Genomic DNA, 144179 nt, shown 5'->3' with positions numbered 1-144179 from the left:
GGGCCTCTGCCAGTCGTTCTTCCCCTTCCGCCCCAAAGGGAGCCACGGTCCTGATGAAGCTAATTTCATTAGTTTGTATGTTTTTTAACAGTTACTTATTTTTGAGAGACGGAGAAAGAGTGTGATTGGGGGAGGGGCAGAGAGAGAGCTGGAGACACAGAATCCAAAGCAGGCTCCAGGCTCCACTGAGCTGCCAGCACAGAACCTGACCTGGGGCTCGAACCCACAGACCGTGAGATCATGACCTGATGCAAAGTCAGACGCTTAACTGACTGAGCCACCCAGGCACCCCAGTTTGTATGTTTTTAAAATTTTTGAAGTTAAGAAGTGCTTTCTGGTCTGCCTTCTTTATGCAATACAATCTTTATGAGATCCATCCATGCCATTGCATAGCTGTGGTTCTTTCCTTTTCACAGCCGAGCATCGTTTCATTGTATAAGTAGGGACTGAGAGAGAGGGAGACACCGAATCTGAAGCAGGCTCCAGGCTCTGAGCTGTCAGCACAGAGCTAGACGCAGGGCTCGAACTCACCAGCTGTGGATCGTGACCTGAGCCAAAGTCGGACGCTCAACCGACTGAGCCACCCAAGTGCCCTAAAGTATTTAAAGAGTTTAGCCACTTTGATAAATGTGTTGTTACATCTCATTGGGGTTTTGACTTGCATTTCCCTGATGACTAATAACGTTCCGTTCACGTTTGTTGGTTATGCGGATGTTATCTTTTACGAGATGCCCGTTCACATTTCTTGCCCATATTTCTATTGTGTAATCGGGACTTCTGGGAGTTCTTTATGTAATCTGGATGTGAATCCTTGAAGGATATGTTGGAAATGTCCTCTGGCACATTCTGGGTTAACTTTTCACTCTCTTAATGTTGTCTTTTCATCAACAGAAGTTTTTAAATTTGATGTTGTCCAATTTGTACATCTTTTTCTTTACGTTAGTGCTTTTATGTTCTGTTTTACAAATATCTTTCAGCCCTCAAGTTCAGAAAATATGCTCCCATGCTATCTTCTCGAAGCACTGATGTCTTACCTTTCACTTTTAGAATTACAGCCCATGTGGAATTGATTGGGTACAACGTGAGTCAAGAATTAAATTTCATTGATTTTCATATATGGATCTCCAATGGGTCCATCATTGTTTATTGAAAAGACTACCCTTTTCCCATTCTGGGCAGGACGATTTTTGTCATAAATCAAATGTCCTTTGGGGTGTAGGCCTATTTCTGAAATCTCTACAGTGTTCCTTTGATTTGTTCTCCCTTTTCTGAATATTGTTTTAATAATGGTAGATTTCTGATATGTCGTAATGTCCACTAGTGTAAATCTTCCAACTTTGATCCATAGGATCGTCATGGCTATTGTGGCCTTTGGCATTCCCATATACACTTTCGACTCAGCCCTTTTTTATTTACACACACACACACACACACACACACATATTTTTGAGAATGCAATACCTGACAACATGATAAATAAAAAACACCTTTCATGAACGCATTTTAAAAAATCTAAAATAAGATTTAGCACACGGGTGTATTTACCAAATGGCTACTTAATTATATGGCCTCTGATTGTTACTCATACACTTGGTTAAGCCATCTAATGCTTCTGTGCCTCTATTCTGTAGTTGTCACTCACTGTGAGGTCCATACAAAATAATGTATGTAGAGAGGTCCTCAGAGTGGCACCCACAGGGGCACCTGTTGGTTAAGAGTCCAATTTTGGCTCGGGTCATGATCTTGTGGTTGGTGAGTTCAAGCCCTGTGTTGGTCTTTGTGCTAAGAGCTGGGGGCCTGGAGCCTGCTTCAGATTCTGGGTCTCCCTCTCTCTCTGCCCCTCCCCAACTCGGGTTCTACCTCAACACACATCAAACAAAATTAAAATAAAAGAGTGGCACCAGGGAGCTACGAGCAGTTGGGCACTACTACCGCTCCTCTACACAACACTCCTCCATTTGGTCTCCTACTCATGGAGCAGGTGTCTATTTCTCTTGCTACATTACAGGCTCGGAGGTGGGACCATCCTTGCCCTGGGCAAGAGCCCGTGCCTCGGGTTCTATGCTTTCCTGAGCCCCATATATCACAAACATCAGAAAGCTAAGTTTGTTTTAAGAACCCGTGTGTGCTTAGTCATATGAGATTCAGCCCCAGAGACTGACACGATGTAGCCTGCCACTCGAAACACAGCTCTTATGCCAAAAGGGTTCAGGTCCGGGAGCATCTCGGCCATGTTTCTTGTCTTATGTCCCTAAAACAAAGGGGATGGCACTTACCTGAATGTTGCAAGGGTTTCCGCCTATGCCCCTGCCTGTGTCAGAAGCTAACGTTCCTCTGAAGTAAGGGGAAGGTTTGATGAGCACAGCTGTGCTGAGGAAGGAGACAACTGTCAAACTCTCTCTTTCACGTAAGATGAATACAGTAGGTTCTTGCCTAACAGTCATTTCTTTGTTGGGCCAAGAGTCTCTCTTCTTGCTCCTCTTTGTGTTCTGATTTGTGCTTCTGCAGGTATGATAGTCACAAGAGTTACCCACGGCAGCTGAAATATTAAACAATTCATGGATGCAGGTCCAGACATAACATACATGGAGCACGTTACCAATTCTTTACATTGGTAATGAAAGAGATACTCAGGGCTCCGAATGCTAATAGTTATTATTTATTTTAATTTATTTTATTTTTTTTTAGAGAGAGAGAAAGAGTGAGCGTGCAAAAAGGAGAGGGGCAGAGGAAGAGAGAGAGAATCTTAAGTTGAATGTGGAGTCCAATGTGGGGCTCAATCCCACACCCCTGGGATGATAACTTGAACCAAAGTTAAGAGTCAGATGCTCAACCAACTGAGACACCTAAGCACCCGCAAATAGTTTTAGTTTTATTAAAATATTTACTGACATTTCCTTGTTTTCAAAATTTATTTTCAGCTTTACTTAAGTAATTTTGATTTTATAAGTTAATTTATATGAATCGTTCTTCAATTTTCCAAAAAATGGAAAAAGAGGGAACACTCATTTTTTGAATATTGATCACCCTGATCTCAAAGTCAGACAAGATACCTCAAGAAAATAAAACAGTAGGCCAGTACCCCTAATGAACACAGATGCAAAAGTCTTCAATAAAATAGTAACAAATTGAATTCAACAGCACATTAAAAGGACCCTACACCATGACCAAGTGGGATCTATCATTGGGATGTGAGGTTGGTTCAACATATGCAACTCAATCAATGTGATATGCTACGTTAACAAAATGAAAGATAAAAACCACATGACTATTTAATAGATGCAGAAAAATCATTTGAGAAAAATTCAACATCTATTCATGATAAAAATCCTACCAAACAGGTAGAGAAGGAATTTACTCATCACAATGAAAGCCATATATAAAAAGCCCACAGCTAACACCATAAACAATAGGGAAAAACTTAAAACTTTTCCTCTAAGATTTGGTTCAAGGTAAGAATGCCTGCTTTTCCCACTTCTATTCAAGACAGTACTGGAAGTCCTAGTCAAAGCAATTAGGCAAGAAAAAGAAATATAATGCATCTAAATTGGAAAGGAAGAAGTAAAATAATCTGTTTGCAGATGACATGATTGTATTTGTGGAAAACCCTGAAGATTCAACAAAAGACAGAACTAATACACAAATTCGGGAGAGTTGCAGGATACAAAACCAACATACAAAAGATCTTTTTAAGTTTTCTTTCTTTAAAAAAATGGTTTTCAGGTTTATTTATGTTGAGAGAGAGAGAGCCCAAGCAAGGGAGGGGTGGGGAGAGAGAAAGAAAAAGACACACACACACACACACACACACACAGAGAGAGAGAGAGAGAGAGAGAGAGAGAGAGAGAGAGAGAATCCCAAGCAGGCTCCACACTGTCAGCACAGAGCTTGATCTCACTAACTGAGAGATCATGACCTGAGCTGAAATCGAGAGCTGGGCACTCAACCGACTGAACCACCCATGCACCCTGGTGGCATTTCTATATACTAACAATGAGCTATGCATAAAGGAAATTAATAATATTATTCAGCCTTAAGGAAGAAGACACCTGGAGGACGTTATGCTAAGTGAAATATAGGAGACACAAAAAGACAAATACTACCTGTCTCACTTAAATGTGAAATCCAAAGTAGTCAAACTCATAGATGTAGGGAGTAGAATGGCAGTTTCCAGGGGTGGAGAGAGAGAGGGTGAAATGAAGAGATGTTTCAAGGGTCCAGTTTTGCAAGATGAATGGGTTCTGGAGATATAATGTACAGCATGGTGAGGACGATAGTTAACAATACCTATTATTACTGGTAATCCTGGAAGGCTGGATCTTCATCTGAATATTCTTAACACACACACACATACACACACAGTGGTAAGTATGGAAAGACTATGGCTAAGTTATTCAGCTTGATTGTGATGATCTTTTCAGAACGTGTATATATATCAAAACACGAAGTTGTATGTCTTAAATACACACAATTTTTCTATGTCAACGATTCCTCCAAAAAGTTTAAAATTTTAACTTAGGGATTTAAAATATTTACACAGATGGTAGGGAGCTTCCATTTACACTCTTGACATCGCCTGGAAACTGAGGTGAGTCTCTTGAAATCAGAGCCCATGATCTTAGCCCTACTCCAAACAGATATGAATATGAAACACAAAACTCTTCACATGATAGGTCTCCTCTCTCCCCCAAAAGGTTTAGTGAACAAATGTATTATTGTGGAATAAAATTACGGGTGGGACTATCAGGTATTTGAGAGCTGGTCAGCCTTTTGACAACCCTACACTGTATTTTTAGAGATAGTGATATTTAGGCATTATCTGTTCCAGCCCCGAGCAAAGTCATTGCATTCTCAGACACTCTGCCAAGAAATGTACTTCTTCCTTCTTAACCACTTCCTTCCCCAATAGCTCAGGCACTCCTTCAGAACCCATCTCTTGGGGCTATCAGATTAAACCGAACAGGAAAACTGGTAGAAAGGTTAATACGAATGGATCCAAAACTCGGAATGGTTTAAATTCAAGCGCTTAGTTGCTAATTTTAGTCCCAGGGTAGGATAGTCAAAAAGTTGACTGGGCCTCTGTTTAACTAATCTTCCTTAATGATGATGTAAAGTAAAATAAATTAGCCTTAAAATGTTCTGGAGACAGACACATTTTTTTAAAAAAACTTCTGGGGTTTGTGTGTATGCCCACTCAGACTGGGTATAGACGAACACAGCCGCATAAAGTTGCCAGTCTAGAAAAAAAACCCAAGAAGACCAATACAATTTGGGGTTTATTGCAAAAAGTAAAAAATATGATACAGACCTCCCACTGAGTTGCTCTGCATTAAGTTGACCCGTTTTCCCTTAACTGTCGTGGCATTTGTATGTGCAATTCTTTTCCCGCTTCCTCCCCCCATCCCTTCCTATCCTTCACCCCCCAAACACTTTTAAAATAAATAAGAATAACACTACGTTTGATTTTTAAATATTTTCATTTGCTTTAATGCTCTAGCCAGAAATCGTTATGTAGGTTCGACATAGGATTGCCACCCTGGCACGTGGAATGAGACTCCTATTTAGTGCAAGTCTGTCGTGCACATAGCTCTCTGTAGGATGTTTTCTTTCCTGGAATAATTGCAAATACTCTGTGTAAGACTTCAACTCTCAGAATCTCTGCTTGGGGGTTGTAATGGGCTTTCTGCTTTCCAGCACAACACCTTCTATTAAGCAAGATGTGCTTTATAAGCCAAGAAGTAAGAGCAGTAATTGCCTCCATGTTTATCAACTCAGACTCGTTCAGTTGTGTCTTCGTGGTGCATTTTGCCACGTAAGGCAAAGCCGACAACTTGCAGTTTGTGTCTATTTATCTAGTGCTTGCCAAATAACCCTCTGCTCTCAAACTCCCCAACCCCCCACCAACCAGGGTAAGAAAAGGAGTTGACGTTATTCTTACTTGATGCCTTTATTTGGTTCTTTCATATTTCTGCGGCTTCTCATCCATAAAATTAAAAATAGAAGAGAAAGTCATCTTTGGCTTTATAATTAAAGCCTCATTTCATTAAATTGGGTTTCACTGGCAAGACTTAAAGGCATAACCTTCCACTTATTATCACCGTCCTTTACAATTCCTGCACTCATTACTCGTGTTGCAGACGATTGTGGTTCGTGCTTTTCTGTTGATGCTTTTAAAATATATGTCCCTTATTGTTCTTTGGAAAGTGGCCATTGTTCACATGGAGGTTCTCCCAGACTTCCAAGTTCATGTTTGCCAGATGCTCTAGAATAAATGATTATTCAAAACATACTTGAACTTTTTGGTTTTCTCCCAAAGCTTGAGTTTTGTACCCCAAGATCAGTGAAAACTTAAAACATAATTTTCTTCCTATGCATTTAAAACTTAGTCACATCCATATGCCAGACTTGTTTTTCTGTCTATACAATGCTAGAGACATTAACTCTGTAACTCCGGTAGGGTCACCAAGGTGCCTGAGGCCTGGACAAAGGAGTGTGAGGGGATCTGCAAGCCTCAGGAGGATATTGTGGCCAGCCCTGTTCCTGTCATCAGGTCAGCAAAGCTGAATGCTAAACCTGCATGTTAGGATTTTTGCTGTGTGTACCAATGGCCAACCTCAACCTGCTATCCATTATCAAACAAGTGTCATGATTTTACATTAAAAAAAAAAGAAGTTGTTTACTATGTAAGAAGGCTTTAAAGAGGAGATGTTTGGGGTTACCAAAACTGTATGTCTCTGGCCAAAATAAATGTAGGTTGTGGTCATACGGTACCCCATCAACATGATTTGTGTTGCTATAAATTTCTATGTTACTGTATCACTCTATCTTCTTAGCAAGTGCCAGTAACTGTCACAGAGACATAGCTAAAGAAGTAAGAATGTGAAAAATATGGAACCAGTGGTCTTCAAGGAGCCAGAGAAGAACATAGGTAGTTGTAGGTGCTGAGTACAGACGATAAAGCCCAGTTAAGCTTCCAAAAGATAAGTTAGCTGTATATACAGTCAAGATAGCAGCAAGGGGGCTCAAGGGAGATAACAGCATGGCCCACCCACCAGGGAGGCCATATTCAAAAAGAGACACAGGAACTCAAGGGCAAGTGAGATGTTTAAACGTAAGTTAAAATTCTCACACAGCTACCATTTTGGAATTTTCTACTGGGGTTGCCAAAGGCAAATTTGGCTCCTGGAGCAAGCTGAAAGAAAGGCATACAATCCAATGGAGGTATGGAAGGGGGTGTTTCTGTTTTACACACACACACACACACACACACACACACACACACACACTCCTTTTGAACAAAGAAGACTCCTGTCCTTGACCTTGATTCCCAGATTCCATCAATCTTAGCAGAGCCAAGAGGGACTGGCAAAGGGCCTGGAGTTGGAGAGGGTATGTGAAATTTAAAAACATAAACATCATTAAAAATCATTAAAAATGTTTGTAATCCAAAGTGAATTCATTTGCCTCTGACAGATTAAATGGCTTGGGCTTTCAGTTGCTACTGGTGTTGAAAACTAGGTCTAGGCTATGTCTGCTGCCCAAGGTCACACGGTTTCACAGTGAGGAAGAGGAGTCACCATTTTGCACAAGGGGGACTCTAAGTTTTAAACGTGGGCGCCTGGGTGGCTCAGTCAGTTCAGCATGACTCCTGATTTCAGTTCAGGTCATGATCCCAGGGTTGTGGGATTGAAGCCCGTGCCAGGCTCTGCACTGAGTATGGACTCTGCTTGAGATTCTCTCTCTCTTTCTTCCTCTGCTCCTCTCCCCCGATAGATTTCTTTCCCTCCCTCCGTCCCTCTCTCTCTCTCAAAATAAATAAATAAAGTAAAATACTTTTTCTTCAAGAGAAGTTCTTTGCACCTTGCTCCTTCCTCTGGTTCGAAGCAATAAAGCAAGTTCTTCAGTTTGTTCTTGTTGGAGCACATTGTTGAAATCTCAAACAATAAAGTATTTTCCTGGGGCACCTGGGTGGCTCAGTCGGTTGAGTGTCTGACTTTGGCTCAGGTCATGATCTCACGGTTTGGGAGTTCGAGCCCCATGTCAGGCTCTGTACTGACATCTCAGAGCCTGGAGCCTGCTTTGGATTCTATGTCTCCCTCTCTCTCTACCCCTAACCCACTCTCATTCTGTCTCTGTCTCTCTCACAAACAAATAAACATTAAAAAAATAATAAGGGATTTTCCATAACCCCAGTGTAACTCGAAGTTGAAGTGAGTAATCTTTGGTTCCAGAACAAGAAAAATAGCATTTAAGATGGCGAGAAAGCATTTCTTTTTCCTTATGGAATACATGTAAAAACAGATTTGGGATTTTATATTAGAGACTGGGGGAGAGAGTCGAAGTATTTGCCTTCTTCTAAAATGAGGTAACAGAGAATCAAATTTTGGTGATTTAAAAAAAAATTAACCCTAAATAGAAAAATACCAGCATATACAAATAAACCTGGAATAGTTAAAAATATATATTGTAATATATTATTAATTTTAATAAAAACATGCAGAATATAGCTGGCTTGGGTTTTTACTTCACAGATAGGAAAATGTCATCCAAACTTTCCTTTTCAAAGTCTGGCCCATAGTCTTGTTGCATTAACATCCTTTGGGAGCTTGTGAGAAGTGAAGAATCTTGGGTCTCAACCTAGACATGCTGGGTCAGAATCTGCAGTTTAGCAGATCCTTCTGTGACTCAGGTGCACACGAAGGTATCTGAGGCACTGATGTAAATTAACGATTCACAAAAGGCAGCATCAACTAGGCTTTGGAAAGCCATCCTTCCCTCCAGCAACCAGCTACCCATGAATCTCCAAGCAAAGCAGAAAATTATGTCTGCTATGCAAACATAAATTCAAAATGAGCCCCCAAATGCTGCCTTTAAACATTCTGGGACCACAACCTACTTCTTCACTTTTCTGCTTCTTTCTCTGAAATACTTCCTAGGGTAAAGAGCTTTACTTTTTGTGCAGATTTTTTTTTTTTTTCTTTTTGGCTGTGACCTTGGAAGCTTGGAACACAGCGATGGAAAGGTTAATAGTGGATGCCTGGTACTCAGTTGGTTACGTGTCTGACTCTTGATTTCAGTTCAGGTCCTGATGTCATGGTTGTAGGATCAAATCCCCCATTGGGCTCTAGGCTGGGCTGGAAGCCTGTTTAAGATTCTCTCTCTCCGGGGTTGCCTGTGTGGCTCAGTCGGTTAAGCGTCCGACTTCAGCTCAGGTCACGATTTCACGGTCCATGAGTTCGAGCCCCGCGTCAGGCTCTGGGCTGATGGCTCGGAGCTTGGAGCCTGCTTCCGATTCTGTATCTCCCTCTCTCTCTGCCCTTTCCCCGTTCATGCTCTGTCTCTCTCTGTCTCAAAAATAAAAATAAACGTTAAAAAAAAAAAGATTCTCTCTCTCCCTCTCTGTGCCTCTCCCCCACTTGCATGCACTCAAGTGTGCTCTCCTTTAAAAAGAAAAAAATGGTAACAGAAAGAAATAATAGCAAGAGGTTTATAGGAAACAAAACTAAGCGAGGGAAAGACAAGGCAGAGATGCAAAAGAGCAAAAACAGCATGACTTATAGAAATATTTACATATTTTATTTCACGTTGAAAAAAGACTTCTCTGTCTAAATATAACAATGCTGCATGATAATAGTTTTTCATTGTAGTGCTAATTAAAAATTGGTAAATTCTCAAATAATATACAAAAGTAGGCAGAAAAAAAAATGTCCAAAAACATCATCATGAAGAGACAAACTTTCTTTGCTCTTTTAGTGATTCAACATCCACCTATCCTTTTCCAGGTAATCTTACCACCAATTTTATTCAGGGACACTCCCCTCTCCTCTCCTCACCCCCCTGCCTCACCCAATGCTCAAGCGACATGCTATAGGTTTATGATATATGAATATATGGCTATATGAATATACACGCGCATATATGGTAGAACATGAGACACAGCACACTGTGTTACCTTCCAGGTAACAGTGTTGATTTGGGTGTGTGCACATGTCCCAACTTAGGTAACCAGGCTCAATGTACCTAGAGCTTTCAATTAGGTAATCAGGAAAAGACTTTCTCTTTCATGTTAGTACTGAAGTGGGAAGGAGTTGCAAAAGCGGTGGCAGCCATTTTGTCACCATGAGGGGAGACACTGTTCTGAAAACAGATCCACCAGAAAGGAAGTAGGGCAGAAACTTGGAAACAGAGAAAAGTTGGCTCTTCCTGACAACCTTGTTTCAAGCCTTGAAAAAGATTTGCCTCAAATCAGACCAGAGTGCTGTACTTTTTGGCGGAGCCCAAAAATTCTCCTTCTGCTCAAGTTGGTTTGGCCTGAGTTTCTGTCACTTATATTTAATGGAACTATTAGTGATACATGATTGTAAAAGTTTGTGTGTTTCTATGGGTACATCTACAAAGGTGGATTTTATTGTATATAATTTCATACTAAGTTGATTCTCCACCTTGTATTTTTAACCTGATTTTCTCAACCAAAATATATATTATGAACATCTTTCTGGGTAATTATATTCAGATATGTATAATTGTTTTATTGGATATATAATGTTCTATAATTTTTACATTAATTTGTTGAATCAGTTTCATACTGTGGGACAGCTATAGATTGTTTAACACATTAAAGAAAAAAATATATATATACATAGATTTAACCTATACAATGATCTCCTTGGGGAAAAAAGTTTAGAAGTAGAATTTTTAGGCCAAAGGTATCTAATTTAAGACATTATACACCCACTCTACATTCCAGAAATCTATAGAATTACATTCCCACCAATTAGACTTGAACATTTCAGTGTTCCCTATAGTCATATAAACATCTGCTAATTTCATGAGTAAAAAATAATATGTATAATTTCTTTTCCATTTGTCTATTAGTGAGAGTGACTATTTTCCACATTTACCAGTTTTTATATTTCTCCTTTTGTAAAACACCAGTTTTGTTATTTATTTATTTTTACTACTGTTTCTGTTGGAGTGGTTGTTTTATTGATATGCTAGAACTCTTTATATATCATGTGTATTAACTCTTTCTCATATATTTCCTGGCTTGTATTTTTGGATTTACTTTCAAAGCTTACTTCATGGTACAGAAACTTTAAAGTATAATGCATTCAAACTTACCAAAATATAATTACGGATCCTAAGTTACTTATATTCCTTAGAAAGATTTTCTTATTCTAAGATTATAAAATTATTCATCCTTACCATATTTTCTTCTAGTATTTTACGTTTTATTCCTTTCTTTCCTTATCTTTTTTTACTTTATGTATATATTCAAAGCTTTGATTCATCTAGAACTTATTTTCTCATTAGGAATACAGCTGTTTTTCCCCCCAAATTAGCCAGTCATTCCAGTGTTACTTGTTGGAAATTCTGTTCATCGTCTCACCAATGTGAAATGCCATTCTTATCAAATACTTTACTATCACATATCCTTCGGTCTATTTCTGGCTACTTTATTATGTTTCATTTCAGACTCCTTCTGTGCCTCTTGTAGCACTTCTGTTTTAGATATTGTGTGTGTGTGTGTGTGTTTTTTCAACGTTTATTTATTTTTGGGACAGAGAGAGACAGAGCACGAACGGGGGAGGGGCAGAGAGAGAGGGAAACACAGAATCGGAAACAGGCTCCAGGCTCTGAGCCATCAGCCCAGAGCTTACGCGGGGCTCGAACTCACGGACCGCGAGATCGTGACCTGGCTGAAGTCGGACGCTTAACCGACTGCACCACCCAGGCGCCCCTAGATATTGTGTTTTTTAAAGTTTATTTATTTTGAGAGAAAGAGAGGCAGAGAGAGAATCCGAAGGAGTTTCTTCCCTGTCAGCACAGAAGCTGACTCTGGGCTAGATCTCACTAATCATGAGATCATGACCAGAGCCAAAGCCAAGAGTTGGATGCTCAACCGGCTAAGCCACCCAGGTGCCCCTCTGTTTTAGGTATTTTAATTTATCGATGTTAATACATTAATAAGTAGGATATACATTCTTATAGTTCTTTTCTTAATCCTTCAAAATTTTCTGAGCCTTATCTATTTTTTAAAATTAAGTTTTAAAAAGTGACAAGTTCCTAAAAAAAACATTTCTTCAATATTGAACAAAAAATACATGGATATCATAGATTATTTGGAAGAAAGTGAATCAATGAATACCCTTAAAATATTTTTTCTTAAACAAAAACATGGCCTGTATTTTTATTTATTAAAGTACATTTAATACCCTTTAGTAGAACAGTTCACTTTTCTTTTACATGCTTGTAGAATATTTCACAACCAGTTTATTCATGCCCATTTTATTTTCTTTTGGTGTTTTTATGACTTTTTTTAAAAATTTTTTTCTTTTTAACATTTATTTATTTTTGGGACAGAGAGAGACAGAGCATGAACAGGGGAGGGGCAGAGAGAGAGGGAGACACAGAATCGGAAGCAGGCTCCAGGCTCTGGGCCAGAGCCTGAGGCAGGGCTCGAACTCACGGACCGCAAGATCGTGACCTGAGCTGAAGTCGGATGCTCAACCGACTGAGCCACCCAGGCGCCCCTTTATGACTTTTTGAAGACCACTTTCTTCATAGTATCTTTTCTTTTGCCAAATTTGGATTATTACCATGATAAGAATATTTTATTTATAATTTGGCGGAGCTCAAAGATATATTTTATTTTTAACTAGTAAATTAATTAAAATAATGAAAATTAAATAATTTAATACAATTTTCATTAAGTCAGGAATGGGTCCTCAATTTAATCAGATACCTTTTAGCATCTGCAATGACCTGCCTTATTGCAAGAAATCAACTGTATACCTTCTTGGAGTTAAGCCCACTTGGTTACGTTGTATTATTCTTTTAAGGTACTTCTAAATTCTTTCTGCTAATATAAGATTAAGGATTCTTATGAGGAAGAAAGAAGGGGAGGGGGAGAGGGAGAGAGAATCTGTTAGATGTTACTATCACATCCATGTGCTGGTGTCATAAAGGAATTTGCAGAGAATTCCTTGTTTTGTGTTGCTCTGGAACAAATTTAAATCATATTGGAGTAATCTGTTTCTTGGAAGAATGAAACAAAAAATGACCAAAGACTCCTTCTGTGTCAGAAGCTTTTTGGGAAATTTTGACAACATTCCCAATTTCTCCCACAATTTGAGGTCTATTTATTTCTTCTTGAAAAAAAAAAAATCCAAGCTTTAAAAGTTATGGGTATAGTGTTGTGCAAAGTGTTTTCATATGATGATTTTCTCATCATCTGCAGTCCTTTTCCCTTTTCATTGCTTATTTTACGAACCTGTGTTTCTTTCCTCTCCTTTCTGTTCTAGCCCATGTGCAGTATTGGTAAATGATTTATTTATTTAGTTGTCTTTGATGTTTTTCCTCCCCACAGAACCAAGTCTATCCCTTTTCTCTTTCTGCATTTTTCCTCATTTTAAAAAATTCCTTCCTTCTGTTTTCCTAACGTTTATTTTGGTTTTCACTGTCCTCACGTAACAAATGGCACCTTATTCACTTACTTCCATTTTTTCTGAGTAATATAAATGTATACACGTTAAATATTTTTGTCTCGCTAGTATTTTTTACATATTGACAATTGTGATTTTATTGATTCATCAACCTGAGAATTATTTAATAGTTTTTGTTTTGTTTTTAATTTTTATATTTTGGAGAGAGAGTGGGGGAGAGGGGCAGAAGGAGGGAGGGAGGGAGAGGGGGAGGGGGAGAGGGAGAGGGAGAAGGAGAGAGAGAGAGAGAGAGAGAGAGAGAGAGAGAGAATCCCAAGCAGACTCCATGCTCAGCAAAGAGCCTGACTTGGAGCTGGATCCTGTGACTCTGTGATCGTGACCTGAGCTGAAATCAAGAGTCAGAAGCTCAACCAAGTGAGCCACCCACGTGCCCCAGTTTTTGTTTTGTTTCTGATTTTCTTAATTGGTTCTAGCATTGAATGCATTTTGGTCAGAGAATGTTACCTATAGTATTTCTACTTGGGGGAACTTACCAGGTTTTCTGTTTCAAAAAAATGATAAATATATGAATATCTATAGGTCCTTAAAAATATACATTTTATTATTTTAAAATTGGGTATTTAACAAATGTGTCTCTGTTAATTACTGTTCTCTCTTTTTGGTCAATAAAGAAAGAGAGGTGTCACCTTCCACTCCTGTTATGTTTCTGTAAATGTATCTTTTATCTTCTGTAATTGTGTATTTTATTCATTTTTTAAAAAATTTTAATGTTTATTTATTTTTGAGAGAGAGAGACAGAGAGTGAGCAAGGGAGGGGCAGAGAGAGAGGGAGACACAGAATCTGAAGCAGGCTCCAGGCTCCGAGCCATCAGCCCAGAGCCCGACGCGGGACTCAAACTCACGGACCGCGAGATCGTGACCTGAGCTGAAGTCGGACGCTCAACCGACTGAACCACCCAGGTGCCCCATCATATTTTTCCTCATAAGGAATATGAAATAATTGTAACTGTTCTGTAGGTTTTAACCTGCATCATTAAGTGATAAAAGGCTTGCAGCCCAAACTTCCCTCTGCTTGATATTAGTATGAAGTTTCCAGCTGCCATTTTGTTTATTTAGTAGATCATTATGCTGTTTATTTTATTGGCAAGCCAATATATTAAAGTTCTTGTCATATGAATGTTCTTTTCTACATTTAACATCATGTGTTTTTCTTTGCTATCTGTTACTATACCGTTTGAAAAAAAAATAGACTATTTGAAGTTCAAATAGCAATTGTAGTTATAATTTTATTCATTTATTTATTTTTACTGTTTTTTTTATTTATATTAGAGAGAGAGAGAGAAAGAGGAAGCGAGAGCAAGCTAGGAAGGGGCAGAGAAAGTGAGGGAGTCCAAAACAGGCTCCAGGCTCCAAGCTGTCAGCACAGAGTCCTGTATGGGGCTCAAACTCACTAGCCTTGAGATCATGAACAAACTGAGCCACCCAGGGGCCCCTAGTTGTAATTTTAAGCAATATGTTTAAACCTATGGCTTTCAAAGTATCAATTTTCACTTGAAGCATAGTTACTTCGTCTCATTTTGGGAAATGAGGAAATAAATGTACAATCGGAATTTTAGTTTGTAAGTACTTACTGTCACCTTTCTTGTTCTAAACCTCCAAGGGTTGGTACACGAATCACTGTAACATTGACTTGGGCCATGCTTGTACCTCTAAGTTGGTGGTCCAGAGAAATACCCATTGCATTGCTAAAAATGAAACCAAGGTATTAGTAACCGCAATAATTGTGTGAGGACACACATTTTAGAACTTAAACTTTTTTTTTTTTTTTTTCAACGTTTATTTATTTTTGGGACAGGGAGAGACAGAGCATGAACGGGGGAGGGGCAGAGAGAGAGGGAGACACAGAATCGGAAACAGGCTCCAGGCTCTGAGCCATCAGCCCAGAGCCTGATGCGGGGCTCGAACTCCCGGACCGCGAGATCGTGACCTGGCTGAAGTCGGACGCCTAACCGACTGCGCCACCCAGGCGCCCCAGAACTTAAACTTCTTACGGACAACTTTATCTCTTTACCTGCAATGACAACAGAGAGACTGTTTCTAAACTGAAAATTGTTAGTATAAATGACCCACTCTTGCTTTCCTTGACTTCACAAACTTCAGGGACTGCACAACCATTGTATTTTAGATTTCGCGCCTACTTATCATGAAAATGCAAAAGAGGGAAATGCAGTCAGTCTTTCTCTAGTACAAACAACAGGAAAACAAATCCACTGGAAGATAACGCTCCACTCCACTTTGACAGAGGAAATCTGTCCTATATTGATTAGGCAATTACGTAGCTTGATTCCTTTCTTATGTTTTGAATGATAATATTCCTTATGGCATTATATTAAAACTTAACCCGTGGCAGGGGAATAGGGAGGAGAACGGGAAGGAAGTTTATTTTCCCACCCACCCAAATTGTGGCCAACTGGTGGAAAATACCAAACATAGTGGTACATCACCCTGCCCTAGGCTCAAAAGGAAAGTAATAGTCATCATTCCCATCTAGTTCCCAAGCACCAGAATGAATTCTGAGAATTACACCATTTTCTCCACAGAGTTGCCTTTCTAGGTGTGTGTGTGTGTGTGTGTGTGTGTGTGTGATATATACGTGTGTGTGCACGTGTGAATCCTCATGTACACATGGATGCCTGCTAAAAATGTCTTGCTTCAAATTCTCTTTTCTCATGTAAACACATTCCTACTCCCGTCTTACGTTGAATTCTGCAAAGTGAGCCCTTGCAGTGCTCCATGCCTGCTTCAGCTCCCCAAGAATCAGAATCAGGAGGATCTAAGTCTTCTAAGAGACTTCTTAGGGTGGTGTCCCAGGGAAGTTTGCATGACAACACAGTGATTTAGGAACAATACATAATTTTTTCTCTCTGCTTTGGAAACTAAAAGGTTGTCTCCTTTTCTCTCTTTTGTTTCCCTTTTACTGTTAAATTTTATTAACAATATACAAAGTATTAGAAATCTTTTGGATCCGATTATGATTTTGGTCCAGAAAAATGTGTAATCCCCAATGAAGAATATATTAAAAGAGCCAACTCCTTTCCAAAACTGTAGTAATCAGATGTAAGTCTATGAATAGCTTTTGGCTTGGCGAGGAAACTCGCTCCTTCACCCCATGTTTTTTTTGACTTAAGCTATAAACATAATAGTAATCTGTTTTGTTTATCAGTCAGCGTTCTTGCAAAAAACAGCTGGCACATTCAAATTGGATAATTTGAGGATTGTTTAAAAAGAGACCCTTGCAAAGCTATGAGCAGGGCCTAGAGAAACCCCAAGGGATGGTGCAGGACTTGGGGAAAGTAACTCTAAAAAAGCACTTTTGCTCCATGCCTGAGAAATCAAGGGGAGGAAATTGCTACTGAAGAGGGAAAAAGGGAACTGGGCGAAGAAGGTTGGGGTCTTCAACTCCCTGGCCAGTTCAAATCAACCCGAAAGGAGGAAACGGGTATAAAAGCCTGAACCTCACCCTGTTCCTCCCTCAGGTCCACTGGCACTTCCACTGATCAACCCTAGCAAATCTCAAAGACAAGGGAGCCGATAACTCTGGATGTAAGTTGGCCTCTTGACGTGCAGTGTGGCAGAAAGCATGAAGAGATCCGGCACATTTCTATTAAAAGCAACCGGTGTCTAATCAATGATATCGAAGCAGTGTTGTATGTTGACAGATGGTAGGCGCCACTTGTGAGCAAAACATAACACACAGGGTTATCGAATCCCTACGTTGTACACCTGAAAGTAACGTAACACGTGTGCCAACCCGACTTCAGTTAAAAAAAATGATTAATTAAAAAAAACCCAACGAATTATCTATTCAACAACTACACTTGAGGAATTAACTTCCAAAATCCCACCAGCTACAGGGACTGGAATCCAAGGAGAACTTTCCTACGGAAATTGAGTCTGTAGGTTTCAGGACATTGCTATTGGAAAATGAAAGCAACTTGAACTTGGCTGGCATAAGGCGTGCACTCCAATACTGATTGCATCTTGGGCTAGATGACTTTAATGAGTCCCTTCTGATCCCTGATACTCAATGGTATCCTTCAGAATGGTGACAATAATCACACCTTTTTTGCTTTTGTCGTGGGATGGCTGCTAGTATAAAATTACGTAGCGTATACAAACATGTTCTAGGTATAATAAACTCGAATTGTAATTTGCTTTGGAACAACTTTTCTGAAGCCATGGCATTTTCAACCTTTTTACACGTCACACTTTCTTCCTTGGAAAAAGGAGGTCCTGTTGTCAAAATCGTTTGGTCATTTAACAGTTTAGACATTTTGAGTGTGCAGAGTGTATACAAAGAATTTCCCCAGGGAATTTTCAATTTCCCTCATCACATCAAGGAAATCTTATAAATAATGTTGGAGAGAGAGAGACTGCTTTGCTCATTAATGACATACAGTTACCTCCAGAGACAGGGTCTGCCTTGCCAAGAATACTGCTGATCTGGCTCCAGTTAGGGAGATAAAGAGATGACGCGATAGGCATTGCATTAAGGACCCTTGAGTATTGTCTTCTCGGCTCTCCCCCTCTGGAGCTGGTTCCAGAGGTTATGGAAAGCCATCGAAACTGCAATCAATAGGTAATTTGGAACGTATGCTCAGGGACTAGTCAAACAATAAGAGAGATTCTAATTTGGGAGACTTTAACAAACCTTTTTAAGAAATACAACAAGTAGACCAAAAAATTTTATCTGAGGTAGACAAAAATGCCACAAAACAAAACAAACAAAAACTCATAAAGGATGGGGAAAAAAGAGAGAAACCAAAACAGGAAAATCTGTTCACTGTGAAACTGAGAAACACACAAAATGATAATCATAAAAAATGGGCTTGGAAGTATTTGATACAATATTAAATATAAAGGAACCAAATAGTTAACATAAGCTAGAGGAAGAATGAAAAAACACAGGCAAGGAAACTCGAAGAGGAATTAAAAGGTAGAAATAGAAATTAATTCTTTAAGGGGAGCCTGGGTTGGCTCAGTCAGTTAAGCAGCCGACTTCGGCTCAGGTCATGATCTCACAGTCAGGGAGTTCAAGCCCTGCATTGGGCTCTGTGCTGACAGCTCAGAGCCTGGAGCCTGTTTCAGATTCTGTGTCTCCTTCTCTCTGCCCCTTCCCTGTTCATGCTCTGTCTCTCTCTGTCTCAAAAATAAATAAACGTTAAAAAAAAATTAAAAAAAAAAGAAATTAATTCTTTAAAAAATAATAGCACAACAGCACATATACGTAAACTGAAATTGTTGCCTCTTTGAAAGTTCCAATAAAATAAACAAAACCTTTACTAATTTGATCAAGACTAAAAAACAGTGGAATGATAAAGAGATCAAAAATTTAAATACAAAAATTTTTTGAAAATAGAGAATATTTTTTACACAAAGTAATTTTTTATTTAAAAACTTTTTTTAACATTTATTCTTTTTTTTTTGAGAGACAGAGAGAGACAGAGTGTGAGTCGGGGAGGAGCAGAGAGAGATGGAGACCCAGAATCCAAAGCAGGTTCCAGGCTCTGAGTTGTCAACAGAGAGACTGACGCAGGGCTCGAACTCACAAACCACGAGATCATGACCTGAGCTGAATTCAAATGCTTAACCAACTGAGCCACCCAGGTGCCCCAACACAAAGTAGTTTTTAAAGCCAAAATGACTGACTTTCTTAGAAAAATAGAAATTAATAAGATTACCTTAAGAAGTTAAAAAAACAGAATAGTCCAGCAGCATAGATAAAAAGCAAATACAATAAAAAACCAGGACCCAAACATTTTATGGATGGATGATACAAAATCATGGATGGATGATATAAATTAATAAGATTACCTTAAGAAGTTAAAAAACAGAATAGTCCAGCAGCATAGATAAAAAGCAAATACAATAAAAAAGTAGGACCCAAACATTTTATGGATGGATGATACAAAATCAGACTATAAGATTAAAAGAAGAAAACACAACAGTCCTGCTCTTGTAGAGAGTTGCAAAAACACGAAATAAAATATTAGCACGTTTTCTTATTGAAGAAATCATCACCAGAATAAGGCTCGTTAACATTTGTCACCATAGTATAGAAAATAATAGAACTTCATTAAAAGGACCATACACATCATGATCAAAAAGGGTTTAACACAGTATTGCTAAATGTTGGAAAAGTAATAGATAAATAGGTGACAAGAGAACAGTGTAGAGAATCCGGAATCCAGAAATGCATTTATATGTGTATGTGTCTGAGGGACTCTACATAAAAAGTGATGTTGGAAACATTGGTTTTCTTTTAAAAAATAGTTAGGTTCGTACTTCACTCAATTTTTGAACATTAGAAAACATGGTAAGTATAAAACAAGAATAATAAACATTCCGACCAAAAAGGATGAAAATAATAATGATAGATATTGGGAAATTAATAATCTAATTGATCAAGAGAACAGACTGGACAATCTGGAAATAAATTCGTGTAGGAAAATGATGTACTACACAACAAATGGTATTTAGACAATTATCCATTTATTTTTTATGTTTATTTATTTTTGAGAGAGAGGCAGACAGAACAGGAGTGGGGGAGGGGCAGAGAGAGAAGGAAACATAGAATCCGAAGCAGGCTCCAGGCTCCACCAAGCTGTCAGCACAGAGCCCGATGCAGGGCTCAAACCCACAAACTGTGAGATGGTGACCTGAGCTGAAGTCGGATGCTTATCCGACCGAACCACCCAGGCACCCCTACAATTATCCATTTAAAGTGAAAAAGAAATGAAAGTTAGATCTCCACTTTATTCCATGCCAAAAATTAAAGGAATAATTTTAGTTGGATTAGTGAGCATGCTTAAAACAAAACAAACAATAGAACTTTGAAAGTGCTACAAGAAACAATATAGAATATATATTTTTATATATTTTGGGGATAAGGAATACGTTATAGGGAAAAGAACACAAGGTTCGGAATCTCTGGTGAAAAAGATCAAGTTTTTCTATGTAAAACTTCTAAAAACTTTTTGGGCATTTCAATACTGGCATGGTACAAAAATCTCCATCCACATGTGCTCTGTCCCTCTCATGGATTGTAACTGAAAACTCTAGACAAAATACACAGAAAAAAACTACTTGAGGACCATGAAAAGTGAAAAAAAACCACACAACAGGTTGATTGTGGAAAGGAGTTGTAACCTGGAGAAGTAATGACATTGGAATGAGTTTCTCCTTTTTTTCTCTTCTCTCTTGTGGTTTTGCCCCAACAGCAGGCTGGTTCTCAAGTGCTACATTAGTGATAACTGTGAGCGGCTAAACTTCTAATAAATATCCCATATATGTGGCCGGGGAGTGAGGAATACAAGTTTCCAGGGCCCAGAGTACGACAGAAGAACCCCAGAGGGTAGAGCCAGAGAAGGGCATGCCCCAATTCTCAGTTTGAGCCTGTGCAAGTCTTAAGCACAGCCTGAAGTTGTGGGGGATGTCTACACCCATCTCTCGGCACTCACAGAGCAGTGAGACAGAAAACCTGCAGAGATACAGAAGACCTGAATAACACCATCAACCATCTTGATCTAATTTACAGAACACGGCATTCCAAAACTACAGGAGACAGGTTTTTTCCCCAAGTGCTCAAAGAACACTGACAAACACAGATCATATGTGGGGTCATGGAACATGTTTTTATAGAAGTAAAAGGATCAAAACTACATAAAGTGAGTTCTCTTACTAGAAAGAATTAAGTGAGAAATCAATAACAGTAACACATCTTAGGAAAATCCTAAATACCTGGAACTTAAATAATAGTCACGGGTTAAAAATGAAATCACGGGCAGGGGGCGGGGGTGCCTGGGTGGCTCAGTCAATTAAGCATCTGACTCTTTAATGGCTGAGGTCATGATCTCACAGTTCATCAATTCAAGCCCTCCATCAGGCTCTGCAGTAATAGTGTGGAGCCTGCTTGGGATTCTCTCTCTCTCTCCCTCCCCTGCTCGCTCTCTCTGTCTCTCCAAATAAACTTAAAAAAATGAAATCATTTTTATTTGAATGACAATGAAAATACAGAATTTCAAATTTGTGAGATGATGCTCATGCAATGGACCCAGCATAAATAAAACATTCTTGAAGAACAAAATTGGAATCTATTTCAAACCTTACTGCAAATCTCAAGTTATCAATACCATATGGTACTGGTTTAAAACTAAACATAGATTAATATAATAGAATTAAAGTACGCCCACACATACACACATACACACACACGCATACACAAACCCTCACCTTTATGGATACTTTATTTCCAACCAGAGTTATGTTAGAAATTATAAGAAGGATCTAAAAGCACCGACTTGAGTTTCACTTCAAGAAACCAGAAAAAAGAAGAGCGAAGTAATAATAAAGATAAGAACAGAAATCAATAAAATGGAAAATGGACAAAAAACTAAACAAAGCCAAAAATGAACTTTTTGAAGACAGCAACAAATTTGACAAAATTCTACCAAGATTAATCAAGAAAAAAAAGGGAAGAAAAATCACCAATATCACTAATTAAGAGGGTTAGCAATATTGCAAGCATTGTAGAACAGTAAGACAATTCTATGAATAACTTTATGCTAAAAAATTGGAATATGGCGATGAATAAATTTCCAAAAAATACAACATACTGAAATTAACATAAGAAAAAACATATTACAAACTGAGGGTTGATGGGAGGTGGGGGAGATGGGAAAGTGCGTGATGGGCATTGAGGCACCTGTTGGGATGAGAGCTGGGTATTGCATGAAAACCAATCTGACAATAATAATATATTTTATTAAATATAAATATAATATATTATATTTATTTTTTATATTTATTTTATTTTATATTTATTTTATAATATATTATATTTATTAAATATAAATATAATATATTATAAAATATTAAATATAAAAAAAAAGAAAAAATATTATGAGTTACTCTACATCTATTACATCTATTAAGGCAAAGTACTTTGTTATCAAAGCCATTCCAGCAAGACAAAGTCCAGGTCCCAATGATTTCACTGGTGAATTCTATCAAGCACTGGGGGAAGACGTAACACCAATCTTACTCAAATATATTTTTTAAAAAAGAGGAAGAGGGATCACTGCCCAACTATTTAGTAAAGCCAGTATGTATGGTCAATTGAGTCTTGACAAAGTTGCCAATACTATTAAATTGGAAAGTGATTTTAACAAATATTGTCATATCGAATGGATATTCCAAGGGCAAATACAAGCATCAACCCTCACATCACATGATACCCAGTATTTAACTCAAGGAGAATCATAGACACAAATATAATACACAAAATGAGAAAACTTCTAGAAGAAAGTATAAGAAAAAAATCTTTGCAATCTTGGGGTAGGTAGTTACTTTTTAAATAGAATATGAAAGCATGAAGCATAAAATAAAAATTGGTAAGTTGGATCTCCTAAAAATTAGCAACATTTTCTTACTGAAAACCACCACTAAGAAAACATAAAATGGCGGGCCATGAAGGATGGGAAACTACTGGCAAACCAGATATCAAATGACTTGTATCCATTATACATAAAGCACTCCTATAACTCAACTGTAAAGACTAAAAACCTCTAAAGAAAAGTGGAAAATTTTTAAAGAGATTCTTTACAAAAGAAGCTATATTAGTGGGTAATAATCCCATGAAATGATGATCAATATCATTAGTCATCAGGGAAATGCATTAAAACCACATTGAGATACAACTGTATACTCATTAGAATGGGTAAAATTAACAAAAGCTGACCATACCAAGTGTTGGCAAGGATGTGGAAAAAGTGGGACTTTCCAAGTACTGCTGGTAAGTATGTAAAATTACACAATTACAATAGAAAAGAACTGATAAGCTGTGGGCCTTAGCTACCTGTTCCCATTTATCATGAAACCTTTTAAGAGAGTCTACATTTGCTCTCCAAATTCTCAGGTTCCATTATCACTCCAGTCAAGCTTTTAAAAAAAATTTTTTTTAAATGTTTATTCATTTTTGAGAAAGGCAGACACATAGTGTGAACAGGAGAGGGGCAGAGAGAGAGGGAGACACAGAATCGGAACCAGGCCCCAGCTGTCGGCATAGAGCCAGACATGGGGCTTAAAGCCACAAATTGTGAAATCATGCCCCTAGCCAAAGTCGGACGCCCAACCAACTGAACCACCCAGGAGCCCCTCAAGTCAAGCTTTTAAATTCTTGCCAACTTCACTTAAGCCTCTCTTGCAAAAATGACCAACGAACTTCCTCTAGACCAAATGTTTCTAACCCTGTACAACTTATATGTTGAAATCCTGACTCCCAGGAGGATGGTCTTAGGAGGTGAGGCCTTTAGGAGGTGATTAGATATTCTTGGTATTAGTGCCCTTAGAAATCAGCGCTCACAGAGTTCCCTCACCCCTTCCACTATCTGAGGACACAGCATGATAACTGCTGTTTAGGAACCAGACTGTGGCCCTCCCCAGACAGAGAATTTCCCTCGATCTTGGACTTCCCAGCCTCCAGAACTGTGAGAAATAAATTTATGTTCCTATTATCTTGAATGGACTAAGACATATTGGCATTGAAAGTGAGGTGAAGCTTTAACAAATACCTAAACAGCTCTGGAACTGGACATTGAGTAGATGCTGGAGGATTTTTGAGGTACTTTCTAGAAAAAGCCTATCTTGCCCTGAGCAGACCATTGAAGTTGACTTTAGTAAAAACTCAGGAGAAGAGGAGAGCTATAGAGAAAGTTTCACCTTCTTAGAGATTTTCTCAATAATCCTGAACAGAATGTTGGTAGAAATATGGACAATGGTGTCCATTCTGATGACATCTGAGAAGGAAATGAGGACCATGTTACTGAAAATCAAAGACAAAGCAACCCTTCTTAAGAAGTATTAAATGTCTTGACTGAATTATTTCTGTTCTGATGTTTTGTGGAAGGTAGAATTTGTGAGCAATGAAATGGACTATTTAGCTGAAGTATTTTCCAAGCAAAGTGTTGAAGGTATGGCTTGGCTCCTTCTGACTACTCATGGTAAAATGTGAGACAACAGGAATGACTTAAAGATGGAATTGTTAAGCAAAGAAGGAAGAAGCAGAAGGAGATTCAAAGGATGAAGGAAGACTGTGGGCTTCAGAGGTTTATAAGACAAAACCCTATAGTCAGAGATTATCACCACCACCTCCTTGTTTTCAAAAAGGGAGGCCATCACTTCAATTCCCAACAGGCCAGATGGTCTCTGCTCAAACTGTGGGTGTGGGGTTGGTCAGAGCCTTCAGGAGGTCTAACCTCAATTGGGGAAAGCCTCAGTGACAAGACTACAACCCTAGTGGGTCCATGAGGTGGGACTTCCACTCCAATGTGTCTGGAAGGTGGGACATCTGCCACCTCTGGACCTGGAGGGTGGACATCAAGCCAAAGAGGATGGTACTTGAGCCTTAAAGATCTCATGGACTTTGCCTTGAAGTTTGGAATTATTTGAGACCTGTTATCCCCTCTTTCTTATTTCTCCTTTTTGGAATGGAGATATCTATCTGCTCTGGACTTTCTGTACTACCTATCAGTCCATATATGTTCCTGCCTCAGGATCTTTGCAACTGCTGCTACCCGTCTCAAAGTCTCTTGCTCCAGGTTTTGGAATGGACTCCATGTTCTTCTTTAAATTATACACTCAAATATCTCACAAGACACTTACCTGATGACTTTAAATAGAACGCCCTACAATCTTATCACTCTTAGCTATTCTTTATTTTACTTCAGAGAACAATATTTACTTTTATTTTCCCTCCACTCCTTCAGTGAAAGCCCCAGGACTTCAGGGATTTTGTATTCTCCATTGACTGATGTATTCTCAGTGTCTGAACCTGGTAGGTACTCAATAAATACTTGTTTTCTGTTGGTTTAAGACCAGCACTATTTATTTTCTGACAAGAATTATGTGGTACACTCCCTCAAATATTTGCTATCCCTCCCTGTTGGAGGATTATACAGCCTTCCCCATGGAATTCAGGTGTGGCTGTGTGGCACTGCCTGGACAGAGGCTCTAAGAGCCTACATGTGGCTCACCATGTCCTCTTTGTCACTGCCATAATAACCAACAATATTCTAGACAGAGGCTGTTCTGTTAGCCTGAGCCCCAGAGGAAATGCTGCAGAACAAAGCCACAGTCGGTTTTATGGATCTGTAGCATGCACAGTCAATATGCTTTGCTGTATTAAGCCACTGAGATTTGGGGACTGTTTGTTTCCAGGATATAACCTAATTTATCCTGACTGGTACAGACACCTAGGCAACCGTGGACAAAGAGAGGGCCCAAGATTACCTAAAAGATATCTGAACAAATTACTTAAGTTTGCCTAACCTGGTTCCTCCCCCCGAGTGCTTTGCCACCACCACGTTTTTGTTTTTTTTTTCTTGTTTTTTGAAAAAAATAAAAACCAACCGAAGAAAAGAGCAATAGAACATTCATTTTGACATGATTAGAAATTATCATCTTATTTCTTCGTGTTTTCATGAAAAAGCATTATAGGAAAAAGTAACTGAAGTCTCTTAGGGATTTAGAAGCTATTTCCCAAACGTGGCAGATCTTAAAAGCAAATAAGAGACATAAATAGTACTGATTCCAAAGCTTTGCCTCATATTGGCTGAATAAGAGTCCCTGGGGCTAGTGTCTTCAAATCTGCAGTATTTTTTAATTTCCCCCACTGATTATGATACATCCAGTCCCCAAACCAGCCCTTGAGGTAATGTCTGTATTGCTATAAGCCTAGGAGATATATAGTAAGAGCTCAGCAAGAGCCCCTACTCTACCCCACTTAAAAATGCATCCACAAGTATACCATCTATAAGGCTTCACTGATTGACAACACTTCCACTTGTCAGTGGAAATTTTTGTAGGGTAACTTTCCACAGAAGGAAATATTTGTTTTAGTTTCAATTGTGGTTAAATGGAAATGGTTTCCTCTGTACAAATTCTCAAGAAAGTGTCACTTGGATCCATTCTGGTAGGGATAGATAGGACTAACAGGGCCTTTATAAACCCAACACAATTGCTTTCTGTGCTGACACTGTGAGACAGACTTGGATCGAGCAAGAGGATTTCCTTTGTAAAATCACAACAGGAGTTAGTGGTTTCTATCGTCCTGAGCTGTAATTCATATAAAGTCGTAGCAGTTACCAAGAGTCCCATAGGAAACACCAGAATTTTGTTACATGCAAGCGTCGGATGTGAAGAAAGAACGTGAACGCCATGTGGATATTTCCAAACAGAGGCAACATAATCAAGTCTTGCCTCTGACATCAGAAGGCGTTTTATCCCCATCTATGCCTCGCCCCAGGATTCCCTCCTTCACAAGCGATGAAGAAATGAAAGAAATTTGACTTTGAAGTCAGGGATGAAAGTCTCACAGAATGAACACAATGGAGGTGAGGGCATTTGTGCTACCACCAGTTAGAGAAAACACACTTCTCTAACAACGCCATGACATCAAACCAGAAATCGTATACCAGTGTGTAAGGTGGTGTTCACTTTTAGGAGCAAGAGACAATCAGAGAGACGAATCCCTGTCCAAAGTGAGCCACGTAGGTCAGTCAGGGTCATCAAACCCGAAGCAAGAGCTGGGGTGATACCGTTTGCTGGATAGCAAGGGTCGGTCTGCGTGCTTCAGCAGGGAGTCTCAGCCTCATGGATATACACGTGGCCTTCAAGGAGCATCAGATAAACATCTACCATTGCTCACACAAGAAGGCAACTGGTCTACCACATCTTGGCTCCTTGGCCTTCATCTGTAGTCACACAAACACACAGGAGATTTTGCTTTCCCATGAAGTCACTAATTGCTAGTTAAGTTATTTCAAGTCCTAGCATCACTACAAAGAAAAATAAATTCCTTCCTGGCACCCTCTTAAAAGAATAATTTCAAGTGGATTAAGTTCCTTTAATCTAGATGAACATAATAATACCTTCTTCTTCTTCTTTTTTTTTTTTTAACCATCCTTCAATCAAATCCCTCCCCATCCCATGCCTTCTTCATTCCCACTTAAAGATAGCTTTTATCTCTTGGATTTTATGACTAAATGCTGCCAACATGAGGCCAGAGTACAGATTTTAGCAAATTACCTGCATCATTTGGAATAGTTCACGAATTCAAACACAAATGTTTGAATTATTCAGAAAACTGAGGAGCTAAATATACTTTATATGCATGCAGAGAGAGAGAGAGACAGACAGACAGACAGACAAAGTGACAGAAGCATAGGATATACAGACTATTCCCTACGGCTCTAGACTATCAGCTGATTCTGCTGTTTTGCCATTTTTCTGCTCACATTAAACTGTGAATCGAAAGAAGCTGAGAGTTGACTAGAATATTTTACAAGTTTCTGTTTTTCTGGAATTTTAATTTAAAATGTTTGTCAACTATCCATTGTTTTATATGTGGCCCCCTCCTCATTATTTCAAATGACTTATCTTAATACCTAACAGTTCAGGTATTTATCACAGGCTATAGGCACCTAAATAGAGCTAGATAACATGACTGAAAAAGTGTGAAAATTCAGGTCTTAAATCTAGCCTACTGTGCACACTCCCTGTGGCTTCTAATCCACACAACTGCCCCCACAAACTTCAGCGTCTCCTCAAAAATGGTCGATGAAGCAATGTCGTCTCTCTCTAGAGAGATTTTCTTGATTTTCCTGAAACCTTCCAAACATCCACTTTACCTAGTGGAAATGTTACTTTATTTAGGTAAATTTGTGAAGAACAGAGACATTTCAGTTCTTATTTCTTATTTATCTGTAAGATCCAAGGGGGAAAAAGAGAAGGAAAAAGATCTCAGTTCAAAGAGTTATAGTTTTGCTATGTTGTTATTTGCTAACCTATGCTACTTTTGACATCTCAGAGAATAATTAAAAAAAAATCACTCACCACATCCTCTATCATGTTTCTTAGTACTTCATAGTCTTTTTTTCACTTGTAGTATTTTAACTTATTACATAATTTTTATGTTATGGTTTTTAATGTTGTATTTCCCATTAACCTATATATGATCCATGAAGGCAAGAGGGTGCCTGTCTCATTCACTTTTGAAGTAAATGCATAAATTGATTTGAAAAGGTGACTGACTCAGAATAATTAGACCAAACTATACAATGGGAACAGAGACACCTTTTGTGTTCTTAGTGAACACAAAATTGTTGTAGCCATTTACGGGGCTTAATCCTTAGTGGATGGATCAAAGACCTAATACCATCAAGAGAGTGGTTTGAAAGTTGAGTGGTTTTTTGTTTTTTGTTTTTTGCTAACTTTTATGAAGTTTCCAGAAATAATGATTCAAGGAGAACAGTGAACGAATGCACTTACTGTTCTACACATATACAATAAGTTTCTGAGAATTTTAGAAAGCGCTAGGACATCCTGAGAAGTTTGATATAGCATCAGTACATTAAGAATCCTTGTCATCATTTTGGGCATTAGTAAATCTTCATCATTTTGAAATTGGAACTGTGGGTCAACAACTAGGAAGGGACGGAGATTATAACTTACATACAAACAAGTTAGCTTGCCATAGTTTCATGGAGGTTAGCAGAAGACACAAGTCCCTTGGATCAGAGACAAAGAACAGCTAATTATTATTACCCGCAGAAATAGCATTACCATTTCTATGCTATTAGCCCTAGGTCCCACAGGGCACTGTGAAGAAAGCCATAATCCACCAGCACATGCAGTGGGTTATGCCACAGTGGGTTATACCTCAGCTTGGGTAACCTGGATCTTTGATAATGGGCAGTGAGCCTGTCTTCACGTTGCTCTAGCGGGAGATACTATATTATCCAAGACTGTTCACTCTATAAACATCCTTAGGAATATGGCCCAGAAAAAAGGACAATCAGTATTTCTTTGGCAATATGTGCAGAAACTTGAGAGACTCATGGAGAATGGTCTCCCAACTCCATGTCTCTGGAAGTTGTTCTCCAGGGCCTTTATTAAGGTAAATAATATGCAAAAATATCTACAAAGAAATACACCAAGCTACCTCTAAGTATTCTCCATAGCTCACGCATATGCTAACATCAGGAGGATGAAATAAAAGGAGTAAAGAGTTAGAAAGCAAAGTGTCCTGCTCAGAAGAGAGGGTAGGAGGTGAACACCCCTTCTCTCCACTGGCTTCGGTGTGTCAGATGGGAGTTACGGAATGACGCCAAAAACAACGATGAGCAAAACCCCAAATATGCTGTTGTTCCGAACTGCAGAATATACTGTCATTTGAGGCAAGTTAAATCACTTCTCTTCACTCTTACTTGGGGCTTATGAAAGTCAAAATAACCTTTTCAAAGGCTACTTTACCTCTGCTTAACATGCAGATGCTTTGTTATTCTCAAAGGCCAGAGAAGACCCAAAAGGAAGAGTTCAGATGTGTCAGGGGTTGAGGGTGAAAGTAAAAAAGAAGAAAAGCCATTTGTCAGCTGTCAAGCAAGGACCCAACGGTGCTGACAGGGAAATCCTGAGAATCTGGCTCACTCCTGCTCTTGCTAATGCATTTATGCTCAAAGTGGACAAGACTGGGGAGTCAGAGGGAACCTCAGTCTTCCAGGACAATGATACCTATTTTTGTTTGTTTGTTTGTTTGTTTGTTTGTTTGTTTTAAAACCAAGTCCTTGGGGCACCCGGGTGGCTCAGGCAGTTAGGCGTCCAACTTGATTCAGGCTGGAATAATGGTCTTGAGGTTGATGGGATCGAGTGCTATGTCAGGCTCTGTACTGGAAGCATGGAGCCTACTTGGGATTCTCTCTCTCCCTCTCTCCCTCTGCCTCCTCAAAATAATAAATTAAATAAAAAAAACAAACCAAAAAACAACCAAGTCCCATCTTTGTTCTTTAGAGTGTGAGGCCTTCCTGCACAACAAGGCCTCAGGGCACACGGAGAGTGGAAAGCGTTTTCCAAACAGAATAAAAAGCTCTTGAGGATTTATAAGCTGTTTCGTCTGTCAGAAAGTATTTACACAGGCTTGGCACTTAGACTGAATTATTTCTATTAAGCAAAAATGGAGAAAATTGCTTCAGTCTCTCCAGAAGTTACCTGCAGTCTATCAGAAGCTAAGACGTTCTCCTAAGCTACACACTTAGGAGAAAAGAAAGTCCGTGTTGGTATGGATGTCCGCAGGGAGATGAAGGAGTCCAAAGAGAATGCATCCCTGCCTTGTTCCTTATGCTGCGGGACCGGGTGATTTCTCCATTCTCATCCCCTAGGGAGCTTAGGGAAGAAGACATTTGGAAGGACTCCACGCCAAGGACAGGTGCCCGCTCATGTTCCCTAGGGATTTCTCTCCCCATATGCAGCATGTGTGCTGTCACATACCTTATGAACCTCTATTCCCTCTTAGGGAATGTGAGGCATGGTCTGGTACACCATGGAGAAGGACAGAGAGAGAGAGAGGCAAAGAGAGAATCCCAAGCAGGCTCCACACTGACAGCGCAGAGCCCCTGATGTGGGGCTTGAACTCACCAACTGTGAGATCATGGCCTGAGCTGAGATCAAGAGTATGATGCTTAACCAATGGAGCCACCCAGTCGCCCCAGTATTTCATTAATTTCTAGCAACAATCCCAGCATGCTCTTATTGACCATATTTATGAAGGAGTCTAGCAAAGCCCCGTAGTTGTGGGGATACACCTGTGTTGTCAGCTGATGTGGCCTGACTCGAGGGCAGACTGGGCGATTTCATGAGACCACATATGCCTCTGCTTCCAGAAGTCACAGGATTGCTCACACAGCTGCTGGCGCCTGGGATACACAAGGGAAATTGGACTGGGCAACCTGTCCTCACAGCAGCCACTCAGTCCCCATTCAGCTCTCTTAATTTGTCTATTACAAGTTTTAGTCCTCTCCCCAAACCCATCACCCCTTTGGCCTTTTCCCTCATCCTTCTGAATTCAGAAAGCCTTACCAGTTCTAATTCTTTCTAAATTTGCCCAATACCCTCCCACGCGGTGTTTGGCACAAAGTGGGGGGCTCAAGAAACACTTGCTGAAGGAGTTGAGAAAGCCGGTAATCCCCACCCTACTGGGCTTATTAGAGTCAAAACTATTCATCGCACACATCCTGTCTTAAGGACATTCCATCTTAGTTCTTCCCTCTGAAGACCGAAATTCCCACAATGACACTTTATACCATCTGTTCCACCAGTCTGGGGTGACCGGTACAGCATGCCAAACTCACTGGAGCTAATGGCCCCATTATAAAAACATTTTAGAAGGCTAAGCTTTTCCCCCACAGTTTTCTTTAAATATTCAATCAATGCTTGTAGAAACTACTCCAGTCAAAATTGTAGTTTTCCAAGGCTCCATTGATAACATTTATGAGATGTGTATGTGGTTTCTGTTGAATAACCAACATTCTAATAGTGATCAGGTTTACGACATGATGTTCTTCTACTCCCAATGTCCTACAGCCATCTTAAAAGGAAGAGTTAAGAATCACAACAGTTGACAAGAGAGAAAAGGTCCATCTGTGGAGAGACAATATCCTAAATGTTACATAAATTGTGTCTGAAAATGTTACCACATCAAACAATCTACAATACTAATTGAGAAATGTGTTTCATAGCTTATGTCTACTTGGCTACTCTTGGCTATCTGCCTTGGCTTGTGTGTGTGTGCCCTGACAGAATACTACTATCACCTGGTTTTTAATTCTATGGCCAATGCCATCACTGAACACGAAGACCTGACTGGTAGGAATGGCACAGCACTGGCCAGCTCTCCATATAGGGCTGTAGTTTTTCTTTCAGTTGCTCCTTCTCTCACAATCCCAATTCTACACGCTAAAAGGTCACAAAATGCTGATATTTTCTTCAGGAAACCTAGAATTCACATTTAACTTTGGCTACTCCACGCAATCCTGTTTGAAATGCAGCCAAGGATGGAATTCACTCCCTTTATTTTCATTAGACTTGTAGCTCAGAGTCCTAAGTGGACTTCAAAATACTAGCCACATTCCAGCAAATACTCTGGGGTCTAGACAGTGGAAGTGCCTCGAAGGGCTCCATAGATTGTTCAGCAGAATTCTTCAAAGTGATTTTTGTTTTTCCAGATACCAGATCTTCACCTCCACCTACTCTCCATTCTATTTCCAGGCCAAATCCTTCTCAGACTCTCTCCCTTAGAGTTCATTAGAGACTCTCTTTTTCTACTACAACAAGTCTTAAGCTCCTCCTAGCTTGTGTGACCTTCCTTGTCTTTGCATCAGCCTTACTACCTGTTGCAGAGTGAATTTCAAGGTGGATATTTACATGGAGGAAGCACTGAGACTGCATTTGGATTGCTACCTTCGGGGAAGTGAGGGAAGCTGGACTAGGGAAACCACCAGAGATGTCAGCCATGAGATGGACACAGGCAGAGACCTCTAACAATCTCATGGGGTGCGTGGAGCTGGGACGGCCCAAAGGAACTGCCCCTTCATTGAGGCAAGAGGCCCAGCCCTTGTATCTTAACATCAATCAATCATTGGATATGGCCTGCCTCCGCAGAAAGGTTGAAACCTCGGCCCAGATGGCTCTCTTCAGCTGACAGCAATTTCTGGAAGGCTCTCAGCTGAGAGAGCCTGAAGGCAACAGTCCTAGTGGCTGGGGAAGAGTTGCTTTATTCTTAAAGCAAAGATCTGGGTAATATACCGAGGCATCCGCCATGCATTTTCTTTCTTCCTCTTCTCCAACACGTATGCTTCTTCCTGTCTGGTCCTGCCTCATTAGGATGTGTAGTCTCATATCCAGAACCCTGGGTCTTGCCTCCAGGTATTTCTTTCACTAACATATTTCTCTCATCCAGGTCCCTCTCTTTCTCTAACCTATTCAGATATTATCTCTCCATGTCCCTGCTTTTTGCTGCCCTTGCTGAGTGCTCTGTTACCTGCACATCTTCAGGCTGTGGCATAAATTAGCATTTAAAGGTGGTGTCTTAGCTGAAGCAGCAATGTCATTGGTTTGTGCACATGGGGGGGGGAGGGTGGGAACAGTAAAGGAAGAGTGTGTGTATTTGTCTCCTCATTTGGATTACATATTCCTTGAGGGCAAAGTCCTGACTTTAACTTCCTGTGTACCACACAATGCATTAAGAGTGCTGTGCATATGGAAAAATGCAGTGCCTTCACATACACACACACACACACACACACACACACACACACTCACACCTACGTATTTTGCATTTATTAAGGATCAAACACGATTCTAGGTACAGGGGTTTCAATAATAATTAAGAAAAAGGCCTTACTCTCAACAAGATTACATTCTGTTAAGAACTAAAGCCTGAGTAGCTGAGTCAGTTAAGCGACTGACTTGCTTTCAGTTCAGGTCATGATCCCGCGGTTTGTGAGTTTGAGCCCCGCATCGGGCTCTGCACTAACAGCACGGAGCCTGCTTGGGATTCGCTTTCTCTCCCTCACCCTCTGTCCCTACCCCACTCGCGCTCTCTCTCAAAATAAACAAATAAATAAACTTAAAAAAAATAAATCCTGAAAGTCAGCTACTTAACATTAGTCATTATCTAGAATTAACAGTTATTATAAAGAAACTCTAATTATCAAATCTATGACATCCTTACATTGTGGTAATGTTAACCTTGGAATCTCAGAGACGTAACACAATAATTTGTCATTCTCATCATACCTTGATGGTGGTTGGGTGGCACTCCTCCATCTTGGACACATGTAGCCTCCAAGTTTTCTCCGTCAGGAAACAGACCTTAAGAGCACACTGGCTCTTAACTGCTTTCCTGCCCATCCAGTTCATGGGCTATATTTAGGCACAGGGCCTTAATATAAATGCAGAGGAGACTGGGAAATGTAAAGGAACCAATAGGTCTTAAGTACTAATGTTCTCTGCCACACTAGCCAATGTCTGTTGAGTACTTCTATACAATTCTAAGTGCTTAACTGTCTGCACCCAATTCCTTGGGAGTGGGGTGGGGATGGAGAGGTGAAAGGGTGGTTTTAATGCCAACAACAATTCTTAGACACCATGTGGGTGTTCTACAATTCAAGTCAATTCTGACACTAACTACTTGCAGTTAAGGGCTCAGGTTAAGGATTCAGTCCTGCAAGACCTCCCCCTCCCTACTAATTGAGATGGTAGTTACAAGTCTACCTGGTCACCTGTGCTTCTGAATGTACCGGTATATACTGGAAGTTCCAAAGACCTCTCCTTGGGTCAGATTTGCTAGAGTGGCTCACCGAACTCACAGATATGGTTCACTTACCAGATTTACCAGTTTATAATAAAAGGATATAACCCAGGAACAGCCAAATGGAAAGAATGCATAGGACAAGGCATGGGGAAAGGACTCACAATTTCCATGTCCTGTATTGGTGTGCCACTCTACCCAGATTGCCATGTGTTCACCAACCAGGAAACTCTCAGAACTCATCCTTTTGGGTTTTCATGGAACCTCTGTTACATACAAAGGACTAATTAAATCATTGGCCTTCTGCTACAAACTCAGGCTCCAGCCCATCCCCCCTCCCTGAAGGTCTGAGGGTGAGAATTGAAAGTTCCAATCAGCCCTCTTCCTTCAGTGCTTCCGGAAAGTCACCTCATTAACATGATAAAAGACACCTCTGGAGTTCTCATCCCTTGGGAAATTTCAAGAGTGTTATGACCCGTGTGCCAAAAACAGAGACAAAGGCCAAATATATATATATATATATATTTTTTTTTTATGATAAATCACAATATCACAGTGCTTCACATAGATTCCTCACAACCCTGAGGTAAATACGAATATTAATTCTCTCCTACAGATTAAAAACAACAACAACAACAAAATGAGGCACAAGGAGGAATAATTTACCCCAAATCCCTTAAGTAGTCATTGGTAGAGGTGGGCTTTGAGTTCAACCCTTAAGCTCCAAAGTCTATGTTCTTTCTGCCAACTACACTTGAAAAATAGAATAAAGGTTGTGAAAGAAAGGGCTTTTTCTTTCCAGGACAGATCTGTGAGAAACATCGTATAGAATAATCTCTTCTTTGACTTTGGTGTGACCTGGAAATACTAATCCAAACTACTGTGGAAGTCTCCCTCTTCCAAATCCTTCTTGTGTGTAACATTTCGGCTGTCTCAGGACTCTGCCTGAAAACACCTGGGACTTTTAAATTTGTGCCTTTTCAAACTGTCATTGGTAGTTCAAGCATTTCAAGGAGCTCCCTTTGAACGAATAAACCATTCCACTGTGCCAAGAGCCTTACTATTAAGCTGAAAACTATTGATGATTAAAGTTTTATTGTCCCTTCCCAACTGAAAACAAAAACAACAACAACAACAACAACAACAAAAACAAAAACAGAAAAGAGCCTCACAGTAACACGTCCAGAGGCTGTTGAAACATTCATGTTCTTTATGAATAGGAGTCTCCAGTGATTGGGAAAAGCAAAGTCCTTCTCAAGGGCTCAGATTTTACGTACAAAACTTTTACTCCTCCTGCTCTACCCTGACTCCTTCTGTCCTAGTTTCCATGACAACAAGGAGACCATAGATGATTGAAATTAGGTTTATCTTAATGATGGGCTAAGAAGCTGGATAATTGGAAATGTCTGCACATGGTGGAGAGACAAGAGCCTCTACTGCCCCCTGCTGGGCTCCACGTTTTCCTCCGACTATCTGGTCCTCCCTCTCTGACTCCAGCAAACCTCTCTGGCTTCTGGCTTCTTTCCCAAGCTAGATGCCCTCTGACATTTGTCAATCTTTCTGTTTCCCTTTTGACGGAACATTAGTATGAAAAAGAGATAAAAACTTTGTCAGTTACTCTTTAAATCCATGCTAATTGATAAGGAAGGATAATCACCAACCACTTCTCTACAGCGTTCAATTGCTTCCAAGTGGTTTTCATTAAATCTAAGTGAAAACACTTCCCACGATGCAACTTTAAGGGAATATTAATCACATGCCTTGATTAGCTTTGGACGGCAGAATAAGCGAACTGGCTGAATAAAAAAACAGGTTTCTTCTTTCTTAATATCCTCACTTTACAAGATGAGTATTGCGGAAGGCTTTGGTCTTCTGGAAAATACAGTGAGCTACGTATAACGAGTGCTTTTCCAAATGTATATTGATTTGCAATCTTTGGCATTTAATTTCATCTGGTTTTATATTTTAACTATCTGATTATAGAGGAATTGTTGATACGAACTTCCTCGGGCTCTAAGGCAAAATGTTCCACATCTTTTCCATAGCACTTAGGAGAATAAACAATTCAATTTAACAACATAAATTTAAGAAACAAAGTCTCCTAGTAGTTAAAAAATTTCTGAGTATGAAGTTTTTATTGGCTTCAAACTCTTAATTTGTTTTGTATTCTCTGCTCCTTGGTTATGTGAAAACACATAGCCATGAAAAGAGATGTCAAGGGTTCCACAAAAAGTAGAAAATGTGCAAAAAGACTGTTACTGGCAAAACAAACAAATTAGCACGGGTGGGTGAAAGGAACTTAGGGTTGAGGATTTGTGATTTTAAACATAAATTGCATACTGTATTTCTGGGAAAGAGTCTGCATTGTAAACATGAGGATTCTTCCTGAAAGGATGTTCCAATTTGATTTGGTAAAAATTAATATCCTAGCAAAATTATGTATGTCATTTGACACGCTTGATTCTAGAATTCATCCAGAAGAAGAAACCAGTAAGAAGACCTGGAAAAATTGTGGAAAAGAAACAGGTCTTTGCCATACTAAATCAGAATATACTATAAAGATCTAGTTTGTAAACAGTGTGATAATTTTGCAGAGATTGGAAAGCAGATCAGTAGAACAGAATGGAATGTCAAAAAATGAACACATTTAGAGATGGGATAAACTAATAAATGATACTGGAACACTTCATTAAGGAAAAAAAAGCCAGATCCCTACTATATACATAATGAAATCACAGATGATTTAAGGGCTACATAGACTAACTAAATATTGTTAGAAGAAATTTAAGAGTCAGGGCTCCTGGCTGGCTCAGTTGGTAGAGCATGAGACTCTAAATCTCACGGTGATGAGATTCATGTTGGGTGTGGAGCCTATGAAAGAAAGAAGGATGAAAGAAGAAAGAAAGAAAGAAAGAAAGAAAGAAAGAAAGAAAGAAAGAAAGAAAGAAAGAAAGAAAGAAAGAAAGAAAGAAAGAAAGGAATTTAAGAGTCTGTGGAGTCTTGGGGCAGCAGGAGTGGAGAGGGCTTTTAACCTTGACATCATGACGCATAAAGGAAAAGTCTAACATACTTGACCACGTTCAAATGCTGGACTGGTTCCTGAGGAGATGCCCTTCTTCCAGATATAGCATTGCCTACAGTGGGGTTTAAGGGAGGCCCACAAAGATCCCTTTAATCTCCTACCACACTTTACACTGCGGTCCAGAAAGGAAAGGACTGAGCACCAAGTACCCCTAAACCTAAGTGAGGCCTCATGTGCTCCGGGGCAGACGCACCTTTCCTGACCCACAAAGCAGTAAGAGCTCCAGGAACAATGCCTCCCTCCACTATCCCTCCTTAATCGGAAGTGTGAGGGGCCAGCCGTTCCCTAAAAGACCATCAGTACGAGTCTCAATGGGAGTTATGACCATATACTTTATACACTTTCTCCAGAAATTCAAGCTTTCCAGGGCGTCGTGGAGACTCTTATCCACACCCAGATCTGGATATTCCCTGGTCCTACTTTACCCAAGCTTCCGCATATCCAGGACCTCCCACTACACGGTTTGCAGAATCAAGTGCAAAATGAAAATGTGGGGGCCCTTGTTAAAAAATGAGTAAGAATTCCATGCTGGTAACACTGGAACATGAAGGCAGCCATGAGTCCCTTCTGTGTGTGGATTACATGCTCATAGGCTGCCCATGCGCTCTAGCCCGAAACCCTTTCTTTATTGCCCCATATGGTCTATTATCAGCTAAATGTAACCTCAATTTCTTTTGTAAATGTTGAGAAAAAATTCTTCGTACTCTAACTTATCCTTAGCTGTCCCCCGAGGATGCTGCCAGATTCCCATACCCCACATACCATGGTGCCTGGTGATGGGGTGTGTATCTTCTTTATTTGCCAGTGCTTTCCCTGTCTAGAATTTTCTCTTCCTTTTTTCAAAAATCTGTTTGTTTTTTTTCCACCAAACTCACACCATCCATCCACATAGCCTGCTATCTCTTCTTGTGGCGGTCCTCTGTGTACCTTCCCCTTGTCCATCCAGCACATGACATTAGTAGGTGCCCAAGAAGTAGGTACTGAGAAAGTCAACAAATGACTTGTGCAATCATTTTGGGGGGGAAAAACCTAGGTAGACTATATATTCGACTTTCCAGCTGCATAATAAAAGCAGGCACAGTCGAAGCAAAGTGCCCCTCTTGCCTGAATCACTCATAGGATCTAGATTATTTGCGTTCTATATTCTCTGTAAGTTTTGTCAGAAAACTGGCCAAAGCGTGGCCTGTTATGAAGCCAAGTTGATATTTATACCCTAAATATTTACGATTTCTTTTAAAAGTTGGCAAGGGGAAGAGATGAAGGAGTCACTCGATAGGAGTTCAGCAGTAAATTCATGTCCCTTTTATAGTTTTGCTGCTAGAGTAAGCAAAAAACGGAGAAGCCAGGGGGCCCTGGCTGGGCCAGCGAGGGCAGCAGTCAGGATTTCTACCTTCATTGCTTCTAAATGCTGCCCTCTTGTGGCCAGAGTGCTTATTGATGGAGCTGTGGGACAGGAGCCTGCTTAGGGACACAGATGGGAATGGGAATAGATGGGGCGCCTGGGTGGCTCAGTTGGTTAAGCATGGACTCTGGATTTCAGCCCAGGCCATGATCTCACAATTCATCGGTTCGAGGGTTGCATTGGGCTCTGTGCTGACCGTGTGGAGCCTGCTTGGGGTTCTCTCTCTCTCTTTCTCTGCCTCTCCCCCACTCATTCTCTCCCTCTCTCTCTCTCTGTCTCTCAAAATAAATAAATAAATAAACATTAAAAAAATAAGAAATGGGACTATAGGCAGTGATAAAGCAAGGGAATGACAAGCAACACAAGACAAACGTGGGAACAAAATGGGAAAAGTACATCTATAACCCCCCATAACTTTGATGTTCATTCACCCCCGTGTCTCCTCTTGCATCTTGTCCATTGTCTTCCTGGAGAAAAACAGGCAAGAAAAATAAGCATACAACCCATCCGACTTGCTTTAGCACCTACCACAAGCTGAGGGCTTGGAAGAACGAAGCCACCATTGCTGTGGTCCCTCTCTACCCTCGCACTGAATCCTGCTTCACCCATTCTTTTGACTTGCTGTGCGAATCATTGTCCCCGAAACTTCCACCCACAACAGACCTGCTCTCGAACCCCTAGGGAGCCTTCCATGATGGCAGTAGGCATTTTCCTTCTATCCCTCATTGCTAAAAGGTGTATGGAGTTCCCTCCACCACCTTCTGACTCTGGGTTCATCATCTCTCTAGAAAATTCCACATTGGTGATAGAAGTTGGGAAGGAACCATCTGAAAAAAAAATTTTTTTTAATTTTTAACGTTTATTCATTTTTGAGAAAGACAGCGAGACTGAGTACGGGAGGGCAGAGAGAGAGGAAGACACAGAATCTGAAGCAGGCTCCAGGCTGTGAGCTGTCAGCACAGAGCCCGACGCGGGGCTCAAACTCATGAACCAAGAGATCATGATCTGAGCTGAAGTCGGACGCTTAACCGACTGAACCACCCAGCCACCCCAGGAAAGGAAGCGTGTTTACAAGAAGAAGAGAGAGAGCAACTTTAGCCAGAGCAAGTAAATAAAATGTGAACTTTGAGAACGTCTTTTCTAGTTATTCCACAGTCTAAAGGCTCTGCGTTGGTCATGGTCAATGTCACTTACCAACATATTGGCTGTAGAGCTCCCCAATATGCCTCACTTTACAGCATATCTAGGAAATGCTGGTTCTGGTACCGGACACCAGTGATAATCAGCGAGGCTGCTTCCAGCCAGAGGTGACCACCACCGGGCAGACAGCGTGGAGGGACAAAGGGATTAGTGTGCTAGTATGCCAATAATGGGCACACTGGTTAGGAAGCTGGGTGGTCTAGAAAATGCACCAGATGCAGGAGAAGTAGCATGCCTTATCAAGTTATGAGGAAATCCTGGGGACAAACCCCAGGGAGTAACAAGGAAAAAGAAGCCAATTTGAAGGCAAACAAAACACAACTGATTCTGCAATTCTTGGAGCAGACCACGATTTCTGTGGGTTTCTTTCCTGGAGTGTCCTTCAGGGGTCCCTGTTGCCTCTACCTGTTCATCCTTTCAGAGCCCGCTCCAAACTCTCTTTGCCGTGAGATCTTCCCAATCATGTCAGCTCTCCTGTCTGGTCTGGCTGCAGGAGTAAGAGCCTGTACACCACCATTTGGCACAATTACATGCCAGACGTTGTTCACTGCTGTTTCTTGGGAACATGTTTAATCACCTACCCATGTTCTGTGGCCTTTCAGGGCTTCACACCCCTTTGCTAGCCAAAATGACCAAGATCTCAGTCCTCATTAGATGACGTCAGGAATCCCAGTCCCCACGACAGATGGTTCTGGGGATTACTGGGGAGTATACACCTGCTTTGGCTGTTGTTTGCCGTTGGTGGCTCTTAGCTAGTGGTTTGCATGCTTTGTGCAGGGTCAAGCCCTTCCTTGCTCTGTTTGTCCCCGTGTAGACATTGGTTCCCCTCTTATTTTACAGCTCCATCCGCACACCGCAGCACAGCCAACAAGAAGGCAGAGATACAGAATAAGAGTTGGAATGCGTGCAGTGAACCTTTAGAACTTGGTAACACTGATCACGGTTCCCGCATCCACCAGCCTTATCCCAATGTGGGGAGTCCTCTACCCGTTGTCTCCCACCTCCATCTTTTTTGGGGACACATTGCTATGGTTTCAGTCCCTCCTCATATAGGTGGGGGTGTCCCTGGACCCAGTTCTGAGACCAAAACTTCAATTTCATTTTCGTCAAGCTATAACCCAAGAGCATGAAGTACAATACAAAAATAATTGCCCAAAGTTGGAGCTCTGGCCACTACAAAGGTTGCCATTCATAATCCTTTTCAGAATGGTTTCTCTCTTCTTTGTGGCAACGACCCTTATAAGACTAAGGCTGGGACTAAGCTTTGGGTAATAAAAATGCCCCTTTGGGTGCCTCGGTGGCTCAGTTGATAGAGCATCTAACTATTGATTTCAACTCTTGATTTCAGCTCAGGTCATGATCCCAGGGTCATGGGATCGAGCCTCACGTCCATGCTGAGCATGGAGCCTGCTTAAGATTCTCTCTCTTCCCCTCTCTATCACTCTGTCCATCTCCCTTGCTTGGGTGCTCTCTCTCTCTCTCTTAAAAATAAAAAATAAAATAAAACAAAATAAAAGCTCTTTAAAGTGTTTCCTCAAACAATAAACAAGAAGGCTCTTTCCTTCCAATATTAAATGATGCTGCTACTATTCCTGATATGTGAATGTGGCTCAAATTATTTTTTTTTAAGTTTTGCCTTGTTTGGTCCTCATTTGCCAGACTTATCTGCCTCAATGGCAAGAACAATGCCTTGGTTTCCTGGGTTTGTGCCCAATGTATCAATTTCCACAAAAAGAAAAGTGGTCCCTAATAACAAGCCAGAAGTAAATTCATGTTAGAGCAGCATGGCCGTGGCTCGTTCCCCTAAATCTCTGCTACCATTTCTTCCAGCAGGCCACAGGGAGAACAATGCCCAACCTCCCTCACACTTAGGTACAGATTTGGCCAAAGGATATAAGTGGAGGGATGAGTGCTTCTTCTGGGTCTGATCATGCAAAACTGGCAAATAGCCAACTCCACACCATTTTCTCCTTGGGGATGCGCTGAAGGGAGTGGCTATCCCAGGGCAACATGGTGAAAACTAGAGAGACTTCATCATCCTGGGGCCCTGAGTGATTTCATGAAGAAGAGACACTTCACTAAATCATACGCTTGACCAGTGCTCCATTTAAAGCAGGAAAGAAATTTCTGTGTTATTTCAGCCACCATGTTTTCGGTCTATTACATCAGTTACACTTAACAGGAGCTAGAAATGGATGCCTGTCAGAGATGTCCTTACTCAGATGTGGAGTTGGCAGAGGTCTGTGAGGTGTGATGAGGGACACGTATGGTCAAGGAGAGACCCTCCCACCCCTGCCACATGCCTTCTTCACTCAACATTCTGTTTGAAATTCCACCACACATATTTTATTACTTTGGATAAAGGCCTAATATTTCCAGGAAGCTTCTTGTAGAATAATTACAGCACCTGATGTTAATTACACTAGAATTAAAAAAAAAACACAAAAAAACCCAACTATATCACCTGGAAGAAATAGCACATAAAACCATTCTCTTCGAGGATCCCCTTAGCATAGATGACTTTCTCAAATTTATTTCTGCTGAAATATCTAGTGAAAAGTTGAGAAAGGGAGACAGGCAGTAAAAAAGTCAAAGAGAAGGTTTCTTTTAATGTTTATTTTTAAGAGAGAGAGAGAGAGAGAGAGAGACAGAGACAGGAAGAGAGAATGGGGAACAGAGAATCCGAACAGCACAGAGCCCAATGGGGGCTCAAACTTACAAACCATGAATGAGATCATGGCCTGAGCCAAAGTCAAACACTTAACCCGCTGAGCCATTCAGGTGCCCCTCGAAGGGCAGATTTTTGAAGGAGAGGTAGAGGGATATCTAGAGCATGGAGAACTTGAGTTTTTGATCCAACAGAAACAGAATCCTGGGCAGCAGTGGGTGAGGTGTGTGACCATAAGATCCTTGAGAATCCTTGACAGAGAATCAGAAGGTTCAAAGAAGGGAGATGAAGTCATTAAAGGCAAATTTCTTGCTTGACAAATTGGCTGAATACCAGTCCTCAGATCATTTTCCCACCCTTTCCCTACATTTGAAGTGAGTTATTTTGATGGATGGCCTAGCCTACTTTTTAGATCTGCGGATGGCCCCTCATGAGAGCCGGTGGAAAGTCGTAACGGAGCTTTGGGATTTGTTCAAACCTTACCTGCACTTTCTGGGTTTGGATGTTTTGACTAGTTTTCAGTCAGTACCTTCCTTAGAGATTCCTGTAGCAGTAACTGCCATTTCTGAATATGTGGTGATTTTCTCTCTATGGCCCACAGAAAGGACAGATAGGTGGGCAAGGCAGGACCATTGGGGTTATTGGCATGAAAGGTTGATGACCAAATAATTCAACCCCATCTGTCCATTTACTATTATTTTTTACATAATTTTAAAACATTATTTATTTTTGAGAGAGGGAGAGAGAATGCAAGCAGGGGAGGAGCAGAGAGGGCGGGGGGCAGAGGATCCAAAGCAAGCTCCATGCTGACAGCACAGAGCCTGATGTGGGGCTCAAATGCATGAAACCTGAGCTGAAATCAAGAGTTAAATGCTTAACTGACTGAGCTTCCCAAGCGCCCCTACTATTATTTTTAAAACAAGTATGTCCGTTTGACAATCAGTTTTGTGGTTAAAAATACAACAGAACATTAAAATTCACAATGATTAAACAGAACATTGAAAATTTGAGTCCGGAATGTGAGGTGTTACAAATTCACTGCGGATTCAGGGGTGGCAAATCTTGGAGCCAGTCCCCTGGGGCAATCTACCCCGACTGAAATGTCGGTTGTGCTGTCCTAATGCGAGCCACGGAGGTGGCAGCTGGCATCCCACGCGGATGTGAGAACTTTAGCTCCGATCGATGGGGAGTTTTACTGGTCCTCCCTGTGCCACATAGATGCTCCTTCTATTAGTTCTCTGTTGCTGCCCCAAAAATGACTGTACAGTTGCTGGCTTACACGGTACACATTTATTTTCTTACAGCTCTGCAGGTCAGGAGTTCGACCTTGGATTCACCAGATAAAAACAAATTGTTGGCAGGGTAGCATTTCTTTCTGGAGGCTCCGGGGAAGAAGGTGCTTCCTTGCTCATTTGTGTTGTTGACAGACCCCAGCAAGTGGTCGTTATGGGACTGAGGTTCCCGTTTCCTGGCTGGCTGTCAGCTGGGGCCACAGTTAGCTCCTGTAGGCTTCTCTCTGGTCCTTGCACACAGCTGCCAGCATCTTAGAGCCAGGAGTGGGGTGACAAATCTTTCTCATGCTGCCATGTCTCTGACCCACCTCTTTCCCCTCTTTTTTTTTTTTAATTTTAAAAAATGTTTTATTTATTTTTGAGAGAGACAGAGTGCAAGTGGGGGGCAGGGGCAGAGAAAGAGGGAGAGACAGAATCCCAAGCAGGCTCCGGGGTCTGAGCTGTGAGCACAGAGCCTGACGCGGGGCTTGAACCCATGAACCGTGAGATCATGACCTGAGCCGAAGTCAGACGCTTCACCGACTAAGCCACCCGGGCGCCCCTTTCTCGTTCCACTTTTAAAGAGTCGTTCAATTAGATTGGGCCCATCCAGATAATGTGAAGTCATCTCCCCCCTCCAAGGTCTTAATCACATCTGCAAGGTCTCTCTTACCACGTAAGGTGACAAATTCAGAAGTTTTGGGGCTGGGCATCAACATTTGGTGGGGGGGCTGTTATTTTGTATAACATACTCTCAACTTAGAATTATCTGAAAACCCTTGACCTATAGGTGACCAATGTGCATCAGTGATAGGACCTGGCCCCAGGACGTCTAGGTCAGGTTTCACTTTTTTCCAAATCACATTTGAAGTTAGATTATACCCACTGCTGGCTTCATCTCATGTTTCCATAAGCAGAATTGAAAGGCATTTTCAGGTGGACCTTGGTACCCCAGGCTCTCAACAACTCTCCCTGCCTGTTCATCTTCCTCGTTTACCTCACGGACTAGTAGCTGACATTTAAACTACTCAAGTTCAACCCCAGGATCTCAAGAAGAAAGTTTTACATGGGTGTTGAGAACATGGGACTTCATCATACTTTTTTATGAGTTGTATTTGTTTAAGTCTTTTGATGACAAAATTCGAGCAGAAGAAATCACAGCAGTGCCCCGTCCTATGTGAAGGGTTTATCCTGGTGTATGTTCTCTCTACACCCCCCAGTCTGGCCCTCTCTGGAAGGGTCACTGCTTCTCCGAGGAGTCTGTTTCTTCCAAGTGCCGGAACATGTCATTTCTCGTCTCCGACCACAGTGCTCACAGAGAGTGGGGAGCATCAGCAGAACAGACATGGGATTTCACGTGGGCCGCATGCTGGGTCACTGGGAAAGTCACAAATGATAAAGGAAGGGGGACCGTCCCCACAGGGGAGAAAAGATCCTTCAGGAGTGGGGGAACGGAAGGAGCTGAACTTGAACCTCCAGCCTTGACCGGATGTGGGCTTAAAGCCACGAGGACTGGTTTAGGTGGGGGGTATTGAGACGAAATGCTACTAATGTCAAAAGTGGACAAGGACAGAAAAACCGAGGGCTGTTTTCTGGTGTTCAGGAAGTAGAAGATATTGGATATCTGCTCTCTATCGCCTCCCTGCTCCACAAATGATTCTGCTTGTCAATAGCAGCTTCTTTTTCCGTGAAGGGACCTGGGCCAGTATTCCTCAGGCTGAAGCAGCGTCATCTGGGAGCCATCCCTGAGACCCCAGTTGGAAATACTTGTCTGTCAGAAACCATTATGATGGGGCTGCCTGAAGAGTCTCTGCAAAGGAGCTCTTCACAGATTTCCATGCTTACTCACAGGAGGAGACTCTTCTTCTCCACACCCCTACTAGGACATGCTTGTTCGGTCCCCAGGATCCCCTGCTGATAGGACATACCCTGCAACTGTGATGTGAATTGAATGTGCAAATGAGCATCAAGACATCCTGGCAGTCTTCCAGCAACGTCAACTAAAGGGAAATCTCATGAAAGTCTGCAGCAGTTAACAGAGCAGGGGGGGAAGTGTATTGTTGCCGTTGCCTGTAACACTATCGGACCCCACACCAGGACCTGCCTGTGGGCGTAAGCATAAGTGTAAGCGTAAGAGCTCTGAGTAACTTCATCTCGTATCTGCTCGTCATCCTCTAGGAGAGTATCTATGGGGACCACGGCAAGGTTCAAGTTCACAACTCACGGAAGGGCCACCTACCGATTTCTTTGGACAGTAGGAATATCTGCACAGAGATGAATTCATTGGGAGGAGGGCAGGTGGCAGAACAAGTAAGCTCTTTCCTAGCAATGGGGAGATCTTGACTGCCTGCCTTGCTAACAGACAGGAACTCTTGGACTGATGTCATCTCCTGACCTTGCTGTGGATTTAATTCCACGGAGCACTTGCAGGCCAGCTGTGGCAGAGCTGGAGGCAGAAATGTTTCCCACTTCAAGAACTCACAGACCTGGGGCGCCTGGGTGGCTCAGTCGGTTAAGCATCCGACTTTGGCTCAGGTCACGCTCTCATGGCTCTTGAGTTCGAGCCCCGCATCGGGCTTGCTGCTGTCAGTGCAGAGCCTGCTTTGGATCTTCTGTCCCTTTCTCTCTCTGCCCCTCTCCGATTTACTCTCTCTCTCTCTCTCTCTCTCTCTCACTCGAACATAAATAAACGTTTAAAAAAAAAAAAAGAACTCACAGAACTCCTTCAGAGAGTCATTTATTTTGATTTTTTTTTTTTTTTGGTCATGCTTTGAAAGAAATGTGTATAAGGATGTCTTTTTTAGGCAACTGCTTTCAAAGTTGAGACCAGCACTTCTGCTTTGTTTCCCCCATTTGACTGCTTCCACCATTAGCAGAAGGCACAGTGGCCTCTGCAAGACAGCGAGGGCAGTTCCGACTTCTGTTTTCACCTCCACAGTTGACCAAAAATTCCAGCAGGCAAAAACTACAAGCATGCTGAGATTCCCAGTTGCCTTAGGTGCTAAACACTGGATTAAAAAAAAAAAAATCACACCTGGCAGATCGTTGGTTAGTACAGTTCATTGTGTTCGTGATGACATCCATCACGCAAATAGCACTGGCAAAGAGTATGAGTTTGGAATTCCAACGGTTGCGAGTTTGCTTCACTCGACTCCAGCCCAGTGTGACCTCTAGTTAGCTATTGACCTATTTAAATACCCGTTTCCTCGGATGTAAAATATAGATAACGTCTCCTTGTAGGGTTGATGTGAGATTTATATACACTGAAGTATGGGAAGCACGAGGCACAGAGTCTGACTCACACTATACTAACTCCACTACTAAATGTCATTTTTGCCCGCAAAATAAAAGAACTAAACCATCAACGGGTCATTAAATGCTGTCTTTCTCAAGATGGTAATCTTCTCTGAGGTTATCTAAAGACTATTTGAAAAGTTAACCTCTTCTTCCTTTAGAACAGGCAGGAAAAAAAAAAAAAGAACAACTAGGGCAATTATCTTAACCTAACCGCTTATAATATGGAGATGTGTGACTAAAACATCAGGTCAAATAAATTTGCTTGTAGAATGTGGAGCTAACGTGCTGGGTTAGGTCGTGAATGCAAGGTTTGCAGGAACCCAGGGGATCCAGAATGGCTCTGAACTTCAGCCATAAAAGGAACAAAGATCTCAAGCAAAACTGCCCAGAGGGGGAGCAGAATTTCCTGGGCAGAGCACCTCCCTGACCCTGGCCTCCTCCCAGGAGAGCCTTGCCCCTATGAATACACATTCAAGGCCTAAAATACAGGGCAGTTTCACAACCCATTGCAGGGGTAGTGGGTGGGGTGGTGCAGAACTTCCTGGCAAGATTGTAGACCTCAACAATAAAACACCTATAAGCCCCTGTGAGGGCAGAGAGAACTCTCTGGACTTTGCCTATAGAAGGAAGGAGCTAACCTCCACCCATTTGATGAATGGCGCTGTAGCAATCTTGTGACATATGAAGCTGGAACAGGTTCTGAAATTTCTCTGTAGCATTTCCTGCTCTTAGCAAGGGAGTATGAGTTAGACATCGTTCTAGTACTTGAACTCCTTAGCTCTTTTTTGAACGTCTTTGTCATGCAATGATTTTACAGAGAAAAGATTCCCAATCGCTAGCTCAATTAAAAACTTTTACCGGATCGGAAGAAACAGGGAATGGTACATTATTTCAGAAAGCACAGGGATGGGAAGGAATCCAGTTTTTCTTGAGACTTAAGGAGTTGCCTGAAATGACCACCTGAAACCTCTGTACCCAGAATAATGAGAGACCTAACTGTGAAGTTCAAAATCTTGCTGGGTGGGTGCGGGGAGAGAATGGTGGAAAAACACCAACAGTTGGCTCTGAAATTTTCTCGAGACAAAAAAGCCAGCCCCAATGAGGGGCGGCCCACTGTAATTCTGCTTGACAGAGTGTGACACAGCCCCCCGTGTGTCTGTGCACATGCACGCAGCTGCTTGCTGAAAGCAGAGCGCCTGCCCACCACATCACGGTCACGTTCGTGCCACCCAAGCACCCAGCTGGCTTCCCGTAGACAGCCTCGTGACAATTTCAGTTTTTCTTGTTTCTTCTCCTCGCCTCCTTTTTCTCCTTCCCTCCGTACCCCCATCTCTCTCGAAAGGATCTAAGTCCTGTAACACTGTTGCTGGGAGAAAGGGCTTTACTTGGCGACTTTTGGCTTACAGGATCGTTGGTGAACAATCAGTCTGTCTGGCAGGAAGGTACGCCCACAAATATTACAGGGAACCAACTGGCTCAGGGCGCTGGTCCAAGCAGCTTCATTTAAGGCATCGAGATCATAGAAACCTTTGGCTGGAAAGTTAAAGAAAAAGAAGAAGAAAAAAGAAAAAAGGACCAAAAAGGAAAGAAAAGAAGAAAATGGTAAAAATGGATCCTTTTTTATTCTGGAGCACCATACTCTACTTTTTATGGAAAATATTTTCAGGAAATACCTGTTGACTGAGGCTTTTAAACAAATCATACTTTTTGTTCCAAACCCTCTTTCAGGGGTTGAATAAAAAGTGAGCTATGAACCAGAGACTTTTCGCTCCTTGGATTTTAAAAAGGGGAAGGAGTTGTTTTATGTATTATGATATGCATTCTTCACTAATTATTAACATCTTTGCTTACACATGATTATCTTGCAAATATAGCTTTTGGCCTTCTTTCAATTGACTCTAAATAGAAGCTTACAAAGGGAAAAGAACATGTATTTGTACTTTCCTCTTTTGTAATCCTTCAGTGGAATGTTTTTAAAGGCCAACACTGACAGTTAGGGTGAATTTAGGATGAATGATATCCTAAAAATGTATCATCTCTTCACGGTCATAAATGTGGAGATTCTTTAAATAATTAAACCAAAGAATGCAAACATAATAGTTAACCTGATGAAAAGAAGCGTCCTTAAGAGAACAATCAAGACGTCTGAGAGATGTATAATCTTCATTGGCAGAGCATAGGAAAAAAGGCATATGGCTTTATTTTAGAGAAACAGTGTGGGAGTTAGCTTTGATAAACCTTATTTAAATAGAATGACTTTAGTACATTAAATTGACTGTGTCTTAGAATTGCCCCAAATAGCACCCCCCCCCAAATGTAGCCAGGCACTCAAACATAAATTACATACTTAACAAAAAATCATTTTAACAGAATATATTTCTTCACGAAAGCCCAGGCAATTTTCCTATGACTTCTTCCTAATGGTTCACACAACCATAGTAAACTTCAGATTCTCTCCTGCTACTTTGAATGTTCCTTATTTTACTCCATGAAAAATTGAACCCCAGCACAGCCTAGTATTTCTCCTTTAGACAAACCAAGTACCACTTTCTACGCAGGATATGAATTTTGAGAGCTTTGAAGACTATTGAAAAATAAAATGGCACTGACTTTCTCCTTACTCATGACTTTTCCTATGGATTCAAAAATTCCAGAGTATTCACGGAGTCTCACTGGAGATGACTCATCATGTTGCTAAAAGTTTTTGAGTATGACTTTGACTTTGGATCTGGAGGAAGGGTTATTTGGACTTCATGACCACAGTAAGTCTGTGGGATGGAAACAAGAATGGGGATTCTCTCTCTGCCTCCTGAGGCAGGATGCCTTCAGAAATAGAAACAGCATGGGACCAAGAGGAAAGTTGCAGAGAAGGGCAGTTACGGGGCCTACCTTTTCCATCTGTGGGCAGTAACTGATTAATGAATCCCCGAGGGCCTTCAAGCCAGTCATTACTCTCTGATCTTCTAGACTTGTGATAATTATGCTCAAGCAGAAAAACGGATATGGTCAGAAGTGTAGAAAACAGATTTTTTGAAAACACAGAGAACTGCTGGGAAGAGAGTTCCAATGAGATAAACAACATCCTTGTGGGCAAATGCTCTAATTTCAATGGATGGATGTGTTCATCTTGAGCTCTTTTCCCACCTGTGTGAAGAGTCCTCCCCTTGGTAAGGGCTGTGAATAAATGGGTTCTTGTAGCCTCTAGAACTTTATCATGACAACCTAGATTCCACTCTGTGGGTTCTTGGGTTACATTTCTTTTTTTTTAATGTTTATTTATTTTTCAGAGAGAGAGAGAGAGAGCATGAGTGAGGGAGGGGCAGAGAGAGAGGAGACAGAATCCGAAGCAGGCTCCAGGCTCTGAGCTCTGAGCTGTCAGCACAGAGCCCATCGTGGGGCACGAACTCACAAACTGTGAAATCATGACCTGAGCCAAAGTCAGATGCTCAGCCAACTGTGCCACCCAGGCGCTCCTCTTGGGTTACATTTCTAACAAGAGGGCTTTGGACTAATCAATGGTAATGACTTCTGGGGTACCCTACGGCTATGCCAGTCTACAGTTACACATGAGGGATTGGTGGGTTGAATGATAACTTTTCTTAAAACCAAGAATGGTTTTCCCTTGAGGGGAATGAGGGGATCCGCTGAGAAAATGACAATGGGAGAAATAAGAGGAGGAAGTCAGAGTTTGCATGGCAGTCTCTGGATGACTTTGTTCTCACCCCAAATGAGTAAGCATAAGGCTCTGTGGGGAGGCCACACATGGCAGTTGATGGAGCTTCATCTGGCTTGTGCAATGCTTTACAATGTATTAGTTGCAAAATTTGAAAGCTCTGGGCCTGGGGGTGCCTGGGTGGCTCAGTCGGTTAAGCATCCGACTTCAGCTCAGGTCATGATCTCGCAGTTTGTGAGCTCAAGTCCCACGTTGGGCTCTGTGTTGACAGCTCGGAGCCTGGAACCTGCTTCAGATTCTGTGTCTCCCTCTCTTTCTCTGCCCCTCCCCTACTCACACTCTGTGTGTCTGTCTCTCCCTCAAAAATAAATAAACATTAAAAAAAAAAAACCAAAGCATACAGATTTCTAGATTTCCAGTTTCTTTTGTATTGTTGAAAACTATGCCCACACTAGGCTAAATTTCCAGCTGCCTCCTTTGGAGAGAGTCCATAATTCTCCAGCTCCCCATGGTCCTCAGCTTCCCTCGTGTCACACATGGATCAATTTACTCAGTTTTATACCCCGGCTAGTAGATCCTGCACACTTTGAGTTTGGTACCCTGCTCTGTGAACGCGAAGACATATTCCTATTTGAAAACATGTCTCCAGATGCCCTGAAAGATTTTTGAGGCTTCATGTTCTTTAAGTATCATGTTTGATAATATAGGAAAGTAACTTCTGGGAAATACAAGAAATTCCAGTGGGTCCCTCTCCTTGCATGGTTTTGCCAGAAGTAGCGTCTTTGTGTCTCAGCATCTGAAGGCACCTTGGTCAGGCATTCTAGAACCATTTTTCCTATTTGGTTATAATGAAGACAGTAAATGTTGCTGATTTCTGATGTTTGAATAAGTAAGAAAAGAATACCTCTTCTCTTAAAATTTCACGGAGAAAATTCTCCCCATATGCGCTCAAGTCTTTCTTTCTTTCTTTTTTCCTTTTCAAAAACTTACCAGTAATGGTCCTGACTTCTGGTTTCTTGGGTTCTGATCTCCTTAACTCTTTGGGCAACAGGTTGTTTTCATTATGCCATTTTTTCAGACATTGTGGCTCGTGGATGGCAATGGATTTTGTTCCATATTCACGGCCACAAATGTAGCAGATGATTGTTGGTGGACGCCTTATCATTGCTGGCTACAAATAATATAAAATATCTGTTAGATAAAGTTTAGGTGTAGAAATTATACGTTAAAATTATAGTACATTCAAATTAGCTAGACAATCACATTTTTTTTTTGGTTTTTCGTTTTCTAATTTCAACCAGTCAGGTAAATTGAACTTCTGTGGCACTTAAGGGAATAAACCATACCATCTGAGTGAGTGGGGTGTGTGTGAAGATGTGGGTTTGGGAGAATGATAGGAAATAAAGAAGAACTAACTAGAATTCTACAAACTGGCTTTTCTTATAAAATGTGTTTTCTCATCTAATAATTATTAATTATCTCCTGGTTATTCTCCATGCTAGGAGACTACAAAAATAAATCATGTCTGAATCATCTTTTCGCTAAACTCAGGCTCTAGTATGCCAATATCCCTGAGAATTAAAGCTGTAAGTGTCATTGGAGAGTTTAGAACAGACATTGGGTACCCTCCCACATTCCCTTACACATGGACAACTTCCTCTGGGAGGTATCTGTGACTCTCAGCCTTTTTTGACCTGGTCTAGGTTCCACCCATAGACAGGGCAGCTAATCAATCACAAGCAGCGGGTGGTGGATAAATAGCCACTTCCTTACTGAGGCTGATTCCACGCAGTGTTCCATGGGATTGCAGCTCAGGTGCTCATTCACACACTGTACAGACTTCCTTCTCTTCCCTGTCTTTCCTCCCACTACTCTACTGGGGCTTCCTGGGATCACCTCCCAAATAAACCACTTGAAATCAAATCCTCAAATCCTTTACTTAGCATTTGTTTCTGGGAGGACTAAATCTAAGGAAGAGTTAAGGATAAAACAGAAAAGGTGTTTCTGCTTCTGTCCAGGGGATAGAAAGTTACAAGAAACATTGCTCCTGCTTAAGCAATTAGAACCAATCAGAGAACTTACAGAACCGTTATTTTTGAGTCCATTGGAGACTCACGGTTGCAAGGTAAGTTAATGAACTAGAAGAACTGCCTCAGTCTGAGAGTACATCAGCAGAACCAACACCTCCCATGCTCCAACCTTACAAGAATATGAGACAGTAGTTGTCTGCCACAGAGAAAAGGCAGGACAGGTGAGCATGAACCCTACTAAGGAGGAGCCATGCAGGAACTGTCTACATAAACCCTCCCATCCACCAGGTCTCACATCCAGTAACAGCGGGTGGCAGTCTAACATTGGAGAGAGTCAGGACTGTTGAGAGAAATCTTCACCAATTCAAGAATGCAGGGCCTGCCTGGATGGGAAGGTGGAGCTGGAGAATTAGGCCTTGCACTGGGTACCAGATAAGAAGAGTCTACTGCTGATGGAGGTGTGGGACCTAAGGAGGAAGGGGGCAGTAGGAAGGACTCCCTCTGTGTTGCATGCATGAAGGGCCACAGCCTTCTAAGGGTGCAGCAGGTGAACAGGGAACAGGCTTTTGGCTCCAGGCTTTATACTAAGTACAAAACAGAGGAAGCTTATCACTGGGAGAATTTAAAGCCTATAGTACATTGAACTGAACTAAAGCAGGGATGAAACATCGGAAAGAGATTGTCATAGAATTCTTAGATTTTCCTTGAAGTAATTTTTCAAACATAGAATGTGATATACTAAAGATGCAATTTTTATTCTCTACAGTAATCACAAAGGGCAAAGACACACAAAGAGGCTGAGTGAAGAATTCAACAGGGGAGATAGAATATTTTTAAAAAATGGTAAGTTAATCACTTGCCAAAGAAAAGGAGGAAAGGATGAATATAAGACCAACCAAGCAACCAACAAATAAAGAAAAAGGGCAAGAGGAACAAATAGAATTAAAATGCCAAGATGGTAGACTTAAATGCAAACATATCAATAATTGCAGCAAATATAAATGGACTAAAGAACATAATTAAAAGGCAAGGATTGACAGACTAGATAAAAAAATAGTATAGACAAAAAACAACTCTATGTTGTTTACAAGAAACACATTTTATGAATAAAGACACAAACATATGACAAGTAAAAGGATGGGGAAGAAGTTTCATGTAAACACTAAGCAAAAGAAAACTAGCATGGCTATATTAGTAACACAAATGAAGTGCAGAAGTTGGAAATAGTTCTTCTAGTTGTGAAGATCAGGGAAAGCCTAAAGGAAGTGGCCCTTTAAGGATGGGTAGGATTTGGATCACAAGAAGGTTTTGGAGATGGAAAACAGCATGAGCAAAGCCTCAGGGATAGGAACCCGAAGACGAGTACAGAGAATAGCAACTAATATAAAATATTTATATTAATAATAACAAATAGTTGCCTGGAATTTGGTGTAACCTTGAGAACTAGAACCAGATAGTTCTGCTGCAGCCATGCTATGAATAACAAATACCATGCTAAGAGCTGGATTTCGTTTTGTAAATGAGAGGAAGCTGTTAAGCAGGGGAATACCCTATAATTTTACTTCAAGAAAATTAATCTGGCAATAATGTATCTCAAAGGGCAATCTTGCCAGCATACACCTTTGAGCATTCACAGCTCTGGGAGCAGGAAATCATGGATCCAAGAGAACATTAGTGGTGATGTCACTTGCAGAAAGCTGGAAACCTGGAAAGGCAAGTTGGGGGAGGAGAAAAAATGGATTCTGTTCTGGACCTGTTGCATTTGATATACTAGTAGAATTTAAACGTAAGTACAGCCAAGACAGGAAAGACAGACGTGTCATTCAGAATTAATGGGTTTCAGAGCTATGCACACAGAGATGTTTAAAACCATGAAAACTCTAGAAAAGGAGTATATAGAGAATGTATGGAGGCAAAGTCCTGAGGGAATATCTACGGCAAAGAGATTGGGCATGGGAAATCACAGCCTAAAAAGATAAAGGTTCAATTTTGCAGTTAAAGAAACAGGCCATGGAGATAAAAGACTCCATTGAGAATTCTGCAAACACTTCCGGTTTCCAGAAAGGTGGCTTCATCAGCTCTGTCCAACGCCACTATGAGTAACGGGGGCTTGAGAAAGGTCACTAGATTCGCTGGCGGGCAGATTTTATACCAGTGACTTCTAAGAGTTTAGCTTCAATGGAGGGACAAGAATAAAAATTAAACTATTACAAGCTAAAGATTAGGTCAAGGAAATAAATGTATGTTTGAAAAGTCTGCAGAAAGGAAATTTGAGAGATGAGTAGATTGAAGAAGTGCTTTGTTGTTGTTTTAGGGGTAGGAATGTCTCAGGCAGAGAGAGCTGGTTAGAATGAAGAGAAGAGGGACAGTATGAGAACAAGGTTCTCAGACAAAGCAGGAGAAGATAGGATCTGGGATGTGATGGAGATGTTAGCCTCTGAGGACAGGGAAAAAAGATGAAATAGAGATGGGTTGTTAAGAAGTAAGGCACAAGGGGCACCTGGGTGGCTCCGTGGGTTAAGCATCAGACTCTTGATTTCAGCTCAGGTCATGATCTCACGGTTCCCGGGTTTGAACACTGTGTCGGGCTCTGTGCTGACAGCTCGGAGCCTGCCTGGGATTCTCTCTCTTTCTCTCTCCCTTTCTCTGCCCCTCCCTTTCTTTCTCTTTCTTTCTCTCAAAATAAATAACTTAAGAAAGAAGTGAAGCCTAAGCAGAGCTCCTGTAGGAGGAACTTAGTCTTCTAAGTATGAGGCAAATCATTTTCAGAGAACAAAGAGATTCAGATTCTGGGAAACAGAACAGCAAAAATTACTGAAATTTTTTGCAAAAAAAAAAAAAAATCTGGAATTCTCCTGGCACTGCAAAGAATGTGATACTGATTCAATTAGGGAATAATACTCACCAAATAATGGAAAGACCCGGTTAAGTTGAGCTGCAAGAAATTTCAGCGGAATGAAATGACCTTTTCCAGTGTGTTCGTAAGGAGCACTAGGTGGTATGAAAGCAGAAACAAATTTGAGTTGGTGGTGTGGTTCTCTCTCCCCCCAAGGAATAATCAGGGTAAAATAAGTAAATCAGGGTCACGAATCAGGGTAAACTATGTGCTTATTTTAGAATCAGCCAGCTTTTCACTAAAGCTGTCGGGGTTATACCTGTAGTGGAAACAGAGCAAAATCAAAATAAGAAGGGAACACATTTCTGGTTTCTGCACACCTGAGCCGACGTGACAGATTCTAGAGGAGTAAAGCCACTAACATACACCAAGCAAAATGGAAAATGGAGTTACTCCTGAGAGGATCCGCGTTTTTGAAAAAGCACATTATTTGCTAGAGGGGAGGTGGGGAGGGAATGGGTGAAATAAGGTAAAGGGGATTAAGCGGTACGAACTTTGAGTCATAAAATAAGTAAGTCATGGAAATGAAAAGCGCAGATCGGGAATATAGCTAGAAATACTGCAATTGTGTTGTATTGTGGCAGATGGTAACTATGCTTATCGGGGTGAGCACTGAGGCGACAGGCTTGTGAGCTCACTGTGTGGTATACCTGAAGCTAATATGACATTGTATATCAGTGATACTTTGATAATTAAGGAAGAGTAATTTTTTTTAAAGCACATTTGAGGGAGAACATTTTTCTTCTATTACTCTACACTGAATTACGCCAATAAGTTACATTCATCAGAAAATGGCTAACTAGTTTTTAGCCATGTTTTTTATTAGCCACGTAATAGGGTCTAATGCCTGCAAAGTGACTTTGAAAGTATTTGAGGAATTCAAGATGTAAGAGAAAGGACAAAGCAGAAGCAAGGATTTTCAAAATACCCAAAAGTTCCTTAGTATATTTTATAGGTTCATTTACTTGAAGATTAATTAAATACAGGGTTTTTTTTTTTAGTGAAAAAAAATGAGAAGTTCGTCTCTTCACTTTGAGAATAATGAATATTAATATTCCACATGGAAAGTATGAGCCAAAATCGAGTATTTAACCAAGCATATAAGCAAAAAAATGGCACGGGTCATTAATGAAGACATTCACGTCACATTGTCAGAAGGTTTCTTTTGGAAGGAAAAATGAGAAGAAAACAGGCAGATGCGGAGGCCAGAAGACAAGCACAAAATAACTTAAAGGGATGTGGGAGAAAATTAATACCATAAAAGGGCTAAGATGTTCTATATTATATTTTCCGAAGCTTGCTCCACGCGCTATATTTGTGGTTGAACTGCATTTGAACCTGCAGTTCACTCCATGTTCTTAGGTTTTCAACATTTTACTCCTAAGCCTGCTCTCAGCTGAAGAGAAAAATGCATCCCCCGGGGCGCGGACCGGAGATAAGAGAACCTCTTTTATTTTTCATTAATTTCACGATTGTCAGTCTGAAACTTGCAAAGAAGGCTGGACCATCTCTATCTTGCCTTCACAGCCACAGGGTTCGCTCTTCAACCTCTTTCTCTGGTGTTTTGAGATGGAGGTGGGTGTGGGGAAGGTGGAGAGGGAAAACAGAGATGGGACCCCCCCTCCCCCACCCCCACCCCCGCAGAAAGGGCAGAAGGCCCTTCTTGGCTCATGAGCTAAGGTGATAGGGCACAGCAGAGAGAGGAGGCAGAGGCAGGCAGGCAGGTTTGCCCTGTGCGCAGGGCTGTCTACACCTGGGACCTTGCCAAGGCCACGGATTCCAGGAAACTGTAATCAAAGGAAGGCAAAGAGGAAGCCGATAAGTCTAAAGTTCCCGCAGAGCGAAGGGTTAGATCAACAGTTTTTCCTGTCAACATTTCAGATATTTCTGGGGTGAGGCGTTGCTTTTTTAACATCGAAGTAAAAGATTTTTTTGAAGAAGTTCATCTCTGAGCCTGTATAAGCACTTTCAGGTGTGAACTCTTTTATGGGGGGGAGGCACCTAAATGCCCCCTCCCTGAATGTTATTAGGGCTCATCACGATTTTGCTTTTGCTTCCTACTTTCCTGGGAAAGTCTCCCAAGGCTGGATGTGGACAGAGGTGCTTGAACACTTCAGGGAAGCTTTCCGATGTGTGTATTTCTTTTAACTTGAATCCACTAACTTTCATATGTTTCCAATCATTTTGCTGGCCACTATTGGCATTATCATTTTATTTTCCACGCATTTTTCCCCCTCCTTTTTTGTTAATGTCTTTTCTCTGTCGGGAACACTTCATGTTCAATCTTTCAGGCCGGGAGGGTGCAAGGCAAAGGAAAGTGGACATTTAACAACTTTTCTCCTAGTCAGTGTAAGTGACCGGTCATCCATCTACTCACTTTTACAATTTAAAATAAGTAGCTGTCACAACATGTGTTGGCAAGGATGTGGAGAAAGGAGAGCCTTCTTGCAAGGTTTGTGGGAATGCAAACTGGTGCAGCCACTGTGGAAAACAGTACGGAGGTGCCTCAGAAAAGTTAAAAATAGAGCCACCCTATGATCCAGGAATCGCACTACTGGGTGCTTACCTCCAAAAAATAAAAACACTCATTCAAAGAGATATATTCACCTCTTCGTTTATAGCAGCATTACAATAGCCAAATTTACAATAGCCAAATTATGGAAGCAGTCCAAGCGTTCATCAATAGATAAATGGATAAAGATGTGGCATATTATATAATATGTTATATTATATTATATTATTCAGCCATAAAACAGAACAAGATCTTGTCATTTGCAACAACGTGGATAGAGGTAGAGAGTATAATGCTCAGTAAGTGAGTCAGAGAAAGACAAACACCATATGATTTCATTCATATGTGGAATTTAAGAAACAAAACAGAAGAGTAAGGGAAAAAGAGAGAGGCAAGCCAAGAAACAGACTCCTTTAAAAAAAAATGTTTTTATTTGTTTTTGAGAGACAGAGTATGAGTCAGGGAGGGGCAGAGAGAGAGGGAGACACAGAATCTGAAACAGGCTCCAGGCTCTGAGCTGTCAGCACAGAGCCTGACCTGGGGCTTGAACTCACAAACCGCGAGATCATAACCTGAGCCAAACCCACTGAGCCACCCAGGCACCCCTCGGAGCCACCCAGGCACCCCTGAAATAAACTCTTAACTATAGAGAACAAATTGATAGTTACCAGAGGGGAGGTGGGTGGGGGATGGGGGAAATAGGTGATAGGGACTAAGGAGGGCACTTGTGATAAGCACCCGGTGATGTAAGGAAGTGTTGAATCATTATATTGTATACTTGAAACTAATGTAACACTCTATGTTAAATATACTGGAATGAAATGAAATGAAATGAAATGAAAATAGCAGTAATACCACCTTTTAAATAAATGGAAACAGAATAAGGACCACAAAGAGAGTGTTTTAGAATTAAGCAAGGTATCGATACAAGAAGAATAGAAATAGTTCCAGTGATCCTAGATTAGGATATCGATTTCAGTAGCTTCAGACAGCTCTCAGCGACCTCCCTGACAAGCTGAGGCTGAGAGGAAACCCCAGTGACCCTCACTGGTAGGGGTATAAGCCATGGAGCTTATAGAAGGAGGTATAACACCTGGTGTAAGGGGAAAACTATCCCTAACACGGTGTTGTTGCAAGAATCTTAACGAAAGAGATACTGAAAAGTAAAACCAAAGTTATTACTAGCAGTTTTACTAAAGATCAGAAACACTCTACATTTGGGCTTTTCTTATATTAATCCCATAATGAAAACTAAGTGGTAATAATGTGAGATTACAGTTGTGTGACATTATTTCTAGGAGATTTAGGGGAACACAAGCCAACGATGTAGCTTTTTGGAGATTTGTGATGAAATTGAAATTAGTAGCATTTGATGGGCAAGAGAAATTAGTAATATCTGATTTTTATGGTCCTCTTTCCAGACAATGCATAGGTATACAGAATTATGCATATGATTTAAAATTTTTTTTCAACGTTTTTTATTTATTTTTGGGACAGAGAGAGACAGAGCATGAACGGGGGAGGGGCAGAGAGAGAGGGAGACACAGAATCGGAAACAGGCTCCAGGCTCTGAGCCATCAGCCCAGAGCCTGACGCGGGGCTCGAACTCACGGACCGCGAGATGGTGACCTGGCTGAAGTCGGACGCTTAACCGACTGCGCCACCCAGGCGCCCCTATGGATATGATTTTAAATGAATGCTGGACTCCCTAAAAGCTGCCCATTAACCCCGGGCAGTGAGCTGTTGGATCTTCAGTCAGAGCCAAACCTTTTTTTTCCCCCAAATAGATGCTCTTTTGTGTAAGGATCCATTTGGCACCATTTAAATGCCTCAAAAAAGTGCTGAGTTGAAGCAAGAACTTAGGAAATACACCCCCTCTGGCTTTAGAGTGATCTTAAGCTCTGCTCTACCTGAAATAGTCAGTATGATACCTCCTGTTTTGACTAAGTGTTAATAATAGGGCCTTCTTGTATTCTCTAAGGTGTCCCTGTTTAATTAACAAATTATACAATCACGCTACTTCTGATACCTTCTGGAAAACATTATTTAATAAAATATAAGCAATCAAGGGGTGCCTGGGTGGCTCGGTGGGTTGAGTGTCTGACTTGATTTTGGCTCAGGTCATGATCTCATGGTTTGTGACTTTGAGTCCCCTGTCAGGCTCTGTGCTGACAGCTTGGAGCCTGCTTGGGATTCTCTCTCCCTCCCCCCCCCTCTCTCTCTGATCCTTCCCCACTCACACTCGTGTACTCTGTCTCTCAAAAATAAATAGACTTTAAAGAAGAGTAAAATAAAAGAACATACAAGCAAACAAGAGATGACACAACCAGAAAAGCTCCAAAATACTGCCACCATGACTCTAAGACTGGCAATGGATCCAGTAAAGCATAGAATGAAAGCAAGATGACCCTAGAAATTGTGGGTTTGAGACAGTATAAAAAGAGCGTATCTTGACATATGAAAATACTTTACCAAAACTTGTCAACAGAAGGAGAGGGGCAAAGGTGTCAGTGATGCTAAATTCTTTACTGTCGTGGCAAACAGTCACGTAAAATAGTATAAAATTAGGACGTGGAGCTGACTTGTTTTCAAATCTTTTGATATCTTGGTTTTGTGACTGTAACGGATCCTTTAAAAATGAATATTCTTTAGTGAAGAAATTCTTTTCTAAAGTTCAACAATGCCATCACTTTCCCTTTGTTTTCTTTTGTCAAATTCAAGTAAAATCAACTACAGTATTTGTTTTTGCCTTTATAATATCTGTATGAATAACTTGGATGTGACGATCTTAGTCCCATGAAAACATCTGCATCCGTATTTATTTATATATGCTGTGCACAGAGAAGGGTGTCTGGAATGATAGTCACTTAGGTCAAGCACAAAGGGGCTTGGGTTAATTTTTATGCCAATCTTTATACTTTCCTAATGGCTTGAGTTTTTATAATGCACTTGTGTCATTTTTATAAGAATAATAAAATAATAAAAAGAATGTCAACTCCAGGGTCAAAGCTTAAGTTGGGATTAGGTAATAAAATCAGTCCTAAAAGGAAAAATCAAGCGGAGCTCAAATTACTTTCTGAAAATTCCTTAAGTAACCGATAAAAAATGAGAATCAAGGCTGTGTATAGAATACAGTCTCGTATTGTAACCAATTAGTAATTGGAACTAGAACTAATGTTACAAATGAATACAGTTTTGCAAAGTATAAGATGAAAGTATAACACAAAATGAAAATATTTACAGTATCTTTAGTTGCGTTATTCCAAGAATACCATTTTATTTTGTCAACTGTTTGTAGCTGAACGTATATCAGTTACATGCTTATATGATGCAACTTAACTGAAGCCCTTGACTTCTGCTCCATTATTTAAAAAAACAGTAAAAAAATAAAAATAAAAAAGGCCTGGAAAAAAATTCTGAAGCCAAGATTTAGCATGAATTTGTTTCCATTTTAAGGTAATCTAACTATATTTTCCAGATATTTTAATGTAATTCAGGCTCATGTCCCTGCCTTGGTTGCATTAGCCAAAATACGAATTCAGAAAGAACTAAATGGGACCATATGGTATTAGCCATCTTATGCTGAGAAGCATCAGCGAAAGAGATAATTTGGGGGACAAATGGAGTGAACCATCTCCTGGGTCCTGTGTTGCCCATTTGTGACTGGACTAGGAAATCAACTTATAATTTTTGGCCTCCCACCTGCCCCCTCTGTTCTCTGCACTTGACTATGTATGTTTTGTGCAGACTTAGCCTGTCTGATGTGGTATCAGGAATTTCTGTGGTTCTCCATGGTACAGAATAAAGGCCAGACACTGAATGTTGACCTCATTCATGCCAACCTTAGCCCCGTGAAACAGGTCCCTAGCCCCACGAAACTTGGCCCCAGTCCCCAAGCCAGAGCCCACAATCCTCAACTTTGCTACCTCCATGACTTTGTTTATCTGCTTCTTCCAGCAATAACTCTTTAAACTGAGGACAGCATCTTCCCCATGCTGGAGGTCATTGGGCACACCAAGCCTTAGCTTTCCTTAGTAATGGAGAACAACATAGCAAGTACTCGTTCAATTCGAAGGCAAAATTTGTAAGTACCGTGATAGACGGAGACCCACAGCGGCCTGCTGTAGGGAGGCAAGGAAGAATTTTGACCAAAAGTCAGTCAAATGGGCTGTGGAACAGGTAGAAAGGAATATGACCTATTCAAGTGTTCAATATTACTGTAGTAAGTTGAGAGGAACGCGTTGAAGTCGATCACAAAGACTGGTTAGAGAAACTATGCGAGGAGCAGTCTGTTCAATACAGGTGGGCAGTCCTTGAGAACGCAACGGTTGGCTCTTCAAAGTGTGTTGACACCTTCCCACCTTGGCCCTGACCCCAGACTTCCTGTCATTAGAAGCTGGCCATGCCTCAGATGCTGGGTAGTGATATGCCAGCAGGGTAGTGATACTGGCAGCCAGTACCTTCTCTGCCCGCAGAACTGTATCAGCCACAGCTAAGGCACTGGGTTGTGAGGGGCGTCAGGCAGAGAGAGGGCGATGAAAAAAGTAATGAGACATGTCTTGATCAGAGTGAGACCTGAGTGTGGGGTGAGGACCTTATACCTTGGAGACGGAATCAGATCCAGGAATGGGCCAGATGGGACACTTCATAATTTTCCTGTATTAAAACATCTTGATCTCTTTCTTGTGGAAGAAATACAAACTGGTTCTGCTTGCACTGAAGGAAACAGGACTCTTCAGTGATAATAAAAACAGTAACGCACCTGGAAACACCCATGAATAGATAAAGCATAATACTGCCATTCAACGGACTATTACTCAGCAAAAAAAAAAAAGTGGGGCATATGGGTGGCTCAGTCAGTTAGGCATCTGAGGGGGTGTAGTTCAGTGGTAGAGCATTTGACTGCAGTTAGGCATCTGACTTCGGCTCAGGTCATGATCTCATGGTTTGTGAGTTCGAGCCCCCTGTTAGGCTCTGTGCTCACAGCTCAGAGCCTGGAGCGTGCTTTGGATTCTGTGTCTCCCTCTCTCTCTGCCCCACCCCCAGTCGTACTCTCTTTCTTTCTCTCTCTCTCAAAAATAAATAAACTCTAAAAAAAAAAAAAAGTACTACCACTGCTTGTGCCAACATGGATAACACACAGAATCATTATGCTGAACGAAGCCAAACACAAAAACGTCCATTACTGCCTGCTTCCAGTGGTAGAAAATCCTCACTAGGCTGTAGGGCTTAAAAATCAAATCAGGGGTTGCCTGGAGGGGGAAGGAAGAATAAGGGGTATAGGGAATCTGTGGGGGTTCTGTATCTGTTTTTAAGTTTATTTATTTATTTTTGAGAGAGAGAGAAAGCATGAGCTAGTAGAGGGGCAGCGGCCAGAGGGAGAAGAAGAGAGAAGATCCCAAGCAGGCTCCACACCGTCAGCACAGAGCCCGATGCGGGTCTCAAACCCACAAACAGCAAGATCATGACCTGGGCTGAAAATCAGGAGTCAGATGTTCAACTGACTGAGCCACCCAGGCACCCCAAAGATCTTCTTCCTTTATCTTGATTATGGTGGTGATGTAACAGGTATATAAAACTGTGAAAACTCACTGAATCTCACATATTTAATGAACGTGGTTTCTTGTTTGCCTATCATTCCTCAGCATAGCCGGTTAAAAACCTCTCACACAGACCTAGTTTAGGCGAGTATTTTGCATTGCCGAGCTCATGGCATGCAGTCGGTTCCAAGTCAGCAGTACACATTGTCAGAGGAAATTGCAGAATCAAATAATAGATTTTACAGTGACTTGTGCCAGGCACTAGAGACTATTGTTAAGTCATCTAGATTCTAAACCCTTTAATTTGTCTCCTGAGAAATTCCTGAAAAAAGAAAAAAATAAACACCATTGAAGAAAATGGGAAAAAGAAAAAGGGACTGGAGAGAATTTCAAACTGTTTCACTGAGTTTTGTTTTTTTTTTTCCAGGACATCAAAATTTTTTTTTTTTGCCAGAGACAATGCACCAGGTGGCAACCCCATTCACATACAATTTCATCCAGAGAAGTCCAATTCTAGATTGCCAGGCCCTAGCCCTGGGGCACAGATGAATAGTTTGAAAGCCAAGGCTATCCCTCTGTGCCCATGTGCATGGCATCTGGTCTGTTTGAAACATTACTGACACCAGTTTCTCATCTTTCGGCGAGAGGAACTTCAAAGTCCTTTAGTATGTGAGTGAGGGTGTGTGTGTGTGTGTGTGTGTGTGTGAACCTGTGCACAAAAGACACAGGTCAGGTCAGTCACTTGCCTCAGTTGATGTCAGGGATATCGAAAGTTTCCCTTTGCCTCACACTATCTCATTCCTTTACATTTTCCTTGGCTTTGGCTTTGCCTCCCCTCCAACCTACAGTTATCTTCTTTAAGCTCATTCCCCTCAAGAGGAAAGAGAGAGAGTGTGTGCTGAGACCTTTGGTTCTAGAAGGGTCACAAGTACAATTAGTGATCTGCTACCAGTGAGCAGAAGCAGCCTCCCACATTTGCGCACTGGGAAGCAGCAGTTTGCTGGGTTTATCTGCTGTCATGGAAGCAGTTGGCCTATTCCTTTTGAGAAGGGCATTTCATTGGGGCTGTGTCAAAGCAACAATATCAAAATGTAAAAGATGTCTTTTTATTACCAAATATGTATGTAAATGAAATGCCTGCCTTTTTCCTCCAAGTGACATGCTTCACACACTACTTGGAAATGAAACCAAAAATGCAGAAAGTGTAATTGTCCTTTTTTTTTAAGGGTGCATCATAACATCCCTACATCAAAACAGCCATATATCTTGGGCTCATTTGGGGACTTCCATTAACCCCAGTGGAGTCAGAAAGGAATCAAGGAAGCCAGGGATGAGAACATCTTGAAAAAAGAAACCATCCCTGTTGGTCTAAACCATGACTTTGATGAGTACAGTAGAAAAAGGTGCCCCCCGCCCCGGGATGAGCACTGGGTGTTGTATGGAAACCAATTTGACAATAAATTTCATATTAAAAAAAAGAAAAGAAAAGAAAAAGGTGCCCGAGCTTAAGATGCTTTCAACCCATCTAGTTGTGATCATTAATCTCTAATGATTTTTGTAAAGATGCAAAATTAAAAAGTGATGGCCATGAGAGGGATACACATGATAATCCTTCCCATCTCAGGACTTGGCCTTGGGCCTTTCTCAGGTCCCACATATAGATCAACAATATGTTGATGCATACTGTATGTCTCAGAGTGTGACTGGTAACGAGCACAGTATGGCCAGTCCATAAGTATCTGCATTGAATCAGATTGTTTCCAACTTCACAAACCCAGTAAAGCAATACAGTTCTAAATGTTGATACTGGCACCAGGGTGGCGCAGTAGGTTAAGTGTCCGACTTCGGCTCAAGTCATGATCTCACGGCTTTTGAGTTTGAGCCCCACACTGGGCTCCGCGTACTGACAGCTCAGAGCCTGGAGCCTGCTTCGGATTCTGTGTCTCCCTCTCTCTCTGCCCCTCCCCTGCTTGCTCTCTCTCTCTCTCTCTCTCTCTCTCTCAAATATAAACATTAAAAAATTTAAAAAAATATATTGATACTGAAGTTGCGTTGTGAGCGGGAAGAACGTAGCCACACCTACTAAAAGCACAGCTTGGGCTTCTGGAAGGTTGAGACCTACCCTAAGTGGAAATACATCTGGAGGAATGGGCTGTCTGTCAGGAGGTGATTCAGTGTAGCCCAGATGTTGTTGCTCAGGAAGAATCTTCCGGTTACAGGCCATGTGCCAGGCACCATGCTAGGTACAGAACTTGGGATGAGTTGGGATGATCATACTTAACTCCCCACCTTTATTTGGGAAATATTTTTTTCACTTTTTCCAAAGCTCTTTCTCTGGTAAAGTAGGTCAGGTGGACAGATCCCTATGTGGCACGCACAGAGCCCACACCGTGTGGGGTTAGTCAAGACGCAGGGACAGGGTGACGAAGGTACCCACTGAGTGGAGGAAGCACTTCTTAACCTCTCCACCCACTGATATATATAAACTCAAACTGTAAGTTCTGAAAACTACACTCCAGATTGGGGAATCTCTCTAGGATCCTGAGCTTTTTGTGGCCCTGTAAAATTCTTGGATGGATTGGTTCCTGGATGTTTGACCCACACGAATGGCCTCATTGTTCTGGGGATTCCCACAGGTGACCCAAATAGATGTTGGTGGCTGGGGTGAGTTACCCTGTGCTCAGGCATGGAGTGTGGGTGCCAGGGGTCCATGCACACAACTGTCACACAACTATGTGCGGCTCTTCATGGGTCTTTCACGACTCACTCTGTCCCCATTATAGCATCTCACCCAGACTGCCCCCCAGAACTACCTCCCTGCTGCCTCAGACTCGGGATCTCAGACTGTAAACTGTTGGACCAATGACCACGCCACCCAAGACACAGGCATGTTCTACTTGACCAGCACAATGTTCTCAAAAGTTTTAAATGTGACATCTTTAGGTGGGACTTTGTGTACATAATGCCACAGACTCTCCCGCTCCCCATTGCCCTAAAGGCAGCCTGGCCATCCCTGAAAGCACCAGAGCTTATGGCTCTGAGGAGCTATTTCCTGCACACTCTCCGCAGTAAGAGGTATTTGCCTTATATCTCATTTCTAAGAAATCAGCTGTACTGGTGGCTAATTGACATTAATGTGCCAGGGGCTGAAGAGGGTTTGTGAACAATCTAGAAAACGTTTGCCTTTTAGCTGGGATGTCCTGCAGAGTCAGTGCTTTGAGTCAAAGGAGTGAATCTCAGACTGTGGAATTAAAAACTTGTCAGGGGGCGCCCGGGTGGCCCAGTCGGTCGAGAATCTGACTCCTGGTTTCACCTCAGGTCATGATCTCACAGTTTGTGAGTACGAGCCGCGCATCAGCCCTTTCCCCACTTGCTCTCGCTCAAAAAAAAGTAAACATTAAAAGAAAAATAAAAACTCGCCAGGTATCATAGAGGTGTTTTAGAAAAAGGGGGTACAGTGACAATGAACAGATGGTCATACTCAAAATTCCCTGCTTTCTTTGAATATAAGCGCTGAGTCAAATACAATGGAACTTGGTGACGGGAGTCTTGAAGTACGCCGTTAGGTCTTAAGAAGCTCCAATTTTAAGAGGTGAGCCTGGTGTCCAAGGCTGCATGGTAACCGTGGGCACAGTAACTGTGCTGGGGGCACACTCCTGATGGCTGGCTGCCAAAACAAGGGTCTGAGGGACTGTGCAGCTCTTTGGATGGCTATCATTCCATTGACAGTGTTCCTCTCTCTGCATGACAAAATTCAACATAAAGAAGTTGGGGCTTTGCTGCTGTTTTAAATTTTCCACACTCCTGATTCCTTCCATTAGGGCCAAATAATTGAAATGTCTGTGGTAAGTGCACAAGGCATATCACAGAAGGCAGAAAGTTTGGATGGGAAAATAAGAGGGAAAGCTTTTCTCCTCTGTACTTGAGGAGAAAAGAAGAAAATCTCTTTTAGAAATCCTTGTGAGTATCCCAGGGGCACCTGGGTGGCTCAGTTGGTTGAGGGTCTGAATTTGACTCAGGTCATGTCAGGTCATGATCTCACTTCTAAGGAGTCCAAGCCCCACATTGGGCTCTCTGCTGACAGCTCAGAGCCTGGAGTCTACTTCAGATTCTGTGTCTTCTTCTCTCTCTCTCTGACCCTCCCCTACTCATGCTCTGTCTGTTTGTCTCTCTCTCAAAAATACACAAACAGCAAAAAAAAAACAAACGAACAAACATTAAACAAAAGAGAAATCTCTGTGAATATTCCAGTATCGGAAATATCTGACCAAGTAGCAGCTAATAATTACCCAGCACTTTTAAGCGCCAAGATTTGTACTAACCACTTAACATGCTTTAACGGGCAAGAATTGTCATTATAATCCTCTGGGCAAGACTCAGTGCCCTCATTTTGCAAACCAGGAAACTGAGGCGCAGAGCATTTAGGCAAGTAGTAAAGCTTGTTTTCACTGAGACAGTAGGTCTTCCGCCACGGCCACTATGTAGGGGCAGGAAGGAACTGACTGGGAATGATTTGTTAGACACCATCGCAGGTCCTTGGCAAAAGATCTTTCATTTTAACCCCTCACAGAGGAGGGACTAAGGCTGAGGAAGTTTAGTAATGTGCTCAAAGATTTGTGATTTTCTTGCTCACCTATCATCTGATTCCAGATGTGATTCCAGCTGCTTCTAGAAACACGGTGGAGGTGAGGACACCAATGGTCAGAGGACACCAATGGTCAACGGACATGGAGAATGTCCACAGAGTCAGTCATTGGGTAAGATTTGAGAGAAACCAGCAAAATTCCTAGGTCTGTTCTCTTGACTACCTCAAATGTTCATTCCCTTGGGATGAACAGTGCCTTCCCAGCAAATCCTATTTCAAAATGCAAACAGTCCCCTGGAGGAGATTTTCCTGGGAAGGATCTTATCAGAATCTCCCAACCCTCTTCCAACAATATCAAGAGGTGGGGGGGGGGGGGGTTTACTAGCGACTAGGCGGGAGGGTGCACAAGGTGCTAAAAAGGAAAACAAGATCAGAATATGAGACCAGGTCACCAGAGACTCGTTTCCCAAAGTCAGAATTTTGCCTGTGGTCATTTAAAGCATAATTTCAACAAGCTTGACTAGTCTGGATGTGTATAATTAAGTTTCCATTCCCCCTAGGCACGTCATACACATGCAGACGAAGTATAAATAGCATTTTCATACATAGGAGTAACTGCGTAGCTCAATCTCAAACCTCAACAATCATAGTTTGATTGTCTAGAAACCACTGGTATTTCACATTTACTTCTGGTGTTTTCAAACAAGTCTACCCAAATGTCACATCTGGAAGGATCGTTGTTTGAAATTGAATTGTTTTTGGAAATTACTGGATGCCACGTTAAGGAATTTTCCAATCCAGCCTGTGTATTGGCCAACTATTAGAGTCTGTTACTCATGATTTGGAGTTTTGTTTTGCTCCTCGGAACGATAAGAAAGCCTTGGCCAATCATTTGGAAATGCTGTTAATATTCAAATATCTTCGTGTACCTGATTTTTAAGTAACAACTCACTGTTGGGGTGCCTGGTGGCTCAGTCAATTAAGTATCCCATTTCAGCTCAGGTTATGATCTCAACGTTCATGAGTTCGAGCCCCACATTGGGCTTTGTGTTGACAGCTCAGAGTCTGGAGCCTGCTTCTTATTCTGTGTTTCCCTCTCTCTCTGCCCCTCCCCCACTTGCTCTCTCTCTCTCTCTCTCTCTCTCAAAAAACATTAAAAAATACAAAAAAACTACTGGTATTTTGAATATATGCTTGGAATTTTAGTTACAAATGTAAGTCAAAGAACAAATTCCACATTTCAGGAATCTCTGCTCCTGAAAGGAATACAGTTTCTTGGTAGAAGGTTTTGTTTTTTGGTTTTTTTTAATTCCCACATTTGAGATAAAACTGCTTTTCTCCCTGATTCTTTAGAAGGTTAGAAGGTGAGGTGTATGATCAAGTATCTTGCCAAATTCTTGTTAAGAATGATTTTCCTGGAAGGGGCGCCTGGGTATCTCAGTAGGTTAAGTGTCCAACTCTTGATTTCAGCTCAGGTCATGATCTCATGGTTCGGGAGATTGAGTCCTATGTCAGGCTCTGCCCTGACAGCACAGAGCCTGCTTGGGATTCTCTCTCTCCCCCTCTCTCTCTGCCCATCCCCCACTCTCTCTCTCTCTCAAAATAAATAATAAATAAACATTAAAAAAAGAATGACTTTCCTTGAAGAAAATGGATGGAGGATGTCCCTGGTGTTTGGTGCTTGTGCTTCTCGTTTTGGCACGAGGCCTGACCCTTGTGGTCAGATGGCTTTCAGGTCATAGGGAAAATGAAGCCTGAAGGGAGCAATGGGGGCAAGACAGGAAAAACCCACAAACTAAGAAAGCCACTCAGTTTTTCCAGCATCTACAGTTAGAGAGAAAAGGAAGCCAAGCATAGATACTATTTGACCTGGTATTCAGAAGTGGGGTTTTTTCCAATGGCTGATTGGTCTTCAGCTTATATGCTAAAGGGCCCCCAGCTCTGAGGGAGGGCCAAAGAAGAACATTAGAATATTGATGTATTGAAATATTGGAAACTTATTGAATTCCTGGGTGTATTAGGCCCTTCCTCAATTCGTAGGACATTTCTTCACATAAGACAACCTCGTAGAGGTAAAAATTTGAGAGAGAAATGAACATAAGCAAGAGGTGAATTACAAAATATAAAGGGAAAGCAAGAGATAGAGTCCTATGGTGCACCTGGGTGGCTCAGTCAGTTAAGCGTCTGACTTTGGCTCAGGTCATGATCTCATAGTGCATGAATTCTAGCCCCACCTCAGGCTCTGTGCTGACATCTCAGAGCCTGAAGCCTGCTTCGGATTCTGCATCTCCCTCTCTCCCTGTCCCTCCCCCACTCACACACTGTCTCTCTTTCTCCCCCTCAAAAAATAAATAAACATTAAAAAAAAGAGAGAGACAGAGAGAGTCCTAAGTCAGACCCTCTTGAAACTCCACCTATTCAGAAGTCTCAACCGTATGACGCTTAGCAGTAAGATTCTGTTCACAGGACAATCGCCTCTGTTTCAATAATGACTTCTTCCAGGTTGTATTGGACTGCCTGAGTGAAGTTCTAAGAATCTTGGGAAAGTTCCTAGTTGTTGAGCTTAGAATTTGGATTTCTAAGCACTACGTACATCCATCCTGTCATTACGCAGAGACTTACAAAGTATTTACGACTAGAAACTATGGGTGTCTGTTTGGAGCTGGAAGCAGAGAGATGGGAGCAAGAGGTAGAAGTAAGCATATGAAGATGTACAAAATTATTTAAGTTGGATTAATTCTTTTAGACTGTGGCATGTTGTAGCTTTGTTCATTTTTAGGCCTACGTAACATTAGAATTTCTCATGTGTGATACTCTCCTCTCACAGACTTTACAGTTAATATTTTTGTTTCTAGAGGAGCAGAAAGCCACATACTGGGACACCAAACGCAGTGACTATCTAATTTTGTTTTGGTCTTTGGGCTGCAGGAGAGGTAGCTCTGTCGTGGTCTCTCCCATCACGTATATAATTGTAATTTGAAGCTTATCTTAAAAAATAGTTATGTTAGCCTGTAATTTGTACAGATGAGCATGGCTCTTCACATTTTTGTATTAGGAAGTGATACATCAATTTTACCAGTGGTGCTGTGGCTTAAAAATTTGTCACTTTCCCCTCACCCCCCCACTCAATACACACATAGTCCACCCATGCAGTATACACACACAAAGATTCATGAGGCTTGGTTTCTAGAACCAAGAGGGCAGAAGAAGACTGGTCTGGTTACCTTACAGTTGCGCTTTGTACACCTGAGAGCCATGGGATCCTAGAGTGGTTCTCCGATATGCAGGCATGGTTGGCACCAAGAAAAGATGAAGAAATGGCACATGGGGGGTTGGACATCAGTAGTCCAGCTGTGAACATCATCAGAGGGCAGTTTGTGAGGTCAACACTGGATTTCGTGACATCAGTACAGCTGAGGAGGTGAACTAGGGCCGCTGGAAAGGCTCAGAAGGGTACTAATCCCCAGAAGGATCCCACTGAATGTTTTATCTACTGCCTGTCAAGACTTCCAAGTCATTCTTGTGTTTGGGAATCATAGAGGCAAATGGTGCCAGGAGCCTTAGTCTTTTTAAAAAACAAATTTTCAGTTGATTTACTTTTGAGAGAGAGAGAGAGAGACAGAGCATGAACAGGGGAGGGGCAGGGAGAGGGGGAGACACAGAGTACAAAGCAGTGGGCTCTGAGCTGTCAGCACAGAGCCCAATGTGGGGCTCGAACTCACAAACTTTGAGATCATGACCTGAGCCAAAGACAGATGCTCTACTGAATGAGCCACCCAGGTGCCCCTCCAGGAGCCTTAGTCTTGATTTTAGAAACTCAGTCTAGCTCAAGGCATGAAGAGACAAAGGACTAAGCAGACTCTTCAAATTAACCTTTTTCTCCCTATGCCTTGCTTTCCTATCTGATAGACTTGATTAGCTTGGCTGGTACTTCTTAAAAAAAAAAAAAAAAAAAGTATGAGATATAAGTGAACAGACTGTAGTTACCTCAGTTTTCCACCAGCAGTCTACACACTTGCTTTATCCACATTCAACCTCCTTCGGACATTCACACGTACCTCCTCCTGAAACCCTGCCCTCCCAGTGGGCGCTGGGATCCCACCCACTGCTGTGGGTTTCTCCTCCAGGCTTCCTACTCGTCCCTGTCCCCTCTCCTGTTTCTTCAGCCTCCCTCGCTCCATGGGATCATAATCCTAAACATTCAAATATGGTCTGGACACTTTCATCTTTAAGGAAACCTCTCTTAGCCCAACATCTCTATTTCTACTCCATGCATTATTTCTCTCCTGGTCTTCAGAGCCAAACTTCTCAACACACATCCTGCTGTTACTGGTTCTAGGTGGTTTTGCCTTCAACACCTTTGGCAAGCATGTTTGCTATGTGGCTAACTGGCCACTAGGCAATCTCACCTTAAAAGATAAAATAACAAAAAATACAAGATGGACAGTAAAAAGGGCATGAGGAAACATAAAAACATAATTAAATTATTAATTTCTTTCTTCATTAAGAGAGGTAACAGTTTGGGGCCCCTGGTTGCCTCAGTCTGTTAAACATCTGACTCTTGATGTCAGCTTAGATCATGATGTCACACTTGGTGAGTTCGAGCCCTACATCTTGGGATTCTGTCTCTCTCTTCCTCTCCCTCTGCTCCTCCCTCACTCATGCTCTCTCTCTCAAAATAAATAAACTAAATAAACTTAGAAAAAAGAGACGTATCAGTTTTCCAAATACTAGAATGCATATTTGAAAGTGAGCTTTGCACTGCATTGTGAAAGCCTTCTACTCTGTTCATTCTTGGCGTATTGTCACATGTCCGTTGATAGACGTTCCAAAGTTCTATGGGAAATGTGTAAGAAATGCTAATGCTGTAATTCATTTGTTAGTGGGCTTTGTTACCAATGTCACTGTTATCATTTTCTCGTGTGGTATAGTATAGTATAGTATGCAATCCGCCTTCACACTCTCTTTTTTCCCCCTTCAAGTAAGTTTTATCAGTCTATTTTCTTTCAAGTCTACATATGATGTTGTTGTTCCCTATTCTAAGACAACATCTATTCGTCAGTGTATAGAGCTTTATGGGGACTAGCTAAGATTTATGTAATATAAAATTTGGAACTTTGTCAATGGAGAAATGAAACCAAACTGTCAACCAGTTATTTTATCTTTTACAGCCAAATTGCCGTACAGCCAATTAGTTACGCGGTGAAAACGTTTGCAGCGAAATGCTTTGGGACAGTGATGTCTGTGGTGGAGATGGTCACAGGAGAAACACCAGACATGATCTTCATCATCCACACACTCTGGAATCCTCACCACTACTCCGGATATGTTCTTTCCAAGGTTATAAGACTCAGTCCACACTGCCAAATTGAATAGTTATTTTTTGGCCCTCATCCTGCTCCACCTTTCAGCATCCCGCCCTGTTCTCCACACGCTTGTTCGTGACATTTTCTGTAGTGTCTCCAGCCTCTCATTCTCCAGTTCCTTTTCCTTTAGTGCCTCAATGATTTAATGCCTCAGGGCTCGGCCTGGCATCTCCTTTCCCAACTCTCTGTTCATTCCTATGACCTTAAATATACATTAAAAATGCACAAATATATATCCCAGTCCAACCTTCTCTTTTGAGATCCTGACTTCTATATTCAGCCTGACTTACCCACTTAGATATGTCACAAGCACTTTGAATTTGCCGTGTCCAGAAAGGAACCATTGGTCTTAACTTCCAAGAGTCTACCCTGTCTCAAGTCTTCCCATCTTAGAAAATGGCACCAGAGCACTTGCCCAAGCTAGAAGTTTGGGAGCCATGCTTGACCCCTCCTCAGACCTCCACATCCCAACTACCAACAAATTCTGTGCATATACCTTATCTATGTCTTTGCTACCAAATGCCTTGGCCAAGTTTTCATCTGCTCTCAGCTGGATCCCTGCAAGAGCCGCACAACTGATGACCCATGTCTCCTGGATAGCTGCAGGGACTATGGTGTTTCTACAGCCTCATCTTATGTGCCTGTCACCGCCCTCATTGAGCTCTGACCACACTATGTTCGGCCAGAATGTCTCCTCCTCTTATTACTCCCTTCTCCTCACATCTTTCCTCCTGGCCAATTCTTTCTTACAGGTCATGTCTCAGCTGAAATGTCGCTTCCTCCCTGAGGTTTTCTCTAACCGAGATTCTGAATGTCCACCTCCGGTCATTATTCACTGGTATATCACAATTGGCAGCTGTATATTTATATTTATTTCCTATTACTTCCTCTGTAAGAATAAAAACTCCATGAGATCAAGAACTGTGTCTTTTTTATGACTAGATATTTAATACTTAGTCCAATGCCTAACAATATATATTTGCTGAATGAACACACTTCTGTCCAGTTTGTCTTACTCAGCAGTCCTAGCCTGGCACGGTAGCCACACCCAAGTTGTATCCCACACATTCCACGCCTCTTAGACTTGAAAAGATAGGGTCTTCGTAATTAGATCTGGATCTGACACCCACTACCAAACCCACTGTGTAACTTTGGTCAGGTTGTTTAACTTCAGTCTCCCCAGATAGAAGTCAGAAAATAGTATCTGTCTTATGGTTATATTGTGGAATATTAAGCTCCGATCATGAATATATAGTACTGATCATCAAAGTACTCAATAAAAAGTTGGTTTCCTTTCTTCCATGCCTTCTTATAAACTCCAAACCCAAAAGATACAAATGTGCACACTCCTTTGAGAACATGTGTCCTGCCCTTCTGAGTCTTTCTGATTATGACATTCCCACTGACAGTCTTGCCTTTAGAGAATGGGATAGTTAGTCATGGAACAGTACTTATGATATTTAAATCACATATATAATTGTAGCGCTCAATAACTGGGGTTTGTATTCTAAGGGCACTTTCTCAAATATATGTGGAGGTAACACAAAAAGAATAATATTTTTCACAGCATAGACACTGTACTTTAAAAGAAAACACCAGATGGCAGCACCAGATGCTAGAGATGGGTCTGATGGGATTTTTAGCTCAAATCTAAGCATCTCTGATGCCAAAGGTAGCTTAACACTACAGAGAGAATGATTTATAGAAATAGATGATTTCCTAAAGAAAAACATGCCTACTTTGTAATATGGTACAGGATTTTCACATCCTATGAGCAAAATTCTAAGAAAATAACTCCAAGCATTATCTACCTAATAAAAGGTAATGAGACAAAGGCTTCATTTTGGTTTGCAGTTACATTTAATAAACTGCCGATCTGTGTTCCCATTAGCCAGAAAAGGCCTGCAGTTGAAGAACAAAATACTATCAGCTTCTAGAAAAGGGCAACATTTTTTCCAAATATTAAATGCAAGCATTAAAATTTATTCATTCATATGAAAGTAAGGATCAACAATGAGCTCTATTACTGTACCCCTCAGCATCGCTTAGGAAAGTGCTTGCTAGGAGAGACAATAGACTTACTAAATAGACTAAAATTCAGTAGATTAAATGCCAATACTAACATTCAAACCGATAATCTATCTGTTTCCATCTTATGCATCCAAATTTCATCCAGGCTTCTCACCACTTTGAAAGTCCTGCTAAAGTAGATACTGTTCATGCAGGCTTTCCCCTGTTTTTGGAGGAAAGAAAGAAAGTGTGATCCTGCTCACGGTACCACGTAAACTGTGGATGCAGCAACCCCAGGTCAGTTCCACCTTTGAAATAAAAATCCCCATCAGGGTTTTATTTCTCTTACATCCTGCTTAGTCTCCTTCCCAGCTTGCCTGTGAGATCAGAAAGGGTAAATTCAGGCCTGTCTTCTGGAAGAGACAATGGACAATTCCAGCCCATACTGTGGTTTCGTGGGCGAGGCGGAGCTAAAGCAAACTGCCCATGGAAGTCTTGGAGAGGAACTCATCTCAGCGGCCTTTATTTGCGTTTAGATTTGATTGAAGGGTAACAGGAACCCCTGTGTCATAAGAGAACTGAGCCAGTCTATGTTGAAGGAACATTCCGAGCACAGGGTAATTCACTCTGCCAGAGAAACGGTCACTGTTGCCCAACTGGAACGAATGGTTTTCCCAGCACTACGATCAAGGTTCTGAAAAGATTTTTCCTCACCTGAATTCACTATGAGATTGAGCCCCCTGAGAGCCTCAGGCAAGATCTCGGATTCTGATCTGAAGTCGGCTCAAGGATTCTAGAGGAAAACGGCTTTGACTGACAAGAGAAGAAGAGAAACACACATCTGAATTGTGAAAAGAACGGGCCTGTGTCATGTCGTAGCCAAAAGTCGGCTGTCACAGGCCGATGAAATCCTGAAATCGAACAGTGCACAAAGCAGTGATCTTTATGGGAAATGGATTATGTCCCATAACATCTCAACTTTAAATGATACAAGGAAGCTGTACTATCTAAATTTTAAATGACACAGAGAAAGAAAAACAGCAATAGAACAGGATCAAATCGTAACCCAAAAAGAAAACCACACTACCCGGGAGAGGTTTCCTGTTGAAAGCACTGTGGAATGGCAAATATCTCTTCTAGGGAAGAAGTAAAGTCCAATGCTCCAAGAGATCTTACACCTCTCTGAAGCCTACCCATTTTCTCCATTTTAATTAATGCAAGCTTGCTTTAAGTCTGGCAGCTAAAGGGACCCTATGTTGGATGACCTCCCCATGCCCTCCACTAATGCCTGTGTGGTCCCCGAATGGGCCAGCACACATCTGATAGCAATGAGTGCCAGTTTTTCACTGACACGTGCCTTCTCAGGTCCGGGAGCCGGGTGGGTTACGCTGTGACAGAGCCACATCCTCCAGATGCCCTTGTTCTGACGGACTCCCCCTACTTTGATCTAAATGCACGAGTCACCGAGGGCCATCGCTGACCTCTCCTTCTGACATCTCCCCTCCAGATGACTGGGTGAGTCAGGAGGTGTCTTCCTGTGAAGCCGTGGGCCCAGGCCAGCCTCGTTTAGCAGTCGTGACTGACTGAGAACACGCTGTGCTCAGCCTGTTGGCACAGAGTATGTGTTACAACAAGCACAGGATTCCTGACCACACTCTTCCCTATCTTGAGATCTGTACTGAGACCACAGGAAGCAAATGCATACAATCAGGAAACAGGGCTGCAAATCAGAGAGCTCATGGACTTTCTGAGTTGTGGCCCTGAAACACAGATTCTTGTGTTCTCTGAATCCAGACCCCACACGTTCTGGAAGAAAAGCAACAGCTAGAAGATGGGAAAAACAGATCATGTTTATGAGACCAGCCTGCAGCCCATGCCACACTTAAAGAGCTTGGGTTTTGATTTCAGCACAGAAACTAGCCTTTCTTTCTTCAATGTTCACTGGAAAACTTGCTCGGCATCTCTTAGTCTGACCCTTTGGCTTTAGAATCATTGTCTTGGAAACTTGTAAACCAGTAAGTTTCTAATAATTTCATTTTAAACATGAAAGTTATGGAAAAGTACTAGAAGTTTGCCAATATAATGCAATAAAAAAAAAGTAAGCAAGAAAAGTTGCATTAAAAATAAAGGCTGCCTTCTCCACTCCCCCGCCCCCCAATCTTTCTGGTTGAATCCTTTACGATAGCTTGGGTAACCTCAGTTTCCCCAAACAGTCCATTTAAAGAGTCCCTGCAGGGGCACCTGGCTGGTTCAGTCAGTAAAGAATGTGACTTTTGATCTCAGGGTCATGAGTTCTAGTCCAAATCTGGGTGTGGAGCCTACTTGAAAAAGAAAAAAAAAAAGAATCCTTGCAGAGGTGGGGTGCTTTAGTACCAAGCCATGGAGAAAAAATTTTGACCACTTCCTATTTCTCATGATTTGAGATTCTGCAAGGTATGACACAGAACAGTATACCCACTCCTGGGCTTAAGGGCAGCACATGGACCATGCTGTGTGGGGGGCCACACACATTCTTCCCCAATTCCGGCTGACACTGACACTTCAGGTAAACAATACTTCACCATAGAGGTTGGGGGCCCATGGGCTCATGCTTATTCCCAGTTGCCCAAGTGGGGAGCAGAGTCTCATATCCAACCCAAATACAGCGTACAGAGCATCAATGGGAGCTAAGCCCTTCCCAGAACCATGAACCCACACCTCGTTGCTTTGGAGACTCCCCTGGAGTTAATCTCCTACATATTACAATCGTGTAAGTGTTCAAAGAAAAACATGCTGTATTTGAAGAGCACGTCTATTTCTGCAAGTGCTCCAGTGTTTAATTGTTGCTAAAGTCATTTGGGGCTTTTGACACAGATTCTATTTTAGCAAGATAAACTCAGCATAACCCCGCATTGCCAAAAATGAATTCCTAAGGTAGATGACTAAAATAAACCGGTCATAAATATGGGCTGTTGGAATGGGGATTATATCTCTGCAATGTAGACACAGCATTAATGACTCATTTTCAAATAACAGTCTCTCCCAAGGATTCTTGGGATGAGGAATCAGGGAAGAAAGACATCCATCTCTCTTTCTTTAGGCAGAGTGGAAAAGGACTATAACCCCACCAGGTGGGGATGTTCTCGCATCTACTTGGCCATCAGAGATACAGCCCCTGGGGTCGGACAGGCTGCACGGAGGCAGAAATAAGTCACGGAGGCGCCTGGGTGGCTCGGTCGGTTGAGCGTCCGACTTCGGCTCAGGTCATGATCTCACAGTCTGTGAGTTCCAGCCCCGCGTCGGGCTCTGTGCTGACCACTCAGAGCCTGGAGCCTGTTTCGGATTCTGTGTCTCCCTCTCTCTCTGCCCCTCCCCTGTTCATGCTCTGTCTCTCTCTGTCTCAAAAATAAATAAATGTTAAAAAAAATTAAAAAAAAAAACATCCTAGGAGTGGGGCATCCTGGGGATCGTTTTCTCTCCCTCCCCTGGAGGCAGAATATACCCCCAGGTCCACTCAATGCATCTCACGTGCCATGAGTTACCTTATCAGTCACAGTGGGCACTGCCATGTTCCTTTGCTGCTTGGAATTTGTGGACTCTTTCAGGCCACCTTTCCTCCCTAAGGTCAAATTCTGAATTTTTGGTGCACTTGGTTGAACCCTACAGCTTCTCTGGTGTACCAGAAGGCGGTCTGGGGCAAAGGTCCGGCCGCAATTTTCACAGGGCACCAGCTGAGCTTGACTTGGCTCCTCTTGGTTGGACTGTCCAGTTGGAAGGGGCTGAGGCTTCCGTGGGAGTGGTCGGCGGAGCTCCCTGGGGAGCCGGTCGTTTTCTATTTGCCACTTTTCTAGGCATTTGGGCTCATGAATAGGAAGGGACAGAGTGCCAAATTCCCTACCACAAATGTAGCAGATGAGAGTCTTTGGTCGGGCTGGGATGCCACCAGCAGCTTTCCTGGCACCAGTCGGATCATCAAAACGGTTGGGGTTTGGTGCTCTGGGCCCCTCATCCTTTGGCTTGCAGCTCCTCTGGTGAACAAGACGACGATCTGGCAAGAATGTGCGGCCACAGGATTCACAGGGCAGCAGCTGAGCCTGGGAACTTTGAAACGCTGCTTCGTTCACGGCCTGAAGATTGTAGGACCCACTGCCCCTGAGAGGCTGTGGTTTGGAGGGTTCTGGCCTCCGCAGGTGTTTGGGCAACTTGCTGTTTTCAATACGCCACTTCTCCAAGCACTGGGGTTCATGAATGGCAATTGATTGGGAGCCAAATTCTCGGCCACAGATATAGCACACCCGGAATCCAGGCCTGCGGGATGGTATCACAGGGGGGCTGTGCGGACTTTCTGACATAATTCTCCTACTGGACCGTTTTGAGAGTATCACTGTTCCAGGTCTTGTCAGAGGTCCTATCTTTATTTTTCCAGCAGGATTGACATGCTCTGTTTCTGGCAAAAGGCTGGAATGGGAGTCACTAGATAGAACGGCTTGGTCGATAAGGAAGGTGGGTTCTTTAGAATGGTGGAAAGTCTGTTGCAATTTGTTGGAAACCCTTTTTTTCTTTCCTGTTTCCATTAACAAGCAAGTCTTTCTCTATGCTCTGATTTCATGCCAGACCCCTTTTGGGATCCTGGTTACAGCAAAGGTTAGTCAGGTTGGCTGTCCTGGGGTTCCACATTGTTGCCAATACCTTAGCCCCAAAGACCGTGACTCAGAGCTTCATTGCAGGGCAGCAGTCTGGAATGCTGGAAAGTCCTCATTAAACCTCAGATGCTTCCAAGATCTGGGGGGAAAACATAAATCAAGAAGTTATTACACACACACACACACACACACAAACACACATCCCCCTTAGATTGTAAGGTGACAAAGAACAGTAATTTTTTTTTTTTTGGACCTAGTATCCTCTTTGGCTAGCAGAGTAACTGGCAGATAAGATTTGTTCAATACATTTTGAAATAAATTTGAAGAAAATTTCCATTACGAATTTTACTGTATAAAGAAGTGTTCTGTCCAAAGAAAGATCAACAGTTACAGTGTATCACAGACACACAGGGCACACACCCACAGGGGCATGGTGGTGAGACCACGGAAGATAGAACCAGCAACCGTGACAATGAGATTAATGAGGCTGTGGGTAATGTAAAAAGACTTTCTTCCACTCCTTTAGGGATTCACAGCTTTTTAGTGCCATGGATCCTTTTGATAGTTCTCTGAAGCCTATGAACCTCTTCTCAGAATAATCATTTTAAAAGCCAAAAATAAAATTCTTACTATTACCAGTGAAGCTAATTTTGTTGAAATAATTTATCAAATATTTTTGGTCATGATATATGTTATATTCGAGACATAGTAATATGCCAGACTTAAAGAGTGCTCCTGAGCCTAAGGTCAAGAGCTCCTGCCAAAGTAGTTCAACAGTGAATATTATGAGGATTATCAGGAAAGCCCCCAGAGTGGGCAAACTTCTTATAACCTACCAGGTTTCCACTTTTCTTTATTGTGGGAATGGAATATGGATAAATTGTGGCCATGTATGTCAAGCCAAGAATGCCACCCAGGCCTTTACCCTTCCTGGTAAAATCTCTGTAGATCTCCCCTGCGATGGACAGGTTGAAATTTTGCTTGATGTTCTTTTTATAGCTATTGAACTCATTTCCTTGTATTATTCCTATCTCTATTGTATCTATATCTATACAGATAGATAATATGGATAATAAAGATTAGATAATACAGATAATATACAATAGATAAATATCTATTTATATATTATAGGTACATATATTATTATATGTAATATATAATAACCATAATATGGAAGATAGATAATACAGATAATATCTATTATTATATATAAATATACTTTATATTTATACATTATACTATATATTACATTATATGTATAATTTATTATTTTAAATGATTTTAAATTTAATTTAAATTATTTTAATTATCAATATTAATCACTAATTTATTGTTACAAATAACTGTATATGATTATATGATATATTATAATAGATGTTATCTATCTGTCTTCCAAATAATTTTTATAAAAACATGGCTCATGATTTTCCCAAACATCACGGGCAAAAGGCTAAAGAATTTTTACCTTGGGGAAAAGTATGAGTCAGTTTCACCCAGGGGGAAGATTACTGTCTAAACCCCAGGAAAGATTGCTGTCGGAAGTCTTAGGGCCTTCTGCATTTCTGGAAGGGTGACTCAGGTCTGGCTCTGTGGTTATTACCCACTCCCAACCATGAAGAAAGCAGCAGCTGATCTGAGGCTGGACCCTGTAGACATAGCAGAAGCCTGGGTCCACACAGCACAAGGACAGCCTTCTGGTCATGTCAAAACACTGGTTGGGCATTGCATTTGCTATGGGACAAAAAAAGCTGGGAGACCTATGCCTAGTTCCTGTATTTTGGTGCCAAGGAAGGTCTGAATCTTTGCACTTAAGACTATCGGATTGGTTCTGGCACAGAAAACGAACCTATCTGTCATTTGGACAGATCCTCAGACAGTGATATTAACACGTGACAAAAGAATGTGTTGGCCCCAGAGTAGCCAGCACAGAAAATGAACCTCAGAGAAACAAAATGTGTCACCTGATTGGTACCATCCAAAAAAGAAAGTGGATCTAAAAAAACACAAGGAATGGGGCGTCTGGGTGGCTTCGTTGGTCGAGCGTCCAACTTTGGCTCAGGTCCTGATCTCTCAGGTCATGATCTCTCATTTCAAGAACTCGAGCCCCGAGTTGGGCTCTGTGCTGACAGCTCAGAGCCTGGAGTCTGCTTCGGATTCTGTGTCTCCTTCTCTCTCTGTCCCTTCCCCACTCATGTTCTCTGTCTCTCTCTCTCTCTTTCAAAAATAAATAAAAATTTTTAAAAAATTAAGAAAAACCCACAAGGAATCTAGTACAATTTTATCGGCTCATGGGGGAAATCACCCCAAACCATTGCTTTGGTTGGTTCCAGTATCTTGTTGGACCAGTATCCAGGTCCTTGACAACAAGGACCCCTTGTTTTCATTTTCCATTTTCCTTCATACCCGGAAGTTGCAGACAACAAAAGGACTTAAGGAGGCAGGAAAAATCAATGCAATTAAATAACCTTACTCCCCCTAAACTTGCTCACAATCTCTATCTTTTCTTTCTCTCTCTCTCCCTCCCACCCCCCCCCCCCACACACAGCTCCCAGCCAATCAGAATACTGGGAAGGCCCCATAACTTGCCTCAACAATTCCCGTCTCTTTATGATCAGGTAAAAGAACTAATACTGAACACCAACTAGGCATCAGATAGTGCACTAATTTTTATACACATAATTTCAATCAATTCTCAAATGAGGCAGGTATTGTTTCAGTTTTATAAACCGAAGACCCTGTGACTCAGAAAAGGCAAGTAACTTGCCCAAGACAGTCAGTGTTGAAGTGACAGAACTGGGGACCAATGCCAGCTCCCTTTGGCTCCAGGAGTCGGCTCTTTCCATGATTCACTCTGCTGAACATTCCACCCACTGAGCTTCTTCCCTGTTTTAATGTACAATTCATATGTCTCATGGGAAGGTAACTAAGCTTTCACCAGGCTTTATGTTGCCCTTTAGGAGAAGGAAGAGAGAAAAGGGAGGAGGTGAAGCCTTGGAGATAGAAAAAGCAGGAGAGAGAGACTGGGGATACTGGGGACAGTATTTTTCCTGAACCAACAGGGGTCATTTTATTTTGCTGGAACTGGCTTTCTCGATGACATTTTCCCCCTGCATGATATGCAATACGGATCTTTTTCCTAATCTCACCAACATCCCTGAGAGAAATCCACATTACCACACAGGCGTGGGGATGGGGGAGGGGTAGTTGGGGGACAGTGAGTGCAGGGGGAAAGCAAAGGCTGCCCCAAGAGGCCAGAGGTGTTCTCTTTGCAGCCACTTCACCATTTTGATTAGAGATGGATCTTTCTGCAAGTGGACATGTTTGCACTGGAGATACTTTGGAGCAAACATGAGAGCATCATCAAATTCCTAACTGTATCTTTCTTTTCTTTTCTTTCTTTTTTTTTTTTTTACCATCTCTTTCCTCCCTCAATGTCCTCCTGAAATTTCTGTGTTACTGTGATTAAAGGTATCAAAAAAGGAAAGAGGAGGTAGCTGGAAGCCAGTGAAATTTTGGGGACTGGCGGGGTCAAATGGAGAAACTTAGGAAGTTTCTGTCAGCAATTCTGACAAGGTGTAGCATGGCCAGATGCTCTCCCCTATATGTTAGTTCTAAGGGCCAAATGAGTGGAAAATACTAAATGCATATTCTTGAATCACTTAAGAAATTGGCTTGCCATGCAGTCACATCATAAAGCAATGTTGCTAGTTTATAAAGAGAACTACTTTGCAAAGCCAGCCAGCTTTACCCCAAGCAGCCGTGGAGAAATGTTCACTCCAGTTGGTCTGAATTATTCATTTTGACCATATTTGCACATAGGATATTCAAGGAATGCCTTGGAAGGCATCACATTTTATTGATATGATGCCATTTTTCCATGCCCTTTGGGGTTCACAGGAAGGGAGGGACACACTGACAAAGATGAATATAATAACCATGGAAATCCAAACCTATCTTGGCATAAGAAGGTGTTTCCCTATAAAAGAGGGGAAAGAGCACAACCCAAGAATTAAATCTTTTTTTTTAAAGTGTAGTCTTTTGAAACAAAATAAATATAAGTGATGCATAACCCCTTCCCTGTTAGTATAGAATCCAAATTCTTTAAATGTACAAACGAGTAAATAAGAAAGATGGAGTTGAGCTGATGCTGGCTCTGAGCAAAATTGTAAAATAGAGGAGGTTTGTCTTTAATATCTTCCATCCACCTCATTCAGCAGGCTCCAGTCTCCCCTGCCTGGTGCCCTAAAATGCTTGCCAGTCTTCCTTCCTTTGGAAATCTAGCTTTCAAAAGGGAGCCGATAGACTTATTCACACCAAGGCTTATGACTGATGCGATAATATCCCTCCCACAGTCTGGCAAAGATGACTATTTCCCCACCAGTAGTTATTCTGCCCAACTTCCTCAAATTAAGAGAGCCCCCATTCTTAGCTGAGCACATGATTTCCCAGGTAAGTCTGCAGGTCCCTTTGCAGTATTGTGTAAGACTTGTAAGAATACTTTCTGAAAGGAAGAGACACAACCTTCTCCTCTTCCCTTCCTTCATACTGATGCTTAAAACACAGAGGTGATGGCTGGAGCACTAGCAGCCATCTTGGACCAGACTACATTCACGTGACCCTTGACATGACAGAGCACAGACATGTATGGACTTGAGTTCCTGGTAAAGGTGGAGCCACCATAAAACTCTCGAGTGTCACCCTTGGTCTTTATTTACATAAAAGAAATAAATGTCTACTTTTATTGTAGCCACTTTTAAATAGTTTTCTACTTGCATGAAATCTATAATTAAAGCCTAATTCTAATGAGATACAGTTTTATTTTATTTTATTTTATTTTTTATTATGAAATTTATTGTCAAATTGGCTTCCATACAACACCCAGTGCTCATCCCAACAGGTGCCCTCAATACCCATCACCCACCCTTCCCTCCCTCCCACCCCCCCATCAACCCTCAGTTTGTTCTCAGTTTTTAGGAGTCTCTTATGTTTTGGCTCCCTCCCTCTATAACCATTTTTTTTCCTTCCCCTCCCCCATGGTATTCTGTTAAATTTCTCAGGATCCACATAGGAGTGAAAACATATGGAATCTGTCCTTGTCTGTATGACTTATTTCACTTAGCATAACACTCTCCAGTTCCATCCATGTTGCTACAAAAGGCCATATTTCATTCTTTCTCATTGCCCCATAATATTCCATTGTGTATATAAACCACAATTTCTTTATCCATTCATCACTGGATGGACATTTAGGCTCTTTCCATAATTTGGCTATTGTTGAGAGTGTTGCTATAAACATTGGGGTACAAGTGACCCTATGCATCAGTACTCCTGTATCCCTTGGGTAAATTCCTAGCAGTGCTACTACTGGGTCATAGGGTAGGTCTATTTTTAATTTTTTGGGGAACCTCCACACTGGTTTCCAGAGTGGCTGCACCAGTTTGCATTCCCACCAACAGTGCAACAGGGTTTTCATTTCTCCACATCCTCTCCAGCATCTATAGTCTCCTGTTTTGTTCATTTTAGCCACTCTGACTGGCATGAGGTGATATCTGAGTGTGGTTTTGATTTGTAGTTCCCTTTTTTTTTAATTATGAAATTTATTGATACAGTTGTATTTTAATAGCTGTCTTTGGCCTAGCACAAAATGAATTCTAACAGCAATATTTTAACTTCAGGACCTTCTTTTTTGATGAGAGAATTTTTTTTTTTTGAGAGAGAGTACATGTTTGGGGCCAAAACTGACTTATTAAATATATAATTTTTCCTGAAAATCAGAAATAAAAAAATTGAAAGTGTAAACATGAACCAGTGGTTCTGAAGAAATTGGTTCACAATCCCCCTTTCCTAGAATTATTTTTTTGGGAACAAAGTTGAATCACATATTTTGCTTCAGGAAAATAAAAACTTATTTTTTCCATGAGCTTTCAAAGGAACAAGAGGCCATTGTTTTTTTTTGTTGTTGTTATTGTTTTTTTTTAAAGGTTTATTTTTGAGAGAGACAGAGCTCAAGCAGGGGAGGGGCAGAGAGAACTGGCGACACAGAATCCAAAGCAGGCTCTAGACTCTGAGCTGTCAGCACAGAGCCCAAGCCGGGGCTCGAACTCACGAACCATGAGATGACCTGAACCGAAGTTGGATGCCCAACTGGCTGAGACACCCAGGCGTCCCTCTGTATCTCCTCCTTGAGGATCCAATTTTCAGCTCCATAAGGCACTTCTTCAAAGTTTCTAGGTTCTGATAACCTAGAAAAACACAGCCACAGGAGAGATGACAGAAGAAGAAAAAGGAAGAAAGAAAGAAAGAAAGAAAGAAAGAAAGAAAGAAAGAAGAAAGAAAAACACAAACAGGCAATAAATCTCTTCCTTTGATACTTCAGCCCTAGGAATGGTAGCTGTTGCCTCCTTCATTTAGTAGCGTTCTCTTTTTACCCTGCTGGTTACTACCTATAACAACTTCATTCCTGGTTAACAATCTTGTTATGAAATTCTAGTTAAATAAAATTCTGTGTTTTATGAAATTCTAGTTAAATTTCTGTCTCCTGACTGATATAACCACCCTTAGAATATAAGTAATAAAATCTGTGATATTCAAGCTGCACATTACCTCAGGATTGCAGCCAATATAAACTCAAATGAGTTCTTTCATAGCATCTCAGAAAATCATACGGTATGCATCTTAACATCCAATCCTCAACTTATTCAGACCACTGAAAACCTATTTTTGTAATGGTTCCACCATCATTGTGCTTCAAGAGCTAGAACATGTTTGCTTTTCCATTTGTGACTAACAGAATTAAACCAAAAGAAGAAATTCGCCATTTAGGCATTTTTCTTCATTTTATATGATAATCTTCAGCAGCTGACTGCCCAGCCATAAGGCCAGCACTGCCACATAGGGAGTCGCATTACAGTAACCCCACTCATAGATGAAAGACGACCAGCTGACTCGGATTCTCTGCACTTCCTTCTGTGTAGCATCTGGGCCAGTAGCACATGCAGTCCTCAATAATTCTCATGTGAATGACAAAAGATTCTAAGGTGAGAGCCACTGGGAACTGGGGGTGGACTGTTTTGGGAAAGACAGAAGCAGCACCGGAAAGGTGAAAAATGAAACCACTTTCAGAAAAGCTATTTAGCCTGAGGTTTATAGGGCTTTAAGGGAATCTGGCTGTCCACGTGGGCATTTCCAGGTTGATTTTGAATAGTTAATGAAAATTTAACCTTCCTTGTCTGTCCTTCACTGTGAAGCATTTTCAACCAAGAAGTAAGTTTCTTCACCTTCATTCAGTCTAATTATCAGGTGTAGACATAATAGTCTATGGTGTTGGGAAAGCTATGCAAACAGAAAATGGGAGAAATACACTCTTTACACTTCTAAGTAGAGCCTTTGGTAAGGACATTTTACGTTGTTAAGGCTCATAATATCACCCTATGAAGGCTATTGTTAGATTGAGCCTGTAATTTTCACTCTATATTGAGTTTCCAAATCACAGAGTACTCGAGTCACAAATGCCACACAGGTATGACCATGTAATTGTAGTATTGTCATTTGGAGTGGTAGAGAACTGGTTATGGAAACCATCAGTCTCATCACATTAGAATCCTATCATGTATAGAAATTCAAAGAGTAGGCAAAAAAAAAGGGGGGGGAGGGGTAGTCAGGCTGTGGAATAATAAACAAATATACAAACCATCTTTTCTGAAATTTGGAGTATTTCTATTCTATTCCAAATAGCTCTTTATCAAGACTTTAAAAAAGGGTTGATAGGCCAAATCCAGTCCACAGATAAGTTCTTTTTGGCCTGCTTAGAGTTAAAAATGTTTGAACTGGGTGCAATTGTTTTAAAATCGGGAGATGTCACACAAATCAGGATTTTGGTTTCCTTTGAGAAAGTGGAAGATCTGGCCATACAGAGTCCACATTCCAATGTGGCAACAACCAATATAAACATATGGAATAAAGGCCATGCCTATAGGTCAGACAGCTAGTTTTCACTCTTCCAAAGTTTCTCATCAGCCCCTTGATTTATTTAGTTGCAGTTCATTCTTGATTCTCAAAGGCATTTGACTTCCTGACCATTTGTGATCCTTGCTATAAAATGTCCCTTTCCCCTGTTTTCCTCCTCAACTAAATGTTTGAAAATCCCTTCAAGGAGCACTTGTTCTCAGTCAACTGGGAATCCAGTTGAAGTCTCCTCTATAGGAGATACTTGCTAAAAACATGACATATTTATTGGTAAAAATTCAGAAACGAAGCTTCGTAATGACAGCAGAGAGAGGCGGAAAGATTTATTTCTAAGAGAGAAGGGAATATCCAAAGGGAAAAGAAAGAACCAGTGACCTGAGGAGGAATTTTCAAACATTATTGGAGGGTCATAGGAAATGATGCATCTACTTTCAGAGAGAAAAAAAAAATCAAGCAGCCAGTGTTTAGATCAGCCACAGGAGAGATGATAGAAGAAGAAAAAGAAAGAAAGAAAGAAAGAAAGAAAGAAAGAAAGAAAGAAAGAAAGACACAAACAGGCAATAAATGTGTTTGGAGACCATCTGAACTTTTTGGAGGCACTCCCATAATTACTTAGTTACCATTGATAATAAGAGCTACTCTTCTGCTTAAGCCAACGATTCTTGATTTACCGTTAAATGATTCCTCAGATGAAGAATGTTGGATGGCTTCAGTTATTAATCTAAAGAAAGAATCAGTCAAAAGAACATCAACAAGCCATTAACAATATATTGCTGGATTTCCAAGATTTGGGCTGGAAATATGTCCTAAGAGAATTATGCTTCTTTGTGTGGATTACAGAATCTGGCACACTTTTTCTTTCTGACAAACTGGCCTTTTTGTCAAGTACCACCTATAAATTAGTTTGAACCGAAAATGTTTAAGAACGGCATGGCAATTCCTTCTCAACCTAGAATGAGATATCAGATACCCATCAAGGGTCTCAAGTTGATGTATTATGATAAAACAGTGGGGGAAACGACAGATACCATTTTATTATTTAAAAGTTGCAACTAGATGCACGTGTCATATTGCCCCTGTCATGTGATATGTTTGCACAGAGTTCCCACTGTCTTCATGTACATGATTTATTGTCTCGGTGTGCTACCTCAGTGTGGTATCTTTGGCCCACACTTACAAGCCACAGAGTGGTAGTATCAGAAGGGTAGTCACTGGATTCAGTGGGTCCAGGTGGAAATAAGCACAAAGAAGAACACAGCTGGCTTTGAAAGGAGGTACTTGGCCAGGGGAGTTTGGCCGATGAGAGATGGGCTTCACTGTATCCTGGAGGAACCTTTTCTTAACCACATCACCCATTGACCAGACAACAGGCAACAGCCTTAGCACCACCCACCTCCGGGAGGTCGGTGCCTCCCAGAGCCTGGCTGACACTTAAATTGATCGTCATTACCATTCATTGCAGACATCAACACCCTTTGTCAATGCTCTCTCCACCCAAAGCTATTTCTGAGGAAAGTCCCTGGGAAGAATGTCAAAAACAGGGCCGAGCCCAGGAGGCAGGCTGGGTTTCTGCTGTGTGTGTCATGAATACGCCTCTATTTTCTGATATGCTCAGCATGACTTCCCTGGTGATGCCTCTGGAGACCCAGGGATTTATGTACAGGCTCAAGGCTGTTTCTGAACGTGGGCTCTTTGTTGCTGTTCTCCCCGCATTTCCCATCCTCCTATGTAAATAAGTCATCAAAAAGCTATTGTTGGTCAATTTGACATCTCTGACTCATGAACAAAGCACTCTTTCACAGGCCAGATGGTTTGAGATCCCTGATGGTTCAGCCCTTCATACAACAACCTTTCATTGCTCAGGAATCTTACATGGGATATCCCCTGTTGAAGGAAACCACTAGAAGGCGTCTCCTGGTGTCTAAGAGGAACTTGTCCATCCTCTCTGTTCCCAGAGCCCAGGCCAATCATGAAATGTGGTGACAGCTCTTTATTTGCAAACCTTCTTAGCTTGTAGTTTACTTTTGTTGGTGGTTTAAAATTTACTGAAAGCCTTCTTCCACCCACACCCAGTAGTGACTATCAGACAGTAAGAAGGTCAGTGTATCAACTGCTTTATTTTGTTTTCCTTTAGTGAACAAAAAGAAGACCATTGAAGATCAGAAATATCAGCATATTTGATTAGAAGAGTTCAATTTAGGGGCACCTGTGATGAGGGAGCATAAGGCAAGCTGAGGGCAAAGCACAAGCTATCACCTCCCCCGCCCCCACTCCCTGTGCGATATCTATGATATTTCTCAAGCACTACTGGCTGCCCAAGAACAAAGGAAAGGAAAGAAAACAAATGGTTAAACTGATAGAGATCACAGTCATGCAGGACACGAGTCTCCATGAGTTTACAAATGTCTTAATGAATTACAAGAAAAAGGCAACCTTATCAATAGCCTAATCTCCAGAAACCTGTAGATTCAGTTTCCTGGAGCCCTAATGTCATCCTCCCCTCTATAGTGATGTGGGGAACAAAGGGAAGAAGGAAATGGCAGGTAAAATTAAATTTCTTTATAACATGCAGCCCACTGACAAATACTTGAGGCAAATACAAAGTAGAATATTTCTCCAGGAAGCCCCTACTGTCATAATGTAAATGCCTTAGCTTGACAATATCAAGGGCTCAGGTATCTTAGGAGTCATCTTTAGCATATCAAAGTCCCACTTTGCCTTTATCTCCCTTTTGCCTTTATCTCCCCCAGCTCCATAGCATATCACCAGTCTATCTTCACCACCGCAGGGCAGCTCCTTCCACTCACAGGTCCTGTCCCCATGCTTTAATAAAATCACCTTTTTGCACCAAAGATGTCTCAAGAATTCTTTATCGGCCATCGGTTCTGGATCCCCATCATTCCAAAACCTCATTACCTGGGGGGCTCAGTCAGTTAAGCATCTGACTCTTGACTTCGGCTCAGGTAGTGATCTCACAGGTTCATGAGATCAAGCCCTGCTTGGGGCTCTGCACTAACAGCATGCAGCCTGCTTGGGATTCTCTCTCTCTCTCTCTCTCTCTCTCTCTCTCTCAAAACAAAGAAACAAACATTTAAAGAAAAAAGTAAAAAGAAGAGTTCAATTTAAAGTCAACTCTGTGGATGTTGATTTTTCCTCTTTCTTGTGTTTTCAACAAGCTCTTTCCCCACCTTCTGTGCTTTCTTACCTTTTCTTTCATTGCTTCCACTGTCTGTCTGTCTCCACTTTAAGTCTGGAAGAACAATCCAACACAATAAAGAGAAGGTGCTGTTGGGTAGGGTGTCCCGTGGTTGACGCCACTGCTAATTTGCTCTGGAGACATAACTCAATGCTTACCACTACAAGATTGTGGCTTATATTTTCATTCTATTATATTCTGGAGAAAGCAGGATTAGAAATGATAAGCCCGATATAATCAGACAAGTCCTCAAAAGTGGAAATCCTTTCCCTTAAAGAGTTTGGACAACCAAAGAAGAAAGCACCCCTTCTGGCCAAGGTTGACTTCAAGCCGGGAAAAAGAAGCTATGTGGCCAAAGAATGTGTGTGGCCTCTAGAAGCTGGGAGACCAAGGAGACACAAGGTCTCCAAAAAGGGCTCCCCAAAATGAACACAGCTTGGCAACACTTGTTGGACTTCTGACATATGGAACTATGAGATAGTGAATGTGGGTTGTTTTAGCCTGCTAATTTTATTGTATTTTGCTACAGCAGTAACAGAAAACTAAAGCACCACAACAGAAAGAGATCAGCATTGTGAAGGCAGACTTCTGCAAAAATGTTGCTTCCCCTAATTTTGCCTGCACCATGACCCAGAACCTTAATAGTCAGTTCAGAGTCACCCAGCTCTAGTCTCCACTGGAAACAGCCCTGGGGGGGATTCCATCCCAGGGGTCACGATAAAATGCCCCACGTTGCCCTCTAGAATGAGAATTATAATCCAGTTCACTCTATGGTAACAAAGGCATAAATATTCACATAACATTAGACAGCAGAGTCCAGTGTCTCTTTGTACCTCTGGTGAGGACCCTCAGCCAGTGTGACTGGTTGTGAAATAATCTTATCAGATTTGGCATTCTCTACAGCTTTCCTGTCCACATGCCAAGCTTGTTCTCCCCTTTTCTCTTTGACTGTATTCTTTGTCTTGGCCTCTGCATGTTTTTATATCAGGTAGAGTCTTTACTGACTGTTTTCTCCAGAAAGTGCTCATGGCTGACTGGCTCCATTTCTTGTTAAGGGAGTGCTGTGTACATGATAAGGGTTCCCTTCTCTCTTTTTAATGGTGTTGTCAGGACCACAACCAGTCTTCTCAAATAATTGGACCTTTCCTAGCTGGAAAGGTCACTACCAGTTTGGATTCTGAGCTGAAAAGCCATTTCTGTTTTGCAGAGTGATTTCCTATTGCGAATTGTAGGGTATCAGATTATGCCACATTGGCATATGGATTATTTTGAGGTGAAGGCAACTGGGAAGAAGCAGATATAAGGGAAGCAATCTGCCCTCCCTCTATTTGCCTAAAAGCAGGATATAAATTTGTAAAGATGTCTCTCTTTTCCAAACCAGGAAGGGCAGAACTCATCAAAGACAACTCTAGACTCTTGTCAGCTCAGAGGCTAGCGTCAAGAGGAAGATATGTAACAACATCACTAAATAGCCTGTATCTTCCATTAGTTTCCCCCATATATTTACCTTCCTATAGTTTGTTGCCTCTAAAAGCCTAAATCCCTTTTTCTTTGTCTTGTCACTTCACCACAAATTTATCATTCTTTTTTAAGTTTCTTTATAGATTTCAAACTCTGACCAGCCGGAGAGTTACTCATCACTGAGTCTTCTCGTGTGGATGTGGAATGTGCATGTCAATATACTTTGTTTTTTATCTTGTTAACCTATCTTTTGTCAGTGTATTTTGCAGTCCCCGTCACCGAGCCAAAAAAGGTAGAGAAACTCTTTCCTCCCCTACAGAGCCCTAGCTCAAAAAGGATTCCCCAACATGCTGCATCAATGACACTTTCTGTGTAACCCCATTAAATGGCATCAATAGTTCACGGCCATTATGGATTAGCCATTTAAAACCCAGTGTATATGTACTACATAAACATGAGAAAAGCAAAAATGAAATTTGGAATATACTGTACAAACAGCCCAAGAACATTGGAGATACTGCCTGTAGTGCTCAGAAAAAAAGAGGTAGATTTGATTTTAATACAGAGGTGAGACTATTTTGTCAATAATTGAGTCATATTTGGAACTTCTCTACTGGTAGAATAGGGTCACACCAGGAAAAGCACTGTAGTAACATGATGTAGTCACCCAAAATATGGACATCCCCTCATGTTTTCTGGGCTGTGTGCTCCTTACAAAGAAGACCTACTCAGTAAATTAGCCTCAGAGGTGTTGCTTAATGCAGTGGTGAACAACCATTGGTCTGCTTTATCCTTGTGTCCCCAGACCTTAGTTGTGGCCATATAATCTGCTGCTGAACCAGGTCTCCCTCAGTCTACATTGATGTGATTGACTATTTGAATCTAATTGTAGAAGTTTACATTTTCCTAGGTGCATTTCACCCCATTTGGTTTGATCACATTGTGATTCTTTAAAATGTATTTTGTTATCTCGATGTTAAGAATTAATGTTAATGTTAGGTCTGAAGATGACATGATGATTATATATTTTTTTTAATTTTTTATTTTTGTTAAAAAAATTTTTTTTAATGTTTATTCTTGAGACAGAGAGAGACAGAGCATGAATGGGGGAGGGTCAGAGAGAGGGAGACAAAGAATCTGAAGCAGGCTCCAGGCTCTGAGCTGTCAGCCAGAGCCCGACACAGGGCTCAAACTCACCAGGAAGCCCTGATGATTTTATTATTAACTGCTATTTCTATTAAGATAATTACAGATTCACAGGCAGTTTTAAGAAATAATACAGAGATCCCTCCTTCCCTTGTCCAGTTTCTCCCAGTGGTAACACTGTACAAAATTATACTATAATATCTCAACCAGAATATTGATATCGATACAATCCACTTTTATCTGTGTTCATCAACAACATGTGTGTGTATTAAGCTCTATACAATTTTACCACCTACAAACATATGCACCTACAGCCAAGATACTGAACAGTTCCAACATTACATATGATCTCTCCTGTTACCAATTTATACCCACCTCTCTCTCTCCCACCATTCCCTCCAAGTCCCCATCTCTTACTCCTAGACATCACTAATCTGTCCTCCATTTCTATAGTTTTTCATTTAAAAACGTTCTATAAACAGGATCAAGTCCAAGTGCCTGGGTGGCTCAGCCAGTTAAACATCCAACTTCAGCCAAGGTCATGATCTCAGGTTTGTGAGTTCAAGCCCCATGTTGGGCTCTGTGCTGACAGCTCAGAGCCTGGAACTTGCTTTATATTCTGTGTTTCCCTCTCTCTGACCCTCCCCTGCTTGCGCTCTCTCTCTCTCTCTCTCTCAAAAATAAATAAACATTAGAATTTTTTTTTTTTTTAGAATGGGATCATGCTGAATGGAACCTTTTGGGGTTGGCTTTTTTCTCTCAGGGCAATTCCCTGCAGATCTATCTAAGTTGCTGTAGGTATCAATAATTAGCTGCTTTTAATGACTGAGTATGATTCTATGGTATGTAGGTACCATAATTTGTTTTACCTGTTCAAGAACATTTGGGGTCATTATAGTTCGGCTATTACAAATAAAGTTAATATGAACATTTGTGCATAAAATAACAATGTCATTTGAGCTGGTTCTTGAAAGAAGGAGAGGATTTAGATAGGAAGGGAAGACGGAAAGACATTTCCAGCTGACAAAGACAGAGGCATATGCAAAGGTGTAGGAATCTAAAACAGTACGATGTGCTTGAAGAATTGTGGGACTTTGGTTTGCGGCAGGACGGACAGGCTATGTATGGCACATGTGAAGATTTCTGGAGGAAGCGTTTGAGTGTCTGTATGCCTATAAGCAGACGGGTATGTAATTAGGTGTGAGGAGATGTGTGTGTGTATGGGTGAGTGGGTACATGAGTGTGAGTGTGTAGATGAATATTAGCTGGTGGGGGTGTGAGGATGGGTGTCAGCAGATGGGTGGGATTGTACGTGGGTGGGAACGTGGCATGTGAGTGCAGGAACGTGGAGAGCTGATAGTGTGTGTATATGAGTGTGTAGATAGATATGAGTGAATGAGTGTGGGTTTGTACATGGGTACGAGTGAACGGATGTGGGTGTATGGATAAAGGAATGGATAGGTATGATGTGAGTGTAGAGACATATGTGAGTGTGTGAACGGATATGAATTGTTAAGTGTGGTATGTATATGGGAGCACATGTGCGTTTAGATGAGTATGAGTGGTTGGGAAGTGTGGATAGGTGTGAATGGATGGGTGTGTGTAAATGGTTGTGTATATATGAGTTGGTAAATTAATGTGTGTGTGTGTGTGTGTGTGTGTGTGTGTGTGTAGATGGGTAGTAAGACGTGAGTGAAAAGGCAGAGGGGAAAAATAATAACAGATTTAAGTAACAGGAAAGGTAATTTGAAAACAAATTATGAAAAGCACTATAGCTAATTTCAGGAAATCTGATTGCCTTATAGGAAATGAGAACCCTTTATAGATTTTCTTATAACACATGCGACACATGATTGAAAAAAGATCTTGAATAACGAAATCTGGAGAATATCAACACTTCATATCTAAGGACTACCCAAAGGAAGTTCTTTAGTTTCCTAAAAGGATTCATCACAGAATTTTCTCTAAAGGCAAACATTTAGTAGGAAAACAGATCGCTTTGATCTACAGAATGTGATGTGCACCTAACATTTGAGACTATGTGTAATACACAAAGCCAGTTTTGTAGGTTTCCTCCAATTCTCAAAAAATCTGTTTAATGTTGTTTCAAATAGTTTCCTCCATGTCCCACCTTATGTTACTATGTAGCTGACATATGTCTAAATATTTCTGTTAAAATTCTGTGTGGCCTGGGATCTGGTCATTTAGATATTAATTTTGCCACTATCACATCTGTGGAAAAAACTTCAAACTAACTGTGAAATCCACTGGTAAGGTCTTATTTGCTGAACAAAAGAAGAAAAAGTAGCTTATAGCAAAGACTCAAGTAATACTCTGTTAGTCTCCACTCCAAAGTACTTTCTGTGTACCCCTCCTATAAATTCAGACCCGGTTGAAATCTAGCTCCAAAATGCTTATCAGTTATGGAATCTTGGGATATGTAACTTCTTAGTGTCTCAGCTACACCTTATGTTTAGTGGGATAATAACACCTTCCATAGTTATCGTGAGGATTAAAAGTAAGATAAAATGCTTAGCATGAAGTGTGGTAGGTGGTAAGTATGTTATCATAATTGTCACCATATGGCTTTAATGCCTGTCTTCTTCTCCACATTTTCATAAACTCAGCATGTGAGAAAATGTAATTAGGAGACTAACTATAGATTTTTGAAATCATTCTCCTTTCGCTAAGATATTCTGAGGGATTCCAAAGTCTCTATTCTTCGGCCAACTCAAATCATATTGTGTTCACATTTTATTCAAAGACCTTCCAACCTGCCATCCTGCAAAGGAAAGCAATACTGAAAAGTCAATATAGGAGCACATTCTCTCCCGTTATCAGATCAAATCAGTATGAAATATGTGACTCGACTCCCCATCCCCAATCAGGGCAGATTGGAACAGAGCTGGGTGCTGGCCAAAAAGCTGCCAATCTGTAAGCCCACTGACAAGTCTATGAAATGGTGTGGTGTGAAAAGAACAGATCCAATCACATTCCCCTCTTGGGGAAAATAACAGTAATGGTTGCTAAAGCAGAGAGGTCACTGAGAGAGAGTGACATATCACAACAAATTAATGATACCTAAGAGGAAGGCAGGATAAAGGGGACAGGGGTGACTGTGGGTGGAAGAGAGTAGAGTTGGGAACAGGCTGATGACAGGACACTCGGAGCTGACAGCGCTACGTGGGCACAGAAGACACGTGACGTTCTTTAGTCTTTACATCTTACTCTACGTTTAGAGAATATCTGTGCTCCTGGAATGTCATGGTATTCCTATCGGATACAAGAAGAAGCTTGGGCCGCCATGTCCCAAATTAGAAGTGAAAACTACATTCAGACGTTATCCCTGTCAATCATGTCAGGTATGAAAGGAAGCAGTCACCTCACAGGTGGAAAAGCGATGATGAGGTCTGGTTTGCCGAGCCCGACTGTGGACAGGCTCCACCTTTCTTAAAAAGAGAAGCAGGCTGTGGTCTCTAGTTCTCCTCAGACTTTTCAACTATTCAAGAAAGAGACCAGATGAACGTCGAGCTGAACACCCAATGGGGAAATATCACTCTACTCAGCAGAAATCAAAAGAGCTTGGTTGAGAAGTTCCTTCGATTTTCCTCTAGAATTCTGAAACTTTATGAAAAATTGCCTACTAATTATTTTGGTGTCTGGGCCCGAGAACAGATTCTACTCAACTCTCTGGCTAGTAAGTCCCCTGGAACAGGTAGGTCTTGTGCTTCCTGCGGCCTAGTTGTTAGATTCTCCTGTATTTCCAAGCACATGTGTCCTTCTAATAAATGCACCACTGTCTCAGGCACTTGGATGTGGTAAGAAGGCCTGCCTGGACCTGGATTTATTTAATAATTCATTCAGCGCAGAATGCTGCCTCTGGCAGGAGACTCCAGAACAGATACTTTGTGACATAATTTTTGTGTTCCCATCACCACCACCACCAATAACACATTATTCATTAGAGATATTTCAAAATAGCCCTACCCTTCCAGCCATGAATTAGGCTAATTTTTACCGTATGTTTACTTTGATTATGTATGGTTAAGATTTTATGTCAGTGGTACCTGGGTGGCTCAGTCGGTTAAGTGTCTGACTCTAGATTTCAGCTCAGGTCACAATCTCCGTTTTGTGAGTTCGAGCCCCACGGCAGGCTCTGTGCAAACAGTGCGGAGTCTGCTTGGAATTCTCTTTCTCGCTCACTCTCTCTCTGCCCCTCCCTTGCTTGAGCTCTGTCTCTCTCAAAATAAGTAAATTAAAAAAAAAAAGATTTAACATCGCTGAACATAAAGAAAATCCTACTCCCGTCAGTCACTTAAAGAAATAGACGCATATCTTTTTATCAAAGTAAGAAGTCTGGAGGTCATCGGAGGCTCAACAAGACCACTGATAGTCTTGGCTTTTCCCTCAAGGACAAAACTATTGCACTAGTCCTACAGTATTATTTAAATCATGTCATTCTCCTCTCTTCCTACAGAATGGATAGACCAAGCGTAGGGTCCCCAGTCCTAGGGTCTAGGAGAGCTCTTTCCCTATATGGGTTTTCTGTGATGGCTGTAGTTACCCCAGCTCCCAGGAGAACTCCATCAGAGAACTCCATCAGCTTCTGTCCATGGGAGACCATTAAGAGACATCATGAAGACCCTCTTAGTCTCTCCTCTTTTCCCTTTCCTGACTTTGCATGCCCAGAAGTGCTCTCCAGAAAGGCTATTCCACTAAAAGACAAATTAGGCAAATTTGTCATGTGCCTTCTAAGCTTTTTATCTAAAAAGCTTTTCCCTTTTTCTCTGTCTTGAGAACTATGTTGTTACCCTGGATCTCAGGATGGGCAAGTGCAACTGGGATGTACTTAGCCAAATCCCCATTTGCTTTCAGTGAGCTTTGGCAATTTCTCAGTGCTTTACTTACCGCCCCCCCCCCCGCGCCCCCCATCACCACTGTTCTTCCCAGAAGCTTCCATTTAAATGTTTTAAGCTGGTTTTCAATTATTTGTTCATTCCATAGTGTTCCTAGTTTTCTGACTTTTCAAATACTAAGATCTTATAGACCACATTTATACAAAAAGATAGAACAGGCTGACTTATCTCAAGATGCTATGGAGTCAATATTTGAAGATGCAGAGATTTAGAACCTGTCCTGTGTACATCATGCAGAATAATGACGATTTTAGGCTACAAATCTTGGTCCTTTTTGGTTAGTTATAAAATTCCAGTTATAAAATTAACATTGAAATAGATGCCATCACATTAAAGATAATTAAATTGTTGATGAATCACAAAAGACCTTTTTTTATTTAGGAAAGCAATGGACAGTGTCCAGTTAAGTAATTTTAGCTGGAACAGTATTCCAACGCTACTTATCAATAAGCTTCTCCTGGGAGTCTCTGTTGAAAATTTATTTGGAAATTTCTTGTCCCCCAGAAATATGGTAATAGCTAAAATAATTAAACTCCACTTGACATAGTATTTGACATAGGAAACAGGCTATGAAGAGGAAAATATGGTTTTAATTTTTGTTGATCAAAATGTCATGTGTTTCATATATAGGATGGTTCGCTTGGAACTGAGTAGGTAAAGCAATCCAAGATTTATCTTACTCTAATGTTGCATAATCATTTGGTATTTTTGAGGGAAAATGCCATGAAATGATTCAAGTAATGTAAACTTTAATTTCTTATTACACATTTATGATTTTAAAATGATCCATAATGTAAATAGTTTTTCACAAATTAAATATACATATTTCTGTCTTTCCAATGAACATACATACTTGCTTAACAAGAGGTTGGAATTTTATTAGCTATATTTATTATCACATCACTGAGCACTGTGCTTCCAAATGCTCACACACAAGAACATAGACACACACATACACACACGCACACACATCTCTACACATATTCTTTCTAGGTCAGAGAATATATTGAGAATCATTGTCAGAATCTTCACTTAGCAGTGAATCCATGCCAGGATCCATCTAACACTTATTTGGTAATGATATGCTGGACTGTAACCAGGTCAGATGGTACTAATAAGGACAATTATTGGCTGGAAATTGAATTCTGACTCCATCTCCAATTGTTTATTTCTTCTCCCATCCTCATTACTTCTCAGTTTGTTCTTTGTTCATTTCACAGTAATTCTACTAAAATAACCTTTGATTGTATCTTTTGCATTGGAGGAAGTCCCAGTGGTGGGGAGTTCAGGCTGAAATGATCACGAGGGTGTTTTCCTTTGCCCCAGCTCTCCAACTAGGTTCTCGATCTTAGTGTGGACTTGCATGGGCTATAAGGGGTCGGGGAGAAGAGAGCAAGAGGAAGGGTAAAAGGCACGACCTTAGTAGACACTAGAACAACATTTAGCATTTCTTTATTCCCCGTATGATCGTCTAATAATGATTTGGCAGAAAAATAAACATCGTTTCCCACTCTGCTCATCTTCTTACACTTTCTGCTCACTTTCTTGCCTCCTATTGTCTCTCTCTGCCTTTTACATCTTCATGCACCTCCTTTCCTACATTCTTTTACACCAGTGTCACATCAAAGTTCTACCCCTTGGATACTGGATAACCCTTTGTGAGATTATATTAATTCACATGGAAACATTTCCACATCTCTCGTCGATATGGCTAGGTATTAAGTTACTGCCAGACAAGTGAACGGATGTGCCTCAGTGGCAATGGGTCAGTAGTTGGTGAACAGAGGTAGTTGGTGAACAACCACCCTGTGCTTCTATTTTTCAGAACAGTCATATTCGACTCCTTAAATCACAAAACAGACCCTAAACCTCTCTAGATTGAATGTTCCATGGTTGTCCCACTACTCTCAAGACAAATTCCAAACTCTTGGCCGCGAAGACTCTCTGTGACCTGGTTGTTCTCGAAGTCTCTGATTGGTCTCTCTTTACTCTCTCCTGCCAGTGCTGGCTTTATCCACGCTCACCTTTCAGGTGCTCAAAGGATCCAAACTCCTTCTCACTCCAGGGTAGGTTAGGGGAGGGATTGGAAAGGGGCATTGCACATCCTCTTGCAAATGTCTGGAATCTTCCCCCAGTTCTTTGTAAAGTTTTCTCACATTTTCTCTATTTACATATTGTCAATTCAAAGAGATCCTTCCTGAGGCACTTGGGTGGCTCAGTCAGGTAAGCATCGACTTCGGCTCAGGTCATTTGTTCAAGCCCCACATCGGGCTCTCTGCTGTCAGTGCAGAGCCTGCTTCAGATCCTCTGTTCCCCTCTCTCTGCCCCTACCTTGCTCGCATGCTGTCTCTCTCTCTCTTTTAAAAATAAATAAACTTAAAAGAAAAACAGGGGTGCCTGGGTGGCTCAGTTGGTTAAGCGTCTAACTTTGGCTTAGGGCATGATCTTGTGATTCGGGAGTTCAAGCCCTGCATTGGGCTCTGTGCTGACAGCTCTGAGCCTGGAGCCTGCTTCAGATTCTGTGTCTCCCTCTCTCTCTGCCCCACCCCCACTCACCCTCTGTCTCTCTCTCTCTCTCTCTCTCTCTCTCTCTCAAATATAAATAAACATTTTTAAAAAATTAAGTAAAAACAAAACAAAAAACAAAGAGATCCTTCCTGACTACACCTTTTCCAATAATTTTTCTCTCTTTCTCAAACACACATACTGACACACACATGCACACCCCCCCCACATGAAGAGATACACATGAGCACATACATGCATATACATACACACAGAATACACACGCATGCACACGTGTACCTCTGCCCCCATCTTCGACACAGATACCACCATAGTGACATTGTTCTTTATTTTCTTCACAGCACTTACTATATTTTTGTCTTATTTATTTGTATAGTCTTTGTCTCCTTCACTTGAATGTAAACTCCAAGACATTAGGGACTTGTTTTCTCCCTACAGTTATATTCCTAGTGCTAGGCACATAGTAGGTGCCAACCAAATAAACTGAATGCTGAACGGGCTGAATGAAATTAGCTTGATTTTATATTAAAACTTTAAAATAAAATTTTAAACAGAAACAAACCTATTTAAATAGAGGGGTGAAAATACAATTAACAGGAACTTTGGAAAGGAAGGGCTAACAGCCAGCTTTGTGGTATTTTCTCAAGTCTTGGAGATACCTGGGCCTCTAAACCTTGTTCCTTGTAATCCTCAAGGAATTAGGAATTGGTATTCTAGCTTTAGAAGTATAACTCTACCAAATCCAAGGGAAATGAGAATCCAGCCAAGGACTATGTACTGGACCAAGCCCTCATGGCAAAGACTATTTCTTAACTAATGAGCAACAACATCGATGGCTCGGATCTTCCCCCAAGAGTGGAGATAGACAGATACATAAATAGATAGATAGATAGATAGATAGATAGATAGATAGATAGATAGACAGAGCTGATATATGACTAGCGAGATCAGGTACTGGGTGCTGTATGATTAGGCAGAAAGCTGAAGAAAGATCTGACAATTTGGCTTTCCTGAGCTGAGCTCATTTATATGTGGTCTCTCTTGATCACATGCATTCTGAGTGCAGATGACTTTCAAACTTTAATTATTCTCCTTGGAAGTCATATTTCTTTAGAAGAGAATTACAGACTATGGGGCATTCAGAGGAAGAAAAGTTCCAAAGCCAACTGTTTAAAAGCCAGAGGCCTTTAAAGGCCAATGTATGAAATTGGAAGGTATTTCATCAGAAATGAAGATTAGACAAGGGTCAGAAAACTACAGCTCACTAGCCAAATTTGGCCAGCTGTCTACTTCTTTTTGTAAATAAGGGTTTACTGGACCAGAGTCATGCTTATTCATTTACGTGTTTAACTTTGGCTCTGTTTGCCCCACAACTGCAGAGCATATGGCCTAAAAGGCCAGAATTATTTACTATCTGGGCATTTAATAGGAAAACTTTGAGCACTCCTGAATTAGAGCATACAAATGAGACTCCATTTTATTTTAACAGTGAAACATCCAACCATGAATCAGTGTGAATTCACAAAAGAGCACTCAGTGCAGCCAGAACTCTACCAAGTTCTGCTTGTGTAGGACTGCATCAGACTCCTTGTAGCATCTTCTCTCAAAAAAACCTCTCGCCCACACTGTACTCTGGACTTTCTATTTGCAGCTTGCCATTGCTTTCCACCTCTCAAGAGCTTGCTTCCCGTACATTCTCCCTCCTTGCTGCCCCAACATGGTGTGTGTTATGTGTAGTGCCATACTTGTATGCTATGATATTTAGGAAATGCTGCTGTGTTTTTAAGACTCCACAGGAGGGTCACCTGGGTGGATCAGTTGGTTGGGTGACCAACTTCGGCTCAGGTCATGATCTCACAGCTCGTGAGTTCGAGTCCCACGTTGGGCTCTGTGCTGACAGCTCGGAACCTGGAGCCTGCTTTGGATTCTGTGTCTCCCTCTCTCTGTCCGTCCCCTGCTCACACACTGTCTCTCTCTGACTCTCACGAAAATAAACATTAAAAAAAAAAAAAGACTCCACAGGAATCATCACCTGCTTCCTTAGGAAGTGTGTTCTGGAACTGTTTGCATTCTTCACTACTTACAGTTTTGTTTTGTTTTGCTTTGTTTTTCAGAATTGCATATATTCTTGAAAATCTTTCATTCACCAGAGAAGCTGGGGAAATTATTTAGATGATACTACATAGAGCTGTATTAAGGTCCAGTCTGCAAAGAAATTTCTCTTAGAAATCATATATGAAATTCTAATTCTAAAATAAGCTGAAAAATGCAAATGACAGAAATGAGAGCTTACAATCTGAGGCTCAGAGGAATGGATATATTTTGACAGTCACAGCACATCTGGAAAACCTGAGGAAATGATGTACCTTTGTAAACACTTGAGTGTTGATACTTTTCTGTCAACTCATAGGAATGTATGAAGACATTTAATCTGATGTTTATTTTACCAAAGATTTTTTTCACTGTAATTATAATTATAAATATGCTGTTAAATAGGCAATAGAGTGGAGATTATAAATAATGCTTCCTTGCAAAACTTATGAAATATTCTCCTTCCATCTTTTCTTGTCCAAAACAGTGCCTGGAATATAGTAGACACTCAACAAATTATTGAATGAATGAATGAAAATTAAGGTCATGTATCATTTGGTATAAATGCATTGGAAAAAAAAATCTATATTTGTCTGGGATTATCATTCTTGAATACATTTCTGACTGGATATTTTTTTTTTTTGTTAAAGAATCACTTAAAATCAGATTATTTCCAAGGGAAACATTTGTACAGCATGCAAGAAAAAAATGTCTAACCTAATTCAAACTCCTGTGCATAGTTCCACTGGCAAGAAGTCATGGAAGGACTCCACTTGTATATTTGTTTTTAGTATGTGCTGCACTGCTTATAAGCCAAGAGGAGCTGGCTTATTAAAAATTAACAATGCCAATAAAGACAGATAAATGGGCTCATGTAACAGAAGAGAGTCGATAAATATATGGTTGGTTCACATATGCAGTCAATTGATTTTTGACAAAGATGCTAAGGCAATTTATGGAGGGAGGAAAATCTTTTAAACAAAAGGTGGTGGAACGTTTGGATACATGCCAGGGAAAAGCTAATATCAGCTCTTTACTTTTACCACACATGAAACTTAAATCAAAATGGCTCAGAGAACTAAATATAAAAATTATATGAAACATACAAGTATAAAAGCTATAAAGCTTCTAGAAGAAAGCAATTAGGAGAATATCTTCATGACCTCGATAGATACAAAGATTTCTTAGACAAAACATAGAAGAGCACTAAACTTAAAAGAAACAGCATTCAAAGTTTTCTTTCATATAAATTAGAAACTTCTGCTCTTTAAAAACCACCATTAAGAAAGTTAAAAGCCAAGCTACAGATTGGAAAGAAATGTTTATGAGACATATATTTGAAAAGGATTTATATCACATATATATGATATATATACACACACATACATAACATATGTACATGTATCTATGAACAAATTTATATCACATATATATGATATATATACACACACACATAATATATGTACATGTATCTATGAACAAATTTCAAACAACCCAATTTTTAAAAATGGGCGAAAGCTTTGAACAAACTCTGCACAACAGAAAAAGTGTAAATAGTCCATACGTTCATGAAGTAAATTCAACATCATTAACTGTCAGTCATTAGCAAAATGCAAACTAAAACCAGAAATACTACACAATAGGATGGCTAAAATTAGAAAGGTTGCTAACACTAAGTGTTAGTGTTAGTGGTAAACGGAAATACCAGAACTCCCTTACATGCTTGGGAGGGCTTGTGAAATACATAAAGACTCTGGAAAACAGTTTGGCAGAATCTCACAAAGTTGAGCCTACACCTACTTACTGAAATGGACATTTGTCCCTAAATAATTACCCAAGAGAAGTGAAAACATATGTCCACAAAAGACATGTACAAATGTTTAAAGCAGCTTCTGCTCTTAATGGTGAAAAATTTAAGAAACCACACAAGTGTACGTCGACAGGTAAGCAAGTAAACAAATTATGGAATATTCACACAGCAGAGTATTACCCTGCAATATTACCCTATAATATTACCCTAAAATATTACATGAAACCCTAGAACGGGCAAAGCTGATCTGCAAGTGGCAGAAAATAGATTAGTGATTGCTCGCAGGTAGACAGATGGGTGGGTGGAGACTGCACTACAAACATTAATGGACGTGTTCTCATACTGATATAATTGGTGGGTGGATGGATGTAATCATTTGTCACAACTCCTCAAACTGTGTACTTAAAATGTGCACATATTACTGGATGTGAGTTACACATTGGTAAAGATGGTATAAACAAGAAAGGAAGTCTCTAAAAGGAACTAAGAATGCGAACTTAATAAAAGCAAAATACCAGTCTCCAACCAAGCTCACGTAAAAATGCTCAGCTTCATTAGTCGGGGAAACGCAAATGATAACCACAGCGACATATCATTTCCCCATTATAAAGTTAAACATACATCTACTTCAATTTCTATCCTAGGTCTGAACCTAAGAAACAGGAGAATATATGTCTACCAAAACACTTGTGCGAGAATGGATATAGTAACTTTAGTTATAGGAAACACAAGTTAGAAATAAGCCAAATATTAACCAATAGGAGAATAGGTAAACAAATGCGGAATAATCCTATAATGTATTAACACTCCCCTATAAAAAGAATTGAACCAGTAATATACATAGAAATATGAGATGATCTCAAAAACATTCCACTGAGTCTAAGAAGTTAGATTCAAGAATACACACTGTGTGAGTCTATTCATATGAAGTTCATGGACAGCCAAATCATTCTCTAGTGATAGATATCAGAACTTGGGTGCTCACAGAAAGATGACTGATTGGAAAGGATATGAAGAAACTTTCTGGGGGATAGAAATGTCCTATTTCTTGATTAAGGTGATGGTTTACATGGTTATATATATATATGTGTATATATATATATATATATATATATATATATATTTGTTGAACCCACTGACTTTGGAACTTGAATTTAAGAACTTAAGATTAGTTACATTTCTCCATGTACATTTCATCTCAATAAAAAAATCTGCCAAATCAGTTGAGTAACTATAGCCTTTATCACCCCTTTTTCTTTCAAGGATAATTTGGTTAATACACATATAATCCTAGGTTAACATAAAACGTATTTTTTCTACCTTTCTTTGAAGAAAATTATTTTTAAATAATTACAGGTTTAAATACTATTATTGCTTCCAATGGAATTTGGTTCTCTTTTAGCCACTAAAATCTGTAATCCATAGCCAGCATCATCCAATAAAGTAAAATGATATTTGTTATTTTGTGTAGCAGTACTTGTTTTTTTTATTCAATGATTATTTTATTTTAGATTCCTTTTCTCTAGTGAGAAAGCATTTGCTTTTTCACTAGAGAATAACAGTGAGTATAACAGTGAGTAAAACAGTGAGACAGAAGTGGAGATCAGGATTACCTAAAATAAGAATCTATTATTAGTTGAAAGGTATGGTTGGAGACTGATTGATTTGTTAGACAACAAAGAAAAAGCATGCCTTCCCAGAGAGAGCCTCACCTTGTAATATTCGTTTTCACCTTTCTACTGCGGCTTTTAGCACGGCCAGCTGAGCCCCTCAGGGAGGGGGCTGGTGGAAATGGGCAGAATTAGCTCCAGGATTCACATTCCCTCTTGCAAGAATTCTTACAGTGTGTGCGGCTGCTTGAAAGGGGAGCCCCAGCCTTTGTCGCCTAGAGGTATCCTGGCAACCTGTCAACAAAAGGGATAAGACTGAGTTCTCTAGTAACGGATTGGAAAGATCCACAACAAGGGGTGAAGGAACTTGGAAACCAACAGTAAAATAGGTATGGATTTCAGCTTTCTTTTAAGGTGACTCCAGGAACTTTACCAATGGACTAAGCATCCAACAAGGAGAGAGGTGCATGAGTTGAAGCCACAAGGCTCTTCTTAGAGTGGGAATGGAGTGGAAACTTTTTTTTTCCAAGGAGGAAGAAACAAAATTTACTGATTATCTTACTGACCTTTTCTAAGGTCTTTAAAAAGCATCATGTATACTGAGGAAGCTTGGACTCTTAAAGACAGAGATGGATATTCTCCAAATATGGCTCTCAAAGAGTACATGTATAAGGACATATAAGATGTAGAAGTTATGGGTAGTTTATTTTCTAATGTGTCCTAAGTTATAGCAAACAATTTTATTTTTTTTTAGTTTTTTTTTTCAACGTTTATTTTTTTTTGGGACAGAGAGAGACAGAGCATGAACGGGGGAGGGGCAGAGAGAGAGGGAGACACAGAACCGGAAACAGGCTCCAGGCTCTGAGCCATCAGCCCAGAGCCTGACGCGGGGCTCGAACTCACGGACCGCGAGATTGTGACCTGGCTGAAGTCGGACGCTTAACCGACTGCACCACCCAGGCGCCCCACAACTTTATTTTTTTAATGTTTATTTATTTTGAGAGAGAGAGAGAGAGAGAGAGAACGAGTGAGGGAGCGCAGAGAGAGAGAGGGAGAGAGAGAATCCCAAGCAGACTTCATGCTCTGAGTGCAGAGCCCAACACTGGGCTCGAACTCACAAACCGTGAGATCGTGACCTGAACTGAAATCAAGAGTTAGACACTTAAGCAGCTGAGTTACCCAGATGCCACTATAGCAAACAACTTTAAAAACATTTTAGAATGTATCTGAAAGAATTATTTGTTTAAGCCCCGTATTTAAAAATACTCTGAGACATTAAGCTAATTGTGGTACATTCCTACGATGAAATAGTCTGTATGCACTAAAGCTCAGGAGGTAAAACAGTTTATAAACACGGGAAAGGCTGCTGTATATTTTTGAAAAGAGAAGCTGCAAAATAGAAGAAATACTACAATCTCATCAAACTCTGTGTGTGCATGTGTGTGCACAGTCACATGCTTGACTCAAAGAACAGACACCCAAATGTTAACTGTAGTAGTTACTGGATAATGATGTTGGAAATATTCTGCTAAACGTTCCTTTGAAAGGGCGGGCCTACGCCAGCTGACTCCATCTTGTTCTGTGTCCTTCACCTTGACCACACCTCCTCCCCTTGAGTAACTGCCCCCCTCACCTGCCTAACAGGACTCGGACCCTTCCCCAGCCAATCAGCTGAAGCCACAGCCATTACCTCACCAACTACCCCTAGGCCCCAATAAAACCTTTGTCCTTTTGAAACTCGCTCTCTCTCCCCGGTATCTCACCGCTGCGTCGGTGCAGGTAGGGGATTGAGCTCGAGCTAGCTCGAATAAAGGCTCTTTTGCTTTTGCATCGGACTCGGCTCCCTGGCAGTATTTGGGGATCACGAGTTCTGGGCATAACACCTTAGGTGTAGGAGTTGGGGGGAAAACCCTAACCTCTAAGATTCTAAAACACTCTCCCTTACCCCCAGATAACTGAAATAAAATATATAGGTAATTCACAGGACTGTGAATTCGGTTGAAGTGACTTCATACCACATCTAAAGACCCTGCTGGATAATGCAGTCCCACATTCTAACATCTATAATACTCTAAAGATGAATATATATATATTCATATATATGTATCTACACACACACACATACACACACACACACACATATATATATACACACACACATACTCTACAGAGATTTAATGATATTTCAATTATACTATCACATAAAACTTCATACCACATCTAAAGACCCTGTGGATAATGAAGTTCCACATTCTAACAACTATAATGCTCTAAAGATGAATATATATACACACATATATATACATTCATATATATACATATATATTCATATATGTTCATATATATGTATCTACATATATACATATACACACACACATACTCTACAGAGATTTAATGCTATTTCAATTATACTATCACATAAAATAATTCCAACTGGGATATTTTTCTTCTGAAACCTCCCATAAAATGCCACAGATAAGTGATAAAGCATGCCTAAAAGGACTTAAGAGCTGCTCTAAGAGTGAGAGAAAGAAAACTTAGTTTTACTAATTTATTGAAAGTTTATTTACTTATTTTGAGACAGACAGAGCATGGAAGAGGGACAGAGAGAGAGGGAGACAGAGGATCCCAAGCAGACTCCAGGCTGTCAGTGCAGGGCCCAACCCAGGGCTCGATCTCATGAACTGTAAGATCAAGACCTGAGCTGAAACCAAGAGTCAGTTGCTTACCTGACTGAGCCACCCAGGCGCCCCAAGAAAACTTGGTTTTACATTGGCTTTTTCCTAATTTGTAGGTCCCTAGTTAACCTATTTTGTACTTTACTCAAACTCCATGTTTTCCCGGCCCTATTGTGAGCTCAATGAGATATTTCTAAAGAAATTGCCCAATAAATAAACACCGTCCCAAATGCACACACAGGATCCCATTCAGTGGCCAGGTATTTGGGCCAGATGGCAGGAGAACAGATGGGAAACGCTGGCCTAGGGCAGGGAAAACATGGAGAGCAGATACTGCCATGCTTAAATAGGGCAAAGAGTTCTTGATCTGGACTGGAGACACTGCTCTCCCGAGGACCGGAGACAACAGCTTCCCCAGCAGTGGGCACATGTGTTAGCTGGGCAGCTAACAGCGTTCACAGCCCTCTCTTCCCCGGTGGGGTTGTGAGCCGCTAGCTGCTTTTCTGTATTTATCAGAGCTGCTCCTGAAACTGGCCTCGGAGGAGACTTTGTTTTCTTGCAAATTCTGGACCCATTTGAAATTCATGGGTTTATAGTTTCAGCTTAAACCGAACTTCCTGGTGTTCAAATCTATTTCATCTTGGCAAAACAGGCCTTCCCAGTCTCTCTGTCTCTCTCTTTCTCTGCCTTTTAAAGGGACCAACACTTTTAAGCAGCTTACACTTCAACAACAACAACAACAAAACCAAGCTCAAAGGGCATCTTGGACATCAAATAGCTCTTACAACACAACCTTTTGATGACTAGAGTGTAAATGAAGCAGAAACATATGGATTCCATTTCCCATAAATCACCCATGGTCCTTAAAAAAAAAAATCAAGGGAGAATGTACTCAGCACGACGTAGTCTGTTTGCTCGAACCTAAAACATCTGAAGAATACTTGGAGGCTGATGAATCCAAAATATTTACTCATCCCTATTTATAACATCAGGGAGGAAAGCCCTTGATTCGTGGCAACAGCTAAAGTGCTCACATGTGCAGAGTGGACAAAGAGCACCGAGTGTAAGCTTCAAGGTAACTGGGTTCATTTTCTTTTCCCTCTCCAGATACTCAACTCAACATCAGATCAAAGACATTGAAGCCCTTACTTACACAGGCTTAGTGTGGCTTGGTATTGTGTGAGTTCTTCTCACCTTAAACAGTTGAGAGTTATTTCAAACTATTTGCTGTCGAGTCATGTTGGTGTCACCGTAGGATGACGCCAGGCTCCACCCATAATCTAGATCTGACCCCTTGTGGCAACAGCCCCACCACAAGGAATTCTGGCTTATGTTCCCTTCATAAAATCACAGCTGTTGTGCCTGCACAAGCCCCTGATGTTTTCATTAAAGGAATAAATCATGGGTGATTTTTATGGAGGAGAAATATCGCTCCTTGCCGGCATCTCTGATGGTCCTGATGTCCCTTTGTTGACACAAAGTCCCAGTCTTACACTGAAAGCTACCTATAATGCTTTTGAATACTTCATTCTTGGAACTGGACAGGGGGGCTACATTATGCATGCAAGATTTTTTTTTTTTAATGACAGCAGCAGGAGCTCAAACGGGACATTTGTGAAGTTTGGCAAAATAGGGCCACTGGGTATCTTGTTCTTTTCTATCCAGTCATTGTTGACTTTCTGCCTAACTCAAAAAGAGCACATGCCCCTCATCTCAAACCCTTCAACAACCCCACAAGGTAAATCACTGGTTTCCTTGTTTTACAGGTGAGGAAAAGGGTTTAGAAGCTTTAAGTGACTTGCCCTTAGCTGCAGGCTAATCCAAAACAAACCTGAGAATGAAATTGTATGTCTTTCTGGTGCTTGATGATTCCTTTTCCACTGCCTCCTTCAAGACCTGGCGGCCAGAAAGCCATAGAGTATAGGCTGACCTCAAAAGGCAGAGTCGCTTTCCAAGATATGCCTACTGTCACCAGAAAAGACTCTGCATAAGTTGAGTTATACATACTGCATTGACTTTGAAAAGGTCTACATTTAAACATTTGCAGAAATTGTCCTGTGGTAGATTAGAAAGAAAGGGTGGGGGATGTGCTTTAAATATAGACTTTTAAAACTAAAAAAAAAAAAAAAAAAAAAGCGTATTTGACGCACCGGAGTCTTGCCCAACACATCTTAAATTCCTGAGGACTCTTTGCCCCCGACAGTGTTGCTTACCCTTGTTTTCATTATTGTTCTCTCTCCAAGTCATTATATATATATTTTTTGCTAATTACCCCCAAGTAGGAAATTTTAATACCACAGATAAACTTTATGTCTGATTATGTATTATGGCCCCTTGGTAGACCATAAACCAATATATTATCTAAAATTATGTCACCCCCAAAGCCAATTTATACTGCCTCTGTGGAATGCATGCCTGAGGGACATACATCCAAGGAAATGACAGTGTTGGCCTCTGGTAATCTATGGTCCAGCTGATACACAGAAAAAGAGACCAAGAGGACACAGAAACCATGGAAACCTTCCCAAACTTCCAAAACAAAAAGCACAGCAAATCATCCTTCAACTGTGTTCAAGAGAAAAGTGGATTTGTTTGCGAAGGCCAATGAGGGTATGGTATTTTCTGTGCACTTGAGCGGTTTATCATAGAACCAGAACTCTTGGAGCTGAAGTGGGCTTTAAAATAGCCTTCAGTTCTGCCAAGTGTCTTCAGGCAAAAATACATAATTGGTCTGACTTTTTTTAATGGATGAGGCAGAGGACATTAACTTATTTATTTATGTGTCACAGATTTCAAACTCAGACTCTGAGAATAAAAAAAAAAAAAAGGTCCAAGGACTCTCTTGCTTTATCCTTGGCATAATAAAAAACATTTCCAGGGGTGGAGAGAAGGCTTTCTTTCTTTTGATCTCCCTTCCTATGGACAGGGGATTTTTTTTCAGTATTCTACCTAAGTGTCCACTGATAGTAAAATATTTTGGGTATACTGTGTTGTAAATCCTCCTCTTGCAGATGCCTGAGATGCTAGGTTTTAAATATTTGCTGTGAATCGGGACAGCTCTTCACAAATTCTGGCTCTCCAAGCTATTCTGGCACATCTGTTCATCTTGCTTCTTTTCCTCTTTTTCAATACCCACTAAACTCAGCCAAACGCAGAACGTGTACATAGCAGGTTCCCAGCAAATTTTTACCCACTAAGCTGGGCACCCACCTTTTGTGTTGCTGAAAATGATGATGTGGCTTGCTTAAAGATAATGCAAAGTTACAAGATGTTAAGACCAGATTAATCCTTAAAGTTTTCTACTTACTGTACTATAAACATTTTGAAATAATTTTGCCTCTCTTTTCAGAGAATGGGCAGAGGTCCAATGCCTTATGGCATGCAAGCAATAAATGTTTAATAAATACTTAATCACCAGTTTATTGCCCACAGATTTCCAAAGCTGGTTTAAATTAGAGTGTTCATGGCTGATAACAGTCTAATATTTTACCTTTCCATGGGCATTTTATGAAGGGCATTTTAGTCTCTTAATTGAAAACAGTAAGTTATAAAGGGGATTCCCTCTTATTCTTTCCATAGATGTCAGAGAGAGAGAGAGAGAAGTATTTCTTCCCTGGTAGCTGGCTTCCCTGGTTAGTCCTATCTCTCTAGCACCTTTGATTTCTTCCATTCTACTGTCTTCTTCCCCTCAGACTTCAGAGAGGTAATAAGCCATGCACGCACACTCTTCTTGATAAAGAGTGGTCCAAGTCAATGCCTCCCTTCTCATAGCATCCTTCCGTTTTTATGCCTTCATGGCCAATCATTTGGTTTCTATCCCTTCCTCTCCCTGACGCATCTTCTTAGCACATCATCAGTGGCATCCCAATGAACTCATCTAAGGGTTTTTCCACTTTCCGTCACCCTCAATCACATTGACGTATTTAACATGGTCACCTTCCCACCCGTTAGAAATTCTCTCCTCTTAACCACCCTACTGATTACAAAAAAAAGTACACATTCCTCAGACTAACTTTAAGATGTGATGAATATAAATATAATCCAGTAAAGAGGTGAAGAGCCCAAAGCCTCACTCACAGCCCACAGTTCCTGGTGTGAGGTTGTGGGTCACCACCCTGGACGAGTCGACAGAGACATGGTAGCCAGGCAGCTGGCATAAGGAACACTATATTCTGAGACCTAGAAAGAAAGAAGAGAGGTCCCTCTTGTTGTGTGCCACATCTTGTGCCTGGTAATAGTTGTCCCTCTGCTATGATAGGATGCAGTTTTCTGTCCCTCTTCACTCTTCGATTTCCTGCAGATCTGTGCTAAGACAGAAACTTGGGTAGAATGATAATTCATGAAAGCTTTATCAAGGAATAGGTCAATGTCAGGAAGACCAACTTTGTTTGCCCTGCAGAGGCTCATCACGGTACAGGCAGACCATCCCTTCAGACCAACCCGTAAGCTTTCAGAGTACAGCAGACCATGTCCCCTGTACCCTAGCAAGGTACATAATGAAGACAGATTGAGGGTACAATGTAAGGGGCACCAGGAAAAGACAACATTGTCCAGACACCAACCCTAGTCTGGCTATATGAACCAAAATAAAACTTGAGAGAAAACTCACTCTCTGAATCGGTACTTCTCAATGGGGGATGATTCCTCCTGGTACCTCAGGGACATTTGGCAATGTCCAGAGCGATTCTGGGTTGTCACATATGGGGTTGTGGGAGTGCTACTGGCATCTAGTGGGTAGAGACCAGGGATGCAGCTGAACATATCCTACAAAGCACAATGCAGCCCTCCACAGTAAGGAATCATCTGGTGTGAATGGTCAGTAGGGCCAAGGTTGAGCCTTGTGCACTAAACAATCTGCATGCTCAAATAAGAATGCTTTCTTTGCAGAAGGCCAGGTCCATGGGCTCTTTTCAGACTCGTGGTGCATAACTAAGGGATTACATTACAAAAGAAGCAGCAGGCACAGAAAGCTGAGGAGCTTAGTCATATTTCTGCAACCAATAAATGAAGCCACCTTGGAAATGTGAACACAGCCCCTGCCCGTCTGACTTCTTTCCCACATCACCTACCCAAGCAGCGAGGCGGCAGACATTGTGCTGTATGTGACTGAGTATAAAATCACTTCTGCACTGTAAAATTTAGTCAGTTACAGGAAGTGCAAGGATAGGGAGCTGAGATGGGTCTTCTGCCATGAAAGGTGTAATGGAATTAGAGTGGGCAGGAATACAGCTAGGAACTGTCAAGTGTGGGCAAGCATGTACTTTGAGATACAGGGCCAGAGTCTGGGGACAGGAAAATCTTTTTTTTTCAACGTTTATTTATTTTTGGGACAGAGAGAGACAGAGCATGAACGGGGGAGGGGCAGAGAGAGAGGGAGACACAGAATCCGAAGCAGGCTCCAGGCTCCGAGCCATCAGCCCAGAGCCCGACGCGGGGCTCGAACTCCCGGACCGCGAGATCGTGACCTGGCTGAAGTCGGACGCTTAACCGACTGCGCCACCCAGGCGCCCCTGGAAAATCTTAAGACACGTTCAACTGGGCTGGTCAAGGGCAGCCATACCAAAATTCACTCCTAGATGAAGTACAGACTGTCAGCTGAGGCTCTTGAGGGGTGATGATCCCAGGGAGGTGAACATGGTTGTAACCAGTTTTACCTTTGAATGTGACCTGTTTGTTACATCCTGTAAGGCTTCAGCCACTATGCTTTTCCTGTCCCCACAGCCTGCACTCCAACTTCTCTCTCTCCTCCCTAATGCTCCTTCTCAGGGCAGCTACTCAAACACAACCATTGAATTAAAAAAAAAAAATTTAATGTTTATTTATTTTAAGAGAGAGAGGGAGGGAGACAGAACATGGGTGGGGGAGGGGCAGAGAGAGAGGGAGACACAGAATCCAAAGCAGGCTCCAGGCTTTCAGCTGTCAGTACAGAGCCCGACACGCTCCTCGAACTCACAAACTGTGAGATCATGACCTGAGCCAAAGTCAGACGCTTAACCAACAGAGCCACCCAGGTGCTCCCTCACAACCATTGAATTTTGAACTTTTCGGCTAGTGAGGTACTGCCTGGGGTTCGTACTGTTAACAATGTAGTATCTCTCCAATATCAGACTCAAAATGAATATATTTATGTTCTATAGTTGTGGAGTCCCTGCTTTAACAGGCATTAGCCATGTCTATTGTCTAAATTTTAACCCTCTTCATTTTCAAAGAGTCGTCTAAGATTAGAGGGAGAAAACGACCCATCGAGTTTAATGTAAAGCCAAGAAGAATATGGTCTTTCTTTGCTCACTCTGCCGTTTGCTACTACATTCATTTTTTCAATGAGCAATACATATGTATGTGTGTTAACATGTACACACACACATAGGCAGTATGTATAGGTTTTCTTGAGTAGGAGATGCATATATATGAAAAATGAAAGAATATGCATGAAATCATAAATTTTTTTCCCACCTCTGACTCACCAGGTTCCCACTCCAAGACCTACCCCAGAAGCTACCTCTATTACTAGTTTCTTGTGCATCCTTCCAGAAAGCCTGTGCAAGGACAGACATATACCTATGTGTGAATACTGCCTCATGGCCTACAGGCTGGTGCCCTTCCCATTCCTCTTTATGGTCATCTCAGCTTCTGTTGCTCAAGATGAGCTGTGACAAAACAGATGACACATTTGTGCTGTGGAAGGAAAACTCCGTGACTCAGATAGACACAAATTGTTCCATACACCTTTCATCCTCATTACCAGGTAACTTTGCCAAGGTCAAGTGGTGACATTCTGATTTACCACTAAGCAGACTGGACACAACTCACATTTGACGAGAATCTGAAACTCAAATACCAAAAAGAAAAAAAATATATTTTCTTAAGGCTTCCCAATTTCGTAACTGAACTTGCTTTCCTTTTGCTTTGTTGAAAATATTATTTTCCTTTCAGTTCAATGGGCACAGTCTATCTGAAAGAAAAAAAAAACAGGACTCCCCCCAAGTCCCCAGTTCCTCACTAAATCCATTATATTTAAGACCCAGTTTCACCATATTCTTGAATTCTCCATTTAGCATCTCCAACAAAGAGGACCAAGGAACCCCATTGTTTTTGCTAGCCAGATCGGGCTGAGCCAAATCCAGGTTCCAGGTACCAAATGCAAATTTGGCTCTCTATGCCTTTACCATTTACAAGGATCTGTATTCAGATAAATCAGGGATACATTTCTCTTGGCTCTTATGGAGACGCTTTTAAATAGTGACTTCAGCCCTCCTAAGGTTTTTTTGTACGGGTTGCCTGAAAGTGGACAATTTTCACAAGTTTGCTTTGGCACTGATGGCACGAATTTTTATTGAAACTCACAGTTGTTTTAGTGGGCACCTTAGTCTGCCAGAAGATCTCTGTAGGGGCCTCCCAGCCAATTCGATGAGAACTATGTGCACTTAAAACATGCCAAATGTTGTAAGAAGTGACACGTCCTCCAACTCTTTGATTGCCTGCATACGACCACTGGTTCATTTGTGCTTTTGTTTTAAGGACACTCTGTTGAGTGTGTCTGCAGCATTTGTGATATCAAACAGCTATTTCTATATTGAAGTTTACTCTGGTTTTTCCCTTCAGAAAAACCTGGTTCACGGTCTTTTGGTCTGGAGTTAGACTCTGTGTACTCTGTCGTATCAAAAAGGTAAGGCCACAGAAAAAAGAAGTTCATTGGGAGCATACATTTTCTATTGAGTTAAACAAATAAAGATTTGGTTGGAAGGAGATCGGAAGGTAGCCTGAAACTATTCTCAAAATGCCCTTTAAGTCACCAGTGGGAAAGGGTGATGATGTAGGAGGCTTCAAATAAACATACAGAGGTATTTTGAGACAAAAAAGACAACTGTTGTTTTTATGCTGATATAGGTAAATCATCACATAATCACCAGGAAGTCAAACTGAAATTGGCTTAGATTGCCATCTACAAGGTATTTGCCCCAACACTGAGAAGTCTCCCAACATTTTTCCTTTATTTTCTGTTTTTTTCTATATTCCATTTTATCCTCGTGTTTTCTTACTTTGTGTCATTGGAAAGTTTTTTAGAATTTTACTTTATGAGGGGCGCCTGGGTGGCTCAGTTGGTTAAGTGACTGACTTTGGCTCAGATCACGATCTTGTGGTTCATGAGTTCAAGCCCCACATAGAGCTCTGTGCTGACAGCTTAGAGCCTGGAGCCTGCTTTGGATTCTCTATCTCTCTCTCTCTGTCCTCCCCCCACTTTTGCTCCCTCTGTCTCTTAAAAGTAAATAAATATTTAAAAAATTTAAAAAAAAAGAATTTTACTTTATGAAATAGTTAAGAAGCCTTAGCTTATTAATGGCTTGACCTTAAAATAGCAAAATTTTCATTTTTAAAATTAGACCCAAATCCTCAAACGCAGTTACTTCATCTTTATAAATAATGTTCTTAGTAAATTTTCACTAAGGCCAGAAAACCAATGCAAAGTGGAAAAAAAGATGTCTGTGAAAATAGACTTTTTTAGCTGCTCTGGTGAAAAAATATTTTATACCAACTGAAAAAAAAAAAACCAGGTACTTTTACAATTTTCACCTTCCCTGCAATTATACAAGCTCTAATGTTTTTCCTTTGAATTCTCCTGGGTTACTCAGCACTCTTAAACCTCAAGATCGTAAAAACAAGAAACCTTTCCAAAATCACATGGGTAAAGTCTCAACCTGCTGTTAAAAATACTGCCGATGGGCCAGTGCTTCATTCTGTGGAAAGGTTTTCATAGTCTGTGTGATCGCAGAGAGCCTCAGGGAGCAGCAAGGAACTGTGGGGAGCATGGTGCTCTGTACTACCCTGTCCTTGGAGAAATACCATGGCAGCTCTAGGAAGGTGTCCCAAGATTGCCTACCTTATTTGCTCTTTCCTATTTCTTTTTTAAATGTTTATCAATTTTAAGAGAGACAAAGGGCACACACGTGTGATTGGGGGGGGGGGGTGGAGGGAAGAGAAAGAAGGAGAGAGAATCCCAAGCAGCCTCCCTGCTCAGCATGGAGCCCAACAGGAGATTGATCCAAACACTGAGGGATCATGACCCGAGCAGATATCAAGAGTTGGATGCTTAACCAACTGAGCTACCCAGGCACCCCTGCTCTTTCCTATTTCTTAAAAAAAAAAAGAAAAGAAAAGAAAAAAGAAAAAAAGAAAAAAATGATTACTATCCCATCCTCCCTTCCACGTGGGGAAAGTCATGTCATCAAGCTCTGGCTAAAAAGAAGTAAGAAAAAAGTTCATTAGAGAAGTGCTTCTCAAGCTTGACTGTGTACACAAATCACCTGAGGATCCTAATATACAGAATCTGAATCAGTAATCAGGATCGGGCTCGGGGCATTGCATTTTAATTAGTTGCTGGCTGAAGGATGAAGCTATGACCTGAAGACCACAATTTGAGTAGTAAGGAATTAGAGGGCTTTTGGCAAACATTTTCTTCCTTGATTTTGACAGAAGTGCTCAAGGATAAAGCTGCTTCCTGTGCTTCCTCCAGCTTCCTGGTTTTGAATAGGATATTAGAAGGATGTGAGTGTGGGGCTGTGTCAGCCATCTTGTATTGACGAGGAATGGAAGCCAATGCCGAGAACAGCCAAAGAGAAGGACAGAAGGCATCCAGGAATTTGATGATGTCATTATGCCGCTGAAGTTATGTAATTTTGGAACTTCCTCCCTCTAGACTTCTTATTTTACTGGTATAATAAATATCATGATGGTTTAAGTCATCGTTTGTCAGGCTGTCTGTTAATTGCAACCAAACAGTTCTTATTTATTATATGAATGAAGGTGATCCATTCAGGACTGGGTTTTGATCAATCAGCCCAGAGGCAGATCCCATATTTTATAGCTCGTGGCCTGCAGAGAGTCACTGGGCCTGGGGAATGGGAATTCTATGGGTGCAAGTCTTCTAGGAGTAGAGAACACTCAGGTGCTTCCAGAAAGAAAATTTACCCTGCAGATTGTAGCAACTTGGTTTCTATCCCCTGGCACAGAAGTAGGGAATAGGGGAATGTACAGATACAAAAGGTGCTGAAGTGTTTCTTCTACTGTCTTACTCTTCTAATGAAACTATTGTGAGGAATGAGAGCATCGGTTGTTTCCCATGGTTGGGCTCAGAAAGTGAAGTTAGCTGTTGAAGTTCATTGGCTCTCAAAGGCATCTTTTGATGTTACAATCTGAAGATATGGGTTGAAGGATTATGGTAAGCTAACTAATGTGTCTTCTTTTGGAAAAGCCTCACACTTGCTTCTCTAATACTGAATAAACACTCTGTGTGTGTATGTGTGTGTGTGTGTGTGTGTGTGTGTGTGTGTGAATGCAACTTTGTCAACAATACATTTTTAATTTCTTTGGTTTACCTTAACGATCTTTCACCCCAAAGAACTCTGATCTTTCCTGTTCCCCTCAAATCTGTGATAGCTTGTTTTTCACTGTCTGAATTTTCTCATTGTAGTAGTCAGGCTACAAACTTATCTTCTGTGAAAACAAAAGAACAGTAGGTACACTTAGATAGAAACTTATTTGTCTCATTTAATAGTATGTGTGAAAATAATCCAAAACAGAGAAGCAGTTTTAGTGTCAAAGACTCAAGCTTCTTGTATCCTGTTGCCCAGTCATGATGGGGTTTCTGCCTCATGGTCTGAAGTGGCTGCTCCAGTTCCCCTCATTACATCTCTGATCCAACCAGCTGCAAGGGGAAAATAACAAATAGAAGACATGTGCCTCCCATTAAAAGCCATGTAAGCCTTTAAAGACCATTTTCCAGGTGAAACTCAAATTTTACTACTAAATAGAAAAATGAAGAATGCACTCTGCCACACGCACTGGTCAACTGGCTCAGAGGGGTTGTGCCTGTCCTTCCACAACAGAAATTAAAAAAAAACAACAACCCCAGATATTGTCCTTTTAGATGCATTGGTTTATTTGGACTACTACCAGTGCCAGAATAGAGGCAAAGATGATTCACAGCATAGCCCCCTTTCTGTCTGTCACTCTGGTCTAGCTACCATGACCTCATATCTGTACTAAGAGACAGGGCTATAATGAAAAAAAAATGAATAAAAACTAATACAAGTGAGATTTTTGGGATTCCATGGCATTTCTATATTGACGCTAAAAGCATCCATAACAATGAGAAGGGGCATTTGTATTAACTGCAACACTAAGAGGTTTGGTTTAGGTGCCATTGCCCTTTACATGTGGCAGTGCATTTGGCTCAGCAATTGCAGTATGGTGGCAGGAACACTTCTAACGTGCACTTTTCAAAGAGCTGCTTCTTTGTTCATTGTCATTGCCATAGTGATCTGGAGCAAAAGAGATGTTCACAGATGGCACATTGAAGTCAAAAGATTTGGCTGCAAAACACAGTAAGAGTTTCCTGAGAACTTTCAGGACTACTTTGGAAGAATGTGATGGATGCTGGCTTTTCCACATAACAAGGGGAGTGTAGAAAGAAAAATCCTGATTTGTAATTGTCCATTTTCATTCTTGCTTTGACTATTACAAGAATGTATTCTTCATTCAAAAGTCCTCACAATTCCACATCTCCCAATGATGGCTAAATCTGTATGGTTCAAGCCCATTTGATCCCATCTTCCACCGGTTAATGCTTCCATGATAGAGACATACATTACTCTCACTCCATTTTCATTGGCCAGAGTAAGTCATCATAAGTCACAAGAAGATAGGGAATGAAAGAACTACAACATATCCAGAAGGAAGAGAACCAGAATAGTCAAATGACTGCCATAGTACAGTGGATTGCAAGTATCGTATGATACGACTGGAAATACTAATCATGATCATGGCTGTAGCCACATTGAAGCTAAATTACTCCACCTAATTTTGGTGCCAGCAATGAGGTGGGAAACAAAGGCAAAAGAAACATTTCCTTGCTACTTACAGCCCATTGATGAGTCTTTGAAATAGGAGAGTGATCTTCCTCTAGGAACTCAGCTGTTTTGATGTTAATACTTTGCTAAAGGCAAAAAGCAATCTTAGCTTAACATTACCCCAACCTCCAGGATCCTGTAACTCTCTTTTAATATACAGAAATTCCTTTGGGAACCTCCTTTATCTCTACCCACCAAGATATATGTTGGCAATCATCCTTCAAGTATATGGCCCACTGATAAACATCTGAAAGGTCTCATGGCTAAGGTTTTATTAGACAGTAATAAATGACATTTTCCAAACAATAGCTAGCTCCCTCAAGGTCCCGGAAACCCTGCTCCCAAAATTCCTCAGAGACTTACGTTATCTCTAATCTCCCAATCTAAAGTGTATAATCAGTCACCTGTCATGACGTCAGTGCAGCTCTTTATGACAATGGGTCCTGTCCCTGTGCTTTCATAATACCACCTTTTTGCCCTGAAGACACCTCAAGAATTCTTTCTTGACCGTTAGCTCCAAACCCCAACATTCCACATCAGTAAGTCATTAATCACTACTCTGCCCAGCTAGTGCAACTCTTCATGACTCCCTAAGATACAGGGTGTGCCTCCTGAGGCATGACCCAAGAGTATAAAGAAAACCATGATTCTATTGATCCACATTATAATGAGAAATTAGCCATGCAGCAAAAAAAGTTCTCACATCGATGTTTTAAAAGAAGTTACATTTCCAAGGTATTTTTTACTTTCCTCTAGAATGGCTATGCCGGACAGGGCTGGGATTAGGAAAATTTGTGAGTAGGGTATGATTTGGAACTATTTCATCATCATTTTGGGGTTAAAATCTGTCCACTCTCCGCCCCTGCTTCCCAAGTCTTCCAGAAGTCTAATACCCACACCTGAGCTTTCACATTCCAAAGGGAAACCCTTATTAGGGACTGTTTCTGTCTCAAAAGTCACAATCAGAATTTAACTCTACTGTGACCTATTCTTTAAGGACACAACTCTTTGAAAAAATAATTTATTATAAAGTGTTCACAGCTGAAAGGAATAGAAATATGAAATCCTTTCCTCTAATAAATTTACAAATTAATAAGGGCTTTCAATATTTTAAGCCAAAGGAGAAAGAAACAAGAGGAATTTCAGTCTTCAGAAAAAGAATTATGGGAGTTCTCTTTGAACAGAACTTCCCTTGGGAGTTTCCCTCAAATCACTCCATAGACCTTGAAATGATCATTAAAAACATAAATAATATCTTTTAAAATTCTTCTGCTGTTACAATAACCTAACTGATACCATCTGATGCTGGCAAGGATGCAGTTTAACTGATTTCTAATTCATTGCCTTATATTAGAACAGGGATACTTTTGTGGGAAAGAAAGCTTGGATTATCAACTCAATAGATAAATCAAGGATTAAATCCAATTATTGATGATTGTTAAAACAAATGCAAAAGAAATGTTCAAATATTCCTACATGCAATCCCCTCTCCAGGCACACTATTTTCCTTTCCTTTTTTTATCTACCACATGTGCTCCTTGCCTAATGTTCTTTCATGTGCCATTATCTCTGCCTGAAGTACATTTACCCTCTTTCCTTATACCACCTTAGGTTTTTGTTATTTCCTTATTTATGATTTATATAAATGTTATATCTTCTAAGAAGCCCTACAAGACTTTGGGATTAGGGGATGAGCCCTATCTATGTATTTCCATACGACATCTATTTCCCCATTCAAAGTACTGACCAGTCTGTAGACTGGTCCGTAATCTCCTATACTAAAGAAAGCTTAATCAAGATAGGAATGGTGCCTCCCATGGTCGTTGTCAGCCTTCTTGGTATGTCAGGAATACTACTTGACATAGCGCTCAAAAGGACACATTGAGTAAAATTAATTAATATATTTCACATTTTAGAAAATTGTCTCTTCCCAATATTCTAACTGGCTGTACTATACCCTTGCCTGATGTTAGGGTTCTAAAATTTAAGTATCTCAATAAAGTACTAATAGATATGGATAGATTTACTCTACTAGACATGGATCTGGGCAGATTGATATACTGTCTATAAACAGATAAATAATTCCACTGTTAGGTTAAACAAAATATGTAAAAAGGCTGTAAGCACAAAGACGCTCCTAGGAGTCTTCTTTATCAGACTAAAATATTAGATGTATTCCAAATGCTCACCATTAGGGGATTATTTAAATAAATTATAGTGTGAACCACTGAATAGAATAATATGTAGCCAATTGAAATGATGGCTGTGAAAAAAGGAGGACTGAGAAGACTCACAACATGGAAAAGCCATCTAATAAAATGTTAACTAATTACCAAGTAAGATACTAAACTGTACCAACATCATTATTTTAACTGTGAAAACATGCATGTAAAAAGAAATAAAATAAGGATTGCATTAGAATGGTTTGGCTGTGGGTTATTTTCCTCTTTAGCCCACGTTTGAAATTCATGCGCTTATGTTACTTTTCTAATTAAAGCATGTACTAAAGGTATTTGTGATTTTAAACGCCAATTATTATGTATTGTGGGTGACGAAATAGGAATCTGAGTAACAGTTAGAGTTGAAAGTTTAAAAGTTAAGGTGCTAAGACTGCAAGCTACTATTGACTGGATAAAAGTAGACAATTTACTTAATGTGACAATTTTTTTTTCTTTTTTTTTTTTTAATTTTTTTTTTCAACGTTTATTTATTTTTGGGACAGAGAGAGACAGAGCATGAACGGGGGAGGGGCAGAGAGAGAGGGAGACACAGAGTTGGAAACAGGCTCCAGGCTCTGAGCCATCAGCCCAGAGCCCGACGCGGGGCTCGAACTCACGGACCGCGAGATCGTGACCTGGCTGAAGTCGGACACTTAACCGACTGCGCCACCCAGGCGCCCCTTTGTGACAATTTTTTTAAATTTTTTAAAATGTTTATTTCTTTTTGAGAGAGAGAGAAATAGAGTGTGAGCGAGGGAGGGGCAGAGAGAGAGGGAGACACAGAATCCGAAGCAGGCTCCGGGCTCTGCGCTAATAGGGCAGAGCCTGACGGGGCGGGGCTCGAACTCACAAACCATGAGATCATGACCTTATCCGAAGTCAGACACTTAACCCACTGAGCCACCCAGGCGCCCCTTAATGTGATACATTAATAGAAAATAAATTATTAGTCTAATAACAAAGGTTCCTTTTGCAGAACTCTTTTTCCAAGACAGAATGAAGACAATTGCATTACTTCCCCAGTGAGAACGAAAACATACCAGGAAGGTGGCAATTTGGAGTCACGAGAGGAAAATGCTTGGGCATGTGTCTTCAGAAACAGAAATGGTATGTTTTCATGTGAAACACCTGAACAATTGGGTGCCAAAAAAATGCTGAAGAGATGTAAAGGTAGAACAAGCAAATAACTAAACAAGGGAGTGTTTCAGAAAGGAAATACCATGCCAGGCCTTGGCTCAAAAGCACAAGTCTTTCTGTGCAGGGAAGGGTTCACAGCATCTATTAAATGCACAGTCAATCACAAAAACAAAATCCATCTGTTTAAGATTAACATTCGTAGTAAACATTAAGGAAGGAATGTAGAAGGCAAATACATATTGTGAAACAAAATCTACACTCCTGGAACAAGTAATACTTCCTTTAAAACAATTGCAGTGCTCCAAAATTGATTCTTTATACAAAAAGAAGTAACAATTAGATGCAGGACAGTACGTTAGCAGGGCCATATTCAGTATTTCAGAGGAAAGAAGATTAAGCCCTAAATCAAGCACATGTTCCCATTGTATAAAATGCCAAACCTCCTTAGATGCAACTGACAAAAGAAAAACATATATACCTGGAGTGTATCCGAAAAATTAGAAACACAAATCGCATATTTTAAAACCATGGCTTAGATCTATTAAATTATTTGGCTACTCTAAGAAGTTATTTATCAAGGACTTCAACACAGAATCATGATTTACTAATTTATATTTGGACAATGGCATTGAATAAATGTAGAGGCATATATTTTAAAAGATGTATTTGAGAGGGCGAGGCTGGCGCAAACAGAATAATAAAGGCCAAATTGAGGGTTGTTTTTTTCTCATTTTTAAAATATTTTTATGGCTAAGTTTCATGCACAGGGACACAAACCATACTAGATATTTAGCAAGTGGAAAGAAAAAAAAATTTTTTCCTGTTTTTAAACTATTGCTGTTTTTAAATATCTTTGCTGAGAAACATATTTTAATAAGTCTGTCCAGTTCTGAAAAAGTGGCCTCTCGGTCAATAGTGAATGGTCTGGAGCTGTGCTGTCCAATATACCACATGTAGCTACCAAATGTAAATATAAATTAATTAAAATTAAATGTGACATTTTATTCATTTTAAGTACTCAATAGACACATGTGGCTACCATATTGCATAGCTCAGGTTATAGAAATTTTCCATCACAGAAAGTTCTACCGGATAGCACTGGTCTGGGGTGAGTTTGAGACAGGAACTACACGACAGGATCTTGGCTTTGGGGCCAGTAAAACTTTAAAGAAGGGGTAATGAGATCTAAAAGGAGAGGGGGTGAAAGCAGCACTGTGGAGGGGAGTTCAGGTCTTTATTTTAGAAAAGAGGGCCTGCTGGTTATAGAAGTGTCTAGGGTAGGTTTATAAACACAGATACCTACCACTCACTGTGAAGGGCTCCACGCTGCTGCACCCACATGTGTGTTCCAAATCTTTGGGAAATTCTCCTCTACACACAGCCTTGGGTCAGTGGTATTTAGAAAAGCAAAAGCCAGGGTCCATACACTGCAAGTCAGATGAGAAGAGATTAAAACTTCAGTAGAAGTAGGAATTTGAGATCAGAGGTAATCAGATCTCTGATCAGAGACAGAGATAAAGATCAGAGATCATCCCCCTCCTTATTCCAACCTGCCCCCAAGTAAGAATCTCCCAGAGAGGTTTACATCAATTATCATTTAAAGTTTATTTATGTTTTCAAGAGAGAGAGAGAGAGAGAGAGAGAGAGCGAGCATGTGCATAAGCAGGGGAGGGAGAGAGAGAGAGAGGGAGAGAGAGAATCCCAAGCAGGCTCTGAGCTGTCCGCACAGAGCCCAATGTGACGCCTGATCCCACAAACCATGAGATCATGACCTGAGCAGATATCAAGAGTCCATTGCTCAACCGACTGAGTGACCCAGGTGCCCCTACATCAATTATCATTTAAACTAATCAAAGGATAGCTGACTCCAACTGATTCCAGAGTTATTTTGATTCATCAAGACAATGGTTATACATGCACGAAAAAAATTATAAATTACTATTCCTTTGTCTTTATTTTTCTGGAGACAATAAACATTTTATTAGCCGTTAAGATGGGTAAAGAACCCAAATGTACTCTGTTCTGTTTATCCAGCCCAGAAAAGGCTTAAGTTAAAAAGAGCTAAAGATAATGTTTTTGAGGGGGAAATTCCTTGATTGCCAATGAGAGATTGATTTTTGGAAACTGCTTCTTAGCCTTGTTTTATCTCTGTCTGCTCTTTGCTACCAGTTTCAGGAATGTTCAGAATAGAAAGGGCCTTCCTGCAGAGCCTCCTTTTTGAGGGAGATGTTCTAATTCAGAAATAAGGCTTCCGTCATGAGGTTTCTGGGCTGTCAATACCAGAAAGGGCTTTTGCTTTTTGGTTGGGTTCAAGAGTGACTATTCTTTTTTTTTTTTTTTTTTTTTTTCCAAAAACCAATAGCATCCACCATATTAAACAGGAATTTCATGTTTATTTGTGGATTTTTTTTAAAGCCTTTTGGTCAGCCCTGCAAATAATAGAGGTTTCCAAAATTAAAGGAATACCAAAATAACTATGGCATTTCCTCAGTTGAACATAGAATGGTTTCTTCAGAGCAGATTTGCTGCATAAACACTGAGCACTTTCCCTCCAGTAACATCTGTGAACAAGTTTACCACTTGGGACAATGAAGGACTAATAACCACGTCCAGACATGGGTAGGCACAGGTGCTCCAACATGTACCTCCATTCTAGTTCCAACAGGTGGGCGATTTCTGAAGAAGCCCTTTAGACTTGGGTCATACTGTGTGGTTGGCCAGGGAGAAGGGCCGTCCACTGGCAGGGTTGCCAGCAGCAGCATCTAAAGTGACTGACTTTTTACTGGCAGAGAGCACTCCCTGAACATATTGACTCTCGGAACAGAGAACATCAGCCCAACAATTTATTAAAAGCAATTGTGTGTTTCCTAGGCCCAGCCAAACATTTGGTGCATGTTATACAATCCTCCAAGACCAAATTTCGGGCCCACTTCTTTCAAGAAAAGCTGCCCCAAACAGCCCAGATGATGATGAACCTCAGATTTCTCAAGGCAACCATGGTCTGGAATGTTCCCGGGACATTTAACCATGTAGTGCCTTAGGAGAAGTACCTCTTCCATCTGTAAAGAACAGTTATTCTAAATTTGTATTCTACTTAATTTCTCTCATTGAAAACTTTTGCTTCTTAGCTGTAGCTACATTTCCCGCTCTTTGATGACAGAGATGGCTTTTTACACTTATTTGTGAGTTTGTCTAATAATACTCAGCAGGATAGATTATACTTAATTGGCCTTAATATATTTGTGTTGATTTGAAAACAGAGTTTTAAAATGGCAATTTAGAAAAAAGCATAAACTCTTAGCCCGTTATACACTTTGAGTAGCAAGATGACATTCGTCTAGCACTCTAGTAGGACAGAGGAAAAGAAATTAATTTCATTTTTTGTTTATTTTGAGAGAGACAGAGAGCATGAGCAGTGGAGGGGCAGAGAGGGAGAAAGAGAATCCCTAGTAGGCTCTGTGCCATCAGCATGGTGCTCAACATAGGGCTTGATCCCACAAACCATGAGATCATGACCTGAGCTGAAATCAAGAGGTGGATGCTTAACAAATTGAGTTATTCAGGTGCCCCAAGAAATTAATTTAATTTTTATTAAAATTGAGAAGTTGCTGGGTACGTAAAGGAAGACAGAACAGTAATGCATGTATCAGAAGTTTCAGACTAATCATCTGAGGTACTAGCTGGAGGAAGCCTACTGAAGCAATCAGTACTTGAACACCTTCTACCTAGCTTTATCACTAATCACCATGCTAGGGGCACTTGGGTGGCTCAGTTTGTTAAGTGTTTGACTCTTGATTTTGGCTCAGGTCATGATCTCATAGTTCCATTCCTGAGAATGAGTCTCACCTTGGGGTTCTGTGCTGTCAGCTGACAAAGCTGGAGCCTGCTTAGGATTCTCTCTCTCTCTCTCTCTCTCTCTCTCTCTCTCTCTCTCTCTTTCTGCCCCTCTCCTGCTCACTCTCTCTCACTTGAAAATAAATAAATAAACTTAAAAAAAAACCAGTTAATCACCAACTTATAAATGAAACCCTCTTCTCTTGCTTCCTAATATCCGGTATTAGAGGTTGATCATTTTGTAATAGCCTGTTAAAATATTTTTGCTGTTTACAATTTTTGATTGTTTATCCATTATTAAATTTTGAGTGTTCCTTATATATTTTGGATATAAGCCCTTTATCAGATAAATGATTTACAAGTATTTTCCCCAGTCTCTGACTTGTCTTAATTCTCTTAAAAGTGTCTTTTGAAAAAGCTTTAAATTTTTAAAATTCTAATATAAATTCCAGTTAGTTAACATACAGTAATATTAGTTTCAGGTGTACAAATTCAGTGATTCAATACTTACCTACAACACGGGATGCTCATCACTACAAGTGGTCTCCTTAATCCCCATCACCTATTTAACCCATCCCCCCCCCCCCCCACTTACCTCCCCTCTGGGTACCATCAGTTTTTTCTCTACAGTCGAGAGTCTGTTTCTTGCTTTCTCTCTCTCTCTCTCTTCTTCCCGATGATCCTTTGTTTTGTTTCTGAAATTGCACATATGAGTGAAATAATATGGTATTTGTCTTTGACTGACTTATTTTTCTTAGCATAATACTCTCTAGCTCCAACCACATTGTTGCAAATGGCAAGATTCCATTCTTTTTTTTTTGGCTGAGTAATATTCCATTGTGTGTGTGTGTTTGTGTGTGTGTGTGTTTACTACAACTTTATGCATTCATCAGTTGATGGACATTTGGGCTGTTTCCATAATTTGGCTACTGTAGATAAAGGTTTTTAATCTTGATAGAGTCAAATTTATCAATTTTTTTGCGTGTATGAATCCTGCTTTTGGTGTTGTATCTAAAATAACTTTGCCTAAACCAAGGTCAAAAATTGTTTCCCCTGTGTTTTCTTCTGGAAAATTTATAGTTCTAGACTGTACATTTGAGTTCATTTTTGTATGTGGTGTGAAATATACATTGAAATTTATTTGTTTGCATATGGATAGCCATTTGTTCAAGCGCCATCTGTTGAGAAGATAATTTGAATTGTGTTTGTATCATTTTGAAAACCAACTGACCATAAGTGTGTGGGCTTGTTTCTGGACCATCTACTCTGTTCCACTGATTAGTTTATCTATATTTAAATCAATACCATATTGCCTTGTTTTCTGGAGCTTTATAAATGTTCGAATTGGGTAGTGTTGGTCTCCTGATTTGGTTCCTCTTTTTCAAAAGTGTTGTGGCTGACTCTTTCATTTCCATATGAATTTCCATATGAACAACTTCTCAGTTTCTACAAAACCACCTGCTGGGATATTTTTGTTGTTTTGTTTTTTAGATTCAGTGCAACTATACATTAATTGGGGCAAATTAACATCTTTATAGTATCTTAACATCTCCTGAGCTGTGAACAAGCAGTATCTCTCTGTTAATTTCATTCTTCTTGAATTTCAACACCATTTTATAGTTTTCAGGACTTATAGTATCTAAAGAAACAGGAAATGATACTGTTTGTAATTTTGATCATTGATGGATTATTGCTAGCATAAAAAAATACAATTGATTTCTGTATATCAATTCAACATTCTGCAGCTGTGTTAAACTTGTTTATTATTTCTATAAACTTTTTTTTGTAGATTCCAAGAGGTTTTTTGCAAAGATAATCATGTCATCTGTGAATATCATTTTATTTCTTCCTTTTCATATTGGATGCCTTTATTTGTCTTGCCCTGTTGAACTGGCTAGATCCTCTAGCATAATGGCGAATAGATGTGGGGACAGTAGACTTCCTTGTTTTGTCCCTTGTCTTTGGGGAAACATTCAATATTTCCCCATTAAGCGAGATGTAAGCTGTAGTTTGTTTGTTCTTCTGTAAATCCCCTTTCTCAGGTTGAAGAAGTTCCCTTGTATACCTGGTCCATTCAGAGTTTTGAGTATTTTTTATTTAGTTTTTAATCAGGAATGGATATTGGATTTTTCAAATGACTTTTCTGCATCTATTCAGTTGCTCCTACATTATTTGTTTTGTAGTCACAAATTTTCAGTTGTTTTCAATATCTCTCTCCATGCTTTAGAGTTAAGTATTTTTATGTTTCCAATTTTCACTCCTTTTTTTCTGCTTATTACTTATAACTTTTTGTTTTGTTATTTTACTGGTTTCTTTCAGATTTATAGTATACACCTTTTACTTATCACATTCCACTATCAAGTATTCTTGGACAATTTTATGTATAGTTTAAAAACCTTAGAATAATACATTTCATTTCTCCCCCTGTGTTCGTTATACTATTGTTTTCATACATTTTTATTACACATCTATTACTCTTTAAATAGTTATTCATTCATTCATTCATTCATTCAGACAGAGTAATAACACATGAGCAGGGGAAGGGCACAGAGACAAAGAATCCCAAGCAGACTCTGTGCTATCAGCACAGAGCCTGAGGCAGGGCTCTATCTCATGAACTGTGAGATCATGACCTGACCCCAAATCAAGAGTTAGATACCTAACTGACTGAGGCACTTAGGTGCCCAAACAGTCATTATCTTTTAAAGATATTTAAATAATTTTTAAAAATATTACATACTTGCCTCTATATAATTGTACCTTTTCTGGTATTCTTCTTTTATGTATATCCATATTTCCAGCACTATTATTTTCTTTCTTAGGGTCTTGCTGTAAATTTTTATGTTATACGGGTCTCTTGGTGATGAATTCTTTCAGCATTTGTACCTTTTAGACAGTTTTTATTTTACCTTCGTTTTTGAAAACTATTGTGACTGGGTATAAAATTCTAAACTAACACATTTTTTTTTTCTTTCAAAACCTCAAAGATGTTCTATTGTCATCTCACTTGTATTGTTTCATTAAGAAATGTGGTGTAATTCTGGTCTTTGTTCCTAGTTAGGTAATGTTTCTTTTCTTTCTCTGGCTCTCAAAACAATTTTTTATCACAAATTTTGTGCCACTTATGGGGCTCCTGGGCGTCTTAATCAGTTAAGCATCTGACTTCAGCTCAGGTCATGACCTCGCAGTCCATGAGTTCGAGCCCTGCGTTGGGCTCTGTGCTGACAGCTCAGGGAATGCAGCCTGCTTCCAATTCTATGTCTCCACCTATCTCTGCCCCTGCCCCACTGTCTCTCTCTCAGAAGTAAATAAACATTAAAAAAAATTTTTTTAAATGCTGTTGCTCAGAGTTGAGTCTAAAAGCAAATTCTTTTGAGTCTTTTGTGAAATAACAGCACTGAGATCCAGACCTTGTTGAAATAGAGTTTTTAAAAGTAAATCCTAAACTTCCCTTTATGTATAAAGAACAAAATGTGAAGGTCTGAGCATATTTATTGTAAACTATAGTAAAGCGAAGGATGAAGAATGGTGTGAGGGAAGGCTCAAACCAACAGAGTAAAGGAGAGATTCTTCCAGTTTGTATGCATCAGAGCCAAGAAAGGTGGAATTGGGTAAGGGGTCATGGCCAAGTATTCCAGCTTACCTCTTAGGGTCAGTGTTCCTGGGCTGAAGTGGAAAGATATCAAACAGGTCATGGGATGATTCAAGAGCTGATAGTCTCTGTCCACAAAACCCGTCAGGGAGAATACATTCCTTAGCAAAGCCCCACATCGACTTTGGTGAGAGAGTAACAGCGAAGGCTGAGGGAAGGGCCTTGAGTTGGCTCACAGAATCCTGCACCCTGCCATATTGTGTGCAGAAGGCAGGCAAACACTCTGGAGTTTCCCACTGGGACACTCATGAACAAGACACACAGACCCAGGAGACTGTGGAACGGGGGTCACTGTAAAATAAAGACAATGGCTACATCCATGATCACTGGCGTATGCATGCCAGCAGAACACCACAGCACTAGTAGAGACAAGACCCACTCCAACTCAGCAGACACCACACACTTTCCCAGGAACAAGGCAAGATGAGGGCATCTGAGCAAAAGCTGGTGAGAAAGACTGCCCTCCTCCAGTGTTCAAAGGCTGCTTTAGCTTCCCCTTATATCCAGATGCCAGTGTGGGCAGAAAGAAAGGAAGTAAAAAATCTTGAAAGCGAAAGTTAACCCTGATTAACATTTTTGAATTTTAAGAGAATAACGTACCTTTAATTGGCAAGTGCCATTATTTTTCTGGCATCAGCAGGAATAGGGTTGCCAAGGCAAGAAGAGAATTTTAAAGAAAAAATAAACCACATTTGGTGTAGATTTGAATCTTGGTGTGTACTTTTTAACCCCTCTCCTCACTGTATTATACATTCCTAAGTGTTAGCAATCACCTCTGGGGCAGAATTCTCTGGAGAAAGTCTGGTCCCTTAGGGTGATGCAGATTCCTCCAATCTCTTGAAGTCAGAGCCTAGAGCCAGATCCTGGAGCACCAGGGCCACTCCCCTCTCTGAGCAACTCATACTGCTGCCCAGTGCACAACAAGAACCTCCTGGAACAGGTAAACACAGATCATAGCGCCTTGTTGGATCAGTTTCCCTTTTTCTTTCACTTTCTCCCACACAGGAGAGGATGAAACATTAGACTCTTGTTCCGACTCCTCTTCAAACACGAATAGTGTATGCGGGAGACACAACGTTTATATGAGTCTCTAGTCCCTTCTGTTAGTCTTATAAATAGTTCTATATAGAACATTTATGACTATAACAAAACTCATACTTTTAACTTCTAGTTGGTTCTGTCACATACAGTAGAAATCCTGATGTAATCTGAATTGATAGTTGGTTATTAACTTAAAAATTCAGTTCAAGCACTTATTCACAAAAAATTGGGCTTATCTTTAACTTTCTTTTTCAATTTAAAAATAGACATTTATTCACTATTATGCAAATGCATGTACATTTATGCACAATCTTTTGATGTGTAGCCTTTAGGTCAAATGACTGAATACATGCTGTGTTTTTTTAAATAAGCCTCTTCATCATGCATTAACTATAGTTTCTAATTTTTATTTCTTTAACGTTGAGAGTTTGAAGATTGCTTGTAAAGCAATCTGACTGTACAATCTTTCTCCCCTATCCCAATTTTTTACACTAATTGTCCACATGTAATGCAAAAGCAGTTTTTAGTGACTCATCTCCATCAAGTGTTTTAAAAGCTTTCAACTTAATTTTCTTGGGAACAACTATCTTATTTTATTAACTTATATAGTAACTTATAAGTTAAAGTTGTAAATACATCTTCCATCAAGTTTACTAATTTATGTAATAATTTATAAAAGTTGTAAATACAGCTGACAAAACCAGACTGGAGAAAGAATACAGCTGTTATATACGGGTAGGCATTTACCTCAACTGGTAAGAGCTTGATAGCCTGGAGAAGAGCCTGATGTCCATGAACATTCAGCAAAAGCTGTGAGCACCAGTAAGGGTGCTTTCCAGAGAGGAAGGTAAAATATTGGTTAGCATGGCAAGTGGATGAAGTAGTCATAAGCTAATAAAGTTTCTTACAAAACCATTCTTGGCAAATTTATATTGCATTACATAAGCAAATTTTTTTTTCTTTTCTTTCATTTGTTTTACAGTGCCTACCAGCAGCATCTTTTATCAACAAAGTCAACTGAGCTTGGGCACCTGGGTAGCTCAGTTTGCTAAACATCAAACTCTTGATTTCAGCTCAGGTCAAGATCTCACCGTTGTGAGATTGAGCTCTGCATTGGGCTCTGTGTTGGGCTCCGTGCTGGGCATGGAGCCTATTTAAGATGTTCTCTCTCGGGGCGCCTGGGTGGCGCAGTCGGTTAAGCGTCAGACTTCAGCCAGGTCACGATCTCGCGGTCCGTGAGTTCGAGCCCCGCGTCAGGCTCTGGGCTGATGGCTTGGAGCCTGGAGCTTGTTTCCGATTCTGTGTCTCCCTCTCTCTCTGCCCCTCCCCCGTTCATGCTCTGTCTCTCTCTGTCCCAAAAATAAATAAAAAACGTTGAAAAAAAATTAAAAAAAAAAAGATGTTCTCTCTCTACAAAAAAAAAAAAAGGGAAGGGAAGGAGGCAGGGCAGGTCAGGGAGGAAGGAAGAAAGGAAGGGAGGGAAGAAAAGAAAAGAAAAAAGAAAAGAGAAGAAAAGTCAGCTAGCACTCTTTATACAATCCTCCTGTGAATTTTTTAATTATTACCTCTATAATCTATTTCTGGTCTTCTCACATTGAAGTAAAAAGTTCCTTTTTTTTTTTTTTTTTTTTTTTTGTAATGCACATAGGAAGCTCTTAGCCAGGCTTTCTAGTTATCTCCAACCTGCTTTTCTGGGACTTGCCTTCTTTTCCTGCCACAGTTTGTTCCACATTTCTATCTACTCCCTGGATCAGTTCTATATCATCTTCTAAACTTGAGCAGGTTTTCAAAATATTTACAAGCAGAGAGGCAATCAGATCATGGAAGTGCCTAATGCTAGAACAGGGTCATGCAGGTTCTCAATGGGGCTGCATTCTAACCTTTTAGTTACTGGATCATGGGAGATCCAAAAGCCTGATGTAGCAGGAACATAGGAGGTTTAGAAATGCAGCTAGTCTCCTATAAGTATCTTAATATTTTACCAAGTATGGCCAAACTTATGTGTGCTGACTGAACATAAGCTAACAAACTATAGCATTATCTTACAATTCTAAGGCATTTTCACTGTGTGTTTACATAAGCACGCAAATACATACACACACAAACATCACTTCCCAAAATTGTTTCTTTTGACAAATTATAACAGGAGTTTTTTTAAAAACAAGTCAGTGTGGCTGTTTTAGTAGATAAAAATAATTATGTTAGGATTTTCCTTCACAGAGGTCAAATATTAACAATTTTACCCTAAAAGTGATGGTAACTGGAAAATACTCTTACTTCTGATGGAAAGCTTTATTAAAATTGAAGTGCTTTCATTTGGGTTTAATAACGTGGATCTAGTGAAATCATCAATATATCCTAAATTCAGTGATACAAATTAGAGGGGAAAAAAGAGCAAGGAGAACTTTAAAATTTCTTGGGGCACCTGGGTGGCTCAGTCTATTAAGTGTCTGACTTCGGTTCACATCATGATCTCACAGTTTCTGAGTTTGAGCCCCGTTTTGGGCTCTCAACTGACAGCACAGTGCCTAGAGCCTGCTTTGGATTCTGTGTTTCCCTCTCTCTCTACCTCTCTCCTGCTCGCGTTCTTTCTCTCACAAAAATAAAATTAAAAACGTTAAAAAAAATTTCTCCCTGCTTGAGTAGAAGTTAGAGCTGGTCATACCAAAAATGTAATAGTACTTTTTAGGGTGAAATCCCATTGTTGCTCATGCTTTGCTTTGACTAGAAATATTAAGTTCATGACAATCATCTATCCTTTCTGGCATATTTTATATTTTTCATTAACAAGTGCGTTTGTTCTCAAGAATGTGTAGATAAAGTGATATGCACTCACGAATTGCTTTCAAAATAATCCAGGGGCAGAGTGCGGGGTCTCCAGATGAAGTGAGATTGGCATGTTTGGTAAGTGCTGAAGCTGGATGGTGGGTAACTGAGAGTTCATCCTATTATTCTCTCTACTTTTATTGATGTTTAAAATTTTCCATAATAGAAAGATTTTTTTTCTCTTCCATTTTCTGGTTTTAACTTTAGGCACAATTATACTTATGCTTCTAATTCATTTTCTTAATGGAAAAGAAAAGATCATTGGAACAGTATGTATTCAGTTAAAATAAAATCCATCTTAAAATAATGAGTCCTTTCCCATAACCATACCCATCATTATTTGTAATTTACTTATGGTAGTCATTTTTATGGTGACTGAAAAAAATTATCTTGGGCTTATTATCACAGAATTAACAAAATTTAGACTATGTCTTTAAAAAATTTTTTTTAATGTTTGTTTATTTTGAAAGAGAGTGATAGCATGAGCAGGGGAGGGGCAGGAAGAGAGGGAGACACAGAATCTGAAGCAGGCTCCAGGCTCTGAGCTGTCAGCACAGAGCCCAATGCAGGTCTCAAACTCACAAACTGTGAGATCATGACCTGAGCCAAGGTTGGACACTCAACCAACTGAGCCACCCAGGTGCCCCTAGAGTATTTCTGTTCATAAATTCATTAAACAAACATTAATGGAGGACCTCCTCTGTACCAGTAACAGTGCGGTGGGCACTAGGGTTATCTGTGGTAAATGAACAGATACATTTTCAGAATCTTAGTGTGAGAAACAGACATTTATCAAATCTGTGCTGGATTTTATCTATTTTCCTGTTTGGAAGAACAAGGTGTACAGAACGCCTTCTTAAAATGTTCCCCAAATTTTGCTTTCTAATAGGAAATACACTTTTTATAACATTAACTTATTTTCACATTACTTCAAAATTAATTTTCAAGAATAGCTTCTCATCACAGTGGGATAAACTGGTAAGATAAATCAATCGGCTTCTGGAATTGGTCAGCAAAATACTAACTGTAGAATGGTACAATATAAAAATATTAACAACTTGGGGAGGAAACTATTGTCAGGTCAGGGATTTGATTCTACCCCACTTACAAACTAACAAATGAGCCTGTTGTTATATTTCATGAGCGCTGGCTGAAGACTTGAGATCCTGAATCAGAAACACAGGACGCTATGACTCATTGCACAGCAAGCAGCATGAGGTTCAGCATATTTACACTGGCTCCCTTGTCCCCACGTCCCCCCAGTATGACCCAATATGCTCACTGGATTCAATGCATACAGTGGATTTGCATCACAGCCAAAGAACAGTGAACTTGGAGAATCCACTACTTTGTTTTAACAAACAGGAAGTGAGCCTGTTCTTTGTCTGGGGGAATACACTTACCTCATCCTTTCAGAAGAGATTGGAAGTTCAATTCTATCCTAGACTAGAGTGTAGACTACAGGACATGTGCATTCACCCTGGTATGTATGCTAAGCTCTGTGATCGAAAATTGTGTTTTCCTGTTGAGATATGAGAGACTGTAATTCAATCATGGTTTTTAAACAGGCTTATGAAGATAGGCTTTTGCAGTTATAGATCTCACGTGATTTCATGCCAAAAACTAGGGTAAAATGAGTAAAATTCAGCTGATTTCACAGATACTGAAGATTAACACACAATGGCATTGGAATGCCCCCCCCTCACTGCCCCCCCCCCCCCCACCGGGGTTTGAGGCTCCTGAGGCTTATTATACAAAGGTGGTGGTATCAGCGACAGTGGGGAAGGTGTTTACTGTCCAAGGCTGGCTTCCTGTTCCACCTGTCACTCTTGTCACGTACAAACAGGCCATATGCGGGATGCTCACCGATTGATGGTGAAGTCATGAGAAAAAGAGAAGAGATTAGCAGGTAACAAACGAAAATATTACCCTACCACACACAGCTAAGCAAACACTGTCTGATGATCAAAAGGGCGAGGACGTGGAATGGAATGAGGTCACTTACCTTCAGGTTTCTTTCCTCACATAGGAAGCCCCGCATGGAGTACCTGTGCGGAGGCACCTCATGCTGCCTAGCAAAGCAGAATCTAGAAATAAGCTCCTGAACATTACTCTCACTGACCAGGAGAGGGCACCTAGCACTAATGAATGAAAAAATCCTGTCCACAACAGATTCCTCGTGGACTCTACTACCTGTACTTTACAAATCAATTTGTTTCATGTGTCCGTTGCAAACGCCTTTCGATCTCAGGATAATTGCAGTCACACCTTCTTCTTGATGACAGTCCTGTGCGATATAATATACCAGGTGGCCGAGATAACTGATTTTCCTGTACAGGGCACAGAAAGAAGTCCCTATGAGTAAAAAATAATTTCAGAGGGAAGAATTTATTTGTATTGACAATTTCCCCCAAAAATGAACACATTAGACAAATTAAAATGTATTTAAGCAATCTTTCAGAAGAGGGAGAACATACTTATTAAAACCTTCCTGTACCGAAGCACTTCTGATTCATTCTCCCTCCCATTTCTTACACACACATATGTGGCTTGGTTTAGACTGTGAGTTCAAAGAATTCACCTCTAAACACGTTAAAACAGGGGAAGTCATATTCTACCATAAAACAAAATGTGACACTATATTTGTACCACCCTTTCCCATGCCAAAAAAAGAAAGAAAGAAAGAAAGAAAGAAAGAAAGAAAGAAAGAAAGAAAGAAAGAAAGAAAGAAACTTGAATTCTATGTATTTCCTTTTAGGTCTAGCACAGACATAAACAACAATAAATTGGCCAACCATATTCTTCAGGCATATAATTTTCTTTCTTCCCAAAGTGGACACTCCCTGGGAAAATACAAATAACTTCTAATTGCAAAGCCCTTCAACACACAAAAAAAGTAGGCCACCTTGACCAGAGCACAAAATAATGTTTTCCAAGAGCACTTGAATGAGAGCCTCATTATCCAAGGAAAAAATACATACCAAGATTTTTTACTACTTTATTTTGTTTCGTTTTCAAATACTTTTTATAGCCATGGAAAAAAAACATATTGATGAATCGATTTTTCCAAAACAAAACCATGATGTCTTTTAATTTTAGCCTGAAAGTAGCTCCCCATCTCCAGCATTTGAGAAATAATAACACTGTGGCAGAGTGTAGCTGAAAGACTTGTTCGGGGACCCACAATGTGTCCAACTCTGGGGGTAATATTTCCACACGCCAAGCACTGATTTCATATTATAAAATTACCTAGAAATTCCCAACTATTTGTGTCCTACTGGATATAAAGAAATCTCTGTAATCCAAAGTCATGATGGCTTAATTTACATTATAGCAACTAGAACCAACTTCAGTTTAGGAACCTAATTATTTAACACTCAAAGAAAGTACATTTGGCTCTTGGTTGACAATTATCTTCCCTGTTATTAATGATAATAAACAATGCCCTTAAGGAGTGGCTGCTATGTGTCACTGTCCCCTCGATTATCTTCCAAAGTAGTCTTATAGAAGACAAGACTGAAAGGCTCAAAGATGTTAAGTAACTGTCCCAAAGTACACAGCAATTAGCAGCAGAGGCAGAAATGGCACCAGCTGTGTCTGACTTCTCGACATTGCTGTCTCCAGTACCCCTCACTTCTCCTTAACTGCATAAATTATTCTATGAAATTGAACCATAGATGCTATTTTCTATTAATCGCATCAGTACCTGCTTTCCTAATTCCTAATTTTTTCAGTTTAGGGCAGAAAGAGATTGCAAAGCAAATTACCTGTATAGGGCACCTCATAAAAATCCAGAAAGGACTATGAATTCTTATGATAAAAAGTATACTTGTATTACTAGTTTGAGTACACAATACCACAATATCCATTTTCTGAGAGATCTTGTTATTACTATTAAGGCATTTTTGCCTACTTATTTATTTATTTATTTCACTTTTAAGCGCAGGTAAAACTCTTGTTGTTAGTTACAGCCCTGATGATCTAGTAATCAAGTTCTTGAAACAACAATGCACATTTATCTGTGATGAAATACAAATTTCAGGAGGTTTCAGCAGATCCTCTCAAAAATCTGTCCATGCGCTTATGCTTGGAGAACCATACAAGTGTTTAAATTGCTTTTCTATGCTTTCATCAAGTTCAAACTAGGTGACATTATCCGCTTTAGCAAACCCAGGGCCTATTTTTAAAAGATTAGGTACATAAAATCTCAGAAGTGCATACAATCCTTTCCAACAGTTACCATCTTCCCAAGAGCCACGAGTGTCAAAACAACAGGCAAGGTTTTTCATGTGGTTACTGGCTGCCCGAGTCACTCCTTGGCAGGAGTGTTCAAGACCAGCTGAGCCTTGGGGAAAATATTCAGAAGATGAAAAGACAAAAGATAGAATTCTGGGGCTTCAAGCCATGTCAGACTAGCCCCCCGCCCCCGGCCCCGGCTCCTTCCCTCTCCCGCGGGTTATGGCAATCGGAGCCCAGCCCTTACCAGGTATCTGGAGGAAGTGTCTGTAAGCGGCCTCTCTGTGGTAGAGAGCTGGTGTGTCCAAGCAGATGCAGGAGAGAGGCTTTTCCTGCATGTCTCCGGAGCTCTTTATGGACATGGAGGAAGTGGTGGGCTCCCAGCCAGGGCTGGCCTGAGGGCGGCTTAGCCGTGGGGAAGGATGGGATCTGGCATTCCCTCTCACCAGGCTGTCCACCTGTTTTCTTCACACAAGCTACTCCAAGAAAGGGAATTCACCACCTTCTGTTCTGCTGTGCTCACTCCAGCTCTGCCCTCCACCTTGGGTTTGCCCCTGGGATGGAAACGAGAGAGACAGCCAGCTGTGGGGGTATGCCCCCTAGGAGGACGGAGCCCAGGCCCCGGGTCACCAGAGTGGCAGATAAACCGGTATCTTGAAAGGCCGGGGTGTAAGGGAAATTTGTTTCTCATCATATATTCCTTGAATATTGAATATATTGAATATTGAATATAGTGAATACTGAATATTGAATATTCCTTGAATATTCTTTTGAATTTTATAGCATGTGCGTGATTTACTTCTTTTCCTTTAAAGTGGCCAGACACCTCTCTATAAAGTCTCATGTCTGCTAGTCTAGACAGACAACTGAACCTTGGATCTGTACAATGATGATAAGACCCCAAGTTAGAACGTGCTCACCATTTTTAAAAGGGACAAAGCTTAAATATATTAGTTATGAGTGGCTTGTGATAGGTTTTCCGGCACTAGGGTGGTAGGTGGTATACATGGGGCAATAGCTTCCCGGATGACACAACAGTTGCTTTCCCTTCTTCTGGCAATCATATCCACATATTCCTTTGGAGAACTACCATCTTCCCAATTCTCAAACCCTGTGTTTTGAGTGGACTTCATGTTTGCTACTGGAGGCTGACAATTAGACCTGGCCAATCAGAGCTTTGCATGCCCCAGTCATACTGAGACAGAAAGCAACAATTTGGCAAGATTGTCCTCAACGTACCATGAATAGTAACCCCCCTTCCTGCCCAGACCGCACATACATTGGGCACTGGTGGGAAGACATTTCCTCTTCTATGTAGACCCCAACTCACAAGAAGTTGAGCTCCATCCAGCACCAGAAGCACTGTCTTCAATAAGCCATTTCTTTCTTCTACCAGGCCAGATCCTTCTGTGCAGTGAGGTTCCTGGTGAGTTCTCTAAATCTTGTGAGCATCAGCACATTTCTTTACGTCTTTAGTAAGATTTTCAGGGTTTGGAAGTGCAAAGCATTTGTTTCTAAGGTGTGGCTTTGTCACTGGCACCCTCTGGTATCTGAGATTAGATTCTACTTATGGTGGTGTACATAGGATGGGTCATGAGGCAAATTAGCATCCCCAGGAAGGGTGACTACATCAGCAAAGGTCATGACAGGCTTTTAAAGCACTGAAAGACTAGTACACTAGGTAGAAGGAGCTGTACCTGCTGTCATGGGAAGGTCAGGGGCTTTAGTTTGGGATATTAGAAACTTACTCTTCCCAAACAATGTATTTTAAAAATTTTTTAATGTTTATTTACTTTTGGAAGAGAGACAGAGAGAGAGCACAAGCAGGGGAGGGGCAGAGAGCAAGGAGACACAGAATCTGAAGCAGGCTCCAGGCTCTGGGCTGTCAGCACAGAGCCTGACATAGGGCTTGAACCCACGAACCGTGAGATCATGACCCGAGCTGAAGTAGGATGCTTAACCAACTGAGCCAGCCAGCCACCTCTCAAACGATGCATTTTAACATAAGAAATCTGGCAAGTCTTTGAATTCAACCTATGGAGTAATTTGACAGGCTGTAGGGCCAGACTCTGTGATTGATTTCTGTACCAACAACCACAAAAAGAAAATTTGTTTAAGGCTAAAAAAATCCCTGGCTCTCTAGCCATACTGAGTGGAAAATTTAAAGCCCTCAATTTCTCATTTCTTTAATCTCGCCAGTGCACTTTTCAGTAGCCAGTTTAACCCCTATTCCTCATGTCATACTGTGCCATGGCCCTTATCACTCGGTTATGAAAGCTGTATTCTCTGTAGGCACTTTATTCCAGGTGCTGTGGATTATTATTATTCCATCATTTCATGGTTAAGTCAATCCTCATTTCCGTGAGCCCCAAATTGGCTAGATATCTAACCTATTGCCTCCACTGCTATTGTCAATCAGGATACAGTCAGAGGTAACAGAAAACTCTCCATTTTAAGCAGGATGTAACTTAAAGCAGGGAGTTCGGTCTTTATAAAATCCTTGAAAGAGATGGAGAATTGGATGCTAGCCTGGCTCCAGCAATAATTTCAGAATGATTCTGTAACACTGGCTCGCCAAAGGCGCCGTTACCTAGACCACATTTAGAAAAGCTGGGAATCTGGAAGCCGTCCCTGGAGCTTTTGCTCTGGGAACACGTACCTTAGCAGCAGTCCAGGGATCTGGAAAGTATTGTCGGCTCCAGAGCCATCTTGCCCCTCCTGGGCTCTCTACTAGCCCTAGACCCATAAAGCTACAGAATCGATCCCGTGACCACATCATCACTCTTGCCAGCAAACTCAGCAGAAACGGAAAAGGGAGAAACCCTGCCTTGCCCCAGTGTCGGGTTTTGTGCAGCCCATCTGACTGCAGAGACAAATTCTCGCACCCCAGTTTCAGGGGGCTCTGAAAGGTATAGATGTTAGCTTTCCTACCTCAGCGGTTCAGGAAGGCTCACGAGGGGGAACCGCACCCCTGACAAAATCCCCAAGCAAAATTCTAACAAGCCTGAAACAGATGACCTCGTTTCTTCTTGGATTTGGAATAAATGTAGTTCTTGGATGCCTCGCAGTTACAAAATGTTAATAAGCTACATTCTGAGCCTAGCATCGGCTTAAGCACCATGTTTTTT

General features: G+C 40.9%; 1 protein-coding gene and 1 long non-coding RNA gene across 8 annotated transcripts; one reads left to right on the top strand and one right to left on the bottom strand.

Annotated features, from left to right (window-relative positions):
- Positions 1-46991: 46991 nt before the first annotated feature.
- LOC122486695 (zinc finger protein 474) lies at positions 46992-107826 on the bottom strand. 7 transcript variants are annotated; one of them, XM_043586171.1, is made up of 5 exons: positions 107625-107815; positions 79701-80940; positions 52231-52411; positions 48972-49100; positions 46992-47719 (listed from the first exon to the last, which is right to left on the bottom strand). In XM_043586171.1, coding segments are annotated over exons 2-5 (1344 nt in total). In that variant the 5' UTR covers positions 80733-80940; positions 107625-107815; the 3' UTR covers positions 46992-47717. The 7 variants fall into 7 exon arrangements, with proteins under 7 accessions (XP_043442106.1, XP_043442114.1, XP_043442096.1 ...); XM_043586179.1 differs by lacking the exon at positions 46992-47719 and adding an exon at positions 49673-49728 and having other exon boundaries at positions 48931-49100; positions 107625-107826; XM_043586161.1 differs by lacking the exon at positions 46992-47719 and having other exon boundaries at positions 48931-49100; positions 107625-107810.
- LOC122486724 lies at positions 71121-74420 on the top strand. The gene is made up of 2 exons (XR_006298212.1): positions 71121-71498; positions 73975-74420. It is a non-coding gene; the product is annotated as an uncharacterized LOC122486724 (long non-coding RNA).
- Positions 107827-144179: the final 36353 nt, after the last annotated feature.

The sequence above is a fragment of the Prionailurus bengalensis genome, chromosome A1 (assembly GCF_016509475.1).
Source record: "Prionailurus bengalensis isolate Pbe53 chromosome A1, Fcat_Pben_1.1_paternal_pri, whole genome shotgun sequence".
NCBI classification, from domain to species: domain Eukaryota; kingdom Metazoa; phylum Chordata; class Mammalia; order Carnivora; family Felidae; genus Prionailurus; species Prionailurus bengalensis.
Note: the sequence above shows the minus strand (reverse complement) of the source record. Positions and strands in the feature narration are given on the sequence as shown.

What these genes read in the sequence shown, in the direction of transcription:
- LOC122486695 (XM_043586161.1), bottom strand. Translation starts at nt 80,732, where the DNA reads ATGGAAACAGGAAAGAAAAAAAGGGTTTCCAACAAATTGCAACAGACT. An exon ending in TGCCCACTGTGACTGATAAG is followed by an intron (nt 52,412 to 79,700) that starts GTAACTCATGGC and finishes TATTATTTGTAG; the next exon opens with CCAGCAATGATAAGGCGTCC. An exon ending in AGAAGTCAGGACCATTACTG is followed by an intron (nt 49,101 to 52,230) that starts GTAAGTTTTTGA and finishes TTAACTTTCCAG; the next exon opens with CCAAAGGTTTCTATGATCTC.